Source organism: Symphodus melops, assembly GCF_947650265.1.
Source record: "Symphodus melops genome assembly, chromosome: 16".
NCBI classification, from domain to species: Eukaryota; Metazoa; Chordata; class Actinopteri; order Labriformes; family Labridae; genus Symphodus; species Symphodus melops.
Window position 1 is genome coordinate 21243341 of NC_136706.1, and position 142459 is coordinate 21385799.

Here is a 142459-nt window from a genome sequence, read left to right on the forward strand (position 1 = left end):
GTTCACGGGTAATCCGGCTTCCTCCCACAATCATCAAAACATGCACTTTAGATAGGAGGGCGAGTTGGTTGGATGGTCCGAGTGGTCCATCCGTCTGACACCAACATAGCAGCATGCACACGCACGCACGCGCACCCAAACCCAAAGGGCTGGGTGGTGCGGAGGTGGTGCGGTGGTGTTCGTGCCATAACACCCAGGGAGCTGCGTGTTCAGACCCAGCTGGCGCACCCCCGCACTCTGCAGGAGGCGCTGGAGCTGGCGTTGGAGAGGGAGATTATTGGAGGGCCCGCAGGATGTGACCACAATGGCGGTGGACCTGCTGTGAGATCTGCGGTTCAAGTGAATCCAGGTTGGCCACATCAGCGTGAGGTGCCCTAGGCGGGCTGATGATCAGGGAAACGGCCCAGGGTCTGCGTAGACGGGACGATGCAGACCCTTGCCCCTGTGTCCCGCATTGCCCCGTGTACGGACGGCGGAGCCCAGCAACACAGACGGGGGAACCTGGCTCCACTCCCTCCAAAAGCAGATGACACCATTGAGTCTGCAAGGGTGGTGGGCTGGACTCACTCGGGACAACTTCTGCCATGTCCCTGTTACACTGGCGGAGACCCAGCGCATAGCCAGGGGTGACGACTCGGCCCTGGAGACGGAAAAGGCCCCCGGGTCGCCTCAGGGACTTTGTTTGTGATCCCTCGGGGCGAGGGATTCAGTAAGGGGGGGACAGTGTCACGGTTCATGTTGTAAAGTCAGTAGTTGATTATGTGTTTCGTGTGAACCACTCTCTACGGGACAAATCGACCCTCTCGTATTTGTTCAAACAACAAAAGTTATTTTAATGACATTTACATAAAGTACTGACCCCTAAGCAGACAAACGTACAGTGTTCTCCTGTGACCGCTACATTCCTGTTTTTATTATTATTATAATTTATCTCTGGGTTGACACTCCGGCTTTCATGCATTAAGTCAAATCTGGGTTTTTTTCCTCAAGAAATTAACTCGTTAATGAAAGAAAACAGGAGCCACTCGCGATATGGACATTCCTGCCATCCACTCATGGGTCATTTTACAGTCCATGGTCATGAGCCACTTTCGGGCCCCACTCACCAGTTGAGGACCAGAACCCCCTTAAGTCAGAAAAGAATTCGTACAAGTAGTGACATTGGCACACTTTGATTTCCGTTTGAGTTTATCCTTTTATTGACTATTTTAGTTTCCTTTTATTCTTTTATACATTAATAATAAATTCCGTATATTTATTTTTTATTTCATCACGTCATTTTACTTTTTTAACTCATCATTTCTTATTCAAAGTTTTTTTCCCAGCTTTTTTATTTTATTTTTGTCACTGTGAGTTCAAAACCTTTTGTAGTTCTATTTATATTTTATTTATTTTTAAAAAAATAAGTATTTATGTATACTGAATTGGTTTTTCACCGTATCTTTATTTTAATATTATTATTGTTATTAAAACAGTTTTATTTCCATCATTGCATCACAACTACAAGAAAGCCCGTCCTGTTCCGTCGACCTGTTAACTGACAAGTCAAACCAAGGAGACGACAAAAATCAGGTACCTGACCCCGAAGTTTTGCGTGGGGTGGGGGCCAACTTCACGCATGTCTGGATGGATGGTTGGATTCGTTCATCTGTCGTTGACCGCAAGTCCAACACAGCGTGCAGCGTGTGCGTGTCTGCGTGCGCGCACGGACGAATCCGACCATCCAACCAAATACACGTGTAAGCACAGATACACGCGCACGCAAGCACATGGGCAAAATATGCAAACCAACATATAGCCTATAGAAACATAGACTAAAGAGATATTTACAAAGATAGATAATACTGTTTGGAGCTAATTGGGCTTTACTTGTTCATTTATCTCGGTTTGAGAAATCTGTTTGCTTTGAACATTTTGTTTGTAATTCAGAAATTTAACACTAGGTGGAGCCAGGTGTGCCAATGTATGAATAATGAAAGATATGGAAAGTTCTGTTGATGTTCGGACATTGTTAAGGACAGAACGTGTCCCCCTCTTATCAGGCAGGAGGTTACACATGTATTTATTATCTATACTTTGTTTGTTTACTTCACCACCTCCCATCGGTTTTAGACCATATTGGAGCCGGAGCGTGACGTCACAACGTGTTTAGACTGTACAGAGGCTTTCTGCACGCGCAGCTAATTAATGACGTGACTCTTGACGTCACAGAACGAGCCAACCGAGGTTATAAGTAGAGGCTCTTTCAAACCAAAAATTAAAAAGAACTCTCTGGGGCCTTGAGTTGCAGGGGGTCAGGGCCTCTATGGGGAGTTTGCATGTTCTTCCCTTGAGGCGTGGGTTTCCTCCCACAATCATCAAAACATGCACTTTAGATAGGAGGGCTAGTTGGTTGGATGGTCGGAGTAGTTCGTCCCTGTGACACCAACATAACCTGCAGCCTGGAGCCTACACACACGCTGCAGGCTGCAGGCTATGTTGGTGTGCGACGGACAGATGAATCCGACCGTCAGGCCAACCAGCCTGCACAAACACACACACAGGGCTTGTTGGTTGGATGGTCCGAGTGGTCCATCTGTCTGACACCAACATAACTTGCAGCCTGCAGCTTGTGTGTGTAGGCGGACAAACGAATCCGACCATGTAACCAACCAGACGAAACACACACGCGCACCCAAACACACAGGGCTGGTTGGGTGGTTGGATTCGTCCGTCTATCGGACACCAACATAGAGTGCAGCGTGTGCATGTGTGTGTGCGCGCGTGTGTGTGTGTGTGCGCGCGCGCACGGACGAATCCGACCATCCAACCAAATAGCTGTACGTGTAAGCACAGATACACGCGCACGGAAGCACATGGGCAAAATATGCAAACCAACATATAGCCTATAGAAACATAGGCTAAAGAGATATTTACAAAGATAGATAGATAATACTGTTTGGAGCTAATTGGGCTTTACTTGTTCATTTATCTCGGTTTGAGAAATCTGTTTGCTTTGAATATTTTGTTTGTAATTCAGAACTGTAACAGTATAGGTGGAGCCAGGTGTGCCAATGTATGAATAATGAAAGATATGGAAAGTTCTGTTGATGTTCGGACATTGTTAAGGACAGAACGTGTCCCCCTCTTATCAGGCAGGAGGTTACACATGTATTTATTATCTATACTTTGTTTGTTTACTTCATCAGTTTATTGCCCTCACTGTGAAATAGTTCAGTGACTATACACAGGTCACCCATTCATGCTCAACAAAATATGATTCACAGCCAGTCTAAATAATTTGGAGCACATCTTGCAGTCGTGTTTGATGTTATGTTGTTGTTTATTATTTTAAAGACATTTATTTGATTTGCACTAAACTCTCTTAGCCCCTCCCAGTCTGTGAGAAACATCATTAGGTTCAGACACATCATTATAAGATGCCGTCAAATAATAGCATCTCACTTATCGATATGGCTCACAGTATTAATAATAATCTTCTATAATATGGGTAAGCTCCTCTAAGTAGCTGATCGTTCACCACAAGCTTTCTTTAAGTTTGGCTCATTAAAGCATTGAAATGTGGACTGCTTTAGTGATGTCACAACTTAGGAGCACCTTTATGTGTGCACCACCTCCCATCGGTTTTAGACCATACTGGAGCCGGAGCGTGACGTCACAACGTGTTGAGACTGTACAGAGGCTTTCTGCAGGCTGATTAATGACGTGACTCTTGACGTCACAGAACAAGCCAACCTAGGTTATAAGTAGAGGCTCTTTCAAACCAAAAATTTAAAAGAACTCTCTGGGGCCTTGTGTTCCAGGGGGGCCTCTATGGGGAGTTTGCATGTTCTTCCCTTGAGGTGTGGGTTCACGGGTAATCCGGCTTCCTCCCACAATCATCAAAACATGCACTTTAGATAGGAGGGCTAGTTGGTTGGATGGTCCGAGTGGTCCATCCGTCTGACACCAACATAGCAGCATGCACACGCACGCACGCGCACCCAAACCCAAAGGGCTGGCTGGGTGGTGCGGAGGTGGTGCGGTGGTGTTCGTGCCATAACACCCAGGGAGCTGCGTGTTCAGACCCAGCTGGCGCACCCCCGCACTCTGCAGGAGGCGCTGGAGCTGGCGTTGGAGAGGGAGATTATTGAAGGGCCCGCAGGATGTGACCACAATGGCGGTGGACCTGCTGTGAGATCTGCGGTTCAAGTGAATCCAGGTTGGCCACATCAGCGTGAGGTGCCCTAGGCGGGCTGATGATCAGGGAAACGGCCCAGGGTCTGCGTAGACGGGACGATGCAGACCCTTGCCCCTGTGTCCCGCATTGCCCCGTGTACGGACGGCGGAGCCCAGCAACACAGACGGGGGAACCTGGCTCCACTCCCTCCAAAAGCAGATGGCACCATTGAGTCTGCAAGGGTGGTGGGCTGGACTCACTCGGGACAACTTCTGCCATGTCCCTGTTACACTGGCGGAGACCCAGCGCATAGCCAGGGGTGACGACTCGATTGACTCGTTATCAGGCTTCTGCAGAGCTTGATGACAACACATTGGTTTAAAGCAGGTGTGTTAGAGCAGGGAGACACATAAAAGTCAGAGGAGGCCGGCCCTCCAGGACTGGAGTTTGACACCTGTGATCCAATGCTTGTCTACTCACCACTTCCACAATGGTTGGTAGGTAGGTAGGTACACAGGTTGTGGGTTAGATGTAGTCTAGAAAAGTGAATGGATGGACAGGGTTGTAGATGAAATGGCTTTTGACTGATAAACAGCGTCTGGAGAATTGTTTCATCACCACTCCTCTCTGGGTCTTAAAATCCATTTGACCTACTCTGGACTTTGTGTAACTTCATTCTATTTTTCTGACCCTCTACCTGCATGTTTGTTTGTCACCCCTGGACACATCAGCTCTTTTAATGTCAATCCACTTACAGCGAGACAACAATTATCTGTTCATCTAACATTAAATGTTTTGAGAGATAAAATGAAGACATGATTCTCAGCCAGTTTTAATCTCTTATCTCTTTATTCATTGGTGCCGTGGTGCATTCAGGGACCCGGAGCAGCCACCAGAACCTCCCCCAGCAGGATCAACAGAGCTTTTTACAGGAACAAAAAATAGATATTCAACAGAACTTCAAGAGATGGAAACAGAGGGCGTTGTCAGCTAAGTATTTAAACGTCAAAGTGAAGATCGTCACTCGTCACATTTCTGTTTCTCAGCTTAGAATATTTCAATTCACTCGAGGTTGTTCTATTACATTTAAATACCACGACTCTGAGTGACGTCTGATCTTTAGCAGAGTGCTGTTCTTCAGTCAAACCTGGATGTTAAAGCAGGAGTAGAAGGCCCTGATTGGACCAAAAGTACTGGAGGTCCTGCAGGATTGTCGACCCCCTTTTTTTTTAGGTAAACAGTAACAGACTATAAAGATTAACTCAGCGTATTAAGAGCTGATGAAGTAACTAAGGAGTTTGTTTGTTTGGCTTCTTAACAAACCATAAATCAGCATGTTGAAGTCAAGACTTCTGCAGAAGGAATAAAACACTTAACCACCTGCAGAAGGAAATTAAATTATTTTGGTTATTAAGCTAAATTGATTTACATCATGCCCAACTCAAATTTGATTGGAAATTGAGCAAGCTAAAAAGTGTTCCAGATCGTCAAGACTCTCGGTCCGATGGGAGAAGGGGACCAGGCTCGACCCAAGTTCGGGGATGAAGACAGTTGCTTTGAGTACATCAGTAATTTCATGTGCAGTAAGCCCTTGTTAGAATCCGAGGATCAGGGTTTGTAACAATGAATTTGAAAGATGTAGTGGATGAAGTCATTCAAAGTCGTGTATCTGAGCCACTATTACAAATAGCAGCCAAAGTAAATTCAGATGATCAGTTTAATGCTGATGGTATTGCACAGAGTCAAGCTAAGGGTAATGTCAAGTTAGCTTTACATGTAGATGATGAAGATGAGAGACAGCCTGTTTTTGGTAGGGCAACTCACCATGCAGATGTTAATCGTACAGTTGCGAATGACACAGAGCTGCAGAAATTACTTAAGAGCTCAATCAGAAAATTATGCAGTACATGCCCACATCCGTTGATCAGTCTGCATGTCAGCCACCTGTAATGACACAGTCCAGGTCACAAAGTAGAAATGTATCACAACATTCAGCTAAAAGTCCTGTTGAGCACTCAAAACATGTAACACATGACAATGGGTTTTCCTTAAGAGACCTGTCTTATCTCCATCGTAGAGAGTTTAAGATTCAAGGGGGTCAGATTGGAGACCAGGGGTCAGACATTAGTTACAACAACATTTGTCGCCAGATAAAAGAAGCTTTTAAAGAACAGTTTAGTGATGCTGAAATTGTCAGAGCTGTCCTCCAAGTCATCAAGCCTGGAAATGTCAAGGACATGCTAATGAACAAAGATGAACTTACAGTAGAGGAGCTTAAAGACTTCCTACACTCTCACCTTGGTGAACAAAACAACACAGAGCTTTTCCAAGAGTTAATGTGCACCAAACAAAATGACAATGAGACACCCCAACAGTTCTTATATAGAGTCATAGGACTGAAACAGAAGATCTTGCTTGCTTCGAAACACACAGACACAGACATAAAATACTCTGCCAGCACGGTCCAAGATGTTTTTCTCCACACTGTATATCAAGGTCTAGGGCACAGACATGGTGACATTCAAAGGGAGCTAAAACCACTGCTTGAAGATACTACAGTCACTGATGAAGCTATCCTGAAACAACTGAAAAAGGTGATGAGTGATGAAAGTGAAAGACAGCGTCGCCATGGTCCAGTCACTCGTCAAAAGCACACAAATGTGCACAGTACTCAGGTTGAGATAAATGCAACTCAGTGTCCTAGCGTGAAGGAGGAAAGCACAGGAAGAAAACCTAAAATGGACACAATACAGCAGTTAACAGAAAAGGTTGAAAAGCTGACAAGTATTGTTGAGTTAATGAAACAGTCGTTACAAAAGCCATTAGCCTTAATGTACTAGAGATAAAGAAAAGAAAACAAGGCAAAAACTAAATTCCCATGGATCAAATTGGCAACAAACAAAAATAAGAAAATTAACATTCACAGACCAGGAATCTGATATTAATGGGATGCTAGTAGAAAATGTCCTTTGAATGTAAGCCAGTAAAAACAAAACATGAAACGAACTCCATTTATCCTGACATGAGTGATGGAGGAGACAATGGATGTGAGAAGTGTGGAGGGTAGTCACACTCAGAGATAAAATGTGGAGGTAAAGTGAGCAAACTGTTCATCCAGTCTAAACCCCCGTAATCTCTCTCCACTCCCCATGACTGCATATGATGTTGATCGTGTACTTCCAGCAGTTCAATAAACAGCCTCTTCTTCCCTGTAACTTAAGTCAATTCTGAGTCCAATTCTCAAGTCCAAAATGTTGTAGGTCATAGAGTGTCTTTATATGGGGTGAAAATGAAGGCAAGAACAATACAACCAAAAATAAAGATCCGATGATGAACTTTGCCAACAAGTGTTCACCTCATTTTTCAGCTGCTGTATCATTGTGTTCAGCTTGTGCCCATCCAGGTTCATTAGGATCTTCTAGAAAAACTCAAATGTGTACTTGAGGTTGTCTGGAAAGTTTAGATCCAGGGCATAAATGAGCCCAAACATCATTATGACCCCCATGATGACACTGTCCACGTTGCTCAGGACTTTGATGCCTTCCATAACAACTCCCACATCCTCTGGCTGCCTCTCGCCATCTCCACGGATTATGTATAGCCCCATGACCGTGAGGATCAATGTCCCTTTCTGCATCCTCAGTGGCGGAGGCCTGAACAACAACACAAAAACATAACACTTGTATTAGATAAAAGGCTGAACACCACTAACAGAAAATCAACTGTTTTGTGGCATGCATCTGTAATGTGTTATATATGAATTTGAAATTTTTTTTTAAGTCCTCATTGCTTGTCAAATCAATCATGTATCTATCATGAGTTAAATGTGATTGGAAAGTTAACTATATATATATATATATATATATATATATATATATATATATACAGTATATATATATATATACAGTATATATATAAAATAATATGTTTGACATTGGGCCAGTAAATAACTTCAGCAAGCAGCCATGAACATAATGCAATTGCTGCTAAATGATCCTTTAGGCAACCACATCCCTATAGAGATGGACCTGTGGGACAGAAATAGCTGTTTTACTCCACAGGGCCTCCGACCATTTGCCACTATCAGCTTAGGAGACTTTGACTCTGTCTTTTCTTGCACCTACCAGTGATTTCAAACCAAAATAAAAATTCAAAGAGCCACATTGTTTACAAAATGCCAAAAAGTTGTAGTGTGTTGAGCTCAAAGGACCACAATATATGTAAATATGAATCTGTAACACTATTTCATGCTACTGTGTAAGACGAACTATTGACTTACCAGATATTCCTCGAAGAAAGTGTCTGGATCTTCATTGAGGTAGATAACAAGGCTTCTCAGGATGCACTCCCTCCTGGTGTCAATGTCGTCACACTAAAGCAGGGGTGAAAAATCAAAACAGAATTTGGCTAAATATTGGTGCAACAGTGGCACAGGGAGGGGGGCAAGTTGACTAGAGGGTGTGAAAAAACAAGATAAACTAACACACACACACATACATATATATATATATATATATATATATATATATATATATATATAAAAACGGTTTGAGTATTTCTACTTACCAAATCTATTTTTGCCAGAACGTCTTTGATTTGTTGCCCCTTCACTCCTTTGCTTTTGAAGATCTGCATCAACTTGAGTGAAAAGTGGTCCAGTTGTGACATAAACTTTGACTTCAGTGGCTTTGTAGTGATCCGCAAGAACTCCTCATTAATCTGAAAAATATATTTTTAAAAATCTTTAGAAAAAATTACCATTTTCTTACAGTTAAATATCAATACAAGTTACAAGTTAACTTACTTCACTCTGCTGGAATTCCTCAATCATGGGCCTCTGTTCATGACACTTGAATGTAGCTACTTCTGCTGTTTTGGGAGTTTGCTGTTTACCATGAACTTTGTATGTATGATTTAGTAGCTTACTCCATGTACTAAAACCTGCATGGGCAATCTGCATATGGACATGGATAGCGATAACTGCCCCTTAAATGCCCGTGAGTCTGCCTAAAATGCTGCAACAACAAATACCTGCTAGATAGTTCCAAACTGCATTCTTTACACTGCCACGTTCATAGTCCTGAAATAGAGAATAAAGAGAATTAGCATATATAACATCACATCAAAAGGATGACAATGATAGAGATCAGCTTGTACCAGCATTAAACACATAACCTATTACTTACAATCACTAAGAGGCTGCCACATGAAGCTTGAAAAAAAAGATCAATCTGCAAAAGATGATAACATTAAGTTGTGAGTGCAAGTACCAGAATACCCAGAAATGCAGACAAGTTGCAATTGAATTAAAGCTCTGACCAATAAAACAAGATAACATTTAGAATAGGCTACCCATTATTTGACAAACAATTAAGTTTCAATAATTAAATTCAAGACATGAGATTATTTTAAATTCTGCCATTTTATTAAAATAAACACAGGAACAATATTAACCTTCCTGCATGTATTCACTGACCATCTATAACCTAGAATCTACATTTACTGCTTAATCGACAGCTTTACTGAAGGAGAGAGGGTGTGAAAGAGGCAGAGACCGGCGGAGATGATGGAGTTCAACAAAACAGGGCAAGCTCAACACCAACAGGATCTGGTGCCTGAACTTCAACCAGAGTCACTCGCGATAGCGCGAGATAATACTCTTTATGAGGTATAAAACACTATATAATCCTTATAAACACGCATTCAAACACACATACAGGCAGTCTCCGGAGTGCCGGAGCTGACACGCAACGCAGCGGACCCAGCGGAAGCACACACATTGAATAAAGTAAAACTACATGGGCAGACATTACATGCATTTATCTCCGACTGTCGAGTCAATAATCTTACCCGCTCACGCTGGTCCTCACGTTCATCCCGGCCTGACTTATGTTATATAATAAGTGAGGGCAAATTCGTTCACCTCACAATCATCGTGCAGTTTTCCGACTGCCGTGTTCATTTCTGGACTATTAAACTAGCGGCCATGTTGGAGGTTACCAAGCTAGCACGCAAACTCGGACTTTAAAAGTAAAGTTCACCCCCACAAACATTACACGAATTGTGGTATATAGCACTGAATACACCAGCGGTACAGTCTACAGTATTACAGTTATAAAAAACAATTAATACTTACCAAAGACCGAGCTCCAACCTGCTGCAGGTTTCCCGATTACGGTTGATGTGGTCTAATCCAGCCGAAAGACGTTATGCCCGCGAAGATTATGCGCATGCGCAAAGGGCGGCTCCAAATTCTGAACTCATTTATTTTGCGTTAATCAACATCAAATCAATCCCACAGGATCAATTATGAGAAAGTTTATGTTTCACTGACTAAATATATCTGTCTATATTTTAAAACTCGATATTTTTTAATAAATTCAACAATACTTAAGTGTGTCACATCTAAGAAGGGCTTGAATCAGTTTTTTGAGTGTATTAATAATAATCTTCTATAATATGCTTTTGTCCAACCAGACGAAACACACACGCGCACCCAAACACACAGGGCTGGTTGGGTGGTTAGATTCGTCCGTCTATCGGACACCAACATAGAGTGCAGCGTGTGTGCGTGTGTGTGTGCGCGTGTGCGTGTGTGTGCATGTGCATGTGCGTCTGCGCGCGCACGGACGAATCCGACCATCCAACCAAATAGCTGTACGTGTAAGCACAGATACACGCGCACGGAAGCACAGGTACAAAATATGCAAACCAACATATATTGGGGTGGCAGTAGCTCAGTCTGTAGGGACGTGGGTTGGGAACCGGAGGGTCGCCGGTTCAAGTCCCGGCACGGACCAAGTCCGGAACCTGGTCTGGTAGCTGGAGAGTTGCCAGTCCATTTCCTGAGCACTGCCGAGGTGCCCCTGAGCAAGGCACCGAACCCCAAAACTGCTCTGGAGTGCTCGCTGTGGGCAGCCCCCTCACTCTGAGACCTCTCCATTAATGCATGTCACTAGAACCCTGTTTGTGCTTGTGTGTATCTCGGCCTATGTGTGTGTTAGACAGAGTGTAAAAACTGAATTTCCCCTCGTGGGATTAATAAAGTGTAAATTATTTATTATAGCCTATAGAAACATAGGCTAAAGAGATATTTACAGATAGATAGATAATACTGTTTGGAGCTAATTGGGCTTTACTTGTTCATTTATCTCTGTTTGAGAAATCTCTGTTTGCTTTCAGTATTTTGTTTGTAATTCAGAAATGTAACACTAGGTGGAGCCAGGTGTGCCAATGTATGAATAATGAAAGATATGGAAAGTTCTGTTGATGTTCGGACATTGTTAAGGACAGAACGTGTCCCCCTCTTATCAGGCAGGAGGTTACACATGTATTTATTATCTATACTTTGTTTGTTTACTTCACCACCTCCCATCGGTTTTAGACCATATTGGAGCCGGAGCGTGACGTCACAACGTGTTTAGACTGTACAGAGGCTTTCTGCACGCGCAGTTAATTAATGACGTGACTCTTGACGTCACAGAACAAGCCAACCGAGGTTATAAGTAGAGGCTCTTTCAAACCAAACATTAAAAAGAACTCTCTGGGGCCTTGTGTTCCAGGGGGGCCTCTATGGGGAGTTTGCATGTTCTTCCCTTGAGGTGTGGGTTCACGGGTAATCCGGCTTCCTCCCACAATCATCAAAACATGCACTTTAGATAGGAGGGCTAGTTGGTTGGATGGTCCAAGTGGTTCGTCCCTCTGACACCAACATAGTGCAGCCTCCAGCATGTGTGTGTGCGTGCTGGGTGCAGGCTGCCTGCACACTATGTTGGTGTCCGATCGACGGACGAATCCGACCAACCAGCCTGCAAACACTTACGAACTCTCTGGGACCTTGTGTTCCAGGGGGGTCGGGGCCTCTGTGGGGAGTTTGCATGTTCTTCCCTTGAGGCGTGGGTTTCCCCCCACAATCATCAAAACATGCACTTTAGATAGGAGGGCTAGTTGGTTGGATGGTCGGAGTAGTTCGTCCCTCTGACACCAACATAACCTGCAGCCTGGAGCCTACACACACGCTGCAGGCTGCAGGCTATGTTGGTGTGCGACGGACAAACGAATCCGACCGTCCGAACAACCAGCCTGCACAAACACACACACAGGGCTTGTTGGTTGGATGGTCCGAGTGGTCCATCTGTCTGACACCAACATAACCTGCAGCCTGCAGCGTGTGTGTGTGTGTGTGTGTGTGTAAACGGACAGACGCACGCACGCACGCACGCGCACCCAAACACAAAGGGCTGGTTGGGTGGTTGGATTCGTCCGTCCATCGGACACCAACACAGCGTGCAGCGTGTGCGTGTGTGTCTGCGCGCGCGCACGGACGAATCCGACCATCCAACCATATACACGTGTAAGCACAGATACACGCGCACGGAAGCACACGGACAAAATATGCAAACCAACATATAGCCTATAGAAACATAGACTAAATAGATATTTACAGATAGATAGATACTACGGTTTGGAGCTAATTGGGTTTTACTTGTTCATTTATCTCGGTTTGAGAAATCTCTGTTTGCTTTGAGTAGATAGATAGATAGATAGATAGATAGATAGATAGATAGATAGATAGATAGATAGATAGATAGATAGATAGATAGATAGATAGATAGATAGATAGATAGATAGATAGATAGATAGATAGATAGATAGATAGATAGATAGATAGATAGATAGATAGATAGATAGATACTTTATTGATCCCGAGGGAAATTCAGAGTATTTTGTATGTAATTCAGAAATGTAACACTAGGTGGAGTCCTGGTTTCATGCTGGTTATAAAGCCAAGGCTCCAGGTGGTTGGAGCCAGGTGTGCCAATGCATAGATAACAAAAGATTTGGAAAGGTCTGTTGATGTTCGGTCTGTTATTGTGTGTTAGCACACTAATGCACCTTTAGGTGTGCACTCCCTATCTTACTAAATCTATCTGCATACACTACCAAGCTCCCCACCTATCTATCATATACAGAGCTGTACTTGAGATGGACATGAAATATTCAAGCTGACCCCACTTCATTCGTTTGTTGGACTTCAGAGATAAGTTTTAAGGCTACACGTTTCCTATTTGTCCATCTAATGCAGGGGAGTCAAACTCCAGTCCTGGAGGGCCGGCTTCCTCAGACTGTTAGATTTCTCCCTGCTCGGACGCAGCTGAATCCAATGAGTGACTCGTTATCAGGCTTCTGCAGAGCTTGATGACAACACATTGGTTTAAAGCAGGTGTGTTAGAGCAGGGAGACATCTAAAAGTCAGAGGAAGCCGGCCCTCCAGGACTGGAGTTTGACACCTGTGATCTAATGCTTGTCTACTCACCACTTCCACAATGGTTGGTAGGTAGGTAGGTACACAGGTTGTGAGTTAGATGTAGTCTAGAAAAGTGAATGGATGGACAGGGCTGTAGATGAAATGGCTTTTCACTGATAAACAGCGAACAGAGAATTGTTTCATCACCACTTCTCTCTGGGTCTTAAAATCCATTTGACCTACTCTGGACTTTGTGTAACTTCATTCTATTTTTCTGAACCTTTACCTGCATGTTTGTTTGTCACCCCTGGACACATCAGCTCTTTTAATGTCAATCCACTTACAGCGAGACAACAATTATCTGTTCATCTAACATTAAATGTTTTGAGAGATAAAATGAAGACACGATTCTCAGCCAGTTTTAATCTCTTATCTCTTTATTCATTGGTGCCGTGGTGCATTCAGGGACCCGGAGCAGCCACCAGAACCTCCCCCAGCAGGATCAACAGAGCTTTTTACAGGAACAAAAAATAGATATTCAACAGAACTTCAAGAGATGGAAACAGAGGGCGTTGTCAGCTAAGTATTTAAACGTCGAAGTGAAGATCGTCACTCGTCACATTTCTGTTTCTCAGCTTAGAATATTTCAATTCACTCGAGGTTGTTCTATTACATTTAAATACCACGACTCTGAGTGACGTCTGATCTTTAGCAGAGTGCTGTTCTTCAGTCAAACCTGGATGTTAAAGCAGGAGTAGAAGGCCCTGATTGGACCAAAAGTACTGGATGTCCTGCAGGATTGTCGACCCCCTTTTTTTTAGGTAAACAGTAACAGACTATAAAGATTAACTCAGCGTATTAAGAGCTGATGAAGTAACTAAGGAGTTTGTTTGTTTGGCTTCTTAACAAACCATAAATCAGCACGTTGAAGTCAAGACTTCTGCAGAAGGAATAAAACACTTAACCACCTGCAGAAGGAAATGAAATTATTTTGGTTATTAAGCTAAATTGATTTACATCATGCCCAACTCAAATTTGATTGGAAATTGAGCAAGCTAAAAAGTGTTCCAGATCGTCAAGACTCTCGGTCCGATGGGAGAAGGGGACCAGGCTCGACCCAAGTTCGGGGATGAAGACAGTTGCTTTGAGTACATCAGCAATTTCATGTGCAGTAAGCCCTTGTTAGAATCCGAGGATCAGGGTTTGTCACAATGAATTTGAAAGATGTAGTGGATGAAGTCATTCAAAGTCGTGTATCTGAGCCACTATTACAAATAGCAGCCAAAGTAAATTCAGATGATCAGTTTAATGCTGATGGTATTGCACAGAGTCAAGCTAAGGGTAATGTCAAGTTAGCTTTACATGTAGATGATGAAGATGAGAGACAGCCTGTTTTTGGTAGGGCAACTCACCATGCAGATGTTAATCGTACAGTTGCGAATGACACAGAGCTGCAGAAATTACTTAAGAGCTCAATCAGAAAATTATGCAGTACATGCCCACATCCGTTGATCAGTCTGCATGTCAGCCACCTGTAATGACACAGTCCAGGTCACAAAGTAGAAATGTATCACAACATTCAGCTAAAAGTCCTGTTGAGCACTCAAAACATGTAACACATGACAATGGGTTTTCCTTAAGAGACCTGTCTTATCTCCATCGTAGAGAGTTTAAGATTCAAGGGGGTCAGATTGGAGACCAGGGGTCAGACATTAGTTACAACAACATTTGTCGCCAGATAAAAGAAGCTTTTAAAGAACAGTTTAGTGATGCTGAAATTGTCAGAGCTGTCCTCCAAGTCATCAAGCCTGGAAATGTCAAGGACATGCTAATGAACAAAGATGAACTTACAGTAGAGGAGCTTAAAGACTTCCTACACTCTCACCTTGGTGAACAAAACAACACAGAGCTTTTCCAAGAGTTAATGTGCACCAAACAAAATGACAATGAGACACCCCAACAGTTCTTATATAGAGTCATAGGACTGAAACAGAAGATCTTGCTTGCTTCGAAACACACAGACACAGACATAAAATACTCTGCCAGCACGGTCCAAGATGTTTTTCTCCACACTGTATATCAAGGTCTAGGGCACAGACATGGTGACATTCAAAGGGAGCTAAAACCACTGCTTGAAGATACTACAGTCACTGATGAAGCTATCCTGAAACAACTGAAAAAGGTGATGAGTGATGAAAGTGAAAGACAGCGTCGCCATGGTCCAGTCACTCGTCAAAAGCACACAAATGTGCACAGTACTCAGGTTGAGATAAATGCAACTCAGTGTCCTAGCGTGAAGGAGGAAAGCACAGGAAGAAAACCTAAAATGGACACAATACAGCAGTTAACAGAAAAGGTTGAAAAGCTGACAAGTATTGTTGAGTTAATGAAACAGTCGTTACAAAAGCCATTAGCCTTAATGTACTAGAGATAAAGAAAAGAAAACAAGGCAAAAACTAAATTCCCATGGATCAAATTGGCAACAAACAAAAATAAGAAAATTAACATTCACAGACCAGGAATCTGATATTAATGGGATGCTAGTAGAAAATGTCCTTTGAATGTAAGCCAGTAAAAACAAAACATGAAACGAACTCCATTTATCCTGACATGAGTGATGGAGGAGACAATGGATGTGAGAAGTGTGGAGGGTAGTCACACTCAGAGATAAAATGTGGAGGTAAAGTGAGCAAACTGTTCATCCAGTCTAAACCCCCGTAATCTCTCTCCACTCCCCATGACTGCATATGATGTTGATCGTGTACTTCCAGCAGTTCAATAAACAGCCTCTTCTTCCCTGTAACTTAAGTCAATTCTGAGTCCAATTCTCAAGTCCAAAATGTTGTAGGTCATAGAGTGTCTTTATATGGGGTGAAAATGAAGGCAAGAACAATACAACCAAAAATAAAGATCCGATGATGAACTTTGCCAACAAGTGTTCACCTCATTTTTCAGCTGCTGTATCTTTGTGTTCAGCTTGTGCCCATCCAGGTTCATTAGGATCTTCTAGAAAAACTCAAATGTGTACTTGAGGTTGTCTGGAAAGTTTAGATCCAGGGCATAAATGAGCCCAAACATCATTATGACCCCCATGATGACACTGTCCACGTTGCTCAGGACTTTGATGCCTTCGATAACAACTCCCACATCCTCTGGCTGCCTCTCGCCATCTCCACAGATTATGTATATCCCCATGACCGTGAGGATCAATGTCCCTTTCTGCATCCTCAGTGGCGGAGGCCTGAACAACAACACAAAAACATAACACTTGTATTAGATAAAAGGCTGAACACCACTAACAGAAAATCAACTGTTTTGTGGCATGCATCTGTAATGTGTTATATATGAATTTGATTTTTCTTTTTAAGTCCTCATTGCTTGTCAAATCAATCATGTACCTATCATGAGTTAAATGTGATTGGAAAGTTAACCATATATATATATATATATATATATATATAAAATAATATGTTTGACATTGGGCCAGTAAATAACTTCAGCAAGCAGCCATGAACATAATGCAATTGCTGCTAAATGATCCTTTAGGCAACCACATCCCTATAGAGATGGACCTGTGGGACAGAAATAGTTGTTTTACTCCACAGGGCCTCCGACCATTTGCCACTATCAGCTTAGGAGACTCTGACTCTGTCTTTTCTTGCACCTACCAGTGATTTCAAACCAAAATAAAAATTCAAAGAGCCACATTGTTTACAAAATGCCAAAAAGTTGTAGTGTGTTGAGCTCAAAGGACCACAATATATGTAAATATGAATCTGTGACACTATTTCATGCTACTGTGTAAGACGAACTATTGACTTACCAGATATTCCTCGAAGAAAGTGTCTGGATCTTCATTGAGGTAGATAACAAGGCTTCTCAGGATGCACTCCCTCCTGGTGTCAATGTCGTCACACTAAAGCAGGGGTGAAAAATCAAAACAGAATTTGGCTAAATATTGGTGCAACAGTGGCACAGGGAGGGGGGCAAGTTGACTAGAGGGTGTGAAAAAACAAGATAAACTAACACACACACACATACATACATATATATATATATATATATATATATATATATATATAAAAACGGTTCGAGTATTTCTACTTACCAAATCTATTTTTGCCAGAACGTCTTTGATTTGTTGCCCCTTCACTCCTTTGCTTTTGAAGATCTGCATCAACTTGAGTGAAAAGTGGTCCAGTTGTGACATAAACTTTGACTTCAGTGGCTTTGTAGTGATCCGCAAGAACTCCTCATTAATCTGAAAAATATATTTTTAAAAATCTTTAGAAAAAATTACCATTTTCTTACAGTTAAATATCAATACAAGTTACAAGTTAACTTACTTCACTCTGCTGGAATTCCTCAATCATGGGCCTCTGTTCATGACACTTGAATGTAGCTACTTCTGCTGTTTTGGGAGTTTGCCGTTTACCATGAACTTTGTATGTATGATTTAGTAGCTTACTCCATGTACTAAAACCTGCATGGGCAATCTGCATATGGACATGGATAGCGATAACTGCCCCTTAAATGCCCGTGAGTCTGCCTAAAATGCTGCAACAACAAATACCTGCTAGATAGTTCCAAACTGCATTCTTTACACTGCCACGTTCATAGTCCTGAAATAGAGAATAAAGAGAATTAGCATATATAACATCACATCAAAAGGATGACAATGATAGAGATCAGCTTGTACCAGCATTAAACACATAACCTATTACTTACAATCACTAAGAGGCTGCCACATGAAGCTTGAAAAAAAAGATCAATCTGCAAAAGATGATAACATTAAGTTGTCAGTGCAAGTACCAGAATACCCAGAAATGCAGACAAGTTGCAATTGAATTAAAGCTCTGACCAATAAAACAAGATAACATTTAGAATAGGCTACCCATTATTTGACAAACAATTAAGTTTCAATAATTAAATTCAAGACATGAGATTATTTTAAATTCTGCCATTTTATTAAAATAAACACAGGAACAATATTAACCTTCCTGCATGTATTCACTGACCATCTATAACCTAGAATCTACATTTACTGCTTAATCGACAGCTTTACTGAAGGAGAGAGGGTGTGAAAGAGGCAGAGACCGGCGGAGATGATGGAGTTCAACAAAACAGGGCAAGCTCAACACCAACAGGATCTGGTGCCTGAACTTCAACCAGAGTCACTCGCGATAGCGCGAGATAATACTCTTTATGAGGTATAAAACACTATATAATCCTTATAAACACGCATTCAAACACACATACAGGCAGTCTCCGGAGTGCCGGAGCTGACACGCAACGCAGCGGACCCAGCGGAAGCACACACATTGAATAAAGTAAAACTACATGGGCAGACATTACATGCATTTATCTCCGACTGTCGAGTCAATAATCTTACCCGCTCACGCTGGTCCTCACGTTCATCCCGGCCTGACTTATGTTATATAATAAGTGAGGGCAAATTCGTTCACCTCACAATCATCGTGCAGTTTTCCGACTGCCGTGTTCATTTCTGGACTATTAAACTAGCGGCCATGTTGGAGGTTACCAAGCTAGCACGCAAACTCGGACTTTAAAAGTAAAGTTCACCCCCACAAACATTACACGAATTGTGGTATATAGCACTGAATACACCAGCGGTACAGTCTACAGTATTACAGTTATAAAAAACAATTAATACTTACCAAAGACCGAGCTCCAACCTGCTGCAGGTTTCCCGATTACGGTTGATGTGGTCTAATCCAGCCGAAAGACGTTATGCCCGCGAAGATTATGCGCATGCGCAAAGGGCGGCTCCAAATTCTGAACTCATTTATTTTGCGTTAATCAACATCAAATCAATCCCACAGGATCAATTATGAGAAAGTTTATGTTTCACTGACTAAATATATCTGTCTATATTTTAAAACTCGATATTTTTTAATAAATTCAACAATACTTAAGTGTGTCACATCTAAGAAGGGCTTGAATCAGTTTTTTGAGTGTATTAATAATAATCTTCTATAATATGCTTTTGTCCAACCAGACGAAACACACACGCGCACCCAAACACACAGGGCTGGTTGGGTGGTTGGATTCGTCCGTCTATCGGACACCAACATAGAGTGCAGCGTGTGCGTCTGTGTGTGTGTGCGTGTGCGCGCGCGCACGGACGAATCCGACCATCCAACCAAATAGCTGTACGTGTAAGCACAGATACACGCGCACGGAAGCACAGGTACAAAATATGCAAACCAACATATAGCCTATAGTAAAGTAAGTAAGTAAGTAAAATGTATTTATATAGCACTTTTCACAGGCAGGGGCCACAAAGTGCTTCACAAACAGGGTTTAAAACATCACAAGCAACAAACAGACAGTACAGAGATCATAGCAGCCCTAAAAGAGACCAACCAAAAGCCTGGACAAATAAAAACGTCCCCAGTTGACTCTTGAAAGTGTCGGAGTCACATTGAACGAGCATCCAATAGGCCGACGTGGATTGACGTCTCGGAGGTAGTGTCCGTGTTGCGGAGCGGGACTGGACGAAGGCACATCCAGCGGTCACGTGAGCTCCAGCTGGTCCACGCTGGAAAAGCCGGCATAAACACGGAAGTAGGCGATGGCGATGAAAACCCCTGATCATGGCTCCAGCACTGTGAAGGGTCCAGGACACCTGTTGAAGCGCGGGCAGGCGGCAGCGAGGACATGCCGACGCAGGAACCGAGCGTGGTCCCGGCAGCCGAAGACGACGGAGCCCCCGGCAGCCGCAGCACGCCCTCGCTTCACTTGGATACCGGACCGAGAGCCTCTTTTTCTGGATCTCCTGCGGGTCCTACCCGGCACCCGATACAGCACCAAGTAGTCAGGTGAGACGGGATCGATTTCAAACGGAGGCAGAAATGCCTGTTTGTAACGGTCCCAGGTATGAAACATGTCCTCCAATGACTCTTTGATACGAAATAAAGAGTCCCGATCATAGGTTAGTAAAGCCAGGACACTTCCATTTGTCATCTGGGCTGCAAAGATCACATATAGTGAAAAAAATAATCATCAATAATCTACAAAACAGAGAGCGAACCGTGGCAATGCCAGTCACAGGCGCCAGTACGGTTTGGTCTCCATAGACTAAAGAGATATTTACAGATAGATAGATAATACTGTTTGGAGCTAATTGAGCTTTACTTGTTCATTTATCTCTGTTTGAGAAATCTGTTTGCTTTCAGTATTTTGTTTGTAATTCAGAAATGTAACACTAGGTGGAGCCAGGTGTGCCAATGTATGAATAATGAAAGATATGGAAAGTTCTGTTGATGTTCGGACATTGTTAAGGACAGAACGTGTCCCCCTCTTATCAGGCAGGAGGTTACACATGTATTTATTATCTATACTTTGTTTGTTTACTTCATCAGTTTATTGCCCTCACTGTGAAATAGTTCAGTGACTATACACAGGTCACCCATTCATGCTCAACAAAATATGATTCACAGCCAGTCAAAATAATTTGGAGCACATCTTGCAGTCGTGTTTGATGTTATGTTGTTGTTTATTATTTTAAAGACATTTATTTGATTTGCACTAAACTCTCTTAGCCCCTCCCAGTCTGTGAGAAACATCATTAGGTTCAGACACATCATTGTAAGATGCCGTCAAATAATAGCATCTCACTTATCGATATGGCTCACAGTATAAATAATAATCTTCTATAATATGGGTAAGCTCCTCTAAGTAGCTGATCGTTCACCACAAGCTTTCTTTAAGTTTAGCTCATTAAAGCATTGAAATGTGGACTGCTTTAGTGATGTCACAACTTAGGAGCACCTTTATGTGTGCACCACCTCCCATCGGTTTTAGACCATACTGGAGCCGGAGCGTGACGTCACAACGTGTTGAGACTACAGAGGTTTTCTGCACGCGCAGCTAATTAATGACGTGACTCTTGACGTCACAGAACGAGCCAACCGAGGTTATAAGTAGAGGCTCTTTCAAACCAAAAATTAAAAAGAACTCTCTGGGGCCTTGAGTTGCAGGGGGTCAGGGCCTCTATGGGGAGTTTGCATGTTCTTCCCTTGAGGCGTGGGTTTCCTCCCACAATCATCAAAACATGCACTTTAGATAGGAGGGCTAGTTGGTTGGATGGTCGGAGTAGTTCGTCCCTCTGACACCAACATAACCTGCAGCCTGGAGCCTACACACACGCTGCAGGCTGCAGGCTATGTTGGTGTGCGACGGACAGATGAATCCGACCGTCAGACCAACCAGCCTGCACAAACACACACACAGGGCTTGTTGGTTGGATGGTCCGAGTGGTCCATCTGTCTGACACCAACATAACTTGCAGCCTGCAGCTTGTGTGTGTAGGCGGACAAACGAATCCGACCATGTAACCAACCAGACGAAACACACACGCGCACCCAAACACACAGGGCTGGTTGGGTGGTTGGATTCGTCCGTCTATCGGACACCAACATAGAGTGCAGCGTGTGCATGTGTGTGTGTGTGCGCGCACGGACGAATCCGACCATCCAACCAAATAGCTGTACGTGTAAGCACAGATACACGCGCACGGAAGCATAGGTACAAAATATGCAAACCAACATATAGCCTATAGAAACATAGGCTAAAGAGATATTTACAGATAGATAGATAATACTGTTTGGAGCTAATTGGGCTTTACTTGTTCATTTATCTCTGTTTGAGAAATCTGTTTGCTTTGAATATTTTGTTTGTAATTCAGAAATGTAACACTAGGTGGAGCCAGGTGTGCCAATGTATGAATAATGAAAGATATGGAAAGTTCTGTTGATGTTGGGACATTGTTAAGGACAGAACGTGTCCCCCTCTTATCAGGCAGGAGGTTACACATGTATTTATTATCTATACTGTGTTTGTTTACTTCATCAGTGTGCACCACCTCCCATCGGTTTTAGACCATATTGGAGCCGGAGCGTGACGTCACAACGTGTTTAGTCTGTACAGAGGCTTTCTGCACGCGCAGCTAATTAATGACGTGACTCTTGACGTCACAGAACGAGCCAACCGAGGTTATAAGTAGAGGCTCTTTCAAATCAAAAATTAAAAAGAACTCTCTGGGGCCTTGAGTTGCAGGGGGTCAGGGCCTCTATGGGGAGTTTGCACGTTCTTCCCTTGAGGCGTGGGTTTCCTCCCACAATCATCAAAACATGCACTTTAGATAGGAGGGCGAGTTGGTTGGATGGTCCGAGTGGTCCATCCGTCTGACACCAACATAACCTGCAGCATGCACACGCACGCACGCACGCGCACCCAAACCCAAAGGGCTGGCTGGGTGGTGCGGAGGTGGTGCGGTGGTGTTCGTGCCATAACACCCAGGGAGCTGCGTGTTCAGACCCAGCTGGCGCACCCCGCACTCTGCAGGAGGCGCTGGAGCTGGCGTTGGAGAGGGAGATTATTGGAGGGCCCGCAGGATGTGACCACAATGGCGGTGGACCTGCTGTGAGATCTGCGGTTCAAGTGAATCCAGGTTGGCCACATCAGCGTGAGGTGCCCTAGGCGGGCTGATGATCAGGGAAACGGCCCAGGGTCTGCGTAGACGGGACGATGCAGACCCTTGCCCCTGTGTCCCGCATTGCCCCGTGTACGGACGGCGGAGCCCAGCAACACAGACGGGGGAACCTGGCTCCACTCCCTCCAAAAGCAGATGGCACCATTGAGTCTGCAAGCGTGGTGGGCTGGACTCACTCGGGCAACTTCTGCCATGTCCCTGTTACACTGGCGGAGACCCAGCGCATAGCCAGGGGTGACGACTCGATTGACTCGTTATCAGGCTTCTGCAGAGTTTGATGACAACACATTGGTTTAAAGCAGGTGTGTTAGAGCAGGGAGATATCTAAAAGTCTGAGGAAGCCGGCCCTCCAGGACTGGAGTTTGACACCTGTGATCTAATGCTTGTCTACTCACCACTTCCACAATGGTTGGTAGGTAGGTAGGTACACAGGTTGTGGGTTAGATGTAGTCTAGAAAAGTGAATGGATGGACAGGGCTGTAGATGAAATGGCTTTTCACTGATAAACAGCGAACAGAGAATTGTTTCATCACCACTCCTCTCTGGGTCTTAAAATCCATTTGACCTACTCTGGACTTTGTGTAACTTCATTCTATTTTTCTGACCCTCTACCTGCATGTTTGTTTGTTACCCCTGGACACATCAGCTCTTTTAATGTCAATCCACTTACAGCGAGACAACAATTATCTGTTCATCTAAAATTAAATGTTTTGAGAGATAAAATGAAGACATGATTCTCAGCCAGTTTTAATCTCTTATCTCTTTATTCATTGGTGCCGTGGTGCATTCAGGGACCCGGAGCAGCCACCAGAACCTCCCCCAGCAGGATCAACAGAGCTTTTTACAGGAACAAAAAATAGATATTCAACAGAACTTCAAGAGATGGAAACAGAGGGCGTTGTCAGCTAAGTATTTAAACGTCAAAGTGAAGATCGTCACTCGTCACATTTCTGTTTCTCAGCTTAGAATATTTCAATTCACTCGAGGTTGTTCTATTACATTTAAATACCACGACTCTGAGTGACGTCTGATCTTTAGCAGAGTGCTGTTCTTCAGTCAAACCTGGATGTTAAAGCAGGAGTAGAAGGCCCTGATTGGACCAAAAGTACTGGAGGTCCTGCAGGATTGTTGACCCCCCCTTTTTTTAGGTAAACAGTAACAGACTATAAAGATTAACTCAGCGTATTAAGAGCTGATGAAGTAACTAAGGAGTTTGTTTGTTTGGCTTCTTAACAAACCATAAATCAGCACGTTGAAGTCAAGACTTCTGCAGAAGGAATAAAACAAGCTGAGAACGTTTGATTCAGACGAGGCGTCACCACACGCTGAGAGGGGGAAGAGGAACATCAGAGGAGGGATCTTTATATTAGCATCTTATTAACAATCAAATCACACTTCACTCGAAACAAACAAACATTTTTCTATCTGGGTGAATATGACAGATAATCGTCTACTGAGCAACATTCATACATGTGATTTCCACTCTAAGCAGAGGCTACAGAGATGACGACATGCAGAGGGAGGGAGGAAAGAGAAGAAGTCGGAATAAAAACAGAAATATGAAAATGGAAAGATGAAGATGTGAAAAACAAATATAAGTTGACGAACATTGACAGAGTGAGACACGGCGATTCAAGACATTAGTTCTAGGTTTTCTTGATATATGTAATTTTTTTTGTTTTTTTTTTACATTTTTGTAATATTGTTTTTGTGTTGAACAAATATAATTATTAAGATAGTAGCAGCAGCACGTTTTTTAGTTTTTAAATGTTTAAACTTTTTTTGGGCTCTGTTTTTCCCGGCTGAGGGGACGATGGCGGCTGACCTCGGGACGACTGAGCAGCTCGGGGTCGTTTGTACTGAAACCAAAACCGTCTTCACCACTGAAACCGTCTTTATCAGCGTCCACTTTGTGTGACCAACGTGAACGTTCTCTTGGCGTGCCACGCTTTTCTCTGATGAGCAACCTTTCCACAGGAGCTGCCTTTATATTGCTTTAATGCAAATGAGAACCTTGAGTACAAGTCGTCTCTTTCATTGTTGCTGGGGCAGTTGCCCATCGCTGCTGCCTCATTTGTGGACTTGAATTTGAAAAATAAAGATGGCGAGCGCGTGAAGGCGGTTTTGGTTCCTGTTTGGTCTCTAGGAGGCACTGACTGGCTGCAGAGGCGGGCAGGGGGAACGGCTGCCTTCCTGTCTGGATAACAGGACACTGCAGACACCCAGACCTCCTCCTCCTCCTTCTGTTGCTGGCGCCCCCGCTGCAGGTGTCGCCCCCTCCTGGACGGCTGTGGAAGTAACGTCTTCGTTGTAGAGTCGTTTGATGCCGTCGAAGAACTCATCTACCTCCATCTCCTCCACCTGGACACACAGACGGTTATGTAGCGACGGGCTTTTGAAGATGGGACTTAAATGGGGACAATTTATCGGCTTTTTGCATCAAGCCTCAAGTGGACACTTGAGGTATTGCAGTCTGCAAGTGTGGAAGAGAGAAAGAGAGAGATGGTGGTACCTTGCGTTTGGAGGAGGATTTGCAGCGCAGTGTGACCTTCTGCAGGTGGTTAAGTTGGTGGAAGTTTTTGGGTGGAGAGAGCAGCTCTGGGATGTCAGTGGAGGAGCCAGGTGTTATTTGCTCCTGTGGAGCAGCGGTGATGATGGCGTGGTCCCTAGAAGACTCGGCGGTGGAGTTTCTGATCCCTGGAGAAGATACAGAAATGCTTGAATAGTTAAAGGACCGACTCCAGACACACACATGTTCACACCTGGGACTAGACTTTGATGTGGAAAACCTCGGGCAGCGTCCCTTTAACGTACCCAGTGTGCAGCAGCGGAGTGTGGGGTCCTGGTCCGGAGGCTGCAGGCTGGTCGGGCTCTGCAGGGGTTGGTAGATGTAGACAGTGTTGGGAGGCAGGGAAGCCTTAAGTGTGGACAGACTACGAGCCACCAGCTCTCGGCTTCGAATCAACTCGGAGCTGTCGATCTGAGAGACAAGAAGAGGAGGGAGGGATAACAGACGAGACTTATTCAGATAAAAAGTTTTGGTTTTTATGCTCATCCAGTGAAGCTGGTGGATTCATATCTAAATCAGCGTGCTCTAAATTAAAGCTCAAAGAGATAAACTGAAGAATCAACAATCACTGAAATGATGAGTCTCGTTGTTAAGATCAACAACCACGATGTCAGCTCTCCTGACCTTCCTGTGAACAATAAACAGCAAACATTCATCTCCCCAAGATGACAAACAGCTTGAGGACAAATATGCAAGTATCATTTATTGACTTTTGGATCTAAAGAAGGAGCAGGGAAGGCAAACACAGGAGAGATCACCGAAAAAAAAAAAACTCTTTGTAGTTTCAGTTTGTTCAAGCGCTGTGTAAATATGACCTCCTCTGTTCTGACTCTGAATCACTTCGACTGCCTGTTTAGCGCCCTCTGCTGGGCTGACCCCGCACTGCATTAGTCTTCTCATTCAGCGACTCGTACTAAATACGTTTACCTGAGCGGATGAGTTAAAGCGGAGTAAAAAGAGATTTTGAAGCTCAGTGTGCTGTTGGTTTTGGACAGCTGAAGAGACAGGAAACGTCGGGAGGAGAGAGAGAGCGGAGGACGACATGCAAGAAGGGGCAGAGGTCAGATTCAAACCCAATGAGGACTACAGCCTCTTTACATGGGGCGTGCAACATGACCCCCTTTAGTTTCCTTTACAAGTTTCTGAAGTTTTATTTTAAGATTTTATTTTCAAGTTGACGTCTTTTCTTGATCTTTCTTTGAGCCTTCTGTGCTGCTGCTGATCCAAACGGAACACTTGCAGATTGACTTGGGTACCTGTGCCTTCTTCAGCAGCTCGATGGTGAGAGCCAGCCAGTCAGGACAGCAGGTCTCCAGCTCCAGAGTGATGAGGGCCAAGGCCAGCATGGATCCTCTCAGCTACGGGAGCACATGAGGGTCAAACTTGGTCAGTTTTCAGGCAGGTGGAAAAAAAGCAGCTTTGCTTTTAGTTGACAGCAGCAGAGCAGAGATTTCCACAGGGATGAAGTGAAGGTGTGTATGTGTGTGTGTGTGTGTACCTGTACGAGTGTGTGGTCAGACAGACACTGGTAGAGCCGTCGAGTGAGCATGGACAGGTGCTGAGAGCGGTTCAGTCCCAACATGGAGTCCAAAAACCCAGAACGACACGACAACACCATCGCATGGAACTGTGAGGAAGAAACGCCATTACTACAAGGTACTGAGTCTATTTCATACAGTCTGAACGTTTGGGGCTGGACATGTGCTGCCATGAATCCATGACTGAGTCGCATGCTGCGTTTGAGCTCGTGTCTCATTGTGTTAAGATTGCACTTCACCTCCGCTGGTCACTCGTTGACTTCGAGGACTCTTTCAGTGAACAGAGCGCTCCACGAGCTCTCTTTACTGAACTGTATATCACCGCTTCTTTAAACGCATGACTACGACCTGATGAGGGAGAGAAGCTGCCAGTCTGATCTGTGTCGTGTCCCAGCACAGCTCAACATTTCCATACACATGAGGGTGATGGTGGCTGCTTCTGCACTTCCAGTCATGGCGCTGCTTGTGTCAGCGGTTTATTCTGGCTTATTGATCACACCAGTCTATGTGTAGTCAACTTTTTAAATGGAAAAAAAAAAAAGTGTGTTCGATGGAGGGAATTTTATGGTAGTTGCTCATGATAATAGCAGGAAAAAAGGCAGACGTGTTGAGAACGTCTAAGGAAAGGCTGAAATCCCAAAAAGAAGCTACAACTGTCTGAAAATTAACTGATTTACATTCGACTCCTGAACATGACATCGTTCCACTCATTGCTTATTCTGGAGGGGAGCTCCTTTAATAACAAACAAAATATCATGCAGAGAGAAGTACAAAGTCAGGTGCAGTAACATCTCTTTAACACCAGGTGGCACATGCTGCACTGAATGAATAAGGCTCAAACACAAACAAGAGAAAGCTAGAGAATAATATCAGATAATATGAGACACAGTGAAGGTTGCATATGTGTGTGTGTGTGTGTGTGTGTGTGTGTGTGTAAAAGACGTACAATGTGCAGGAAGTCCAGTGCTGTGGCGGTGTGCAGATCCCAGTTCGTCCAGGATGAGACGCTCCATCCTCAGGATCTCTGCAGAGGAGCAGCCACAGCTGCTGGAGTCAACCAGCTCCTTCAGAGAGGGCACACACACACACACACACACACACACACACACACACACACACACACACACACACACACACACACACACACACACACACACACACACACACACACACACACACACACACACACACACACACACACACACACACACACACACACACACACACACACACACACACACACACACACACACACACACACACACACACACACACACACACACACACACACACACACACACACACACACACACACACACACACACAGTGAGAATTCAGTTAACGTCACATGATTGATCCTCTGTGATCTAAAATAACCAGAAACACTTGAAAGACCGACTGATCCAAGCTGTTTTGTGCTTCGATTTGAAGTTTTAAAAAGTATGAATAAGAAAAGAAAATCAGTTCATTTTTTACGCTCCTCCCCTCGATATTTCCCTCTCTCTGTGTCGTGCACTCTCATTGGCTTTCAGCTGTTGCTGCAGTCAAAACAAATGTGTCTGTACCAGATTTAGGTGTTTTTAACTGCGACATATCTCTCAGGTGTTTGTGAAGCTTCAATGGATCACTCGATTCCTGTGTGTGAAATTTACTCAACAAAAACTGCTGATCAGAGCAGTTCACCTCTCATCCGAGGCTTTGTATCAAACATGCGGCTTACACGAAGCTCTACTTTCTGATGTGTGTGTGTGTGTGTGTGTGTGTGTGTGTGTGTGTGTGTGTGTGTGTGTGTGTGTGTGTGTGTGTGTGTGCGTGCATGCGTGCTCACCTCGTCTTCCTCGCAGGTCTTGGCAGCCAGGAAGAAGGCGGCGATGGCGATGCAGCGGAGGTACTTTGGACGAGCCTGAAGACAAACAGTCAGGTTAACACCACAGATCTGATCCATGAACACTTGAGCTGCTGAATGTGATTCAGTTGTCGGGAGACATTTTCATTCAGCATGTTCAGTTTGTGCAAAAAGTTCAGGACAGTTCTGGTGCAGATGGAAAAAAGAGCTGCTTGACTGCACGTTTACACTCCATCACTTTGTGATCATGAAGGAAACCTGCTGTGTTGAAGCTTCTCTGACAACAACGCAGCAGCCAGTATGTCCTCCTTCTAACTTTACATTCTGCTCCTGAATGCTCTGGATTTGATTGGACCAGAGAAGGTAGGCGGGGCTTTGAAGGCCGTTTTGGACGCCCCTGGGTTTGCCAGATATGAGAGCAGTTATCAGGTCAACAGGTGTTGCAGCGATGGAAGCGGGCAGTGGAACTGCTTCAGATAGAAGTGATTGGACCAGATAAAAACCAAACAAGAATTTCCCCCTCAGGAATTAAAAAAAGCATTTAAAATAAATCAAAAAGATCGAGTCAGTCGATGCGTTTGGTCCTCCTTAACTTGAGATGTGCTGCCTTCATATTGTTTTTGAACATTACATCATATCCCCTTACTTTACTTTTTCATCTCAGTGCTATCGTTTAATCTTCCTGATGTTGTGTGCTGTGTTTCTGTTCAGAAAAATAAAAAGTCATGGTAGCAGTTTTTATCACTGATGTAGGTCGGGATCACTAAATCATAGGACAGTCTAAACTGTATAAGACGTCCGTGATGAACTTCAGTCTGAAGTGAGTCTTTATCAGGAGCACACAGAGTCCAGGGCCCTGATAGTCTCACAGCGTTTCACTCCACAGCTACAAACATGAACTTTCTGTCTGTGGAGTGCAGCACACTTTGTCTAACTACCCTTTTTTTCCCGTCTTTAAAGATTTATTTTGGGCTTTTTATGTCTTTATTATAGATCTAGGACACACAAGATAAGAGACCGAACTCAGGCAGGAAGAGAAAGAGAAAAAAATGATGTGTCAGGAAAACAGACACAGGCCTGATTTGAACCCGCACTGGCACAAGAGAGCATGAAGGTAGCTCAACAAAACCAGAAAACATGGTATGATCGTAAAGCCAGAGAGCGAAGCTTCAAACCAGGCCAAAAGGTTCTCCTACTCCTCCCCACATCTGACAGCAAACTCCTCTCCAAGTGGTACGGTCCCTATGAAATCACCAGAAAAGTGGGTAAGCTCACATATGAACTGTTTATGCCTGACAGAACCAAAAAGCACCAGACATTTCATGTGAACTTGTTAAAAGAATTTCAGTCTCGCCAGGAAGCTGTCCCTCAACTGTTGATCCGGGCAGTACAGGATGAAGACATGCCAGAGAAATTCATACCGGGAAGCCTGGGTGAGTCATCTGTGATCGACACATCACACCTTTCTATTTCTCAGCAGAAAGAGGTGACTCCACTTATTGACCCAGAGCTCTTCAAAGACACCCCGGGCTACACTGACCTGGTACAGCACAACATCCGGCTGAAGGTGGAGGCGCCACCACGTCAGAAGAGCTACAGAATCCCAGAGCGACTGGTGTCGGTGCTGAAGAAGGAGATCAAATTGATGCTTGAACTCGGTATAATTGAGGTATCCAGTAGTGACTGGTGCAGTCCAGTGGTTCTAGTACCAAAGAAAGATGGCTCACTGAGATTTTGCATAGACTTTCGTTACTTGAATGCTGTGTCATTGTGTGACCCGTACCCCATGCCCAGGATTGATGAGCTGGTGGAGCGAGTGGGACGAGCCGAATACATCTCCACCTTAGACCTGAGCAAGGGCTACTGGCAAGTGGCACTGGCATCTGAGGCCCGTGAACTGACAGCATTCAAAACTCCATTTGGTATGTACCAATTTCGGGTTATGCCATTTGGGCTCCAGGGGGCGCCCGCTACGTTTCAAAGGCTAATGGACTATGTGCTGAGAGATGTTTCAGAGTTTGCAGCTGCATATCTGGACGACGTGGTGATCTACAGCCAAACCTGGGAAGAACACATGTATCATCTTCAACGAGTCCTGCAGTGCATCAAAGCAGCTGGCCTAACCATCAACCCACAGAAATGCTGTCTGGCTCAGAGCGAAGTGGAGTACCTCGGGTTCGTGATTGGCCATGGAAAGCTCAGACCTCAGGTGGGAAAAATGGAGGCAATCCATTCTTTCCCCATCCCAACCACAAAGAAGAAAGTGAAGAGTTTCATTGGTCTGGTGGGCTGGTACAGGAAATTCATTCCTCGCTTTTCAGATCGTGCAGCTGTTCTCCACGATCTCACCAAAGATGTATCACCAAGAAAGGTAAAATGGAGTGATCAATGTGACCTTGCTTTCAGGGATCTCAAGGAAGCCATAAATGTATACACAGTGCTGCAGACCCCTGATTTCAACCAACCGTTTATTCTGCAAACGGATGCATCAGGTGTGGGCCTTGGTGGAGTTCTGTTGCAGGAGGTGGATGGAGAGGAGGCCTGTTGCCTTTTTGAGCCGAAAACTTCTTGACAGAGAGACCAGATATTCAACCGTGGAGAAAGAGTGCTTGGCCATGAAGTGGGCAATCGAGTCATTGAGGTACTATTTGTTGGGGCGACACTTCAGCTTGGAAACTGACCATCGTGCGCTTCAGTGGCTCCACAAAATGAAAGACTCCAACACTAGAATCGCTGGTTGGTACCTGGCTCTACAACCTTACAGCTTCACTGTCTTCTACAAGGCGGGCAAGTCCAATACGGTGGCTGACTCTCTCTCTAGGGTTCATGAAAGTTAGAGGTGCGTGGCCCTAAAAGAGGGGGGAGGAAATGTAATGGAGCTATGTCCATTACCAGGGATAAAAGGTGTTCCAGCCAAAAGAGTCCCTGGGGAAAGAGAAGAAGAGAGAAGGTTCCGGCCTAACGAGGACCAGCTGGTATAAAAGCAGCACACTCACTCTGCCAGGGGGAGGCTAGGGTGAGGTGCTGCGGGGCATGCTGCCAGACATGTTGTTTTTAAAATTGTTTGTTTTGTTATTTTGTAAATAAATGTCACCTAGGTGCACATGAAGAAGCCTCAGCTCTACTTTGTCCTCCAGAAACGCAGTATAGGCTATCCGTGACCTGACGAATGTCACAGTTCCCAACAGTATTTTTTGAGGCTCTACATATTTAAACATCTTTTTGAATGTCTGCCCTTGCAGTTTTAAGTCAAATAAACACACATTCCTAAGAAAGGTCTCACTGAAGTTCTGTGGCAGATCAGTGTTTTCATTCATTGGTGTTTCGTTTGGACTCTGGGGAGCATCTTCACGTGCACCGACAACAGAAGACTGAGAAATGTTTTTTCTGAATGTCACTTATGCTTTCAATGGAGCATGCTCTATGTTTCCTGGACATATGAGCAGTGAATGACGATTTCACAGTAAATGTATTTTTACAACCAGTTACTGAGAAGACAATGGGGTTCATTTCTATGAACTCTCCAATGCAGCACGTAGCCCCTCGTTGTCTCTAGTGTTTTGCTGCAAAACCCGCAAGTAATCATTTTTAGCAAACTAAACTGACAAATAACATGGACTAATGTTGGAGAAAATGGCACTTTTTCCCTCCCATACAAATTTAATTAATGGAGAAAAAAATGGACAATATAGTGTTTTACAGTGAAAACGAAAGCTAATCCTACAGAGGCACAAAACCAGATATTTAATTATTTTCTCTAATAAGCACTACCCCGACAAAGCACTAGAAAAAAAGCTCAGTTAAGTTCGCCATGAAAACTCACATGATGCCCGTCTGCTGTAAGCGCGAAATACACGTAGAAAAAAAACGTCGACTTCTCTTGCTAGCTTGCCGGTACACACAAGAACGCCTATTGCACAATTGCAAAGCAAAGCCCCATGAAAAATCCGAACATAAGGATTTTAGCAACAAACACGCTGAATAACAAAATGCTAGCTTAGAGTCAGCGCCAATTTACATTACGTGTGTGTGTTTTGGTGCCAAAGAATCAGCTAATTTTACCTCAAAACTGCCCAGTCGAGTTAGCCCCGCCAGTCAGTGTTTTAACTGCGCTCACAAACAGAGGTAGTATTTTATTTATCTTACAGGTGACTTTAGTAATTGAGCAGAACAATTTTATACAACGTCAATGTTATACTTACAAGTATTACGTCATCGCAGCTCCAAGTGTTGTTTTTCTTTCGCAGCTCCAAGTTGTAGCAGCATGAGGCCGTGACGCACAGAGCAGTAGACACAGACCTGCATGAAATGCCAGGCTGGGCACGAGCTACTTTGAAAAGCGAGTACCGCATCGTCTCGCGATGGTTCAGTGGTGCAATGAAATAAATGTTTTTCCCATAGACTGTTTTTCCACAGTGGATGTTATTAGCCATAATTTCATAACCATCTATGGTGCACTTACCTGGAGAAAACAACATTGATGACAACATTAAACTTAATTTAAATACAGTCTTTTACATTGTTATTCAGTAATTCAGGAATATTTTAGTTTAACACTGTGGTGATGTTTGAAACACTTCTAAGTTATTTTGTCACTTAGGGACAAAATTGTTAAATTGTTTAAAAATATAAACTACAAGCCTCTTTATATATTTTATGAAATGCAGAGTGACGAATCACAAATGGTCAAAGCTGGCCTGCCATAAGGTTCTGTTTTTCGAATAAATAAATCACGTAATGAAAATAAGAAATTATAATGATGTATGCTGTTTGTTGTTGTTGTTGTAGTTCTTTTTAACATAAGACAAAGTGAAAGGGAATTTGGTATAGTTATCATTTTGCATCTAAACAATGCAACACAACACTGGCCCATGGCTCCCAATGACAATCTCCATTTGTAATCCTTCAACTTTACAGCTCTAACCTATTTATTTTCCCTTTAAAGTAGTTTGCAATGTGCATTATACAAATGATCATGCTAAACAGTTTATTTCTGTAAAAGAGAAATAACTTGACCAAAAAAAAAGCATTTTAACACTCTCATGTTGTAGTTTTAAATGTACTGTATTGTTTTTTGTATTACAGGTCTTCTGAGTTAAAGTTACATTAGTATGTAGATTCTACAAAGAAATGTGATTATGTTCACATATTTTTGCTTTAAAATTAACAGTTGGGTTTAGTTCTGTATTTCACAAAATATTTCAGTCAATTGAACATTGTTTTGTTGTTTTCCTGTTTACATGTTTTTGCTGTCATGATTTTACAGCACTTTACTGTCAATTTTACAATCTTTTTTACAAGGCCCGAAAGTGGCTCATGACCATGGACTGTAAAATGACCCATGAGTGGATGGCAGGAATGTCCATATCGCGAGTGGCTCCTGTTTTCTTTCATTAACGAGTTAATTTCTTGAGGAAAAAAACCCAGATTTGACTTAATGCATGAAAGCCGGAGTGTCAACCCAGAGATAAATTATAATAATAATAAAAACAGGAATGTAGCGGTCACAGGAGAACACTGTACGTTTGTCTGCTTAGGGGTCAGTACTTTATGTAAATGTCATTAAAATAACTTTTGTTGTTTGAACAAATACGAGAGGGTCGATTTGTCCCGTAGAGAGTGGTTCACATGAAACACATAATCAACTACTGACTTTACAACATGAACCGTTACACTGTCCCCCCCTTACTGAATCCCTCGCCCCGAGGGATCACAAACAAAGTCCCTGAGGCGACCCGGGGGCCTTTTCCGTCTCCAGGGCCGAGTCGTCACCCCTGGCTATGCGCTGGGTCTCCGCCAGTGTAACAGGGACATGGCAGAAGTTGTCCCGAGTGAGTCCAGCCCACCACCCTTGCAGACTCAATGGTGTCATCTGCTTTTGGAGGGAGTGGAGCCAGGTTCCCCCATCTGTGTTGCTGGGCTCCGCCGTCCGTACACGGGGCAATGCGGGACACAGGGGCAAGGGTCTGCATCGTCCCGTCTACGCAGACCCTGGGCCGTTTCCCTGATCATCAGCCCGCCTAGGGCACCTCACGCTGATGTGGCCAACCTGGATTCACTTGAACCGCAGATCTCACAGCAGGTCCACCGCCATTGTGGTCACATCCTGCGGGCCCTCCAATAATCTCCCTCTCCAACGCCAGCTCCAGCGCCTCCTGCAGAGTGCGGGGGTGCGCCAGCTGGGTCTGAACACGCAGCTCCCTGGGTGTTATGGCACGAACACCACCGCACCACCCAGCCAGCCCTTTGGGTTTGGGTGCGCGTGCGTGCGTGTGCATGCTGCTATGTTGGTGTCAGACGGATGGACCACTCGGACCATCCAACCAACTCGCCCTCCTATCTAAAGTGCATGTTTTGATGATTGTGGGAGGAAGCCGGATTACCCGTGAACCCACACCTCAAGGGAAGAACATGCAAACTCCCCATAGAGGCCCCCCTGGAACACAAGGCCCCAGAGAGTTCTTTTAAATATTTGGTTTGAAAGAGCCTCTACTTATAACCTAGGTTGGCTTGTTCTGTGACGTCAAGAGTCACGTCATTAATCAGCCTGCAGAAAGCCTCTGTACAGTCTCAACACGTTGTGACGTCACGCTCCGGCTCCAGTATGGTCTAAAACCGATGGGAGGTGGTGCACACATAAAGGTGCTCCTAAGTTGTGACATCACTAAAGCAGTCCACATTTCAATGCTTTAATGAGCCAAACTTAAAGAAAGCTTGTGGTGAACGATCAGCTACTTAGAGGAGCTTACCCATATTATAGAAGATTATTATTAATACTGTGAGCCATATCGATAAGTGAGATGCTATTATTTGACGGCATCTTATAATGATGTGTCTGAACCTAATGATGTTTCTCACAGACTGGGAGGGGCTAAGAGAGTTTAGTGCAAATCAAATAAATGTCTTTAAAATAATAAACAACAACATAACATCAAACACGACTGCAAGATGTGCTCCAAATTATTTTGACTGGCTGTGAATCATATTTTGTTGAGCATGAATGGGTGACCTGTGTATAGTCACTGAACTATTTCACAGTGAGGGCAATAAACTGATGAAGTAAACAAACAAAGTATAGATAATAAATACATGTGTAACCTCCTGCCTGATAAGAGGGGGACACGTTCTGTCCTTAACAATGTCCGAACATCAACAGAACTTTCCATATCTTTCATTATTCATACATTGGCACACCTGGCTCCACCTAGTGTTAAATTTCTGAATTACAAACAAAATATTCAAAGCAAACAGATTTCTCAAACCGAGATAAATGAACAAGTAAAGCCCAATTAGCTCCAAACAGTATTATCTATCTATCTGTAAATATCTCTTTAGTCTATGTTTCTATAGGCTATATGTTGGTTTGCATATTTTGTACCTGTGCTTGCGTGCGCGTGTATCTGTGCTTACACGTGTATTTGGTTGGATGTTCGGATTCGTCCGTGCGCGCGCGCGCACACGCACACGCTGCACGCTGTGTTGGACTTGCGGTCAACGACAGATGAACGAATCCAACCATCCAACCAGACCTGCGTGAAGTTGGCCCCCACCCCACGCAAAACTTCGGGGTCAGGTACCTGATTTTTGTCGTCTCCTTGGTTTGACTTGTCAGTTAACAGGTGGACGGAACAGGACGGGCTTTCTTGTAGTCGTGATGCAATGATGGAAATAAAACTGTTTTAATAACAATAATAATATTAAAATAAAGATACGGTGAAAAACCAATTCAGTATACATAAATAATTTTTTTTTTTAAATTAAATAAAATATAAATAGAACTACAAAAGGTTTTGAACTCACAGTGACAAAAATAAAATAAAAAAGCTGGAAAAAAAACTTTGAATAAGAAATGATGAGTTAAAAAAGTAAAATGACGTGATGAAATAAAAAATAAATATACGGAATATATTATTAATGTATAAAAGAATAAAAGGAAACTAAAATAGTCAATAAAAGGATAAACTCAAACGGAAATCAAAGTGTGCCAATGTCACTACTTGTACGAATTCTTTTCTGACTTAAGGGGTTTCTGGTCCTCAACTGGTGAGTGGGGCCCGAAAGTGGCTCATGACCATGGACTGTAAAATGACCCATGAGTGGATGGCAGGAATGTCCATATCGCGAGTGGCTCCTGTTTTCTTTCATTAACGAGTTAATTTCTTGAGGAAAAAAACCCAGATTTGACTTAATGCATGAAAGCCGGAGTGTCAACCCAGAGATAAATTATAATAATAATAAAAACAGGAATGTAGCGGTCACAGGAGAACACTGTACGTTTGTCTGCTTAGGGGTCAGTACTTTATGTAAATGTCATTAAAATAACTTTTGTTGTTTGAACAAATACGAGAGGGTCGATTTGTCCCGTAGAGAGTGGTTCACACGAAACACATAATCAACTACTGACTTTACAACATGAACCGTTACACTGTCCCCCCCTTACTGAATCCCTCGCCCCGAGGGATCACAAACAAAGTCCCTGAGGCGACCCGGGGGCCTTTTCCGTCTCCAGGGCCGAGTCGTCACCCCTGGCTATGCGCTGGGTCTCCGCCAGTGTAACAGGGACATGGCAGAAGTTGTCCCGAGTGAGTCCAGCCCACCACCCTTGCAGACTCAATGGTGTCATCTGCTTTTGGAGGGAGTGGAGCCAGGTTCCCCCGTCTGTGTTGCTGGGCTTCGCCGTCCGTACACGGGGCAATGCGGGACACAGGGGCAAGGGTCTGCATCGTCCCGTCTACGCAGACCCTGGGCCGTTTCCCTGATCATCAGCCCGCCTAGGGCACCTCACGCTGATGTGGCCAACCTGGATTCACTTGAACCGCAGATCTCACAGCAGGTCCACCGCCATTGTGGTCACATCCTGCGGGCCCTCCAATAATCTCCCTCTCCAACGCCAGCTCCAGCGCCTCCTGCAGAGTGCGGGGGTGCGCCAGCTGGGTCTGAACACGCAGCTCCCTGGGTGTTATGGCACGAACACCACCGCACCACCTCCGCACCACCCAGCCAGCCCTTTGGGTTTGGGTGCGCGTGCGTGCGTGTGCATGCTGCTATGTTGGTGTCAGACGGATGGACCACTCGGACCATCCAACCAACTCGCCCTCCTATCTAAAGTGCATGTTTTGATGATTGTGGGAGGAAACCCACGCCTCAATGGAAGAACATGCAAACTCCCCATAGAGGCCCTGACCCCCTGCAACTCAAGGCCCCAGAGAGTTCTTTTTAATTTTTGATTTGAAAGAGCCTCTACTTATAACCTCGGTTGGCTCGTTCTGTGACGTCAAGAGTCACGTCATTAATTAGCTGCGCGTGCAGAAAGCCTCTGTACAGACTAAACACGTTGTGACGTCACGCTCCGGCTCCAATATGGTCTAAAACCGATGGGAGGTGGTGCACACTGATGAAGTAAACAAACACAGTATAGATAATAAATACATGTGTAACCTCCTGCCTGATAAGAGGGGGACACGTTCTGTCCTTAACAATGTCCCAACATCAACAGAACTTTCCATGTTCTTCCATTGAGAACTTGAATTTGAAATTGAGAAATGACACCATTGAGTCTGCAAGGGTGGTGGGCTGGACTCACTCGGGACAACTTCTGCCATGTCCCTGTTACCCTGGCGGAGACCCAGCGCATAGCCAGGGGTGACGACTCGATTGACTCGTTATCAGGCTTCTGCAGAGCTTGATGACAACACATTGGTTTAAAGCAGGTGTGTTAGAGCAGGTAGACACATAAAAGTCAGAGGAAGCCGGCCCTCCAGGACTGGAGTTTGACACCTGTGATCCAATGCTTGTCTACTCACCACTTCCACAATGGTAGGTAGGTAGGTAGGTACACAGGTTGTGAGTTAGATGTAGTCTAGAAAAGTGAATGAATGGACAGGGCTGTAGATGAAATGGCTTTTGACTGATAAACAGCGACCAGAGAATTGTTTCATCATCACTCCTCTCTGGGTCTTAAAATCCATTTGACCTACTCTGGACTTTGTGTAACTTCATTCTATTTTTCTGACTCTCTACCTGCATGTTTGTTTGTTACCCCTGGACACATCAGCTCTTTTAATGTCAATCCACTTACAGCGAGACAACAATTATCTGTTCATCTAACATTAAATGTTTTGAGAGATAAAATGAAGACATGATTCTCAGCCAGTTTTAATCTCTTATCTCTTTATTCATTGGTGCCGTGGTGCATTCAGGGACCCGGAGCAGCCACCAGAACCTCCCCCAGCAGGATCAACAGAGCTTTTTACAGGAACAAAAAATAGATATTCAACAGAACTTCAAGAGATGGAAACAGAGGGCGTTGTCAGCTAAGTATTTAAACATCAAAGTGAAGATCGTCACTCGTCACATTTCTGTTTCTCAGCTTAGAATATTTCAATTCACTCGAGGTTGTTCTATTACATTTAAATACCACGACTCTGAGTGACGTCTGATCTTTAGCAGAGTGCTGTTCTTCAGTCAAACCTGGATGTTAACTCAGGAGTAGAAGGCCCTGATTGGACCAAAAGTACTGGACGTCCTGCAGGATTGTCGACCCCCTTTTTTTTTAGGTAAACAGTAACAGACTATAAAGATTAACTCAGCGTATTAAGAGCTGATGAAGTAACTAAGGAGTTTGTTTGTTTGGCTTCTTAACAAACCATAAATCAGCACGTTGAAGTCAAGACTTCTGCAGAAGGAATAAAACAAGCTGAGAACGTTTGATTCAGACGAGGCGTCACCACACGCTGAGAGGGGGAAGAGGAACATCAGAGGAGGGATCTTTATATTAGCATCTTATTAACAATCAAATCACACTTCACTCGAAACAAACAAACATTTTTCTATCTGGGTGAATATGACAGATAATCGTCTACTGAGCAACATTCATACATGTGATTTCCACTCTAAGCAGAGGCTACAGAGATGACGACATGCAGAGGGAGGGAGGAAAGAGAAGAAGTCGGAATAAAAACAGAAATATGAAAATGGAAAGATGAAGATGTGAAAAACAAATATAAGTTGACGAACATTGACAGAGTGAGACACGGGGATTCAAGACATTAGTTCTAGGTTTTCTTGATACATGTAAATTTTTTTTGTTTTTTTTTACATTTCTGTAATATTGTTTTTGTGTTGAACAAATATAATTATTAAGATAGTAGCAGCAGCACGTTTTTTAGTTTTTAAATGTTTAAACTTTTTTTGGGTTCTGTTTTTCCCGGCTGAGGGGACGATGGCGGCTGACCTCGGGACGACTGAGCAGCTCGGGGTCGTTTGTACTGAAACCAAAACCGTCTTCACCACTGAAACCGTCTTTATCAGCGTCCACTTTGTGTGACCAACGTGAACGTTCTCTTGGCGCGCCACGCTTTTCTCTGATGAGCAACCTTTCCACAGGAGCTGCCTTTATATTGCTTTAATGCAAATGAGAACCTTGAATACAAGTCGTCTCTTTCATTGTTGCTGGGGCAGTTGCCCATCGCTGCTGCCTCATTTGTGGACTTGAATTTGAAAAATAAAGATGGCGAGCGCGTGAAGGCGGTTTTGGTTCCTGTTTGGTCTCTAGGAGGCACTGACTGGCTGCAGAGGCGGGCAGGGGGAACGGCTGCCTTCCTGTCTGGATAACAGGACACTGCAGACACCCAGACCTCCTCCTCCTCCTTCTGTTGCTGGCGCCCCCGCTGCAGGTGTCGCCCCCTCCTGGACGGCTGTGGAAGTAACGTCTTCGTTGTAGAGTCGTTTGATGCCGTCGAAGAACTCATCTACCTCCATCTCCTCCACCTGGACACACAGACGGTTATGTAGCGACGGGCTTTTGAAGATGGGACTTAAATGGGGACAATTTATCAGCTTTTTGCATCAAGCCTCAAGTGGACACTTGAGGTATTGCAGTCTGCAAGTGTGGAAGAGAGAAAGAGAGAGATGGTGGTACCTTGCGTTTGGAGGAGGATTTGCAGCGCAGTGTGACCTTCTGCAGGTGGTTAAGTTGGTGGAAGTTTTTGGGTGGAGAGAGCAGCTCTGGGATGTCAGTGGAGGAGCCAGGTGTTATTTGCTCCTGTGGAGCAGCGGTGATGACGGCGTGGTCCCTAGAAGACTCGGCGGTGGAGTTTCTGATCCCTGGAGAAGATACAGAAATGCTTGAATAGTTAAAGGACTGACTCCAGACACACACATGTTCACACCTGGGACTAGGCTTTGATGTGGAAAACCTCGGGCAGCGTCCCTTTAACATACCCAGTGTGCAGCAGCGGAGTGTGGGGTCCTGGTCCGGAGGCTGCAGGCTGGTCGGGCTCTGCAGGGGTTGGTAGATGTAGACAGTGTTGGGAGGCAGGGAAGCCTTAAGTGTGGACAGACTACGAGCCACCAGCTCTCGGCTTCGAATCAACTCGGAGCTGTCGATCTGAGAGACAAGAAGAGGAGGGAGGGATAACAGACGAGACTTATTCAGATAAAAAGTTTTGGTTTTTATGCTCATCCAGTGAAGCTGGTGGATTGATATCTAAATCAGCGTGCTCTAAATTAAAGCTCAAAGAGATAAACTGAAGAATCAACAATCACTGAAATGATGAGTCTCGTTGTTAAGATCAACAACCACGATGTCAGCTCTCCTGACCTTCCTGTGAACAATAAACAGCAAACATTCATCTCCCCAAGATGACAAACAGCTTGAGGACAAATATGCAAGTATCATTTATTGACTTTTGGATCTAAAGAAGGAGCAGGGAAGGCAAACACAGGAGAGATCACCGAAAAAAAACAAACAAACTCTTTGTAGTTTCAGTTTGTTCAAGCGCTGTGTAAATATGACCTCCTCTGTTCTGACTCTGAATCACTTCGACTGCCTGTTTAGCGCCCTCTGCTGGGCTGACCCCGCACTGCATTAGTCTTCTCATTCAGCGACTCGTACTAAATACGTTTACCTGAGCGGATGAGTTAAAGCGGAGTAAAAAGAGATTTTGAAGCTCAGTGTGCTGTTGGTTTTGGACAGCTGAAGAGACAGGAAACGTCGGGAGGAGAGAGAGAGCGGAGGACGACATGCAAGAAGGGGCAGAGGTCAGATTCAAACCCAATGAGGACTACAGCCTCTTTACATGGGGCGTGCAACATGTTTAGTTTCCTTTACAAGTTTCTGAAGTTTTTTTTTAAGATTTTATTTTCAAGTTGACGTCTTTTCTTGATCTTTCTTTGAGCCTTCTGTGCTGCTGCTGATCCAAACGGAACACTTGCAGATTGACTTGGGTACCTGTGCCTTCTTCAGCAGCTCGATGGTGAGAGCCAGCCAGTCAGGACAGCAGGTCTCCAGCTCCAGAGTGATGAGGGCCAAGGCCAGCATGGATCCTCTCAGCTACGGGAGCACATGAGGGTCAAACTTGGTCAGTTTTCAGGCAGGTGGAAAAAAAGCAGCTTTGCTTTTAGTTGACAGCAGCAGAGCAGAGATTTCCACAGGGATGAAGTGAAGGTGTGTGTGTGTGTGTGTGTACCTGTACGAGTGTGTGGTCAGACAGACACTGGTAGAGCCGTCGAGTGAGCATGGACAGGTGCTGAGAGCGGTTCAGTCCCAACATGGAGTCCAAAAACCCAGAACGACACGACAACACCATCGCATGGAACTGTGAGGAAGAAAAGCCATTACTACAAGGTACTGAGTCTATTTCATATAGTCTGAACGTTTGGGGCTGGACATGTGCTGCCATGAATCCATGACTGAGTCGCATGCTGCGTTTGAGCTCGTGTCTCATTGTGTTAAGATTGCACTTCACCTCCACTGGTCACTCGTTGACTTCGAGGACTCTTTCAGTGAACAGAGCGCTCCACGAGCTCTCTTTACTGAACTGTATATCACCGCTTCTTTAAACGCATGACTACGACCTGATGAGGGAGAGAAGCTGCCAGTCTGATCTGTGTCGTGTCCCAGCACAGCTCAACATTTCCATACACATGAGGGTGATGGTGGCTGCTTCTGCACTTCCAGTCATGGCGCTGCTTGTGTCAGCGGTTTATTCTGGCTTATTGATCACACCAGTCTGTGTAGTCAACTTTTTAAATGGGAAAAAAAAAAAAGTGTGTTCGATGGAGGGAATTTTATGGTAGTTGCTCATGATAATAGCAGGGAAAAAGGCAGACGTGTTGAGAACGTCTAAGGAAAGGCTGAAATCCCAAAAAGAAGCTACAACTGTCTGAAAATTAACTGATTTACATTCGACTCCTGAACATGACATCGTTCCACTCATTGCTTATTCTGGAGGGGAGCTCCTTTAATAACAAACAAAATATCATGCAGAGAGAAGTACAAAGTCAGGTGCAGTAACATCTCTTTACCACCAGGTGGCACATGCTGCACTGAATGAATAAGGCTCAAACACAAACAAGAGAAAGCTAGAGAATAATATCAGATAATATGAGACACAGTGAAGGTTGCATATGTGTGTGTGTGTGTGTGTGTGTGTGTGTGTGTGTGTGTGTGTGTGTGTGTGTGTGTGTGTGTGTGTGTGTGTGTGTGTGTGTGTGTGTGTGTGTGTGTGTGTGTGTGTGTGTGTGTGTGTGTGTGTGTGTGTGTGTGTGTGTGTGTGCTCACCTCGTCTTCCTCGCAGGTCTTGGCAGCCAGGAAGAAGGCGGCGATGGCGATGCAGCGGAGGTACTTTGGACGAGCCTGAAGACAAACAGTCAGGTTAACACCACAGATCTGATCCATGAACACTTGAGCTGCTGAATGTGATTCAGTTGTCGGGATGCTGAGAGACATTTTCATTCAGCATGGCCGTTTTGGACGCCCCTGGGTTTGCCAGATATGAGAGCAGTTATCAGGTCAACAGGTGTTGCAGCGATGGAAGCGGGCAGTGGAACTGCTTCAGATAGAAGTGATTGGACCAGATAAAAACCAAACAAGAATTTCCCCCTCAGGAATTAAAAAAAGCATTTAAAATAAATCAAAAAGATCGAGTCAGTCGATGTTTGGTCCTCCTTAACTTGAGATGTGCTGCCTTCATATTGTTTTTGAACATTACATCATATCCCCTTACTTTACTTTTTCATCTCAGTGATATCGTTTAATCTTCCTGATGTTGTGTGCTGTGTTTCTGTTCAGAAAAATAAAAAGTCATGGTAGCAGTTTTTATCACTGATTTAGGTCGGGATCACTAAATCATAGGACAGTCTAAACTGTATAAGACGTCCGTGATGAACTTCAGTCTGAAGTGAGTCTTTATCAGGAGCACACAGAGTCCAGGGCCCTTATAGTCTCACAGCGTTTCACTCCACAGCTACAAACATGAACTTTCTGTCTGTGGAGTGCAGCACACTTTGTCTAACTACCCTTTTTTTCCCGTCTTTAAAGATTTATTTTGGGCTTTTTATGTCTTTATTATAGATCTAGGACACACAAGATAAGAGACCGAACTCAGGCAGGAAGAGAAAGAGAGAAAAATGATGTGTCAGGAAAACAGGCACAGGCCTGATTTGAACCCGCACTGGCACAAGAGAGCATGAAGGTAGCTCAACAAAACCAGAAAACATGGTATGATCGTAAAGCCAGAGAGCGAAGCTTCAAACCAGGCCAAAAGGTTCTCCTACTCCTCCCCACATCTGACAGCAAACTCCTCTCCAAGTGGTACGGTCCCTATGAAATCACCAGAAAAGTGGGTAAGCTCACATATGAACTGTTTATGCCTGACAGAACCAAAAAGCACCAGACATTTCATGTGAACTTGTTAAAAGAATTTCAGTCTCGCCAGGAAGCTGTCCCTCAACTGTTGATCCGGGCAGTACAGGATGAAGACATGCCAGAGAAATTCATACCGGGAAGCCTGGGTGAGTCATCTGTGATCGACACATCACACCTTTCTATTTCTCAGCAGAAAGAGGTGACTCCACTTATTGACCCAGAGCTCTTCAAAGACACCCCGGGCTACACTGACCTGGTACAGCACAACATCCGGCTGAAGGTGGAGGCGCCACCACGTCAGAAGAGCTACAGAATCCCAGAGCGACTGGTGTCGGTGCTGAAGAAGGAGATCAAATTGATGCTTGAACTCGGTATAATTGAGGTATCCAGTAGTGACTGGTGCAGTCCAGTGGTTCTAGTACCAAAGAAAGATGGCTCACTGAGATTTTGCATAGACTTTCGTTACTTGAATGCTGTGTCATTGTGTGACCCGTACCCCATGTCCAGGATTGATGAGCTGGTGGAGCGAGTGGGACGAGCCGAATACATCTCCACCTTAGACCTGAGCAAGGGCTACTGGCAAGTGGCACTGGCATCTGAGGCCCGTGAACTGACAGCATTCAAAACTCCATTTGGTATGTACCAATTTCAGGTTATGCCATTTGGGCTCCAGGGGGCGCCCGCTACGTTTCAAAGGCTAATGGACTATGTGCTGAGAGATGTTTCAGAGTTTGCAGCTGCATATCTGGACGACGTGGTGATCTACAGCCAAACCTGGGAAGAACACATGTATCATCTTCAACGAGTCCTGCAGTGCATCAAAGCAGCTGGCCTAACCATCAACCCACAGAAATGCTGTCTGGCTCAGAGCGAAGTGGAGTACCTCGGGTTCGTGATTGGCCATGGAAAGCTCAGACCTCAGGTGGGAAAAATGGAGGCAATCCATTCTTTCCCCATCCCAACCACAAAGAAGAAAGTGAAGAGTTTCATTGGTCTGGTGGGCTGGTACAGGAAATTCATTCCTCGCTTTTCAGATCGTGCAGCTGTTCTCCACGATCTCACCAAAGATGTATCACCAAGAAAGGTAAAATGGAGTGATCAATGTGACCTTGCTTTCAGGGATCTCAAGGAAGCCATAAATGTATACACAGTGCTGCAGACCCCTGATTTCAACCAACCGTTTATTCTGCAAACGGATGCATCAGGTGTGGGCCTTGGTGGAGTTCTGTTGCAGGAGGTGGATGGAGAGGAGGCCTGTTGCCTTTTTGAGCCGAAAACTTCTTGACAGAGAGACCAGATATTCAACCGTGGAGAAAGAGTGCTTGGCCATGAAGTGGGCAATCGAGTCATTGAGGTACTATTTGTTGGGGCGACACTTCAGCTTGGAAACTGACCATCGTGCGCTTCAGTGGCTCCACAAAATGAAAGACTCCAACACTAGAATCGCTGGTTGGTACCTGGCTCTACAACCTTACAGCTTCACTGTCTTCTACAAGGCGGGCAAGTCCAATACGGTGGCTGACTCTCTCTCTAGGGTTCATGAAAGTTAGAGGTGCGTGGCCCTAAAAGAGGGGGGAGGAAATGTAATGGAGCTATGTCCATTACCAGGGATAAAAGGTGTTCCAGCCAAAAGAGTCCCTGGGGAAAGAGAAGAAGAGAGAAGGTTCCGGCCTAACGAGGACCAGCTGGTATAAAAGCAGCACACTCACTCTGCCAGGGGGAGGCTAGGGTGAGGTGCTGCGGGGCATGCTGCCAGACATGTTGTTTTTAAAATTGTTTGTTTTGTTATTTTGTAAATAAATGTCACCTAGGTGCACATGAAGAAGCCTCAGCTCTACTTTGTCCTCCAGAAACGCAGTATAGGCTATCCGTGACCTGACGAATGTCACAGTTCCCAACAGTATTTTTTGAGGCTCTACGTATTTAAACATCTTTTTGAATGTCTGCCCTTGCAGTTTTAAGTCAAATAAACACACATTCCTAAGAAAGGTCTCACTGAAGTTCTGTGGCAGATCAGTGTTTTCATTCATTGGTGTTTCGTTTGGACTCTGGGGAGCATCTTCACGTGCACCGACAACAGAAGACTGAGAAATGTTTTTTCTGAATGTCACTTATGCTTTCAATGGAGCATGCTCTATGTTTCCTGGACATATGAGCAGTGAATGACGATTTCACAGTAAATGTATTTTTACAACCAGTTACTGAGAAGACAATGGGGTTCATTTCTATGAACTCTACAATGCAGCACGTAGCCCCTCGTTGTCTCTAGTGTTTTGCTGCAAAACCCGCAAGTAATCATTTTTAGCAAACTAAACTGACAAATAACATGGACTAATGTTGGAGAAAATGGCACTTTTTCCCTCCCATACAAATTTAATTAATGGAGAAAAAAATGGACAATATAGTGTTTTACAGTGAAAACGAAAGCTAATCCTACAGAGGCACAAAACCAGATATTTAATTATTTCCTCTAATAAGCACTACCCCGACAAAGCACTAGAAAAAAAGCTCAGTTAAGTTCGCCATGAAAACTCACATGATGCCCGTCTGCTGTAAGCGCGAAATACACGTAGAAAAAAAACGTCGACTTCTCTTGCTAGCTTGGCTGTACACACAAGAACGCCTATTGCACAATTGCAAAGCAAAGCCCCATGAAAAATCCGAACATAAGGATTTTAGCAACAAACACGCTGAATAACAAAATGCTAGCTTAGAGTCAGCGCCAATTTACATTACGTGTGTGTGTTTTGGTGCCAAAGAATCAGCTAATTTTACCTCAAAACTGCCCAGTCGAGTTAGCCCCGCCAGTCAGTGTTTTAACTGCGCTCACAAACAGAGGTAGTATTTTATTTATCTTACAGGTGACTTTAGTAATTGAGCAGAACAATTTTATACAACGTCAATGTTATACTTACAAGTATTACGTCATCGCAGCTCCAAGTGTTGTTTTTCTTTCGCAGCTCCAAGTTGTAGCAGCATGAGGCCGTGACGCACAGAGCAGTAGACACAGACCTGCATGAAATGCCAGGCTGGGCACGAGCTACTTTGAAAAGCGAGTACCGCATCCTCTCGCGATGGTTCAGTGGTGCAATGAAATAAATGTTTTTCCCATAGACTGTTTTTCCACAGTGGATGTTATTAGCCATAATTTCATAACCATCTATGGTGCACTTACCTGGAGAAAACAACATTGATGACAACATTAAACTTAATTTAAATACAGTCTTTTACATTGTTATTCAGTAATTCAGGAATATTTTAGTTTAACACTGTGGTGATGTTTGAAACACTTCTAAGTTATTTTGTCACTTAGGGACAAAATTGTTAAATTGTTTAAAAATATAAACTACAAGCCTCTTTATATATTTTATGAAATGCAGAGTGACGAATCACAAATGGTCAAAGCTGGCCTGCCATAAGGTTCTGTTTTTCGAATAAATAAATCACGTAATGAAAATAAGAAATTATAATGATGTATGCTGTTTGTTGTTGTTGTTGTAGTTCTTTTTAACATAAGACAAAGTGAAAGGGAATTTGGTATAGTTATCATTTTGCATCTAAACAATGCAACACAACACTGGCCCATGGCTCCCAATGACAATCTCCATTTGTAATCCTTCAACTTTACAGCTCTAACCTATTTATTTTCCCTTTAAAGTAGTTTGCAATGTGCATTATACAAATGATCATGCTAAACAGTTTCTTTCTGTAAAAAAGAAATAACTTGACCAAAAATTTTTTTTAACACTCTCATGTTGTAGTTTTAACTGTACTGTATTGTTTTTTGTATTACAGGTCTTCTTAGTTAAAGTTACATTAGTATGTAGATTCTACAAAGAAATGTGATTATGTTCACATATTTTTGCTTTAAAATTAACAGTTGGGTTTAGTTCTGTATTTCACAAAATATTTCAGTCAGTTGAACATTGTTTTGTTGTTTTCCTGTTTACATGTTTTTGCTGTGATGATTTTACAGCACTTTACTGTCAATTTTACAATCTTTTTTACAAGGCCCGAAAGTGGCTCATGACCATGTACTGTAAAATGACCCATGAGTGGATGGCAGGAATGTCCATATCGCGAGTGGCTCCTGTTTTCTTTCATTAACGAGTTAATTTCTTGAGGAAAAAAACCCAGATTTGACTTAATGCATGAAAGCCGGAGTGTCAACCCAGAGATAAATTATAATAATAATAAAAACAGGAATGTAGCGGTCACAGGAGAACACTGTACGTTTGTCTGCTTAGGGGTCAGTACTTTATGTAAATGTCATTAAAATAACTTTTGTTGTTTGAACAAATACGAGAGGGTCGATTTGTCCCGTAGAGAGTGGTTCACACGAAACACATAATCAACTACTGACTTTACAACATGAACCGTTACACTGTCCCCCCCTTACTGAATCCCTCGCCCCGAGGGATCACAAACAAAGTCCCTGAGGCGACCCGGGGGCCTTTTCCGTCTCCAGGGCCGAGTCGTCACCCCTGGCTATGCGCTGGGTCTCCGCCAGTGTAACAGGGACATGGCAGAAGTTGTCCCGAGTGAGTCCAGCCCACCACCCTTGCAGACTCAATGGTGTCATCTGCTTTTGGAGGGAGTGGAGCCAGGTTCCCCCGTCTGTGTTGCTGGGCTCCGCCGTCCGTACACGGGGCAATGCGGGACACAGGGGCAAGGGTCTGCATCGTCCCGTCTACGCAGACCCTGGGCCGTTTCCCTGATCATCAGCCCGCCTAGGGCACCTCACGCTGATGTGGCCAACCTGGATTCACTTGAACCGCAGATCTCACAGCAGGTCCACCGCCATTGTGGTCACATCCTGCGGGCCCTCCAATAATCTCCCTCTCCAACGCCAGCTCCAGCGCCTCCTGCAGAGTGCGGGGGTGCGCCAGCTGGGTCTGAACACGCAGCTCCCTGGGTGTTATGGCACGAACACCACCGCACCACCTCCGCACCACCCAGCCAGCCCTTTGGGTTTGGGTGCGCGTGCGTGCGTGTGCATGCTGCTATGTTGGTGTCAGACGGATGGACCACTCGGACCATCCAACCAACTCGCCCTCCTATCTAAAGTGCATGTTTTGATGATTGTGGGAGGAAGCCGGATTACCCGTGAACCCACACCTCAAGGGAAGAACATGCAAACTCCCCATAGAGGCCCCCCTGGAACACAAGGCCCCAGAGAGTTCTTTTAAATTTTTGGTTTGAAAGAGCCTCTACTTATAACCTAGGTTGGCTTGTTCTGTGACGTCAAGAGTCACGTCATTAATCAGCCTGCAGAAAGCCTCTGTACAGTCTCAACACGTTGTGACGTCACGCTCCGGCTCCAGTATGGTCTAAAACCGATGGGAGGTGGTGCACACATAAAGGTGCTCCTAAGTTGTGACATCACTAAAGCAGTCCACATTTCAATGCTTTAATGAGCCAAACTTAAAGAAAGCTTGTGGTGAACGATCAGCTACTTAGAGGAGCTTACCCATATTATAGAAGATTATTATTAATACTGTGAGCCATATCGATAAGTGAGATGCTATTATTTGACGGCATCTTATAATGATGTGTCTGAACCTAATGATGTTTCTCACAGACTGGGAGGGGCTAAGAGAGTTTAGTGCAAATCAAATAAATGTCTTTAAAATAATAAACAACAACATAACATCAAACACGACTGCAAGATGTGCTCCAAATTATTTAGACTGGCTGTGAATCATATTTTGTTGAGCATGAATGGGTGACCTGTGTATAGTCACTGAACTATTTCACAGTGAGGGCAATAAACTGATGAAGTAAACAAACAAAGTATAGAGAATAAATACATGTGTAACCTCCTGCCTGATAAGAGGGGGACACGTTCTGTCCTTAACAATGTCCGAACATCAACAGAACTTTCCATATCTTTCATTATTCATACATTGGCACACCTGGCTCCACCTATAGTGTTACATTTCTGAATTACAAACAAAATATTCAAAGCAAACAGAGATTTCTCAAACCGAGATAAATGAACAAGTAAAGCCCAATTAGCTCCAAACAGTATTATCTATCTATCTGTAAATATCTCTTTAGCCTATGTTTCTATAGGCTATATGTTGGTTTGCATATTTTGTACCTGTGCTTCCGTGCGCGTGTATCTGTGCTTACACGTACAGCTATTTGGTTGGATGGTCGGATTCGTCCGTGCGCGCGCGCACACACACACACACGCACACGCTGCACTCTATGTTGGTGTCCGATAGACGGACGAATCCAACCACCCAACCAGCCCTGTGTGTTTGGGTGCGCGTGTGTGTTTCGTCTGGTTGGTTACAGGGTGGGATTCGTTTGTCCGCCTACACACACAAGCTGCAGGCTGCAAGTTATGTTGGTGTCAGACAGATGGACCACTCGGACCATCCAACCAACAAGCCCTGTGTGTGTGTTTGTGCAGGCTGGTTGGTCTGACGGTCGGATTCATCTGTCCGTCGCACACCAACATAGCCTGCAGCCTGCAGCGTGTGTGTAGGCTCCAGGCTGCAGGTTATGTTGGTGTCAGAGGGACGAACCACTTCGACCATCCAACCAACTAGCCCTCCTATCTAAAGTGCATGTTTTGATGATTGTGGGAGGAAACCCACGCCTCAAGGGAAGAACATGCAAACTCCCCATAGAGGCCCTGACCCCCTGCAACTCAAGGCCCCAGAGAGTTCTTTTTAATTTTTGGTTTGAAAGAGCCTCTACTTATAACCTCGGTTGGCTCGTTCTGTGACGTCAAGAGTCACGTCATTAATTAGCTGCGCGTGCAGAAAGCCTCTGTACAGTCTAAACACGTTGTGACGTCACGCTCCGGCTCCAATATGGTCTAAAACCGATGGGAGGTGGTGAAGTAAACAAACAAAGTATAGAGAATAAATACATGTGTAACCTCCTGCCTGATAAGAGGGGGACACGTTCTGTCCTTAACAATGTCCGAACATCAACAGAACTTTCCATATCTTTCATTATTCATACATTGGCACACCTGGCTCCACCTAGTGTTACATTTCTGAATTACAAACAAAATATTCAAAGCAAACAGATTTCTCAAACCGAGATAAATGAACAAGTAAAGCCCAATTAGCTCCAAACAGTATTATCTATCTATCTTTGTAAATATCTCTTTAGTCTATGTTTCTATAGGCTATATGTTGGTTTGCATATTTTGCCCATGTGCTTGCGTGCGCGTGTATCTGTGCTTACACGTGTATTTGGTTGGATGGTCGGATTCGTCCGTGCGCGCGCAGACACGCACACGCTGCACGCTGTGTTGGACTTGCGGTCAACGACAGATGAACGAATCCAACCACCCAAACAGACCTGCGTGAAGTTGGCCCCCACCCCACGCAAAACTTCGGGGTCAGGTACCTGATTTTTGTCGTCTCCTTGGTTTGACTTGTCAGTTAACAGGTGGACGGAACAGGACGGGCTTTCTTGTAGTCGTGATGCAATGATGGAAATAAAACTGTTTTAATAACAATAATAATATTAAAATAAAGATACGGTGAAAAACCAATTCAGTATACATAAATAATTATTTTTTTAAAAATAAATAAAATATAAATAGAACTACAAAAGGTTTTGAACTCACAGTGACAAAAATAAAATAAAAAAGCTGGAAAAAAAACTTTGAATAAGAAATGATGAGTTAAAAAAGTAAAATGACGTGATGAAATAAAAAATAAATATACGGAATTTATTATTAATGTATAAAAGAATAAAAGGAAACTAAAATAGTCAATAAAAGGATAAACTCAAACGGAAATCAAAGTGTGCCAATGTCACTACTTGTACGAATTCTTTTCTGACTTAAGGGGGTTCTGGTCCTCAACTGGTGAGTGGGGCCCGAAAGTGGCTCATGACCATGGACTGTAAAATGACCCATGAGTGGATGGCAGGAATGTCCATATCGCGAGTGGCTCCTGTTTTCTTTCATTAACGAGTTAATTTCTTGAGGAAAAAAACCCAGATTTGACTTAATGCATGAAAGCCGGAGTGTCAACCCAGAGATAAATTATAATAATAATAAAAACAGGAATGTAGCGGTCACAGGAGAACACTGTACGTTTGTCTGCTTAGGGGTCAGTACTTTATGTAAATGTCATTAAAATAACTTTTGTTGTTTGAACAAATACGAGAGGGTCGATTTGTCCCGTAGAGAGTGGTTCACACGAAACACATAATCAACTACTGACTTTACAACATGAACCGTTACACTGTCCCCCCCTTACTGAATCCCTCGCCCCGAGGGATCACAAACAAAGTCCCTGAGGCGACCCGGGGGCCTTTTCCGTCTCCAGGGCCGAGTCGTCACCCCTGGCTATGCGCTGGGTCTCCGCCAGTGTAACAGGGACATGGCAGAAGTTGTCCCGAGTGAGTCCAGCCCACCACCCTTGCAGACTCAATGGTGTCATCTGCTTTTGGAGGGAGTGGAGCCAGGTTCCCCCGTCTGTGTTGCTGGGCTCCGCCGTCCGTACACGGGGCAATGCGGGACACAGGGGCAAGGGTCTGCATCGTCCCGTCTACGCAGACCCTGGGCCGTTTCCCTGATCATCAGCCCGCCTAGGGCACCTCACGCTGATGTGGCCAACCTGGATTCACTTGAACCGCAGATCTCACAGCAGGTCCACCGCCATTGTGGTCACATCCTGCGGGCCCTCCAATAATCTCCCTCTCCAACGCCAGCTCCAGCGCCTCCTGCAGAGTGCGGGGGTGCGCCAGCTGGGTCTGAACACGCAGCTCCCTGGGTGTTATGGCACGAACACCACCGCACCACCTCCGCACCACCCAGCCAGCCCTTTGGGTTTGGGTGCGCGTGCGTGCGTGTGCATGCTGCTATGTTGGTGTCAGACGGATGGTCCACTCGGACCATCCAACCAACTCGCCCTCCTATCTAAAGTGCATGTTTTGATGATTGTGGGAGGAAGCCGGATTACCCGTGAACCCACACCTCAAGGGAAGAACATGCAAACTCCCCATAGAGGCCCCCCTGGAACACAAGGCCCCAGAGAGTTCTTTTAAATTTTTGGTTTGAAAGAGCCTCTACTTATAACCTAGGTTGGCTTGTTCTGTGACGTCAAGAGTCACGTCATTAATCAGCCTGCAGAAAGCCTCTGTACAGTCTCAACACGTTGTGACGTCACGCTCCGGCTCCAGTATGGTCTAAAACCGATGGGAGGTGGTGCACACATAAAGGTGCTCCTAAGTTGTGACATCACTAAAGCAGTCCACATTTCAATGCTTTAATGAGCCAAACTTAAAGAAAGCTCGTGGTGAACGATCAGCTACTTAGAGGAGCTTACCCATATTATAGAAGATTATTATTAATACTGTGAGCCATATCGATAAGTGAGATGCTATTATTTGACGGCATCTTATAATGATGTGTCTGAACCTAATGATGTTTCTCACAGACTGGGAGGGGCTAAGAGAGTTTAGTGCAAATCAAATAAATGTCTTTAAAATAATAAACAACAACATAACATCAAACACGACTGCAAGATGTGCTCCAAATTATTTAGACTGGCTGTGAATCATATTTTGTTGAGCATGAATAGGTGACCTGTGTATAGTCACTGAACTATTTCACAGTGAGGGCAATAAACTGATGAAGTAAACAAACAAAGTATAGATAATAAATACATGTGTAACCTCCTGCCTGATAAGAGGGGGACACGTTCTGTCCTTAACAATGTCCGAACATCAACAGAACTTTCCATATCTTTCATTATTCATACATTGGCACACCTGGCTCCACCTATAGTGTTACATTTCTGAATTACAAACAAAATATTCAAAGCAAACAGATTTCTCAAACCGAGATAAATGAACAAGTAAAGCCCAATTAGCTCCAAACAGTATTATCTATCTATCTCTGTAAATATCTCTTTAGTCTATGTTTCTATAGGCTATATGTTGGTTTGCATATTTTGCCCATGTGCTTGCGTGCGCGTGTATCTGTGCCTACACGTGTATTTGGTTGGATGGTCGGATTCGTCCGTGCGCGCGCGCGCACACACACACACACACACACACACGCACACGCTGCACTCTATGTTGGTGTCCGATAGACGGACGAATCCAACCACCCAACCAGCCCTGTGTGTTTGGGTGCGCGTGTGTGTTTCGTCTGGTTGGTTACATGGTCGGATTCGTTTGTCCGCCTACACACACAAGCTGCAGGCTGCAAGTTATGTTGGTGTCAGACAGATGGACCACTCGGACCATCCAACCAACAAGCCCTGTGTGTGTGTTTGTGCAGGCTGGTTGGTCTGACGGTCGGATTCATCTGTCCGTCGCACACCAACATAGCCTGCAGCCTGCAGCGTGTGTGTAGGCTCCAGGCTGCAGGCTATGTTGGTGTCAGAGGGACGAACTACTCCGACCATCCAACCAACTAGCCCTCCTATCTAAAGTGCATGTTTTGATGATTGTGGGAGGAAACCCACGCCTCAAGGGAAGAACATGCAAACTCCCCATAGAGGCCCTGACCCCCTGCAACTCAAGGCCCCAGAGAGTTCTTTTTAATTTTTGGTTTGAAAGAGCCTCTACTTATAACCTCGGTTGGCTCGTTCTGTGACGTCAAGAGTCACGTCATTAATTAGCTGCGCGTGCAGAAAGCCTCTGTACAGTCTAAACACGTTGTGACGTCACGCTCCGGCTCCAATATGGTCTAAAACCGATGGGAGGTGGTGAAGTAAACAAACAAAGTATAGAGAATAAATACATGTGTAACCTCCTGCCTGATAAGAGGGGGACACGTTCTGTCCTTAACAATGTCCGAACATCAACAGAACTTTCCATATCTTTCATTATTCATACATTGGCACACCTGGCTCCACCTATAGTGTTAAATTTCTGAATTACAAACAAAATATTCAAAGCAAACAGATTTCTCAAACCGAGATAAATGAACAAGTAAAGCCCAATTAGCTCCAAACAGTGTTATCTATCTATCTTTGTAAATATCTCTTTAGTCTATGTTTCTATAGGCTATATGTTGGTTTGCATATTTTGCCCTTGTGCTTGCGTGCGCGTGTATCTGTGCTTACACGTGTATTTGGTTGGATGGTCGGATTCGTCCGTGCGCGCGCAGACACGCACACGCTGCACGCTGTGTTGGACTTGCGGTCAACGACAGATGAACGAATCCAACCACCCAAACAGACCTGCGTGAAGTTGGCCCCCACCCCACGCAAAACTTCGGGGTCAGGTACCTGATTTTTGTCGTCTCCTTGGTTTGACTTGTCAGTTAACAGGTGGACGGAACAGGACGGGCTTTCTTGTAGTCGTGATCCAATGATAAAGTTGAGACTGTACAGAGGCTTTCTGCAGGCTGATTAATGACGTGACTCTTGACGTCACAGAACAAGCCAACCGAGGTTATAAGTAGAGGCTCTTTCAAACCAAAAATTTAAAAGAACTCTCTGGGACCTTGTGTTCCAGGGGGGCCTCTATGGGGGAGTTTGCATGTTCTTCCCTTGAGGTGTGGGTTCACGGGTAATCCGGCTTCCTCCCACAATCATCAAAACATGCACTTTAGATAGGAGGGCGAGTTGGTTGGATGGTCCGAGTGGTCCATCCGTCTGACACCAACATAGCAGCATGCACACGCACGCACGCGCACCCAAACCCAAAGGGCTGGCTGGGTGGTGCGGTGGTGTTCGTGCCATAACACCCAGGGAGCTGCGTGTTCAGACCCAGCTGGCGCACCCCCGCACTCTGCAGGAGGCGCTGGAGCTGGCGTTGGAGAGGGAGATTATTGAAGGGCCCGCAGGATGTGACCACAATGGCGGTGGACCTGCTGTGAGATCTGCGGTTCAAGTGAATCCAGGTTGGCCACATCAGCGTGAGGTGCCCTAGGCGGGCTGATGATCAGGGAAACGGCCCAGGGTCTGCGTAGACGGGACGATGCAGACCCTTGCCCCTGTGTCCCGCATTGCCCCGTGTACGGACGGCGGAGCCCAGCAACACAGACGGGGGAACCTGGCTCCACTCCCTCCAAAAGCAGATGACACCATTGAGTCTGCAAGGGTGGTGGGCTGGACTCACTCGGGCAACTTCTGCCATGTCCCTGTTACCCTGGCGTTGACCCAGCGCATAGCCAGGGGTGACGACTCGATTGACTCGTTATCAGGCTTCTGCAGAGCTTGATGACAACACATTGGTTTAAAGCAGGTGTGTTAGAGCAGGGAGACACATAAAAGTCTGAGGAAGCCGGCCCTCCAGGACTGGAGTTTGACACCTGTGATCTAATGCTTGTCTACTCACCACTTCCACAATGGTTGGTAGGTAGGTAGGTACACAGGTTGTGGGTTAGATGTAGTCTAGAAAAGTGAATGAATGGACAGGGCTGTAGATGAAATGGCCTTTGACTGATAAACAGCGACCAGAGAATTGTTTCATCACCACTCCTCTCTGGGTCTTAAAATCCATTTGACCTACTCTGGACTTTGTGTAACTTCATTCTATTTTTTCTGACCCTCTACCTGCATGTTTGTTTGTCACCCCTGGACACATCAGCTCTTTTAATGTCAATCCACTTACAGCGAGACAACAATTATCTGTTCATCTAACATTAAATGTTTTGAGAGATAAAATAAAGACATGATTCTCAGCCAGTTTTAATCTCTTATCTCTTTATTCATTGGTGCCGTGGTGCATTCAGGGACCCGGAGAAGCCACCAGAACCTCCCCCAGCAGGATCAACAGAGCTTTTTACAGGAACAAAAAATAGATATTCAACAGAACTTCAAGAGATGGAAACAGAGGGCGTTGTCAGCTAAGTATTTAAACGTCAAAGTGAAGATCGTCACTCGTCACATTTCTGTTTCTCAGCTTAGAATATTTCAACTCACTCGAGGTTGTTCTATTACATTTAAATACCACGACTCTGAGTGACGTCTGATCTTTAGCAGAGTGCTGTTCTTCAGTCAAACCTGGATGTTAAAGCAGGAGTAGAAGGCCCTGATTGGACCAAAAGTACTGGAGGTCCTGCAGGATTGTCGACCCTTTTTTTTTAGGTAAACAGTAACAGACTATAAAGATTAACTCAGCGTATTAAGAGCTGATGAAGTAACTAAGGAGTTTGTTTGTTTGGCTTCTTAACAAACCATAAATCAGCACGTTGAAGTCAAGACTTCTGCAGAAGGAATAAAACACTTAACCACCTGCAGAAGGAAATGAAATTATTTTGGTTATTAAGCTAAATTGATTTACATCATGCCCAACTCAAATTTGATTGGAAATTGAGCAAGCTAAAAAGTGTTCCAGATCGTCAAGACTCTCGGTCCGATGGGAGAAGGGGACCAGGCTCGACCCAAGTTCGGGGATGAAGACAGTTGCTTTGAGTACATCAGTAATTTCATGTGCAGTAAGCCCTTGTTAGAATCCGAGGATCAGGGTTTGTAACAATGAATTTGAAAGATGTAGTGGATGAAGTCATTCAAAGTCGTGTATCTGAGCCACTATTACAAATAGCAGCCAAAGTAAATTCAGATGATCAGTTTAATGCTGATGGTATTGCACAGAGTCAAGCTAAGGGTAATGTCAAGTTAGCTTTACATGTAGATGATGAAGATGAGAGACAGCCTGTTTTTGGTAGGGCAACTCACCATGCAGATGTTAATCGTACAGTTGCGAATGACACAGAGCTGCAGAAATTACTTAAGAGCTCAATCAGAAAATTATGCAGTACATGCCCACATCCGTTGATCAGTCTGCATGTCAGCCACCTGTAATGACACAGTCCAGGTCACAAAGTAGAAATGTATCACAACATTCAGCTAAAAGTCCTGTTGAGCACTCAAAACATGTAACACATGACAATGGGTTTTCCTTAAGAGACCTGTCTTATCTCCATCGTAGAGAGTTTAAGATTCAAGGGGGTCAGATTGGAGACCAGGGGTCAGACATTAGTTACAACAACATTTGTCGCCAGATAAAAGAAGCTTTTAAAGAACAGTTTAGTGATGCTGAAATTGTCAGAGCTGTCCTCCAAGTCATCAAGCCTGGAAATGTCAAGGACATGCTAATGAACAAAGATGAACTTACAGTAGAGGAGCTTAAAGACTTCCTACACTCTCACCTTGGTGAACAAAACAACACAGAGCTTTTCCAAGAGTTAATGTGCACCAAACAAAATGACAATGAGACACCCCAACAGTTCTTATATAGAGTCATAGGACTGAAACAGAAGATCTTGCTTGCTTCGAAACACACAGACACAGACATAAAATACTCTGCCAGCACGGTCCAAGATGTTTTTCTCCACACTGTATATCAAGGTCTAGGGCACAGACATGGTGACATTCAAAGGGAGCTAAAACCACTGCTTGAAGATACTACAGTCACTGATGAAGCTATCCTGAAACAACTGAAAAAGGTGATGAGTGATGAAAGTGAAAGACAGCGTCGCCATGGTCCAGTCACTCGTCAAAAGCACACAAATGTGCACAGTACTCAGGTTGAGATAAATGCAACTCAGTGTCCTAGCGTGAAGGAGGAAAGCACAGGAAGAAAACCTAAAATGGACACAATACAGCAGTTAACAGAAAAGGTTGAAAAGCTGACAAGTATTGTTGAGTTAATGAAACAGTCGTTACAAAAGCCATTAGCCTTAATGTACTAGAGATAAAGAAAAGAAAACAAGGCAAAAACTAAATTCCCATGGATCAAATTGGCAACAAACAAAAATAAGAAAATTAACATTCACAGACCAGGAATCTGATATTAATGGGATGCTAGTAGAAAATGTCCTTTGAATGTAAGCCAGTAAAAACAAAACATGAAACGAACTCCATTTATCCTGACATGAGTGATGGAGGAGACAATGGATGTGAGAAGTGTGGAGGGTAGTCACACTCAGAGATAAAATGTGGAGGTAAAGTGAGCAAACTGTTCATCCAGTCTAAACCCCCGTAATCTCTCTCCACTCCCCATGACTGCATATGATGTTGATCGTGTACTTCCAGCAGTTCAATAAACAGCCTCTTCTTCCCTGTAACTTAAGTCAATTCTGAGTCCAATTCTCAAGTCCAAAATGTTGTAGGTCATAGAGTGTCTTTATATGGGGTGAAAATGAAGGCAAGAACAATACAACCAAAAATAAAGATCCGATGATGAACTTTGCCAACAAGTGTTCACCTCATTTTTCAGCTGCTGTATCTTTGTGTTCAGCTTGTGCCCATCCAGGTTCATTAGGATCTTCTAGAAAAACTCAAATGTGTACTTGAGGTTGTCTGGAAAGTTTAGATCCAGGGCATAAATGAGCCCAAACATCATTATGACCCCCATGATGACACTGTCCACGTTGCTCAGGACTTTGATGCCTTCGATAACAACTCCCACATCCTCTGGCTGCCTCTCGCCATCTCCACGGATTATGTATATCCCCATGACCGTGAGGATCAATGTCCCTTTCTGCATCCTCAGTGGCGGAGGCCTGAACAACAACACAAAAACATAACACTTGTATTAGATAAAAGGCTGAACACCACTAACAGAAAATCAACTGTTTTGTGGCATGCATCTGTAATGTGTTATATATGAATTTGAATTTTTTTTTTAAGTCCTCATTGCTTGTCAAATCAATCATGTATCTATCATGAGTTAAATGTGATTGGAAAGTTAACCATATATATATATATATATATATATATATATAAAATAATATGTTTGACATTGGGCCAGTAAATAACTTCAGCAAGCAGCCATGAACATAATGCAATTGCTGCTAAATGATCCTTTAGGCAACCACATCCCTATAGAGATGGACCTGTGGGACAGAAATAGCTGTTTTACTCCACAGGGCCTCCGACCATTTGCCACTATCAGCTTAGGAGACTCTGACTCTTCTTGCACCTACCAGTGATTTCAAACCAAAATAAAAATTCAAAGAGCCACATTGTTTACAAAATGCCAAAAAGTTGTAGTGTGTTGAGCTCAAAGGACCACAATATATGTAAATATGAATCTGTGACACTATTTCATGCTACTGTGTAAGACGAACTATTGACTTACCAGATATTCCTCGAAGAAAGTGTCTGGATCTTCATTGAGGTAGATAACAAGGCTTCTCAGGATGCACTCCCTCCTGGTGTCAATGTCGTCACACTAAAGCAGGGGTGAAAAATCAAAACAGAATTTGGCTAAATATTGGTGCAACAGTGGCACAGGGAGGGGGGCAAGTTGACTAGAGGGTGTGAAAAAACAAGATAAACTAACACACACACACATACATATATATATATATATATATAAAAACGGTTCGAGTATTTCTACTTACCAAATCTATTTTTGCCAGAACGTCTTTGATTTGTTGCCCCTTCACTCATTTGCTTTTGAAGATCTGCATCAACTTGAGTGAAAAGTGGTCCAGTTGTGACATAAACTTTGACTTCAGTGGCTTTGTAGTGATCCGCAAGAACTCCTCATTAATCTGAAAAATATATTTTTAAAAATCTTTAGAAAAAATTACCATTTTCTTACAGTTAAATATCAATACAAGTTACAAGTTAACTTACTTCACTCTGCTGGAATTCCTCAATCATGGGCCTCTGTTCATGACACTTGAATGTAGCTACTTCTGCTGTTTTGGGAGTTTGCTGTTTACCATGAACTTTGTATGTATGATTTAGTAGCTTACTCCATGTACTAAAACCTGCATGGGCAATCTGCATATGGACATGGATAGCGATAACTGCCCCTTAAATGCCCGTGAGTCTGCCTAAAATGCTGCAACAACAAATACCTGCTAGATAGTTCCAAACTGCATTCTTTACACTGCCACGTTCATAGTCCTGAAATAGAGAATAAAGAGAATTAGCATATATAACATCACATCAAAAGGATGACAATGATAGAGATCAGCTTGTACCAGCATTAAACACATAACCTATTACTTACAATCACTAAGAGGCTGCCACATGAAGCTTGAAAAAAAAGATCAATCTGCAAAAGATGATAACATTAAGTTGTGAGTGCAAGTACCAGAATACCCAGAAATGCAGACAAGTTGCAATTGAATTAAAGCTCTGACCAATAAAACAAGATAACATTTAGAATAGGCTACCCATTATTTGACAAACAATTAAGTTTCAATAATTAAATTCAAGACATGAGATTATTTTAAATTCTGCCATTTTATTAAAATAAACACAGGAACAATATTGACCTTCCTGCATGTATTCACTGACCATCTATAACCTAGAATCTACATTTACTGCTTAATCGACAGCTTTACTGAAGGAGAGAGGGTGTGAAAGAGGCAGAGACCGGCGGAGATGATGGAGTTCAACAAAACAGGGCAAGCTCAACACCAACAGGATCTGGTGCCTGAACTTCAACCAGAGTCACTCGCGATAGCGCGAGATAATACTCTTTATGAGGTATAACACACTATATAATCCTTATAAACACGCATTCAAACACACATACAGGCAGTCTCCGGAGTGCCGGAGCTGACACGCAACGCAGCGGACCCAGCGGAAGCACACACATTGAATAAAGTAAAACTACATGGGCAGACATTACATGCATTTATCTCCGACTGTCGAGTCAATAATCTTACCCGCTCACGCTGGTCCTCACGTTCATCCCGGCCTGACTTATGTTATATAATAAGTGAGGGCAAATTCGTTCACCTCACAATCATCGTGCAGTTTTCCGACTGCCGTGTTCATTTCTGGACTATTAAACTAGCGGCCATGTTGGAGGTTACCAAGCTAGCACGCAAACTCGGACTTTAAAAGTAAAGTTCACCCCCACAAACATTACACGAATTGTGGTATATAGCACTGAATACACCAGCGGTACAGTCTACAGTATTACAGTTATAAAAAACAATTAATACTTACCAAAGACCGAGCTCCAACCTGCTGCAGGTTTCCCGATTACGGTTGATGTGGTCTAATCCAGCCGAAAGACGTTATGGCCGCGAAGATTATGCGCATGCGCAAAGGGCGGCTCCAAATTCTGAACTCATTTATTTTGCGTTAATCAACATCAAATCAATCCCACAGGATCAATTATGAGAAAGTTTATGTTTCACTGACTAAATATATCTGTCTATATTTTAAAACTCGATATTTTTTAATAAATTCAACAATACTTAAGTGTGTCACATCTAAGAAGGGCTTGAATCAGTTTTTTGAGTGTATTAATAATAATCTTCTATAATATGCTTTTGTCCAACCAGACGAAACACACACGCGCACCCAAACACACAGGGCTGGTTGGGTGGTTGGATTCGTCCGTCTATCGGACACCAACATAGAGTGCAGCGTGTGTGCGTGTGTGTGTGCGCGTGTGCGTGTGTGTGCATGTGCATGTGCGTCTGCGCGCGCAGGGACGAATCCGACCATCCAACCAAATAGCTGTACGTGTAAGCACAGATACACGCGCACGCAAGCACAGGTACAAAATATGCAAACCAACATATAGCCTATAGAAACATAGGCTAAAGAGATATTTACAGATAGATAGATAATACTGTTTGGAGCTAATTGGGCTTTACTTGTTCATTTATCTCTGTTTGAGAAATCTCTGTTTGCTTTCAGTATTTTGTTTGTAATTCAGAAATGTAACACTAGGTGAAGCCAGGTGTGCCAATGTATGAATAATGAAAGATATGGAAAGTTCTGTTGATGTTCGGACATTGTTAAGGACAGAACGTGTCCCCCTCTTATCAGGCAGGAGGTTACACATGTATTTATTATCTATACTTTGTTTGTTTACTTCACCACCTCCCATCGGTTTTAGACCATATTGGAGCCGGAGCGTGACGTCACAACGTGTTTAGACTGTACAGAGGCTTTCTGCACGCGCAGTTAATTAATGACGTGACTCTTGACGTCACAGAACAAGCCAACCGAGGTTATAAGTAGAGGCTCTTTCAAACCAAACATTAAAAAGAACTCTCTGGGACCTTGTGTTCCAGGGGGGCCTCTATGGGGAGTTTGCATGTTCTTCCCTTGAGGTGTGGGTTCACGGGTAATCCGGCTTCCTCCCACAATCATCAAAACATGCACTTTAGATAGGAGGGCTAGTTGGTTGGATGGTCCAAGTGGTTCGTCCCTCTGACACCAACATAGTGCAGCCTCCAGCATGTGTGTGTGCGTGCTGGGTGCAGGCTGCCTGCACACTATGTTGGTGTCCGATCGACGGACGAATCCGACCAACCAGCCTGCAAACACTTACGAACTCTCTGGGACCTTGTGTTCCAGGGGGGTCGGGGCCTCTGTGGGGAGTTTGCATGTTCTTCCCTTGAGGCGTGGGTTTCCCCCCACAATCATCAAAACATGCACTTTAGATAGGAGGGCTAGTTGGTTGGATGGTCGAAGTGGTTCGTCCGTCTGACACCAACATAACCTGCAGCCTGGAGCCTACACACACGCTGCAGGCTGCAGACTACGTTGGTGTGACGGACAGATGAATCCGACCGTCAGACCAACCAGCCTGCACAAACACACACCCGCACGCACACCCTAACACACACAGGGCTTGTTGGTTGGATGGTCCGAGTGGTCCATCTGTCTGACACCAACATAACCTGCAGCCTGCAGCGTGTGTGTGTGTGTGTGTGTAAACGGACAGACGCACGCACGCACGCACGCGCACCCAAACACAAAGGGCTGGTTGGGTGGTTGGATTCGTCCGTCCATCGGACACCAACACAGCGTGCAGCGTGTGCGTGTGTGTCTGCGCGCGCGCACGGACGAATCCGACCATCCAACCATATACACGTGTAAGCACAGATACACGCGCACGGAAGCACACGGACAAAATATGCAAACCAACATATAGCCTATAGAAACATAGACTAAATAGATATTTACAGAGATAGATAATACTGTTTGGAGCTAATTGGGCTTTACTTGTTCATTTATCTCGGTTTGAGAAATCTGTTTGCTTTGAATATTTTGTTTGTAATTCAGAAATGTAACACTAGGTGGAGCCAGGTGTGCCAATGTATGAATAATGAAAGATATGGAAAGTTCTGTTGACGTTCGGACATTGTTAAGGACAGAACGTGTCCCCCTCTTATCAGGCAGGAGGTTACACATGTATTTATTATCTATACTTTGTTTGTTTACTTCATCAGTTTATTGCCCTCACTGTGAAATAGTTCAGTGACTATACACAGGTCACCCATTCATGCTCAACAAAATATGATTCACAGCCAGTCTAAATAATTTGGAGCACATCTTGCAGTCGTGTTTGATGTTATGTTGTTGTTTATTATTTTAAAGACATTTATTTGATTTGCACTAAACTCTCTTAGCCCCTCCCAGTCTGTGAGAAACATCATTAGGTTCAGACACATCATTATAAGATGCCGTCAAATAATAGCATCTCACTTATCGATATGGCTCACAGTATTAATAATAATCTTCTATAATATGGGTAAGCTCCTCTAAGTAGCTGATCGTTCACCACAAGCTTTCTTTAAGTTTGGCTCATTAAAGCATTGAAATGTGGACTGCTTTAGTGATGTCACAACTTAGGAGCACCTTTATGTGTGCACCACCTCCCATCGGTTTTAGACCATACTGGAGCCGGAGCGTGACGTCACAACGTGTTGAGACTGTACAGAGGCTTTCTGCAGGCTGATTAATGACGTGACTCTTGACGTCACAGAACAAGCCAACCTAGGTTATAAGTAGAGGCTCTTTCAAACCAAAAATTTAAAAGAACTCTCTGGGGCCTTGTGTTCCAGGGGGGCCTCTATGGGGAGTTTGCATGTTCTTCCCTTGAGGTGTGGGTTCACGGGTAATCCGGCTTCCTCCCACAATCATCAAAACATGCACTTTAGATAGGAGGGCGAGTTGGTTGGATGGTCCGAGTGGTCCATCCGTCTGACACCAACATAGCAGCATGCACACGCACGCACGCGCACCCAAACCCAAAGGGCTGTCTGGGTGGTGCGGAGGTGGTGCGGTGGTGTTCGTGCCATTACACCCAGGGAGCTGCGTGTTCAGACCCAGCTGGCGCACCCCCGCACTCTGCAGGAGGCGCTGGAGCTGGCGTTGGAGAGGGAGATTATTGGAGGGCCCGCAGGATGTGACCACAATGGCGGTGGACCTGCTGTGAGATCTGCGGTTCAAGTGAATCCAGGTTGGCCACATCAGCGTGAGGTGCCCTAGGCGGGCTGATGATCAGGGAAACGGCCCAGGGTCTGCGTAGACGGGACGATGCAGACCCTTGCCCCTGTGTCCCGCATTGCCCCGTGTACGGACGGCGGAGCCCAGCAACACAGACGGGGGAACCTGGCTCCACTCCCTCCAAAAGCAGATGACACCATTGAGTCTGCAAGGGTGGTGGGCTGGACTCACTCGGGACAACTTCTGCCATGTCCCTGTTACACTGGCGGAGACCCAGCGCATAGCCAGGGGTGACGACTCGGCCCTGGAGACGGAAAAGGCCCCCGGGTCGCCTCAGGGACTTTGTTTGTGATCCCTCGGGGCGAGGGATTCAGTAAGGGGGGGACAGTGTAACGGTTCATGTTGTAAAGTCAGTAGTTGATTATGTGTTTCATGTGAACCACTCTCTACGGGACAAATCGACCCTCTCGTATTTGTTCAAACAACAAAAGTTATTTTAATGACATTTACATAAAGTACTGACCCCTAAGCAGACAAACGTACAGTGTTCTCCTGTGACCGCTACATTCCTGTTTTTATTATTATTATAATTTATCTCTGGGTTGACACTCCGGCTTTCATGCATTAAGTCAAATCTGGGTTTTTTTCCTCAAGAAATTAACTCGTTAATGAAAGAAAACAGGAGCCACTCGCGATATGGACATTCCTGCCATCCACTCATGGGTCATTTTACAGTCCATGGTCATGAGCCACTTTCGGGCCCCACTCACCAGTTGAGGACCAGAACCACCTTAAGTCAGAAAAGAATTCGTACAAGTAGTGACATTGGCACACTTTGATTTCCGTTTGAGTTTATCCTTTTATTGACTATTTTAGTTTCCTTATATTCTTTTATACATTAATAATAAATTCCGTATATTTATTTTTTATTTCATCACGTCATTTTACTTTTTTAACTCATCATTTCTTATTCAAAGTTTTTTTTCCAGCTTTTTTATTTTATTTTTGTCACTGTGAGTTCAAAACCTTTTGTAGTTCTATTTATATTTTATTTAATTTTAAAAAAATAATTATTTATGTATACTGAATTGGTTTTTCACCGTATCTTTATTTTAATATTATTATTGTTATTAAAACAGTTTTATTTCCATCATTGCATCACGACTACAAGAAAGCCCGTCCTGTTCCGTCCACCTGTTAACTGACAAGTCAAACCAAGGAGACGACAAAAATCAGGTACCTGATCCCGAAGTTTTGCGTGGGGTGGGGGCCAACTTCACGCATGTCTGGTTGGATGGTTGGATTCGTTCATCTGTCGTTGACCGCAAGTCCAACACAGCGTGCAGCGTGTGCGTGTGCGCGCGCGCGCACGGACGAATCCGAACATCCAACCAAATAAATGTACGTGTAAGCACAGATACACGCGCACGCAAGCACAGGTACAAAATATGCAAACCAACATATAGCCTATAGAAACATAGACTAAAGAGATATTTACAAAGATAGATAGATAATACTGTTTGGAGCTAATTGGGCTTTACTTGTTCATTTATCTCGGTTTGAGAAATCTGTTTGCTTTGAATATTTTGTTTGTAATTCAGAAATGTAACACTAGGTGGAGCCAGGTGTGCCAATGTATGAATAATGAAAGATATGGAAAGTTCTGTTGATGTTCGGACATTGTTAAGGACAGAACGTGTCCCCCTCTTATCAGGCAGGAGGTTACACATGTATTTATTATCTATACTTTGTTTGTTTACTTCATCAGTTTATTGCCCTCACTGTGAAATAGTTCAGTGACTATACACAGGTCACCCATTCATGCTCAACAAAATATGATTCACAGCCAGTCTAAATAATTTGGAGCACATCTTGCAGTCGTGTTTGATGTTATGTTGTTGTTTATTATTTTAAAGACATTTATTTGATTTGCACTAAACTCTCTTAGCCCCTCCCAGTCTGTGAGAAACATCATTAGGTTCAGACACATCATTATAAGATGCCGTCAAATAATAGCATCTCACTTATCGATATGGCTCACAGTATTAATAATAATCTTCTATAATATGGGTAAGCTCCTCTAAGTAGCTGATCGTTCACCACAAGCTTTCTTTAAGTTTGGCTCATTAAAGCATTGAAATGTGGACTGCTTTAGTGATGTCACAACTTAGGAGCACCTTTATGTGTGCACCACCTCCCATCGGTTTTAGACCATACTGGAGCCGGAGCGTGACGTCACAACGTGTTTAGACTGTACAGAGGCTTTCTGCACGCGCAGTTAATTAATGACGTGACTCTTGACGTCACAGAACAAGCCAACCGAGGTTATAAGTAGAGGCTCTTTCAAACCAAACATTAAAAAGAACTCTCTGGGACCTTGTGTTCCAGGGGGGCCTCTATGGGGAGTTTGCATGTTCTTCCCTTGAGGTGTGGGTTCACGGGTAATCCGGCTTCCTCCCACAATCATCAAAACATGCACTTTAGATAGGAGGGCTAGTTGGTTGGATGGTCCAAGTGGTTCGTCCCTCTGACACCAACATAGTGCAGCCTCCAGCATGTGTGTGTGCGTGCTGGGTGCAGGCTGCCTGCACACTATGTTGGTGTCCGATCGACGGACGAATCCGACCAACCAGCCTGCAAACACTTACGAACTCTCTGGGACCTTGTGTTCCAGGGGGGTCGGGGCCTCTGTGGGGAGTTTGCATGTTCTTCCCTTGAGGCGTGGGTTTCCCCCCACAATCATCAAAACATGCACTTTAGATAGGAGGGCTAGTTGGTTGGATGGTCGAAGTGGTTCGTCCGTCTGACACCAACATAACCTGCAGCCTGGAGCCTACACACACGCTGCAGGCTGCAGACTACGTTGGTGTGACGGACAGATGAATCCGACCGTCAGACCAACCAGCCTGCACAAACACACACCCGCACGCACACCCTAACACACACAGGGCTTGTTGGTTGGATGGTCCGAGTGGTCCATCTGTCTGACACCAACATAACCTGCAGCCTGCAGCGTGTGTGTGTGTGTGTGTGTAAACGGACAGACGCACGCACGCACGCACGCGCACCCAAACACAAAGGGCTGGTTGGGTGGTTGGATTCGTCCGTCCATCGGACACCAACACAGCGTGCAGCGTGTGCGTGTGTGTCTGCGCGCGCGCACGGACGAATCCGACCATCCAACCATATACACGTGTAAGCACAGATACACGCGCACGGAAGCACACGGACAAAATATGCAAACCAACATATAGCCTATAGAAACATAGACTAAATAGATATTTACAGAGATAGATAATACTGTTTGGAGCTAATTGGGCTTTACTTGTTCATTTATCTCGGTTTGAGAAATCTGTTTGCTTTGAATATTTTGTTTGTAATTCAGAAATGTAACACTAGGTGGAGCCAGGTGTGCCAATGTATGAATAATGAAAGATATGGAAAGTTCTGTTGACGTTCGGACATTGTTAAGGACAGAACGTGTCCCCCTCTTATCAGGCAGGAGGTTACACATGTATTTATTATCTATACTTTGTTTGTTTACTTCATCAGTTTATTGCCCTCACTGTGAAATAGTTCAGTGACTATACACAGGTCACCCATTCATGCTCAACAAAATATGATTCACAGCCAGTCTAAATAATTTGGAGCACATCTTGCAGTCGTGTTTGATGTTATGTTGTTGTTTATTATTTTAAAGACATTTATTTGATTTGCACTAAACTCTCTTAGCCCCTCCCAGTCTGTGAGAAACATCATTAGGTTCAGACACATCATTATAAGATGCCGTCAAATAATAGCATCTCACTTATCGATATGGCTCACAGTATTAATAATAATCTTCTATAATATGGGTAAGCTCCTCTAAGTAGCTGATCGTTCACCACAAGCTTTCTTTAAGTTTGGCTCATTAAAGCATTGAAATGTGGACTGCTTTAGTGATGTCACAACTTAGGAGCACCTTTATGTGTGCACCACCTCCCATCGGTTTTAGACCATACTGGAGCCGGAGCGTGACGTCACAACGTGTTGAGACTGTACAGAGGCTTTCTGCAGGCTGATTAATGACGTGACTCTTGACGTCACAGAACAAGCCAACCTAGGTTATAAGTAGAGGCTCTTTCAAACCAAAAATTTAAAAGAACTCTCTGGGGCCTTGTGTTCCAGGGGGGCCTCTATGGGGAGTTTGCATGTTCTTCCCTTGAGGTGTGGGTTCACGGGTAATCCGGCTTCCTCCCACAATCATCAAAACATGCACTTTAGATAGGAGGGCTAGTTGGTTGGATGGTCCAAGTGGTTCGTCCCTCTGACACCAACATAGTGCAGCCTCCAGCATGTGTGTGTGCGTGCTGGGTGCAGGCTGCCTGCACACTATGTTGGTGTCCGATCGACGGACGAATCCGACCAACCAGCCTGCAAACACTTACGAACTCTCTGGGACCTTGTGTTCCAGGGGGGTCGGGGCCTCTGTGGGGAGTTTGCATGTTCTTCCCTTGAGGCGTGGGTTTCCCCCCACAATCATCAAAACATGCACTTTAGATAGGAGGGCTAGTTGGTTGGATGGTCGAAGTGGTTCGTCCGTCTGACACCAACATAACCTGCAGCCTGGAGCCTACACACACGCTGCAGGCTGCAGACTACGTTGGTGTGACGGACAGATGAATCCGACCGTCAGACCAACCAGCCTGCACAAACACACACCCGCACGCACACCCTAACACACACAGGGCTTGTTGGTTGGATGGTCCGAGTGGTCCATCTGTCTGACACCAACATAACCTGCAGCCTGCAGCGTGTGTGTGTGTGTGTGTGTAAACGGACAGACGCACGCACGCACGCACGCGCACCCAAACACAAAGGGCTGGTTGGGTGGTTGGATTCGTCCGTCCATCGGACACCAACACAGCGTGCAGCGTGTGCGTGTGTGTCTGCGCGCGCGCACGGACGAATCCGACCATCCAACCATATACACGTGTAAGCACAGATACACGCGCACGGAAGCACACGGACAAAATATGCAAACCAACATATAGCCTATAGAAACATAGACTAAATAGATATTTACAGAGATAGATAATACTGTTTGGAGCTAATTGGGCTTTACTTGTTCATTTATCTCGGTTTGAGAAATCTGTTTGCTTTGAATATTTTGTTTGTAATTCAGAAATGTAACACTAGGTGGAGCCAGGTGTGCCAATGTATGAATAATGAAAGATATGGAAAGTTCTGTTGACGTTCGGACATTGTTAAGGACAGAACGTGTCCCCCTCTTATCAGGCAGGAGGTTACACATGTATTTATTATCTATACTTTGTTTGTTTACTTCATCAGTTTATTGCCCTCACTGTGAAATAGTTCAGTGACTATACACAGGTCACCCATTCATGCTCAACAAAATATGATTCACAGCCAGTCTAAATAATTTGGAGCACATCTTGCAGTCGTGTTTGATGTTATGTTGTTGTTTATTATTTTAAAGACATTTATTTGATTTGCACTAAACTCTCTTAGCCCCTCCCAGTCTGTGAGAAACATCATTAGGTTCAGACACATCATTATAAGATGCCGTCAAATAATAGCATCTCACTTATCGATATGGCTCACAGTATTAATAATAATCTTCTATAATATGGGTAAGCTCCTCTAAGTAGCTGATCGTTCACCACAAGCTTTCTTTAAGTTTGGCTCATTAAAGCATTGAAATGTGGACTGCTTTAGTGATGTCACAACTTAGGAGCACCTTTATGTGTGCACCACCTCCCATCGGTTTTAGACCATACTGGAGCCGGAGCGTGACGTCACAACGTGTTGAGACTGTACAGAGGCTTTCTGCAGGCTGATTAATGACGTGACTCTTGACGTCACAGAACAAGCCAACCTAGGTTATAAGTAGAGGCTCTTTCAAACCAAAAATTTAAAAGAACTCTCTGGGGCCTTGTGTTCCAGGGGGGCCTCTATGGGGAGTTTGCATGTTCTTCCCTTGAGGTGTGGGTTCACGGGTAATCCGGCTTCCTCCCACAATCATCAAAACATGCACTTTAGATAGGAGGGCGAGTTGGTTGGATGGTCCGAGTGGTCCATCCGTCTGACACCAACATAGCAGCATGCACACGCACGCACGCGCACCCAAACCCAAAGGGCTGTCTGGGTGGTGCGGAGGTGGTGCGGTGGTGTTCGTGCCATTACACCCAGGGAGCTGCGTGTTCAGACCCAGCTGGCGCACCCCCGCACTCTGCAGGAGGCGCTGGAGCTGGCGTTGGAGAGGGAGATTATTGGAGGGCCCGCAGGATGTGACCACAATGGCGGTGGACCTGCTGTGAGATCTGCGGTTCAAGTGAATCCAGGTTGGCCACATCAGCGTGAGGTGCCCTAGGCGGGCTGATGATCAGGGAAACGGCCCAGGGTCTGCGTAGACGGGACGATGCAGACCCTTGCCCCTGTGTCCCGCATTGCCCCGTGTACGGACGGCGGAGCCCAGCAACACAGACGGGGGAACCTGGCTCCACTCCCTCCAAAAGCAGATGACACCATTGAGTCTGCAAGGGTGGTGGGCTGGACTCACTCGGGACAACTTCTGCCATGTCCCTGTTACACTGGCGGAGACCCAGCGCATAGCCAGGGGTGACGACTCGGCCCTGGAGACGGAAAAGGCCCCCGGGTCGCCTCAGGGACTTTGTTTGTGATCCCTCGGGGCGAGGGATTCAGTAAGGGGGGGACAGTGTAACGGTTCATGTTGTAAAGTCAGTAGTTGATTATGTGTTTCATGTGAACCACTCTCTACGGGACAAATCGACCCTCTCGTATTTGTTCAAACAACAAAAGTTATTTTAATGACATTTACATAAAGTACTGACCCCTAAGCAGACAAACGTACAGTGTTCTCCTGTGACCGCTACATTCCTGTTTTTATTATTATTATAATTTATCTCTGGGTTGACACTCCGGCTTTCATGCATTAAGTCGAATCTGGGTTTTTTTCCTCAAGAAATTAACTCGTTAATGAAAGAAAACAGGAGCCACTCGCGATATGGACATTCCTGCCATCCACTCATGGGTCATTTTACAGTCCATGGTCATGAGCCACTTTCGGGCCCCACTCACCAGTTGAGGACCAGAACCCCCTTAAGTCAGAAAAGAATTCGTACAAGTAGTGACATTGGCACACTTTGATTTCCGTTTGAGTTTATCCTTTTATTGACTATTTTAGTTTCCTTTTATTCTTTTATACATTAATAATAATTTCCGTATTTTTATTTTTTATTTCATCACGTCATTTTAATTTTTTAACTCATCATTTCTTATTCAAAGTTTTTTTTCCAGCTTTTTTATTTTATTTTTGTCACTGTGAGTTCAAAACCTTTTGTAGTTCTATTTATATTTTATTTATTTTTAAAAAAATAATTATTTATGTATACTGAATTGGTTTTTCACCGTATCTTTATTTTAATATTATTATTGTTATTAAAACAGTTTTATTTCCATCATTGCATCACGACTACAAGAAAGCCCGTCCTGTTCCGTCCACCTGTTAACTGACAAGTCAAACCAAGGAGACGACAAAAATCAGGTACCTGACCCCGAAGTTTTGCGTGGGGTGGGGGCCAACTTCACGCAGGTCTGGTTGGATGGTTGGATTCGTTCATCTGTCGTTGACCGCAAGTCCAACACAGCGTGCAGCGTGTGCGTGTCTGCGCGCGCGCACGGACGAATCCGACCATCCAACCAAATACACGTGTAAGCACAGATACACGCGCACGCAAGCACATGGGCAAAATATGCAAACCAACATATAGCCTATAGAAACATAGACTAAAGAGATATTTACAGAGATAGATAGATAATACTGTTTGGAGCTAATTGGGCTTTACTTGTTCATTTATCTCGGTTTGAGAAATCTGTTTGCTTTGAATATTTTGTTTGTAATTCAGAAATGTAACACTATAGGTGGAGCCAGGTGTGCCAATGTATGAATAATGAAAGATATGGAAAGTTCTGTTGATGTTCGGACATTGTTAAGGACAGAACGTGTCCCCCTCTTATCAGGCAGGAGGTTACACATGTATTTATTATCTATACTTTGTTTGTTTACTTCACCTCCTCCCATCGGTTTTAGACCATATTGGAGCCGGAGCGTGACGTCACAACGTGTTTAGACTGTACAGAGGCTTTCTGCACGCGCAGCTAATTAATGACGTGACTCTTGACGTCACAGAACGAGCCAACCGAGGTTATAAGTAGAGGCTCTTTCAAACCAAAAATTAAAAAGAACTCTCTGGGGCCTTGAGTTGCAGGGGGTCAGGGCCTCTATGGGGAGTTTGCATGTTCTTCCCTTGAGGCGTGGGTTTCCTCCCACAATCATCAAAACATGCACTTTAGATAGGAGGGCTAGTTGGTTGGATGGTCGGAGTAGTTCGTCCCTCTGACACCAACATAACCTGCAGCCTGGAGCCTACACTGTAAGAAATGTTCGTAAATTTTGCGGTGAAAAACTGTCAATCGTGACAGTAAAAATCTGTAAATCTCAAAAACAGTTTGATACTGTTTATATAACACAGAATCACCGTAAATAAGTTAATCAGGAAAAAACTGTGTTTTTTACATTTTTTCTCTTGAAAAAATACGTTTCCCTACTCTTGCACAGTTTTTTTAATGGAAAAATGCCGTAATATGTATAACATTCAATACTGTGATTTTTGCATTTATTTCTTGAAAAGAATACAATATTTCACAGTTAAATGTATGTACTGTTGTGCTGATCACTGAAACATACTGTAATATTTATAACAGGTCACACTACAGTTTTTACATTCATTTCTCATAAAGAATGCAGTTTGTAACTACTATTGTACTATACTATTGTGCTGATAACCGAACAACTGAAAACTTTATTTTTAATTTTTAACTTTATTTAGATTATTTCTCTGTTGTTACAATGCTAATTGTCATTGTTTTTCATATGGTTGAAGAGCCTGTTTATTTCCCTTTACAATGAATTATATTAACAATATCTATCCTAAGACAACAGTTTGCCTTTAAATGTTTTAAAATGTTGTTTAAATTCATATCTTGAAAATAACTCTCATATGAACTTTTGTATTATATATATATATACACACACACACACACACACACACACACACACACACACACACACACACACACACACACACACACACACACACTCTTGTTTTAAAACATTAATCTGATCTATCTATCTAAACTGAGTAGAAGTCGTATGCCCCCCTACAGTTCGTTCGACAGACTGTGCATTCTTTGATAGCGCGCCTGAAATTCAAAACGGGCCAATCAGCGCATCGCATCTGACGCATCGTACGTTAACCTCTGACACACTCCGGTTCACGGTCTTCACCAGAGGAGCAGCTTTCATCAGCGTCTGGACTTTTTTATGATTTCCAGCCAAAGCCTGTCGTCAGTACACCTCGGTAAGTACAGCAACACCAATTAAAGAGACCGAGTGACTTATTAGCAATCGTTTAATCAGTTTGACTGCTTTAAAAAAAATGCGCTGTGTAGTTAGCCGCTTAGCATCAAGCTAAAGCGGGTCCGTCTGTGCTGAAGCCTCCGGTTAGCTAACTACGCTGCTCGTGTTGTGGATATAAGCTCTGTGTGTTTTTGACTGTTGAATATGTATTCCTGTAATGTATGTGGAGAAAACGTTACGTCTGTAAAAGCCTATGTTTTACATTGCAAACTGCACCGCAATGAACCCCGACGTGTTTTCAAATGTGTTGGAACAAGTTGTAAGCAGGTGTTTTCTGGATATACCGCGTTAAAGTCGCACTTCTATCGTCACCACAGCAGTACACCAACAGTTACTCAGGATACGACTTTAGCGCCATTAAAATGCACCATCTCACTTTGCGAACGCCAGTGTGAGGGAACTAAATCGTTGGTCGCTCACTTAAAGGAGCACATAGCAGAAGGGCGTCATGTAGCTTGCCCAGTGAGAGGATGCAAAAATGTGTTCACTGCAAAAACGTCCTTTACCTCTCACATGTCCAGAAAGCACAGACATTGGTCAGAAAATGTGATTTGTCCATCAACCAAAGATACACAGTGTGAGAGTCCCACTACAAGTGCTAGCACACAGGGAGCTGCCAGCATGTCAGATGCTGAAAACATTATTGGGGATGGGTCTAATTTCAGTGACCTGTATCTGAGAAATATATGTATGTTTTACATAAAACTGCAGGGACAGCATCTTCTTCCAGTGTCTACCATTCAAAACATTGTTGAAGAAATACAGAATATACACGAGTTGGGACAGACATATACTTTGAATCAACTTAACTTACTTCTAAAAGATATGTCAGCTTCAGATGAAGACATTGTAAAAATCTGTGACACAATTAAACAATCTGACTTGTTTACAGCTTGCCACAGAGGGCCCATGAGAACTGCTTACTCAAGGGCCCAGAGCTTTAAAGACATGTTCAAATATGTGGAGCCCAAAAAAGTGTTGTTGGGCAGAGATGAGAACAGGACAGAGAGGTGTGCCTATTATATTCCTGTGCTAGACACTTTAAAGGGTATGCTGGAGTCTGGTTTTTGGCAGGGCCTCATGTCAGTGGATCCTAATGATGTTTCCAAAACAGATGTTCTCTCTGACAGTTGTGATGGTAAGGTGTTTGTGTCAAACACATTTTTTCAGGAAAACCCAAACTGTCTCAAGCTGGTTTTATACCAGGATGCGTTCGAAGTTGTGAACCCATTAGGTTCTGCAAAAAAGAAGCACAAGGTTTTGGCTGTGTACTTCTCTCTACTCAACATGCCCCCCCCATGTGCGATCAAATGTTGACCACATGCAGCTGGTTTTATTGTGTAGAGAGAAAGATTTTAAGGAGTTTGGCCATGCCAAGGTTTTTTCTGAACTGCTTACTGATCTGAAACAACTGGAGGAAAATGGGATAACAATAGGAGATGAACCTGTAGTAAAGGGAGCTCTCTACTGCATTGCTGGAGACAACCTGGGCTCTCACGCAATTGGTGGTTTTACAGAAAATTTCAGTTCTTCCGAGTACTTCTGCAGATATTGTCTGATTTCTCGAACTGAATTTCAGGGTGCTGATCCTAACATCTGTGGACTGGAGCGGACTCCAGAAATATACAGATCTGCCATTGAACAGCTGGAGAAGGAGGATTCCCCACAAGTACAAGGGATAAAGTTCAGGTCGGTATTTAATACTTTGCAAAACTTTGATGTTTGTTCACCTGGCCTGCCTCCCTGTCTCGGTCATGACATCTTTGAGGGTGTCCTCTCGTATGATGTTGCTATTTGCCTCAAATACTTCATCAACAAAAAGAAATGGTTCACCTACACAATTTTGAACAGGCGAATCAAGCAGTTTGAATACAAAGCAACAGATGCTTGTTCCAAACCTTGTGAGGTCAGTCCTCAAACACTAAAACTGAGTGGACATGCTGTCCAAAACTGGAACTTCTTGAGACTGTTGCCTCTTATAATTGGAGACAAAGTGCAGGACCCCCAAGATAGTGTGTGGCAGTTAATTTTGCAGCTTAAGGACATTGTTGACCTGATTTGTGCTCAGCAAATTTCCATAGCTCAGGTCGCTTATCTGGATGTACTCATCCAAGAATATTTGGAAACCAGGAAGACACTATTTCCAGAAATCAACTTGAGACCTAAACATCATTATTTGCGGCATTATTCAGGACTGATTCTGAAATTTGGCCCACTCATCAGGCTATGGACTATGCGGTTTGAGAGCAAACATAGTTACTTCAAAAGATGTACAAGGCATCTGAAGAATTTCAAAAATCTGTGTTTGACTCTTTCAGAGAGGCATCAGATGTTTCAGGCCTTTCTTTCTGCTGGGTCAGTAAGTCCTCCAGCCTTGCAAATAAAAGACAGCTCACCATTTTACTCAGAGCTTTACAGTGAGCAAGTTAAAGGCACAGTCCTCCATTTTGGCTTCACTGAAAGAAATACAACAATTCATGTTAACGTGCAGTATAATGGGATCATTTACAAGAAGGGCCAATTTGTTGTCACTAAGAATGATGATTCCATCGAGTTTGGTGAAATCATCCTCATTCTTGTGAAAGATGAATTTGCACTTCATTTTCTCATGAGAGTGCATGATGGGGAATTTCTTTCACACTACCACATGTACACTGTAAAAAAGGACACTGGAAGATTAGATTGCAGACTTGTTAGTGACCTGGTTGACATGTGGCCTTTATCATATTACATACAAAACGGAAACCAGATTGTCCCACTGAAGCACAGTCTCTTTTCACACTAAGTGCTTTAATTACAGTGGGCCATATGCTAAATTCTCTTGTCTGTGTCTTAACAGATATGGCTCAGTCACAGATGCCAGAGAAGCTGTGTGATGCTGTAGCAGCAGTGCTACCGGATCTTCCTGATTGCGTTGTCAAGACAGTAGAAGATACTTTGAAGGCACTTGGTGCCGATACAACAGCTGATTTAGTGTACATTACAGAGGGAGACTTGCTGCCAGTATTAAGGCCAATACAAGCCAGACGACTGGTTGCTGCCTGGGCCCAAAATGGTGAGTTTGAGTGGGCCATGAGTGGGAAAAGTTTGGGAACCACTCAACAAATTATCTAGAAATTTATAAGTATGTTACATTCTGTTACAGAGGAGAAAAACATTCAAGGTATAATGCTTTCAAATGTTTTTTTGTTGTACTTTTACAGACTCATCCACTCCAACTCCAGCCCCGGCATGTTCCTCTCCAGTGTCTCTCCTTTCCTCTCCTTCTCCATCCTCAGTCACTGCCTCACCAGCATCATCCACAGCTACATCATCACCTTCAGGAAACTGTTATGCACTTGCACCAAACTGGGTAGACAATTTTCAGATACCATGGCAGAAGCTCCCTGAAGAGTTGGTACAGAGTTTGGAAAGACAGAAAAGGCCAAGTGCCCGACTACGACGAGAAATGGTGAGGACTGTGGTCTCTGAGATGATGAAGATTTGTAAGAATCCAACCAAACACAACACCACAGAGATAGCAAAAAGGATGGTGGCCAGGTATCCAAAGTCTCTTCAAGATGTGATTGATGGTGATGTTATTGGACTTGGATACCATTCCCTGGTAAAGCAGCTCCAGTCAAGAGTTGAAAATGTCAAACGACCTGACACACCAAAGATAAAGAAACGCAAAGTAGCATCAGATGATGACACCGATGAAATAACTGCTGAACAAAGAGCAAGTGTTCAGGACACGTATGGCTGTGTCAACTGGGAGCCGAAACATTTGCCACTCCCTGAGACTGTGGAGAGTCAGCTAGAAAAAAAAGAACAAATGAAGATGTTTGATGAGATGAACTACAATTCAGATGCTGTGAAAGAATTAATCAAGTCCACCTATTTCACACAGCGCAAAGAGATCAATAAAGGTGCAAGCATCCAGAAATTATGCCAGGAATGGCCATTTTTGTTTAAGGAAGTTGGTATGGCAGCACACTTCCAGGAACTGACTGGCATTAGTTTGATCGAGTCCTTCCTTGCCAATGTGGACAAAAAGGGGGCACGTCTGCTAAACTTCTTCAAACGTGTTGATGCACATAAACGCAAACAAGTTCTGGATGCTCTTCTAAAGCAGGAAACTGAAAGAGGTCAGTCCACTGGTTGTTCAGAAGAAATCATACAGATGGTGCTTCTTTTACTGGCTCATTTTGATGAGAAAGAAGAGCATCAGTTCCATTTCGTTGAGAAGACGAGCCTTGCTGAGGAGGTTCAGATGAAGGATGTTCCACCAACACCCTGCCTTATTGTGTGTGGTAAGTAAACTGAACCAAACCTGTAATAAATAAGTACCACTGGATTTGTATGGCTGATATTGAAGCTCTTGTCTCTTGTATTTTTAGGGTCCTCCTGCTTGGCCGCTGAGACATTTATGTTGAGCATCGACCAAGAGATTGTCAACAACCACATCACTTCCTTCACATCTGCCATCTGCCTGATGTTTGGCAGTTACTACTGCTTCAACATACACTACCCAGTGGAACTACGGTCTACACTGGAGTTCCTCCAACGGTAAAATTTCTTTCTTTTTATAATATTAGAAAATACACTGCATTTGATGACCCATCTGATGTTTTCTTTCTTTCCTTCCTTCCTTCCTTCCTTCCTTCCTTCTTAAAGGTGTTTCTTTTCAATAAATCCTGAGAAAGGCACCAAAGTCGAGTGGAATAAGAAGAAGAAGAAAGTGTTCTCAGTCAATCCCAGGGTCCTCACTCTGATCTCAGACCTTGCTGACCACGAGTGGACCTACCAGTGATGCTGAGGGATGATATGATAAAAGGTACACTGGATGTTATATAAAATGCAGATATTTTGTTGTTAGAGTTACATTTCTGAAAGTTTTACAAAAGCTATATTTTTACTAGATAAATTGTCTGGTACAGTTTGTACATGTTGTTGCTAGTTCCAGAATTGTCTTAAAAATGGTAAAGCTCTCAAGTGAAGTGTTACAATTCCTTGCAGTCATAGAGATTGTATATTCTTTAGCTTTATGATGCAAGATTTGAAATTTTGCTCCCCTTCAGGGATGATTTTATTTTGATGACGTGAAAATGATACCCTGTATGTAGACTGATGTCACTTTGTGGTTATATTTGTACCAAAAAATGCACTTAAATTTTCTCAAATTAAGTCTCAAGGTTTCTTGGCAAATTGTGTCTTCAGCTACTACACAAGTTTGAAATTGAAACAGTTTCAAAGTGAACATTTCTTACATGATGTTTTTATAGATGTTATGATGTTATTCATAGATATTTTGTGATATGTAAAACTTCAAATATTTGATATTTACAACCTCACAAATATCAAATAAAGAGTTTATATATTTGAAAAGTTTAAGGTGGATATTTTTTGTGTTGCTGTTTTAGTACATTAAGTAATTTGACAATATTAATTCATGCTCTTTGTTTTAAGTTTACAGAACAGAATGAATGATAACAGTGGAAATGCTAATTTGGCTGAATATTCAAAGTATATTAATTTTTTTCTTTACATGTGATCTTTTCTTATTTTATATTATGTTCTGATTCTACTCTGATAAATATAGAGAAGTAAAGTATGCTTCAAACATCTTTTGTTAGATTTTTACATTGATGGATTTAAGCAGTAGTTTATAATTCATAGTACTAATTATACAATTAATGAACATGCTTTTACAGTAAAATATGGACTAAAACACCATTTTTAACCATAAAATTAGCAGCACTAGCACTCATTGCTATTACTAATAGACATTGATTTACTGTCATTTTTGAGGGGAATTTCTGTGCAAACCTTAATATTTGCAGTAATTTTTGGGAATTTTTACAGAATAAATTAGTAGTTTATATTTTAGACTGTTAATTGTCAAGCAAAAAACCGTCATATGCCATGAAACAAACTTTATTTTATGCGGTATTTCCATGTAAATTTTCAAGTAAAACAAATTTTTTTAAAGGTTCAAACTTTTTTTTTTAACAGTAAAATATGGAATGAGGCACATTTTTTAACCGTAAAATCAACAGTATCGATAGTAAATGAAGAAAATGTTTACCGTAATTTTACGGTAGTGTTTCGGCAACCACAGCTGCCGGAAGTTTACCGTTAAAACAACAGTTTTTTTTTTACAGTGTACACACGCTGCAGGCTGCAGGCTATGTTGGTGTGCGACGGACAGATGAATCCGACCGTCAGACCAACCAGCCTGCACAAACACACACACAGGGCTTGTTGGTTGGATGGTCCGAGTGGTCCATCTGTCTGACACCAACATAACTTGCAGCCTGCAGCCTGCAGCTTGTGTGTGTAGGCGGACAAACGAATCCGACCATGTAACCAACCAGACGAAACACACACGCGCACCCAAACACACAGGGCTGGTTGGGTGGTTGGATTCGTCCGTCTATCGGACACCAACATAGAGTGCAGCGTGTGCGTGTGTGTGTGTGTGCGCGCGCGCGCGGACGAATCCGACCATCCAACCAAATAGCTGTACGTGTAAGCACAGATACACGCGCACGGAAGCACAGGTACAAAATATGCAAACCAACATATAGCCTATAGAAACAAAGGCTAAAGAGATATTTACAGAGATAGATAATACTGTTTGGAGCTAATTGGGCTTTACTTGTTCATTTATCTCGGTTTGAGAAATCTGTTTGCTTTGAATATTTTGTTTGTAATTCAGAAATGTAACACTAGGTGGAGCCAGGTGTGCCAATGTATGAATAATGAAAGATATGGAAAGTTCTGTTGATGTTCGGACATTGTTAAGGACAGAACGTGTCCCCCTCTTATCAGGCAGGAGGTTACACATGTATTTATTATCTATACTTTGTTTGTTTACTTCATCAGTTTATTGCCCTCACTGTGAAATAGTTCAGTGACTATACACAGGTCACCCATTCATGCTCAACAAAATATGATTCACAGCCAGTCTAAATAATTTGGAGCACATCTTGCAGTCGTGTTTGATGTTATGTTGTTGTTTATTATTTTAAAGACATTTATTTGATTTGCACTAAACTCTCTTAGCCCCTCCCAGTCTGTGAGAAACATCATTAGGTTCAGACACATCATTATAAGATGCCGTCAAATAATAGCATCTCACTTATCGATATGGCTCACAGTATTAATAATAATCTTCTATAATATGGGTAAGCTCCTCTAAGTAGCTGATCGTTCACCACAAGCTTTCTTTAAGTTTGGCTCATTAAAGCATTGAAATGTGGACTGCTTTAGTGATGTCACAACTTAGGAGCACCTTTATGTGTGCACCACCTCCCATCGGTTTTAGACCATACTGGAGCCGGAGCGTGACGTCACAACGTGTTGAGACTGTACAGAGGCTTTCTGCAGGCTGATTAATGACGTGACTCTTGACGTCACAGAACAAGCCAACCTAGGTTATAAGTAGAGGCTCTTTCAAACCAAAAATTTAAAAGAACTCTCTGGGGCCTTGTGTTCCAGGGGGGCCTCTATGGGGAGTTTGCATGTTCTTCCCTTGAGGTGTGGGTTCACGGGTAATCCGGCTTCCTCCCACAATCATCAAAACATGCACTTTAGATAGGAGGGCGAGTTGGTTGGATGGTCCGAGTGGTCCATCCGTCTGACACCAACATAGCAGCATGCACACGCACGCACGCGCACCCAAACCCAAAGGGCTGGCTGGGTGGTGCGGAGGTGGTGCGGTGGTGTTCGTGCCATAACACCCAGGGAGCTGCGTGTTCAGACCCAGCTGGCGCACCCCCGCACTCTGCAGGAGGCGCTGGAGCTGGCGTTGGAGAGGGAGATTATTGGAGGGCCCGCAGGATGTGACCACAATGGCGGTGGACCTGCTGTGAGATCTGCGGTTCAAGTGAATCCAGGTTGGCCACATCAGCGTGAGGTGCCCTAGGCGGGCTGATGATCAGGGAAACGGCCCAGGGTCTGCGTAGACGGGACGATGCAGACCCTTGCCCCTGTGTCCCGCATTGCCCCGTGTACGGACGGCGGAGCCCAGCAACACAGACGGGGGAACCTGGCTCCACTCCCTCCAAAAGCAGATGACACCATTGAGTCTGCAAGGGTGGTGGGCTGGACTCACTCGGGACAACTTCTGCCATGTCCCTGTTACACTGGCGGAGACCCAGCGCATAGCCAGGGGTGACGACTCGGCCCTGGAGACGGAAAAGGCCCCCGGGTCGCCTCAGGGACTTTGTTTGTGATCCCTCGGGGCGAGGGATTCAGTAAGGGGGGGACAGTGTAACGGTTCATGTTGTAAAGTCAGTAGTTGATTATGTGTTTCGTGTGAACCACTCTCTACGGGACAAATCGACCCTCTCGTATTTGTTCAAACAACAAAAGTTATTTTAATGACATTTACATAAAGTACTGACCCCTAAGCAGACAAACGTACAGTGTTCTCCTGTGACCGCTACATTCCTGTTTTTATTATTATTATAATTTATCTCTGGGTTGACACTCCGGCTTTCATGCATTAAGTCGAATCTGGGTTTTTTTCCTCAAGAAATTAACTCGTTAATGAAAGAAAACAGGAGCCACTCGCGATATGGACATTCCTGCCATCCACTCATGGGTCATTTTACAGTCCATGGTCATGAGCCACTTTCGGGCCCCACTCACCAGTTGAGGACCAGAACCCCCTTAAGTCAGAAAAGAATTCGTACAAGTAGTGACATTGGCACACTTTGATTTCCGTTTGAGTTTATCCTTTTATTGACTATTTTAGTTTCCTTTTATTCTTTTATACATTAATAATAATTTCCGTATTTTTATTTTTTATTTCATCACGTCATTTTAATTTTTTAACTCATCATTTCTTATTCAAAGTTTTTTTTCCAGCTTTTTTATTTTATTTTTGTCACTGTGAGTTCAAAACCTTTTGTAGTTCTATTTATATTTTATTTATTTTTAAAAAAATAATTATTTATGTATACTGAATTGGTTTTTCACCGTATCTTTATTTTAATATTATTATTGTTATTAAAACAGTTTTATTTCCATCATTGCATCACGACTACAAGAAAGCCCGTCCTGTTCCGTCCACCTGTTAACTGACAAGTCAAACCAAGGAGACGACAAAAATCAGGTACCTGACCCCGAAGTTTTGCGTGGGGTGGGGGCCAACTTCACGCAGGTCTGGTTGGATGGTTGGATTCGTTCATCTGTCGTTGACCGCAAGTCCAACACAGCGTGCAGCGTGTGCGTGTCTGCGCGCGCGCACGGACGAATCCGACCATCCAACCAAATACACGTGTAAGCACAGATACACGCGCACGCAAGCACATGGGCAAAATATGCAAACCAACATATAGCCTATAGAAACATAGACTAAAGAGATATTTACAGAGATAGATAGATAATACTGTTTGGAGCTAATTGGGCTTTACTTGTTCATTTATCTCGGTTTGAGAAATCTGTTTGCTTTGAATATTTTGTTTGTAATTCAGAAATGTAACACTATAGGTGGAGCCAGGTGTGCCAATGTATGAATAATGAAAGATATGGAAAGTTCTGTTGATGTTCGGACATTGTTAAGGACAGAACGTGTCCCCCTCTTATCAGGCAGGAGGTTACACATGTATTTATTATCTATACTTTGTTTGTTTACTTCACCTCCTCCCATCGGTTTTAGACCATATTGGAGCCGGAGCGTGACGTCACAACGTGTTTAGACTGTACAGAGGCTTTCTGCACGCGCAGCTAATTAATGACGTGACTCTTGACGTCACAGAACGAGCCAACCGAGGTTATAAGTAGAGGCTCTTTCAAACCAAAAATTAAAAAGAACTCTCTGGGGCCTTGAGTTGCAGGGGGTCAGGGCCTCTATGGGGAGTTTGCATGTTCTTCCCTTGAGGCGTGGGTTTCCTCCCACAATCATCAAAACATGCACTTTAGATAGGAGGGCTAGTTGGTTGGATGGTCGGAGTAGTTCGTCCCTCTGACACCAACATAACCTGCAGCCTGGAGCCTACACACACGCTGCAGGCTGCAGGCTATGTTGGTGTGCGACGGACAGATGAATCCGACCGTCAGACCAACCAGCCTGCACAAACACACACACAGGGCTTGTTGGTTGGATGGTCCGAGTGGTCCATCTGTCTGACACCAACATAACTTGCAGCCTGCAGCTTGTGTGTGTAGGCGGACAAACGAATCCGACCATGTAACCAACCAGACGAAACACACACGCGCACCCAAACACACAGGGCTGGTTGGGTGGTTGGATTCGTCCGTCTATCGGACACCAACATAGAGTGCAGCGTGTGCGTGTGTGTGTGTGTGCGCGCGCGCGCGGACGAATCCGACCATCCAACCAAATAGCTGTACGTGTAAGCACAGATACACGCGCACGGAAGCACAGGTACAAAATATGCAAACCAACATATAGCCTATAGAAACAAAGGCTAAAGAGATATTTACAGAGATAGATAATACTGTTTGGAGCTAATTGGGCTTTACTTGTTCATTTATCTCGGTTTGAGAAATCTGTTTGCTTTGAATATTTTGTTTGTAATTCAGAAATGTAACACTAGGTGGAGCCAGGTGTGCCAATGTATGAATAATGAAAGATATGGAAAGTTCTGTTGATGTTCGGACATTGTTAAGGACAGAACGTGTCCCCCTCTTATCAGGCAGGAGGTTACACATGTATTTATTATCTATACTTTGTTTGTTTACTTCATCAGTTTATTGCCCTCACTGTGAAATAGTTCAGTGACTATACACAGGTCACCCATTCATGCTCAACAAAATATGATTCACAGCCAGTCTAAATAATTTGGAGCACATCTTGCAGTCGTGTTTGATGTTATGTTGTTGTTTATTATTTTAAAGACATTTATTTGATTTGCACTAAACTCTCTTAGCCCCTCCCAGTCTGTGAGAAACATCATTAGGTTCAGACACATCATTATAAGATGCCGTCAAATAATAGCATCTCACTTATCGATATGGCTCACAGTATTAATAATAATCTTCTATAATATGGGTAAGCTCCTCTAAGTAGCTGATCGTTCACCACAAGCTTTCTTTAAGTTTGGCTCATTAAAGCATTGAAATGTGGACTGCTTTAGTGATGTCACAACTTAGGAGCACCTTTATGTGTGCACCACCTCCCATCGGTTTTAGACCATACTGGAGCCGGAGCGTGACGTCACAACGTGTTGAGACTGTACAGAGGCTTTCTGCAGGCTGATTAATGACGTGACTCTTGACGTCACAGAACAAGCCAACCTAGGTTATAAGTAGAGGCTCTTTCAAACCAAAAATTTAAAAGAACTCTCTGGGGCCTTGTGTTCCAGGGGGGCCTCTATGGGGAGTTTGCATGTTCTTCCCTTGAGGTGTGGGTTCACGGGTAATCCGGCTTCCTCCCACAATCATCAAAACATGCACTTTAGATAGGAGGGCGAGTTGGTTGGATGGTCCGAGTGGTCCATCCGTCTGACACCAACATAGCAGCATGCACACGCACGCACGCGCACCCAAACCCAAAGGGCTGGCTGGGTGGTGCGGAGGTGGTGCGGTGGTGTTCGTGCCATAACACCCAGGGAGCTGCGTGTTCAGACCCAGCTGGCGCACCCCCGCACTCTGCAGGAGGCGCTGGAGCTGGCGTTGGAGAGGGAGATTATTGGAGGGCCCGCAGGATGTGACCACAATGGCGGTGGACCTGCTGTGAGATCTGCGGTTCAAGTGAATCCAGGTTGGCCACATCAGCGTGAGGTGCCCTAGGCGGGCTGATGATCAGGGAAACGGCCCAGGGTCTGCGTAGACGGGACGATGCAGACCCTTGCCCCTGTGTCCCGCATTGCCCCGTGTACGGACGGCGGAGCCCAGCAACACAGACGGGGGAACCTGGCTCCACTCCCTCCAAAAGCAGATGACACCATTGAGTCTGCAAGGGTGGTGGGCTGGACTCACTCGGGACAACTTCTGCCATGTCCCTGTTACACTGGCGGAGACCCAGCGCATAGCCAGGGGTGACGACTCGGCCCTGGAGACGGAAAAGGCCCCCGGGTCGCCTCAGGGACTTTGTTTGTGATCCCTCGGGGCGAGGGATTCAGTAAGGGGGGGACAGTGTAACGGTTCATGTTGTAAAGTCAGTAGTTGATTATGTGTTTCGTGTGAACCACTCTATACGGGACAAATCGACCCTCTCGTATTTGTTCAAACAACAAAAGTTATTTTAATGACATTTACATAAAGTACTGACCCCTAAGCAGACAAACGTACAGTGTTCTCCTGTGACCGCTACATTCCTGTTTTTATTATTATTATAATTTATCTCTGGGTTGACACTCCGGCTTTCATGCATTAAGTCAAATCTGGGTTTTTTTCCTCAAGAAATTAACTCGTTAATGAAAGAAAACAGGAGCCACTCGCGATATGGACATTCCTGCCATCCACTCATGGGTCATTTTACAGTCCATGGTCATGAGCCACTTTCGGGCCCCACTCACCAGTTGAGGACCAGAAACCCCTTAAGTCAGAAAAGAATTCGTACAAGTAGTGACATTGGCACACTTTGATTTCCGTTTGAGTTTATCCTTTTATTGACTATTTTAGTTTCCTTTTATTCTTTTATACATTAATAATAAATTCCGTATATTTATTTTTTTATTTCATCACGTCATTTTACTTTTTTAACTCATCATTTCTTATTCAAAGTTTTTTTCCAGCTTTTTTATTTTATTTTTGTCACTGTGAGTTCAAAACCTTTTGTAGTTCTATTTATATTTTATTTAATTTTAAAAAAATAATTATTTATGTATACTGAATTGGTTTTTCACCGTATCTTTATTTTAATATTATTATTGTTATTAAAACAGTTTTATTTCCATCATTGCATCACGACTACAAGAAAGCCCGTCCTGTTCCGTCCACCTGTTAACTGACAAGTCAAACCAAGGAGACGACAAAAATCAGGTACCTGACCCCGAAGTTTTGCGTGGGGTGGGGGCCAACTTCACGCAGGTCTGGTTGGATGGTTGGATTCGTTCATCTGTCGTTGACCGCAAGTCCAACACAGCGTGCAGCGTGTGCGTGTGCGCGCGAACATCCAACCAAATAGCTGTACGTGTAAGCACAGATACACGCGCACGCAAGCACAGGTACAAAATATGCAAACCAACATATAGCCTATAGAAACATAGACTAAAGAGATATTTACAGATAGATAGATAATACTGTTTGGAGCTAATTGGGCTTTACTTGTTCATTTATCTCGGTTTGAGAAATCTGTTTGCTTTGAATATTTTGTTTGTAATTCAGAAATGTAACACTAGGTGGAGCCAGGTGTGCCAATGTATGAATAATGAAAGATATGGAAAGTTCTGTTGATGTTCGGACATTGTTAAGGACAGAACGTGTCCCCCTCTTATCAGGCAGGAGGTTACACATGTATTTATTATCTATACTTTGTTTGTTTACTTCATCAGTTTATTGCCCTCACTGTGAAATAGTTCAGTGACTATACACAGGTCACCCATTCATGCTCAACAAAATATGATTCACAGCCAGTCTAAATAATTTGGAGCACATCTTGCAGTCGTGTTTGATGTTATGTTGTTGTTTATTATTTTAAAGACATTTATTTGATTTGCACTAAACTCTCTTAGCCCCTCCCAGTCTGTGAGAAACATCATTAGGTTCAGACACATCATTATAAGATGCCGTCAAATAATAGCATCTCACTTATCGATATGGCTCACAGTATTAATAATAATCTTCTATAATATGGGTAAGCTCCTCTAAGTAGCTGATCGTTCACCACAAGCTTTCTTTAAGTTTGGCTCATTAAAGCATTGAAATGTGGACTGCTTTAGTGATGTCACAACTTAGGAGCACCTTTATGTGTGCACCACCTCCCATCGGTTTTAGACCATACTGGAGCCGGAGCGTGACGTCACAACGTGTTGAGACTGTACAGAGGCTTTCTGCAGGCTGATTAATGACGTGACTCTTGACGTCACAGAACAAGCCAACCTAGGTTATAAGTAGAGGCTCTTTCAAACCAAAAATTTAAAAGAACTCTCTGGGGCCTTGTGTTCCAGGGGGGCCTCTATGGGGAGTTTGCATGTTCTTCCCTTGAGGTGTGGGTTCACGGGTAATCCGGCTTCCTCCCACAATCATCAAAACATGCACTTTAGATAGGAGGGCGAGTTGGTTGGATGGTCCGAGTGGTCCATCCGTCTGACACCAACATAGCAGCATGCACACGCACGCACGCGCACCCAAACCCAAAGGGCTGGCTGGGTGGTGCGGAGGTGGTGCGGTGGTGTTCGTGCCATAACACCCAGGGAGCTGCGTGTTCAGACCCAGCTGGCGCACCCCCGCACTCTGCAGGAGGCGCTGGAGCTGGCGTTGGAGAGGGAGATTATTGGAGGGCCCGCAGGATGTGACCACAATGGCGGTGGACCTGCTGTGAGATCTGCGGTTCAAGTGAATCCAGGTTGGCCACATCAGCGTGAGGTGCCCTAGGCGGGCTGATGATCAGGGAAACGGCCCAGGGTCTGCGTAGACGGGACGATGCAGACCCTTGCCCCTGTGTCCCGCATTGCCCCGTGTACGGACGGCGGAGCCCAGCAACACAGACGGGGGAACCTGGCTCCACTCCCTCCAAAAGCAGATGACACCATTGAGTCTGCAAGGGTGGTGGGCTGGACTCACTCGGGACAACTTCTGCCATGTCCCTGTTACACTGGCGGAGACCCAGCGCATAGCCAGGGGTGACGACTCGGCCCTGGAGACGGAAAAGGCCCCCGGGTCGCCTCAGGGACTTTGTTTGTGATCCCTCGGGGCGAGGGATTCAGTAAGGGGGGGACAGTGTAACGGTTCATGTTGTAAAGTCAGTAGTTGATTATGTGTTTCGTGTGAACCACTCTCTACGGGACAAATCGACCCTCTCGTATTTGTTCAAACAACAAAAGTTATTTTAATGACATTTACATAAAGTACTGACCCCTAAGCAGACAAACGTACAGTGTTCTCCTGTGACCGCTACATTCCTGTTTTTATTATTATTATAATTTATCTCTGGGTTGACACTCCGGCTTTCATGCATTAAGTCGAATCTGGGTTTTTTTCCTCAAGAAATTAACTCGTTAATGAAAGAAAACAGGAGCCACTCGCGATATGGACATTCCTGCCATCCACTCATGGGTCATTTTACAGTCCATGGTCATGAGCCACTTTCGGGCCCCACTCACCAGTTGAGGACCAGAACCCCCTTAAGTCAGAAAAGAATTCGTACAAGTAGTGACATTGGCACACTTTGATTTCCGTTTGAGTTTATCCTTTTATTGACTATTTTAGTTTCCTTTTATTCTTTTATACATTAATAATAATTTCCGTATTTTTATTTTTTATTTCATCACGTCATTTTAATTTTTTAACTCATCATTTCTTATTCAAAGTTTTTTTTCCAGCTTTTTTATTTTATTTTTGTCACTGTGAGTTCAAAACCTTTTGTAGTTCTATTTATATTTTATTTATTTTTAAAAAAATAATTATTTATGTATACTGAATTGGTTTTTCACCGTATCTTTATTTTAATATTATTATTGTTATTAAAACAGTTTTATTTCCATCATTGCATCACGACTACAAGAAAGCCCGTCCTGTTCCGTCCACCTGTTAACTGACAAGTCAAACCAAGGAGACGACAAAAATCAGGTACCTGACCCCGAAGTTTTGCGTGGGGTGGGGGCCAACTTCACGCAGGTCTGGTTGGATGGTTGGATTCGTTCATCTGTCGTTGACCGCAAGTCCAACACAGCGTGCAGCGTGTGCGTGTCTGCGCGCGCGCACGGACGAATCCGACCATCCAACCAAATACACGTGTAAGCACAGATACACGCGCACGCAAGCACATGGGCAAAATATGCAAACCAACATATAGCCTATAGAAACATAGACTAAAGAGATATTTACAGAGATAGATAGATAATACTGTTTGGAGCTAATTGGGCTTTACTTGTTCATTTATCTCGGTTTGAGAAATCTGTTTGCTTTGAATATTTTGTTTGTAATTCAGAAATGTAACACTATAGGTGGAGCCAGGTGTGCCAATGTATGAATAATGAAAGATATGGAAAGTTCTGTTGATGTTCGGACATTGTTAAGGACAGAACGTGTCCCCCTCTTATCAGGCAGGAGGTTACACATGTATTTATTATCTATACTTTGTTTGTTTACTTCACCTCCTCCCATCGGTTTTAGACCATATTGGAGCCGGAGCGTGACGTCACAACGTGTTTAGACTGTACAGAGGCTTTCTGCACGCGCAGCTAATTAATGACGTGACTCTTGACGTCACAGAACGAGCCAACCGAGGTTATAAGTAGAGGCTCTTTCAAACCAAAAATTAAAAAGAACTCTCTGGGGCCTTGAGTTGCAGGGGGTCAGGGCCTCTATGGGGAGTTTGCATGTTCTTCCCTTGAGGCGTGGGTTTCCTCCCACAATCATCAAAACATGCACTTTAGATAGGAGGGCTAGTTGGTTGGATGGTCGGAGTAGTTCGTCCCTCTGACACCAACATAACCTGCAGCCTGGAGCCTACACACACGCTGCAGGCTGCAGGCTATGTTGGTGTGCGACGGACAGATGAATCCGACCGTCAGACCAACCAGCCTGCACAAACACACACACAGGGCTTGTTGGTTGGATGGTCCGAGTGGTCCATCTGTCTGACACCAACATAACTTGCAGCCTGCAGCTTGTGTGTGTAGGCGGACAAACGAATCCGACCATGTAACCAACCAGACGAAACACACACGCGCACCCAAACACACAGGGCTGGTTGGGTGGTTGGATTCGTCCGTCTATCGGACACCAACATAGAGTGCAGCGTGTGCGTGTGTGTGTGTGTGCGCGCGCGCGCGGACGAATCCGACCATCCAACCAAATAGCTGTACGTGTAAGCACAGATACACGCGCACGGAAGCACAGGTACAAAATATGCAAACCAACATATAGCCTATAGAAACAAAGGCTAAAGAGATATTTACAGAGATAGATAATACTGTTTGGAGCTAATTGGGCTTTACTTGTTCATTTATCTCGGTTTGAGAAATCTGTTTGCTTTGAATATTTTGTTTGTAATTCAGAAATGTAACACTAGGTGGAGCCAGGTGTGCCAATGTATGAATAATGAAAGATATGGAAAGTTCTGTTGATGTTCGGACATTGTTAAGGACAGAACGTGTCCCCCTCTTATCAGGCAGGAGGTTACACATGTATTTATTATCTATACTTTGTTTGTTTACTTCATCAGTTTATTGCCCTCACTGTGAAATAGTTCAGTGACTATACACAGGTCACCCATTCATGCTCAACAAAATATGATTCACAGCCAGTCTAAATAATTTGGAGCACATCTTGCAGTCGTGTTTGATGTTATGTTGTTGTTTATTATTTTAAAGACATTTATTTGATTTGCACTAAACTCTCTTAGCCCCTCCCAGTCTGTGAGAAACATCATTAGGTTCAGACACATCATTATAAGATGCCGTCAAATAATAGCATCTCACTTATCGATATGGCTCACAGTATTAATAATAATCTTCTATAATATGGGTAAGCTCCTCTAAGTAGCTGATCGTTCACCACAAGCTTTCTTTAAGTTTGGCTCATTAAAGCATTGAAATGTGGACTGCTTTAGTGATGTCACAACTTAGGAGCACCTTTATGTGTGCACCACCTCCCATCGGTTTTAGACCATACTGGAGCCGGAGCGTGACGTCACAACGTGTTGAGACTGTACAGAGGCTTTCTGCAGGCTGATTAATGACGTGACTCTTGACGTCACAGAACAAGCCAACCTAGGTTATAAGTAGAGGCTCTTTCAAACCAAAAATTTAAAAGAACTCTCTGGGGCCTTGTGTTCCAGGGGGGCCTCTATGGGGAGTTTGCATGTTCTTCCCTTGAGGTGTGGGTTCACGGGTAATCCGGCTTCCTCCCACAATCATCAAAACATGCACTTTAGATAGGAGGGCGAGTTGGTTGGATGGTCCGAGTGGTCCATCCGTCTGACACCAACATAGCAGCATGCACACGCACGCACGCGCACCCAAACCCAAAGGGCTGGCTGGGTGGTGCGGAGGTGGTGCGGTGGTGTTCGTGCCATAACACCCAGGGAGCTGCGTGTTCAGACCCAGCTGGCGCACCCCCGCACTCTGCAGGAGGCGCTGGAGCTGGCGTTGGAGAGGGAGATTATTGGAGGGCCCGCAGGATGTGACCACAATGGCGGTGGACCTGCTGTGAGATCTGCGGTTCAAGTGAATCCAGGTTGGCCACATCAGCGTGAGGTGCCCTAGGCGGGCTGATGATCAGGGAAACGGCCCAGGGTCTGCGTAGACGGGACGATGCAGACCCTTGCCCCTGTGTCCCGCATTGCCCCGTGTACGGACGGCGGAGCCCAGCAACACAGACGGGGGAACCTGGCTCCACTCCCTCCAAAAGCAGATGACACCATTGAGTCTGCAAGGGTGGTGGGCTGGACTCACTCGGGACAACTTCTGCCATGTCCCTGTTACACTGGCGGAGACCCAGCGCATAGCCAGGGGTGACGACTCGGCCCTGGAGACGGAAAAGGCCCCCGGGTCGCCTCAGGGACTTTGTTTGTGATCCCTCGGGGCGAGGGATTCAGTAAGGGGGGGACAGTGTAACGGTTCATGTTGTAAAGTCAGTAGTTGATTATGTGTTTCGTGTGAACCACTCTATACGGGACAAATCGACCCTCTCGTATTTGTTCAAACAACAAAAGTTATTTTAATGACATTTACATAAAGTACTGACCCCTAAGCAGACAAACGTACAGTGTTCTCCTGTGACCGCTACATTCCTGTTTTTATTATTATTATAATTTATCTCTGGGTTGACACTCCGGCTTTCATGCATTAAGTCAAATCTGGGTTTTTTTCCTCAAGAAATTAACTCGTTAATGAAAGAAAACAGGAGCCACTCGCGATATGGACATTCCTGCCATCCACTCATGGGTCATTTTACAGTCCATGGTCATGAGCCACTTTCGGGCCCCACTCACCAGTTGAGGACCAGAACCCCCTTAAGTCAGAAAAGAATTCGTACAAGTAGTGACATTGGCACACTTTGATTTCCGTTTGAGTTTATCCTTTTATTGACTATTTTAGTTTCCTTTTATTCTTTTATACATTAATAATAAATTCCGTATATTTATTTTTTTATTTCATCACGTCATTTTACTTTTTTAACTCATCATTTCTTATTCAAAGTTTTTTTCCAGCTTTTTTATTTTATTTTTGTCACTGTGAGTTCAAAACCTTTTGTAGTTCTATTTATATTTTATTTAATTTTAAAAAAATAATTATTTATGTATACTGAATTGGTTTTTCACCGTATCTTTATTTTAATATTATTATTGTTATTAAAACAGTTTTATTTCCATCATTGCATCACGACTACAAGAAAGCCCGTCCTGTTCCGTCCACCTGTTAACTGACAAGTCAAACCAAGGAGACGACAAAAATCAGGTACCTGACCCCGAAGTTTTGCGTGGGGTGGGGGCCAACTTCACGCAGGTCTGGTTGGATGGTTGGATTCGTTCATCTGTCGTTGACCGCAAGTCCAACACAGCGTGCAGCGTGTGCGTGTGCGCGCGAACATCCAACCAAATAGCTGTACGTGTAAGCACAGATACACGCGCACGCAAGCACAGGTACAAAATATGCAAACCAACATATAGCCTATAGAAACATAGACTAAAGAGATATTTACAGATAGATAGATAATACTGTTTGGAGCTAATTGGGCTTTACTTGTTCATTTATCTCGGTTTGAGAAATCTGTTTGCTTTGAATATTTTGTTTGTAATTCAGAAATGTAACACTAGGTGGAGCCAGGTGTGCCAATGTATGAATAATGAAAGATATGGAAAGTTCTGTTGATGTTCGGACATTGTTAAGGACAGAACGTGTCCCCCTCTTATCAGGCAGGAGGTTACACATGTATTTATTATCTATACTTTGTTTGTTTACTTCATCAGTTTATTGCCCTCACTGTGAAATAGTTCAGTGACTATACACAGGTCACCCATTCATGCTCAACAAAATATGATTCACAGCCAGTCTAAATAATTTGGAGCACATCTTGCAGTCGTGTTTGATGTTATGTTGTTGTTTATTATTTTAAAGACATTTATTTGATTTGCACTAAACTCTCTTAGCCCCTCCCAGTCTGTGAGAAACATCATTAGGTTCAGACACATCATTATAAGATGCCGTCAAATAATAGCATCTCACTTATCGATATGGCTCACAGTATTAATAATAATCTTCTATAATATGGGTAAGCTCCTCTAAGTAGCTGATCGTTCACCACAAGCTTTCTTTAAGTTTGGCTCATTAAAGCATTGAAATGTGGACTGCTTTAGTGATGTCACAACTTAGGAGCACCTTTATGTGTGCACCACCTCCCATCGGTTTTAGACCATACTGGAGCCGGAGCGTGACGTCACAACGTGTTGAGACTGTACAGAGGCTTTCTGCAGGCTGATTAATGACGTGACTCTTGACGTCACAGAACAAGCCAACCTAGGTTATAAGTAGAGGCTCTTTCAAACCAAAAATTTAAAAGAACTCTCTGGGGCCTTGTGTTCCAGGGGGGCCTCTATGGGGAGTTTGCATGTTCTTCCCTTGAGGTGTGGGTTCACGGGTAATCCGGCTTCCTCCCACAATCATCAAAACATGCACTTTAGATAGGAGGGCGAGTTGGTTGGATGGTCCGAGTGGTCCATCCGTCTGACACCAACATAGCAGCATGCACACGCACGCACGCGCACCCAAACCCAAAGGGCTGGCTGGGTGGTGCGGAGGTGGTGCGGTGGTGTTCGTGCCATAACACCCAGGGAGCTGCGTGTTCAGACCCAGCTGGCGCACCCCCGCACTCTGCAGGAGGCGCTGGAGCTGGCGTTGGAGAGGGAGATTATTGGAGGGCCCGCAGGATGTGACCACAATGGCGGTGGACCTGCTGTGAGATCTGCGGTTCAAGTGAATCCAGGTTGGCCACATCAGCGTGAGGTGCCCTAGGCGGGCTGATGATCAGGGAAACGGCCCAGGGTCTGCGTCGACGGGACGATGCAGACCCTTGCCCCTGTGTCCCGCATTGCCCCGTGTACGGACGGCGGAGCCCAGCAACACAGACGGGGGAACCTGGCTCCACTCCCTCCAAAAGCAGATGACACCATTGAGTCTGCAAGGGTGGTGGGCTGGACTCACTCGGGACAACTTCTGCCATGTCCCTGTTACACTGGCGGAGACCCAGCGCATAGCCAGGGGTGACGACTCGGCCCTGGAGACGGAAAAGGCCCCCGGGTCGCCTCAGGGACTTTGTTTGTGATCCCTCGGGGCGAGGGATTCAGTAAGGGGGGGACAGTGTAACGGTTCATGTTGTAAAGTCAGTAGTTGATTATGTGTTTCGTGTGAACCACTCTCTACGGGACAAATCGACCCTCTCGTATTTGTTCAAACAACAAAAGTTATTTTAATGACATTTACATAAAGTACTGACCCCTAAGCAGACAAACGTACAGTGTTCTCCTGTGACCGCTACATTCCTGTTTTTATTATTATTATAATTTATCTCTGGGTTGACACTCCGGCTTTCATGCATTAAGTCAAATCTGGGTTTTTTTCCTCAAGAAATTAACTCGTTAATGAAAGAAAACAGGAGCCACTCGCGATATGGACATTCCTGCCATCCACTCATGGGTCATTTTACAGTCCATGGTCATGAGCCACTTTCGGGCCTTGTAAAAAAGATTGTAAAATTGACAGTAAAGTTCTGTAAAATCATGACAGCAAAAACATGTAAACAGGAAAACAACAAAACAATGTTCAATTGACTGAAATATTTTGTGAAATACAGAACTAAACCCAACTGTTAATTTTAAAGCAAAAATATGTGAACATAATCACATTTCTTTGTAGAATCTACATACTAATGTAACTTTAACTAAGAAGACCTGTAATACAAAAAACAATACAGTACAGTTAAAACTACAACATGAGAGTGTTAAAATGCTTTTTTTTTGGTCAAGTTATTTCTTTTTTACAGAAAGAAACTGTTTAGCATGATCATTTGTATAATGCACATTGCAAACTACTTTAAAGGGAAAATAAATAGGTTAGAGCTGTAAAGTTGAAGGATTACAAATGGAGATTGACATTGGGAGCCATGGGCCAGTGTTGTGTTGCATTGTTTAGATGCAAAATGATAACTATACCAAATTCCCTTTCACTTTGTCTTATGTTAAAAAGAACTACAACAACAACAACAAACAGCATACATCATTATAATTTCTTATTTTCATTACGTGATTTATTTATTCGAAAAACAGAACCTTATGGCAGGCCAGCTTTGACCATTTGTGATTCGTCACTCTGCATTTCATAAAATATATAAAGAGGCTTGTAGTTTATATTTTTAAACAATTTAACAATTTTGTCCCTAAGTGACAAAATAACTTAGAAGTGTTTCAAACATCACCACAGTGTTAAACTAAAATATTAGATTATATGTAAAAGACTGTATTTAAATTAAGTTTAATGTTGTCATCAATGTTGTTTTCTCCAGGTAAGTGCACCATAGATGGTTATGAAATTATGGCTAATAACATCCACTGTGGAAAAACAGTCTATGGGAAAAACATTTATTTCATTGCACCACTGAACCATCGCGAGAGGATGCGGTACTCGCTTTTCAAAGTAGCTCGTGCCCAGCCTGGCATTTCATGCAGGTCTGTGTCTACTGCTCTGTGCGTCACGGCCTCATGCTGCTACAACTTGGAGCTGCGAAAGAAAAACAACACTTGGAGCTGCAATGACGTAATACTTGTAAGTATAACATTGACGTTGTATAAAATTGTTCTGCTCAATTACTAAAGTCACCTGTAAGATAAATAAAATACTACCTCTGTTTGTGAGCGCAGTTAAAACACTGACTGGCGGGGCTAACTCGACTGGGCAGTTTTGAGGTAAAATTAGCTGATTCTTTGGCACCAAAACACACACACGTAATGTAAATTGGCGCTGACTCTAAGCTAGCATTTTGTTATTCAGCGTGTTTGTTGATAAAATCCTTATGTTCGGATTTTTCATGGGGCTTTGCTTTGCAATTGTGCAATAGGCGTTCTTGTGTGTACAGCCAAGCTAGCAAGAGAAGTCGACGTTTTTTTTCTACGTGTATTTCGCGCTTACAGCAGACGGGCATCATGTGAGTTTTCATGGCGAACTTAACTGAGCTTTTTTTCTAGTGCTTTGTCGGGGTAGTGCTTATTAGAGGAAATAATTAAATATCTGGTTTTGTGCCTCTGTAGGATTAGCTTTCGTTTTCACTGTAAAACACTATATTGTCCATTTTTTTCTCCATTAATTAAATTTGTATGGGAGGGAAAAAGTGCCATTTTCTCCAACATTAGTCCATGTTATTTGTCAGTTTAGTTTGCTAAAAATGATTACTTGCGGGTTTTTGCAGCAAAACACTAGAGACAACGAGGGGCTACGTGCTGCATTGTAGAGTTCATAGAAATGAACCCCATTGTCTTCTCAGTAACTGGTTGTAAAAATACATTTACTGTGAAATCGTCATTCACTGCTCATATGTCCAGGAAACATAGAGCATGCTCCTTTGAAAGCATAAGTGACATTCAGAAAAAAACATTTCTCAGTCTTCTGTTGTCGGTGCACGTGAAGATGCTCCCCAGAGTCCAAACGAAACACCAATGAATGAAAACACTGATCTGCCACAGAACTTCAGTGAGACCTTTCTTAGGAATGTGTGTTTATTTGACTTAAAACTGCAAGGGCAGACATTCAAAAAGATGTTTAAATACGTAGAGCCTCAAAAAATACTGTTGGGAACTGTGACATTCGTCAGGTCACGGATAGCCTATACTGCGTTTCTGGAGGACAAAGTAGAGCTGAGGCTTCTTCATGTGCACCTAGGTGACATTTATTTACAAAATAACAAAACAAACAATTTTAAAAACAACATGTCTGGCAGCATGCCCCGCAGAACCTCACCCTAGCCTCCCCCTGTCAGAGTGAGTGTGCTGCTTTTATACCAGCTGGTCCTCGTTAGGCCGGAACCTTCTCTCTTCTTCTCTTTCCCCAGGGACTCTTTTGGCTGGAACACCTTTTATCCCTGGTAATGGACATAGCTCCATTACATTTCCTCCCCCCTCTTTTAGGGCCACGCACCTCTAACTTTCATGAACCCTAGAGAGAGAGTCAGCCACCGTATTGGACTTGCCCGCCTTGTAGAAGACAGTGAAGCTGTAAGGTTGTAGAGCCAGGTACCAACCAGCGATTCTAGTGTTGGAGTCTTTCATTTTGTGGAGCCACTGAAGCGCACGATGGTCAGTTTCCAAGCTGAAGTGTCGCCCCAACAAATAGTACCTCAATGACTCGATTGCCCACTTCATGGCCAAGCACTCTTTCTCCACGGTTGAATATCTGGTCTCTCTGTCAAGAAGTTTTCGGCTCAAAAAGGCAACAGGCCTCCTCTCTCCATCCACCTCCTGCAACAGAACTCCACCAAGGCCCACACCTGATGCATCCGTTTGCAGAATAAACGGTTGGTTGAAATCAGGGGTCTGCAGCACTGTGTATACATTTATGGCTTCCTTGAGATCCCTGAAAGCAAGGTCACATTGATCACTCCATTTTACCTTTCTTGGTGATACATCTTTGGTGAGATCATGGAGAACAGCTGCACGATCTGAAAAGCGAGGAATGAATTTCCTGTACCAGCCCACCAGACCAATGAAACTCTTCACTTTCTTCTTTGTGGTTGGGATGGGGAAAGAATGGATTGCCTCCATTTTTCCCACCTGAGGTCTGAGCTTTCCATGGCCAATCACGAACCCGAGGTACTCCACTTCGCTCTGAGCCAGACAGCATTTCTGTGGGTTGATGGTTAGGCCAGCTGCTTTGATGCACTGCAGGACTCGTTGAAGATGATACATGTGTTCTTCCCAGGTTTGGCTGTAGATCACCACGTCGTCCAGATATGCAGCTGCAAACTCTGAAACATCTCTCAGCACATAGTCCATTAGCCTTTGAAACGTAGCGGGCGCCCCCTGGAGCCCAAATGGCATAACCCGAAATTGGTACATACCAAATGGAGTTTTGAATGCTGTCAGTTCACGGCAGTGATTTAGGCAGAAATGGGAAAACAGGGGGTGCAAAAAAAAATACAGGGGGTGCACATTTTTTTCAGTGTCACTCACGGCGGCGCGGCACGCCGGAGCGGAGGTTATGTGCTCCCTAACACACTGGTTTTGAATAAGTCTCTAAATGGTGCATTCTGTTCAATGAGATGCATTGTTACACATTTTAGTTTTCCCAAGCTTGATAATGTTGATTTACTGTACAGCCCCTGCCCTGACACACCCCATCATCATGTGACTGCAACTCACTTGGTTCATGTTGTCTAACCCCTTTGTTGGCCCACTGCTTCTCTCTGCACTCTTTAAAAAACAAACAAATAAACTTATAATATTACATGTGTCATCCAGTAATAATAGATCCCTAGACCTTGATAAGTCAATCATCTGTCAGCATATTCGAATGTGGCGCTGACCCAAAAAGGTGGAGCTAAACCCTGCAGTCCGTTGATTGGTTGAAAAAATCGTCACTTCCCGTGTTACGTCGGTAAACAAAACTCCGCCGTGTTTAAACCATTGACTGTAACACAGCTGATTGTTTACGTCTGTATTTCTCCTCGCCGATCACAGCCTTCTCTGAAACAAAGCTTGATTGAGTTCTTGTAATAAAGAGTCACATGTCAGTGACAGAGTAGATGAACTGCTGGATGTCTTCCAGCGTTGGTTTTGTTTATGTTGCGTTTTTCTCCTTTGTTGAATTCATTAGTTAGCGGTTCGCTGTCAGCGGTTAGCTGCTATCATATGACGCTATTTACATAGCGGCTATCGTCATCCAGCTGACACGCCGTCTACCAAATAGGGCACAGGTGGCTGTAGAAACGTAAACAGGATCAGGTTTAAGCTTTTCAGCACCGGTATTCGGCAAACATATTCTTTGCCAGAATTAGAATGTAGCCTAATCAGATATTTAACGCACCCGTGTAGTAAGCACGTCTATTAAATGTAGATATTTGCACGGCCTAGGTCAAGCCGTGCAATAATTTCAAGGCCGTGTTTTTTTGAAATAGGCCGTGCAAAAAGCGGTTTCGCGGTAGGCTACCTAAATCTATGGTTCACGGGCCTCAGATGCCAGTGCCACTTGCCAGTAGCCCTTGCTCAGGTCTAAGGTGGAGATGTATTCGGCTCGTCCCACTCGCTCCACCAGCTCATCAATCCTGGGCATGGGGTACAGGTCACACAATGACACAGCATTCAAGTAACGAAAGTCTATGCAAAATCTCAGTGAGCCATCTTTCTTTGGTACTAGAACCACTGGACTGCACCAGTCACTACTGGATACCTCAATTATACCGAGTTCAAGCATCAATTTGATCTCCTTCTTCAGCACCGACACCAGTCGCTCTGGGATTCTGTAGCTCTTCTGACGTGGTGGCGCCTCCACCTTCAGCCGGATGTTGTGCTGTACCAGGTCAGTGTAGCCCGGGGTGTCTTTGAAGAGCTCTGGGTCAATAAGTGGAGTCACCTCTTTCTGCTGAGAAATAGAAAGGTGTGATGTGTCGATCACAGATGACTCACCCAGGCTTCCCGGTATGAATTTCTCTGGCATGTCTTCATCCTGTACTGCCCGGATCAACAGTTGAGGGACAGCTTCCTGGCGAGACTGAAATTCTTTTAACAAGTTCACATGAAATGTCTGGTGCTTTTTGGTTCTGTCAGGCATAAACAGTTCATATGTGAGCTTACCCACTTTTCTGGTGATTTCATAGGGACCGTACCACTTGGAGAGGAGTTTGCTGTCAGATGTGGGGAGGAGTAGGAGAACCTTTTGGCCTGGTTTGAAGCTTCGCTCTCTGGCTTTACGATCATACCATGTTTTCTGGTTTTGTTGAGCTACCTTCATGCTCTCTTGTGCCAGTGCGGGTTCAAATCAGGCCTGTGCCTGTTTTCCTGACACATCATTTTTCTCTCTTTCTCTTCCTGCCTGAGTTCGGTCTCTTATCTTGTGTGTCCTAGATCTATAATAAAGACATAAAAAGCCCAAAATAAATCTTTAAAGACGGGGAAAAAAAGGGTAGTTAGACAAAGTGTGCTGCACTCCACAGACAGAAAGTTCATGTTTGTAGCTGTGGAGTGAAACGCTGTGAGACTATCAGGGCCCTGGACTCTGTGTGCTCCTGATAAAGACTCACTTCAGACTGAAGTTCATCACGGACGTCTTATACAGTTTAGACTGTCCTATGATTTAGTGATCCCGACCTACATCAGTGATAAAAACTGCTACCATGACTTTTTATTTTTCTGAACAGAAACACAGCACACAACATCAGGAAGATTAAACGATATCACTGAGATGAAAAAGTAAAGTAAGGGGATATGATGTAATGTTCAAAAACAATATGAAGGCAGCACATCTCAAGTTAAGGAGGACCAAACACATCGACTGACTCGATCTTTTTGATTTATTTTAAATGCTTTTTTTAATTCCTGAGGGGGAAATTCTTGTTTGGTTTTTATCTGGTCCAATCACTTCTATCTGAAGCAGTTCCACTGCCCGCTTCCATCGCTGCAACACCTGTTGACCTGATAACTGCTCTCATATCTGGCAAACCCAGGGGCGTCCAAAACGGCCATGCTGAATGAAAATGTCTCTCAGCATCCCGACAACTGAATCACATTCAGCAGCTCAAGTGTTCATGGATCAGATCTGTGGTGTTAACCTGACTGTTTGTCTTCAGGCTCGTCCAAAGTACCTCCGCTGCATCGCCATCGCCGCCTTCTTCCTGGCTGCCAAGACCTGCGAGGAAGACGAGGTGAGCACGCACGCACACACACACACACACACACACACATCAGAAAGTAGAGCTTCGTGTAAGCCGCATGTTTGATACAAAGCCTCGGATGAGAGGTGAACTGCTCTGATCAGCAGTTTTTGTTGAGTAAATTTCACACACAGGAATCGAGTGATCCATTGAAGCTTCACAAACACCTGAGAGATATGTCGCAGTTAAAAACACCTAAATCTGGTACAGACACATTTGTTTTGACTGCAGCAACAGCTGAAAGCCAATGACAGTGCACGACACAGAGAGAGGGAAATATCGAGGGGAGGAGCGTAAAAAATGAACTGATTTTCTTTTCTTATTCATACTTTTTAAAACTTCAAATCGAAGCACAAAACAGCTTGGATCAGTCGCTCTTTCAAGTGTTTCTGGTTATTTTAGATCACAGAGGATCAATCATGTGACGTTAACTGAATTCTCACTGTGTGTGTGTGTGTGTGTGTGTGTGTGTGTGTGTGTGTGTGTGTGTGTGTCAGTGTGTGCCCTCTCTGAAGGAGCTGGTTGACTCCAGCAGCTGTGGCTGCTCCTCTGCAGAGATCCTGAGGATGGAGCGTCTCATCCTGGACAAACTGAACTGGGATCTGCACACCGCCACAGCACTGGACTTCCTGCACATTGTACGTCTTTTATACACACACACACACACACACACACACACACACATATGCAACCTTCACTGTGTCTCATATTATCTGATATTATTCTCTAGCTTTCTCTTGTTTGTGTTTGAGCCTTATTCATTCAGTGCAGCATGTGCCACCTGGTGTTAAAGAGATGTTACTGCACCTGACTTTGTACTTCTCTCTGCATGATATTTTGTTTGTTATTAAAGGAGCTTCCCTCCAGAATAAGCAATGAGTGGAACGATGTCATGTTCAGGAGTCGAATGTAAATCAGTTAATTTTCAGACAGTTGTAGCTTCTTTTTGGGATTTCAGCCTTTCCTTAGACGTTCTCAACACGTCTGCCTTTTTCCCTGCTATTATCATGAGCAACTACCATAAAATTCCCTCCATCGAACACACTTTTTTTTTCTCCATTTAAAAAGTTGACTACACATAGACTGGTGTGATCAATAAGCCAGAATAAACCGCTGACACAAGCAGCGCCATGACTGGAAGTGCAGAAGCAGCCACCATCACCCTCCTCATGTGTATGGAAATGTTGAGCTGTGCTGGGACACGACACAGATCAGACTGGCAGCTTCTCTCCCTCATCAGGTCGTAGTCATGCGTTTAAAGAAGCGGTGATATACAGTTCAGTAAAGAGAGCTCGTGGAGCGCTCTGTTCACTGAAAGAGTCCTCGAAGTCAACGAGTGACCAGCGGAGGTGAAGTGCAATCTTAACACAATGAGACACGAGCTCAAACGCAGCATGCGACTCAGTCATGGATTCATGGCAGCACATGTCCAGCCCCAAACGTTCAGACTGTATGAAATAGACTCAGTACCTTGTAGTAATGGCTTTTCTTCCTCACAGTTCCATGCGATGGTGTTGTCGTGTCGTTCTGGGTTTTTGGACTCCATGTTGGGACTGAACCGCTCTCAGCACCTGTCCATGCTCACTCGACGGCTCTACCAGTGTCTGTCTGACCACACACTCGTACAGGTACACACACACACACACACATACACACCTTCACTTCATCCCTGTGGAAATCTCTGCTCTGCTGCTGTCAACTAAAAGCAAAGCTGCTTTTTTTCCACCTGCCTGAAAACTGACCAAGTTTGACCCTCATGTGCTCCCGTAGCTGAGAGGATCCATGCTGGCCTTGGCCCTCATCACTCTGGAGCTGGAGACCTGCTGTCCTGACTGGCTGGCTCTCACCATCGAGCTGCTGAAGAAGGCACAGGTACCCAAGTCAATCTGCAAGTGTTCCGTTTGGATCAGCAGCAGCACAGAAGGCTCAAAGAAAGATCAAGAAAAGACGTCAACTTGAAAATAAAATCTTTAAAAAAAACTTCAGAAACTTGTAAAGGAAACTAAAGGGGGTCATGTTGCACGCCCCATGTAAAGAGGCTGTAGTCCTCATTGGGTTTGAATCTGACCTCTGCCCCTTCTTGCATGTCGTCCTCCGCTCTCTCTCTCTCCTCCCGACGTTTCCTGTCTCTTCAGCTGTCCAAAACCAACAGCACACTGAGCTTCAAAATCTCTTTTTACTCCGCTTTAACTCATCCGCTCAGGTAAACGTATTTAGTACGAGTCGCTGAATGAGAAGACTAATGCAGTGCGGGGTCAGCCCAGCAGAGGGCGCTAAACAGGCAGTCGAAGTGATTCAGAGTCAGAACAGAGGAGGTCATATTTACACAGCGCTTGAACAAACTGAAACTACAAAGAGTTTGTTTTTTTTCGGTGATCTCTCCTGTGTTTGCCTTCCCTGCTCCTTCTTTAGATCCAAAAGTCAATAAATGATACTTGCATATTTGTCCTCAAGCTGTTTGTCATCTTGGGGAGATGAATGTTTGCTGTTTATTGTTCACAGGAAGGTCAGGAGAGCTGACATCGTGGTTGTTGATCTTAACAACGAGACTCATCATTTCAGTGATTGTTGATTCTTCAGTTTATCTCTTTGAGCTTTAATTTAGAGCACGCTGATTTAGATATGAATCCACCAGCTTCACTGGATGAGCATAAAAACCAAAACTTTTTATCTGAATAAGTCTCGTCTGTTATCCCTCCCTCCTCTTCTTGTCTCTCAGATCGACAGCTCCGAGTTGATTCGAAGCCGAGAGCTGGTGGCTCGTAGTCTGTCCACACTTAAGGCTTCCCTGCCTCCCAACACTGTCTACATCTACCAACCCCTGCAGAGCCCGACCAGCCTGCAGCCTCCGGACCAGGACCCCACACTCCGCTGCTGCACACTGGGTACGTTAAAGGGACGCTGCCCGAGGTTTTCCACATCAAAGTCTAGTCCCAGGTGTGAACATGTGTGTGTCTGGAGTCGGTCCTTTAACTATTCAAGCATTTCTGTATCTTCTCCAGGGATCAGAAACTCCACCGCCGAGTCTTCTAGGGACCACGCCGTCATCACCGCTGCTCCACAGGAGCAAATAACACCTGGCTCCTCCACTGACATCCCAGAGCTGCTCTCTCCACCCAAAAACTTCCACCAACTTAACCACCTGCAGAAGGTCACACTGCGCTGCAAATCCTCCTCCAAACGCAAGGTACCACCATCTCTCTCTTTCTCTCTTCCACACTTGCAGACTGCAATACCTCAAGTGTCCACTTGAGGCTTGATGCAAAAAGCTGATAAATTGTCCCCATTTAAGTCCCATCTTCAAAAGCCCGTCGCTACATAACCGTCTGTGTGTCCAGGTGGAGGAGATGGAGGTAGATGAGTTCTTCGACGGCATCAAACGACTCTACAACGAAGACGTTACTTCCACAGCCGTCCAGGAGGGGGCGACACCTGCAGCGGGGGCGCCAGCAACAGAAGGAGGAGGAGGAGGTCTGGGTGTCTGCAGTGTCCTGTTATCCAGACAGGAAGGCAGCCGTTCCCCCTGCCCGCCTCTGCAGCCAGTCAGTGCCTCCTAGAGACCAAACAGGAACCAAAACCGCCTTCACGCGCTCGCCATCTTTATTTTTCAAATTCAAGTCCACAAATGAGGCAGCAGCGATGGGCAACTGCCCCAGCAACAATGAAAGAGACGACTTGTACTCAAGGTTCTCATTTGCATTAAAGCAATATAAAGGCAGCTCCTGTGGAAAGGTTGCTCATCAGAGAAAAGCGTGGCACGCCAAGAGAACGTTCACGTTGGTCACACAAAGTGGACGCTGATAAAGACGGTTTCAGTGGTGAAGACGGTTTTGGTTTCAGTACAAACGACCCCGAGCTGCTCAGTCGTCCCGAGGTCAGCCGCCATCGTCCCCTCAGCCGGGAAAAACAGAGCCCAAAAAAAGTTTAAACATTTAAAAACTAAAAAACGTGCTGCTGCTACTATCTTAATAATTATATTTGTTCAACACAAAAACAATATTACAAAAATGTAAAAAAAAAACAAAAAAAATTACACATATCAAGAAAACCTAGAACTAATGTCTTGAATCCCCGTGTCTCACTCTGTCAATGTTCGTCAACTTATATTTGTTTTTCACATCTTCATCTTTCCATTTTCATATTTCTGTTTTTATTCCGACTTCTTCTCTTTCCTCCCTCCCTCTGCATGTCGTCATCTCTGTAGCCTCTGCTTAGAGTGGAAATCACATGTATGAATGTTGCTCAGTAGACGATTATCTGTCATATTCACCCAGATAGAAAAATGTTTGTTTGTTTCGAGTGAAGTGTGATTTGATTGTTAATAAGATGCTAATATAAAGATCCCTCCTCTGATGTTCCTCTTCCCCCTCTCAGCGTGTGGTGACGCCTCGTCTGAATCAAACGTTCTCAGCTTGTTTTATTCCTTCTGCAGAAGTCTTGACTTCAACGTGCTGATTTATGGTTTGTTAAGAAGCCAAACAAACAAACTCCTTAGTTACTTCATCAGCTCTTAATACGCTGAGTTAATCTTTATAGTCTGTTACTGTTTACCTAAAAAAGGGGGGGGTCAACAATCCTGCAGGACCTCCAGTACTTTTGGTCCAATCAGGGCCTTCTACTCCTGCTTTAACATCCAGGTTTGACTGAAGAACAGCACTCTGCTAAAGATCAGACGTCACTCAGAGTCGTGGTATTTAAATGTAATAGAACAACCTCGAGTAAATTGAAATATTCTAAGCTGAGAAACAGAAATGTGACGAGTGACGATCTTCACTTTGACGTTTAAATACTTAGCTGACAACGCCCTCTGTTTCCATCTCTTGAAGTTCTGTTGAATATCTATTTTTTGTTCCTGTAAAAAGCTCTGTTGATCCTGCTGGGGGAGGTTCTGGTGGCTGCTCCGGGTCCCTGAATGCACCACGGCACCAATGAATAAAGAGATAAGAGATTAAAACTGGCTGAGAATCATGTCTTCATTTTATCTCTCAAAACATTTAATGTTAGATGAACAGATAATTGTTGTCTCGCTGTAAGTGGATTGACATTAAAAGAGCTGATGTGTCCAGGGGTGACAAACAAACATGCAGGTAGAGAGTCAGAAAAATAGAATGAAGTTACACAAAGTCCAGAGTAGGTCAAATGGATTTTAAGACCCAGAGAGGAGTGATGATGAAACAATTCTCTGTTCGCTTTTTATCAGTCAAAAGCCATTTCATCTACAGCCCTGTCCATTCATTCACTTTTCTAGACTACATCTAACCCACAACCTGTGTACCTACCTACCTACCAACCATTGTGAAAGTGGTGAGTAGACAAGCATTAGATCACAGGTGTCAAACTCCAGTCCTGGAGGGCCGGCTTCCTCTGACTTTTAGATGTCTCCCTGCTCTAACACACCTGCTTTAAACCAATGTGTTGTCATCAAGCTCTGCAGAAGCCTGATAACGAGTCAATCGAGTCGTCACCCCTGGCAATGCGCTGGGTCTCCGCCAGGGTAACAGGGACATGGCAGAAGTTGTCCCGAGTGAGTCCAGCCCACCACCCTTGCAGACTCAATGGTGTCATCTGCTTTTGGAGGGAGTGGAGCCAGGTTCCCCCGTCTGTGTTGCTGGGCTCCGCCGTCCGTACACGGGGCAATGCGGGACACAGGGGCAAGGGTCTGCATCGTCCCGTCTACGCAGACCCTGGGCCGTTTCCCTGATCATCAGCCCGCCTAGGGCACCTCACGCTGATGTGGCCAACCTGGATTCACTTGAACCGCAGATCTCACAGCAGGTCCACCGCCATTGTGGTCACATCCTGCGGGCCCTCCAATAATCTCCCTCTCCAACGCCAGCTCCAGCGCCTCCTGCAGAGTGCGGGGGTGCGCCAGCTGGGTCTGAACACGCAGCTCCCAGGGTGTTATGGCACGAACACCACCGCACCACCCAGCCAGCCCTTTGGGTTTGGGTGCGCGTGCGTGCGTGCGTGTGCATGCTGCAGGTTATGTTGGTGTCAGACGGATGGACCACTCGGACCATCCAACCAACTCGCCCTCCTATCTAAAGTGCATGTTTTGATGATTGTGGGAGGAAACCCACGCCTCAAGGGAAGAACATGCAAACTCCCCATAGAGGCCCTGACCCCCTGCAACTCAAGGCCCCAGAGAGTTCTTTTTAATTTTTGATTTGAAAGAGCCTCTACTTATAACCTCGGTTGGCTCGTTCTGTGACGTCAAGAGTCACGTCATTAATTAGCTGCGCGTGCAGAAAGCCTCTGTACAGACTAAACACGTTGTGACGTCACGCTCCGGCTCCAATATGGTCTAAAACCGATGGGAGGTGGTGAAGTAAACAAACAAAGTATAGATAATAAATACATGTGTAACCTCCTGCCTGATAAGAGGGGGACACGTTCTGTCCTTAACAATGTCCGAACATCAACAGAACTTTCCATATCTTTCATTATTCATACATTGGCACACCTGGCTCCACCTAGTGTTAAATTTCTGAATTACAAACAAAATACTGAAAGCAAACAGAGATTTCTCAAACAGAGATAAATGAACAAGTAAAGCCCAATTAGCTCCAAACAGTATTATCTATCTATCTTTGTAAATATCTCTTTAGTCTATGTTTCTATAGGCTATATGTTGGTTTGCATATTTTGTACCTGTGCTTCCGTGCGCGTGTATCTGTGCTTACACGTACAGCTATTTGGTTGGATGGTCGGATTCGTCCACACACGCGCGCACACACGCACGCACACACACGCTGCACTCTATGTTGGTGTCCGATAGACGGACGAATCCAACCACCCAACCAGCCCTGTGTGTTTGGGTGCGCGTGTGTGTTTCGTCTGGTTGGTTACATGGTCGGATTCGTTTGTCCGCCTACACACACAAGCTGCAGGCTGCAAGTTATGTTGGTGTCAGACAGATGGACCACTCGGACCATCCAACCAACAAGCCCTGTGTGTGTGTTTGTGCAGGCTGGTTGGTCTGACGGTCGGATTCATCTGTCCGTCGCACACCAACATAGCCTGCAGCCTGCAGCGTGTGTGTAGGCTCCAGGCTGCAGACTATGTTGGTGTCAGAGGGACGAACTACTCCGACCATCCAACCAACTAGCCCTCCTATCTAAAGTGCATGTTTTGATATTGTGGGAGGAAACCCACGCCTCAAGGGAAGAACATGCAAACTCCCCATAGAGGCCCTGACCCCCCTGAAACACAAGGTCCCAGAGAGTTCTTAAGTGTTTGCAGGCTGGTTGTTCGGACGGTCGGATTCGTTTGTCCGTCGCACACCAACACAACCTGCAGCCTGCAGCCTGCAGCGTGTGTGTAGGCTCCAGGCTGCAAGTTGTGTTGGTGTCAGAGGGACGAACTACTTCGACCATCCAACCAACTAGCCCTCCTATCTAAAGTGCATGTTTTGATGATTGTGGGGGGAAACCCACGCCTCAAGGGAAGAACATGCAAACTCCCCACAGAGGCCCCGACCCCCCTGGAACACAAGGTCCCAGAGAGTTCGTAAGTGTTTGCAGGCTGGTTGGTCGGATTCGTCCGTCGATCGGACACCAACATAGTGTGCAGGCAGCCTGCACCCAGCACGCACACACACATGCTGGAGGCTGCACTATGTTGGTGTCAGAGGGACGAACCACTTGGACCATCCAACCAACTAGCCCTCCTATCTAAAGTGCATGTTTTGATGATTGTGGGAGGAAGCCGGATTACCCGTGAACCCACACCTCAAGGGAAGAACATGCAAACTCCCCATAGAGGCCCCCCTGGAACACAAGGTCCCAGAGAGTTCTTTTTAATGTTTGGTTTGAAAGAGCCTCTACTTATAACCTCGGTTGGCTTGTTCTGTGACGTCAAGAGTCACGTCATTAATTAACTGCGCGTGCAGAAAGCCTCTGTACAGTCTAAACACGTTGTGACGTCACGCCCCGGCTCCAATATGGTCTAAAACCGATGGGAGGTGGTGAAGTAAACAAACAAAGTATAGATAATAAATACATGTGTAACCTCCTGCCTGATAAGAGGGGGACACGTTCTGTCCTTAACAATGTCCGAACATCAACAGAACTTTCCATATCTTTCATTATTCATACTGTTGAGATTTGTGCTCTAATTTCATTTTGTGTTGAGATTATGCCCCTGTCTGTATTTGTTTTTCTATTTTGATTTCCCATGTGTTGTCATGTGACCTAACCTGTGTAATTAGTGACCCTACAGGTGAACTTAATAAAAGTGCGTGTGCCCGCAATGCGGATGTTCACAGCAAAGAGAAGTTCATGTGTGTTTGTGTCTTCGTTTGAACGCTGCGTAAAAAGTTGTTCTGCTAACAGGTTATGGGCCCAAATCTCATAACGCACAGTGAGATTTACTTGTCGGGTGAGAGTCGCGACGTTTACAGCGTGCACCTGAATTCTGTGTGAACCTGCAACATGAGCAGAAAGTAGCCGCTGGGCGAGACTCGTTGTTGACGGTGACGAGAGAAATTATGAACTGTGGGAAACGACATTTTTGGGTCACCTTTGTCTACAAGGCTTGAAGGACACAATCCTAAAAGAGCCCATCGCCGATGATGTGGAGGAGGAGGGGGAAAATGCCGAGGCTTACGCGGAGCTCATTCAGTTCCTGGATGATAAGAGCCTGTCGCTTATAATGAGAGAAGCAGCAGATGATGGCCGCGCAGCGCTAAAGATTCTCCGAGAGTACTACGATGGAAAAGGAAAACCAAGGATTATTAACCTGTATACCGAGTTAACCTCTTTGCAAAAATCACCAAATGAGAGCGTCACCGAATATATAATCAGAGCAGAGACTGCAATCACTGCCCTCAGAAAAGCAGATGAACAATTAAGTGATGGCCTTCTGATAGCGATGGTTTTAAAGGGGCTACCAGAGACTTTTAAACCCTTTGCAATCCATATAACCCAGACTGACGATCAGTTCACTTTTGCTGAATTTAAGACGAAGCTGAGAAGTTTTGAGGACAATGAAACCATGCGCGCAACAGCTTTTGAGGACAATGTGATGAAGGCAAGAGCGCATTATGAATCAAAGCATGATCGAGAGGGAGCGAGTGGACGTAATACGGACATTGTGTGTTACAAATGCGGCAACAGAGGCCACATAGCCAGAAACTGTGTGCGCAAACAGTGGTGCCATCAATGTAAAAGTAACACTCACAACAGTGCAAGTTGTAGACGGAGGAAACAGCGGGACAAAGCACAGAGAGTTTCAGAGAAGACTGGGTGTAAGGAGTTCGCCTTCCAGATAAATGACAAAGACGCGGAGAAGCAGGTGCCTGGTGTGAGAAGAGGGCTGATGGTCGATGCAGGTGCCACGTCACACATTGTCACAGACATTGCAAACTTCAAAAAGTTTGATGAAAGTTTCCAGGCTGGTACCCATTGTGTGGAACTGGCTGACGGATCCAGGTGCAATGGAGTGGCCAAACGCAGGGGTGACGCGGAGGTGTGGCTACTCGACAGCAAGGGACAATCATTCCGAACAATGCTGAAGGGTGCCCTGTACATTCCTACATACCCTCAAGATATCTTCTCCGTGAAGGCTGCTACTTCAAATGGAGCTACTGTGATTTTCAGCGAGAAGAGAAACGTCCTGCTACATAAAGACGGTACCAAATTCCCCATACATGTGCACAACAAACTTTATTATCTACACACAACAGAAAATGACTGTAATGACAAATGCAAGAAAAGCTTAGATCTGCAGGGCTGGCATGAGATTTTCGGACATTGTAATTTTGCAGATTTAAGGAGAATGTGTGATGTTGTTGATGGGATGGTCATTGATAAAAAGGGAGGCATACCTACCCCTAGTTGTGAGGTCTGCATACAGGGGAAATTTGTGCAAACCAGAAACAGAAATCTAGATCGAAGGGCCAAAGCGCCACTTGACATGGTTCATACTGATTTAGCCGGCCCCATAGATCCAATGTCTCTAGATGGTCACAGATACGCATTATCTTTTACAGATGATTATTCTAGTGCGGTATTTGTTTATTTTCTGAAAAAAAAAGAGTGACACCGTGCAAGCTACTGAAAAGTTCATAGCTGATATGGCCCCTTATGGGACAATAAAATCGATGCGATCTGACAACGGGACTGAGTACACGGGCAGAGAGTTTCGGACATTGCTGAGCGAGAAAGGTATCCGGCATGAAACCTCGGCCCCATATTCCCCGCACCAAAACGGCACAGCCGAACGCAGTTGGCGAACACTGTTTGATATGGCCAGGTGTATGCTCATCGAGAGCGAGCTACCAAAATATTTGTGGACATATGCTGTCCAGACCGCGGCAGTCGTAAGGAATAGGTGTTTTAACAAGCGCACTAAACAGACACCTTATTACATGTTAACCGGTAGGCAGCCAAATGTCGCTATGCAGAAGTTCGGACAGATCTGTCTCACAAATAGGCCTAGAGATAACTGAAAGTGACGCAGAGCGCGACTCAGGCGCAACAGGCACAATAAAAGCGGAGAAAGAAGAGCGTGAGAATGGAGATGCGCCTCTAGAGAGGCGCTATCCTGCCAGAGAGCGAAGAGAGCCAGAGCGTTATGGCGATTACATTTGTGGTTTCGGAGATGATATGACCAACATTGATTACTGCTATAAACTTTTATGTGATATCCCTTTAACATACAAAGAAGCTGTAAGTTCAGTAAACGCGAAGAAATGGCGTAATGCTATGGATGAAGAAGTGCAATCGTTAAATGACAACTCAACATTCACCCTGACCACACTACCCGAGGGCAAAGGTGTAGTGGGGGGAAGGTGGGTTTATGCCTTGAAAAAGAACACTGATGGAACAGACAAATACAAGGCTAGATATGTCGCAAAAGGATTTAGTCAAAAACAAGGCGTAAATTATGACGAGACCTTTTCTCCAACAGCGAGCATGACGAGCGTAAGAGTTTTTGTACAAAAAGCGGTGCAGAATGATCTGATTGTCCACCAGATGGACGTGAAAACCGCATATTTGCATGCGCCAATTGAATGCGAGATATACATGGATCAGCCAGAAGGTTATGAAATAAAATCTGGAGATAATGGCGATAATGACACACTAGTATGTAAACTAAACAAATCCCTGTATGGACTAAAACAGTCAGGACGCAATTGGAACAAGATGTTGCATAACTATCTGTGTGAAATGAAGTTTGTGCAAAATCCAGTTGACCATTGTGTCTATAGTAAAGTCACTGAGAAAGTGAAGATTCACATAATCATATGGGTTGATGATTTAATTATTGCTGCTAGTGATGAGAAAATCTTGAAATGTGTCAAAGAAATGCTGAATTCCAAGTTTCAAATTAAAGATCTTGGCAAACTCTCTCATTTTCTTGGTATTGATTTTGTACAAAATGGTGACACTGTCAAAATGTCTCAGAGCAAGTATGTACAAAAAGTTCTGGAAAGATCTTCTATGTTAAACTGTAAACCAAGAGCAACCCCACGTGAACAAAAACTTGATTACAGTAATGATGCGGAAGACATGGATGATGTCAGGAAATACAGAGAGGCAGTAGGGAGTTTAATTTACTTAGCAACCTGTACAAGGCCAGATTGAAGTTTTGTTGTGAGTAAACTGTCTATGTATTTCAACGAACCTTTTTCTGATCAATGGGCAATTGTGAAGCATGTTTTACGATATTTGAAGGGAACCCAAGACAAAGCATTGTGTTTTTGTAAATATGCAGAGGACAACCTGATTCATGCCTACAGTGATGCAAATTGGGCTTCTGATGTTGATGATAGAAAGAGTACGACAGGGTACTGCATCAGCTTAAACAAGAACGGTCCACTGGTTTCTTGGAAAACCAAACGACAGCCAACAGTTGCATTATCTACCTGTGAGGCCGAATATATGGCATTAGCTGCGACAATGCAGGAATGTTTACATTTAAAACAGCTGATTAAGTGTTTTGACGGTCAAGGTTACAAATGCTGTGTCTATGAAGACAATCAAGGAGCTATAGCTTTAGCCAAAAATCCAGTTCATAGACAACGCTGCAAGCATGTCGACATAAAATAGCACTTTGTTAGGTCCTTAGTGAATGATGGTGAAATACACCTTAAGTACTGCCCAACCAATGATATGGTTGCAGATGTGTTAACGAAGCCTGCTACTAAGTTAAAGCTGGAAAGGTTTAAGATGTTTATGTTTGGAATATGAAGTGTCTGCATTTTTCTGTATGCATGTTCATAAGATGGAATTTGGGAAATGTGAGCAAGCGGGGGTGTTGAGATTTGTGCTCTAATTTCATTTTGTGTTGAGATTATGCCCCTGTCTGTATTTGTTTTTCTATTTTGATTTCCCATGTGTTGTCATGTGACCTAACCTGTGTAATTAGTGACCCTACAGGTGAACTTAATAAAAGTGCGTGTGCCCGCAATGCGGATGTTCACAGCAAAGAGAAGTTCATGTGTGTTTGTGTCTTCGTTTGAACGCTGCGTAAAAAGTTGTTCTGCTAACAGGTTATGGGCCCAAATCTCATAACGCACAGTGAGATTTACTTGTCGGGTGAGAGTCGCGACGTTTACAGCGTGCACCTGAATTCTGTGTGAACCTGCAACATGAGCAGAAAGTAGCCGCTGGGCGAGACTCGTTGTTGACGGTGACGAGAGAAATTATGAACTGTGGGAAACGAGATTTTTGGGTCACTTTTGTCTACAAGGCTTGAAGGACACAATCCTAAAAGAGCCCATCGCCGATGATGTGGAGGAGGAGGGGAAAAATGCCGAGGCTTACGCGGAGCTCATTCAGTTCCTGGATGATAAGAGCCTGTCGCTTATAATGAGAGAAGCAGCAGATGATGGCCGCGCAGCGCTAAAGATTCTCCGAGAGTACTACGATGGAAAAGGAAAACCAAGGATTATTAACCTGTATACCGAGTTAACCTCTTTGCAAAAATCACCAAATGAGAGCGTCACCGAATATATAATCAGAGCAGAGACTGCAATCACTGCCCTCAGAAAAGCAGATGAACAATTAAGTGATGGCCTTCTGATAGCGATGGTTTTAAAGGGGCTACCAGAGACTTTTAAACCCTTTGCAATCCATATAACCCAGACTGACGATCAGTTCACTTTTGCTGAATTTAAGACGAAGCTGAGAAGTTTTGAGGACAATGAAACCATGCGCGCAACAGCTTTTGAGGACAATGTGATGAAGGCAAGAGCGCATTATGAATCAAAGCATGATCGAGAGGGAGCGAGTGGACGTAATACGGACATTGTGTGTTACAAATGCGGCAACAGAGGCCACATAGCCAGAAACTGTGTGCGCAAACAGTGGTGCCATCAATGTAAAAGTAACACTCACAACAGTGCAAGTTGTAGACGGAGGAAACAGCGGGACAAAGCACAGAGAGTTTCAGAGAAGACTGGGTGTAAGGAGTTCGCCTTCCAGATAAGTGACAAAGACGCGGAGAAGCAGGTGCCTGGTGTGAGAAGAGGGCTGATGGTCGATGCAGGTGCCACGTCACACATTGTCACAGACATTGCAAACTTCAAAAAGTTTGATGAAAGTTTCCAGGCTGGTACCCATTGTGTGGAACTGGCTGACGGATCCAGGTGCAATGGAGTGGCCAAACGCAGGGGTGACGCGGAGGTGTGGCTACTCGACAGCAAGGGACAATCATTCCGAACAATGCTGAAGGGTGCCCTGTACATTCCTACATACCCTCAAGATATCTTCTCCGTGAAGGCTGCTACTTCAAATGGAGCTACTGTGATTTTCAGCGAGAAGAGAAACGTCCTGCTACATTAAGACGGTACCAAATTCCCCATACATGTGCACAACAAACTTTATTATCTACACACAACAGAAAATGACTGTAATGACAAATGCAAGAAAAGCTTAGATCTGCAGGGCTGGCATGAGATTTTCGGACATTGTAATTTTGCAGATTTAAGGAGAATGTGTGATGTTGTTGATGGGATGGTCATTGATAAAAAGGGAGGCATACCTACCCCTAGTTGTGAGGTCTGCATACAGGGGAAATTTGTGCAAACCAGAAACAGAAATCTAGATCGAAGGGCCAAAGCGCCACTTGACATGGTTCATACTGATTTAGCCGGCCCCATAGATCCAATGTCTCTAGATGGTCACAGATACGCATTATCTTTTACAGATGATTATTCTAGTGCGGTATTTGTTTATTTTCTGAAAAAAAAAAGAGTGACACCGTGCAAGCTACTGAAAAGTTCATAGCTGATATGGCCCCTTATGGGACAATAAAATCGATGCGATCTGACAACGGGACTGAGTACACGGGCAGAGAGTTTCGGACATTGCTGAGCGAGAAAGGTATCCGGCATGAAACCTCGGCCCCATATTCCCCGCACCAAAACGGCACAGCCGAACGCAGTTGGCGAACACTGTTTGATATGGCCAGGTGTATGCTCATCGAGAGCGAGCTACCAAAATATTTGTGGACATATGCTGTCCAGACCGCGGCAGTCGTAAGGAATAGGTGTTTTAACAAGCGCACTAAACAGACACCTTATTACATGTTAACCGGTAGGCAGCCAAATGTCGCTATGCAGAAGTTCGGACAGATCTGTCTCACAAATAGGCCTAGAGATAACTGAAAGTGACGCAGAGCGCGACTCAGGCGCAACAGGCACAATAAAAGCGGAGAAAGAAGAGCGTGAGAATGGAGATGCGCCTCTAGAGAGGCGCTATCCTGCCAGAGAGCGAAGAGAGCCAGAGCGTTATGGCGATTACATTTGTGGTTTCGGAGATGATATGACCAACATTGCTTACTGCTATAAACTTTTATGTGATATCCCTTTAACATACAAAGAAGCTGTAAGTTCAGTAAACGCGAAGAAATGGCGTAATGCTATGGATGAAGAAGTGCAATCGTTAAATGACAACTCAACATTCACCCTGACCACACTACCCGAGGGCAAAGGTGTAGTGGGGGGAAGGTGGGTTTATGCCTTGAAAAAGAACACTGATGGAACAGACAAATACAAGGCTAGATATGTCGCAAAAGGATTTAGTCAAAAACAAGGCGTAAATTATGACGAGACCTTTTCTCCAACAGCGAGCATGACGAGCGTAAGAGTTTTTGTACAAAAAGCGGTGCAGAATGATCTGATTGTCCACCAGATGGACGTGAAAACCGCATATTTGCATGCGCCAATTGAATGCGAGATATACATGGATCAGCCAGAAGGTTATGAAATAAAATCTGGAGATAATGGCGATAATGACACACTAGTATGTAAACTAAACAAATCCCTGTATGGACTAAAACAGTCAGGACGCAATTGGAACAAGATGTTGCATAACTATCTGTGTGAAATGAAGTTTGTGCAAAATCCAGTTGACCATTGTGTCTATAGTAAAGTCACTGAGAAAGTGAAGATTCACATAATCATATGGGTTGATGATTTAATTATTGCTGCTAGTGATGAGAAATTCTTGAAATGTGTCAAAGAAATGCTGAATTCCAAGTTTCAAATTAAAGATCTTGGCAAACTCTCTCATTTTCTTGGTATTGATTTTGTACAAAATGGTGACACTGTCAAAATGTCTCAGAGCAAGTATGTACAAAAAGTTCTGGAAAGATCTTCTATGTTAAACTGTAAACCAAGAGCAACCCCACGTGAACAAAAACTTGATTACAGTAATGATGCGGAAGACATGGATGATGTCAGGAAATACAGAGAGGCAGTAGGGAGTGTAATTTACTTAGCAACCTGTACAAGGCCAGATTTAAGTTTTGTTGTGAGTAAACTGTCTATGTATTTCAACGAACCTTTTTCTGATCAATGGGCAATTGTGAAGCATGTTTTACGATATTTGAAGGGAACCCAAGACAAAGCATTGTGTTTTTGTAAATATGCAGAGGACAACCTGATTCATGCCTACAGTGATGCAAATTGGGCTTCTGATGTTGATGATAGAAAGAGTACGACAGGGTACTGCATCAGCTTAAACAAGAACGGTCCACTGGTTTCTTGGAAAACCAAACGACAGCCAACAGTTGCATTATCTACCTGTGAGGCCGAATATATGGCATTAGCTGCGACAATGCAGGAATGTTTACATTTAAAACAGCTGATTAAGTGTTTTGACGGTCAAGGTTACAAATGTTGTGTCTATGAAGACAATCAAGGAGCTATAGCATTAGCCAAAAATCCAGTTCATAGACAACGCTGCAAGCATGTCGACATAAAATAGCACTTTGTTAGGTCCTTAGTGAATGATGGTGAAATACACCTTAAGTACTGCCCAATCAATGATATGGTTGCAGATGTGTTAACGAAGCCTGCTACTAAGTTAAAGCTGGAAAGGTTTAAGATGTTTGTTTGGAATATGAAGTGTCTGCATTTTTCTGTATGCATGTTCATAAGATGGAATTTGGGAAATGTGAGCAAGCGGGGGTGTTGAGATTTGTGCTCTAATTTCATTTTGTGTTGAGATTATGCCCCTGTCTGTATTTGTTTTTCTATTTTGATTTCCCATGTGTTGTCATGTGACCTAACCTGTGTAATTAGTGACCCTACAGGTGAACTTAATAAAAGTGCGTGTGCCCGCAATGCGGATGTTCACAGCAAAGAGAAGTTCATGTGTGTTTGTGTCTTCGTTTGAACGCTGCGTAAAAAGTTGTTCTGCTAACACATACATTGGCACACCTGGCTCCACCTATAGTGTTACATTTCTGAATTACAAACAAAATATTCAAAGCAAACAGAGATTTCTCAAACCGAGATAAATGAACAAGTAAAGCCCAATTAGCTCCAAACAGTATTATCTATCTATCTGTAAATATCTCTTTAGCCTATGTTTCTATAGGCTATATGTTGGTTTGCATATTTTGTACCTGTGCTTCCGTGCGCGTGTATCTGTGCTTACACGTACAACTATTTGGTTGGATGGTCGGATTCGTCCGTGCGCGCTTGCGCACACACACGCGCGCGCGCACACGCACACGATGCACTCTATGTTGGTGTCCGATAGACGGACGAATCCAACCACCCAACCAGCCCTGTGTGTTTGGGTGCGCGTGTGTGTTTCGTCTGGTTGGTTACATGGTCGGATTCGTTTGTCCGCCTACACACACAAGCTGCAGGCTGCAAGTTATGTTGGTGTCAGACAGATGGACCACTCGGACCATCCAACCAACAAGCCCTGTGTGTTTGTGCAGGCTGGTTGGTCTGACGGTCGGATTCATCTGTCCGTCGCACACCAACATAGCCTGCAGCCTGCAGCGTGTGTGTAGGCTCCAGGCTGCAGGTTATGTTGGTGTCAGAGGGACGAACTACTCCGACCATCCAACCAACTAGCCCTCTTATCTAAAGTGCATGTTTTGATGATTGTGGGAGGAAACCCACGCCTCAAGGGAAGAACATGCAAACTCCCCATAGAGGCCCTGACCCCCTGCAACTCAAGGCCCCAGAGAGTTCTTTTTAATTTTTGGTTTGAAAGAGCCTCTACTTATAACCTCGGTTGGCTCGTTCTGTGACGTCAAGAGTCACGTCATTAATTAGCTGCGCGTGCAGAAAGCCTCTGTACAGTCTAAACACGTTGTGACGTCACGCTCCGGCTCCAATATGGTCTAAAACCGATGGGAGGTGGTGAAGTAAACGTCAACAGAACTTTCCATATCGTTCATTATTCATACATTGGCACACCTGGCTCCACCTAGTGTTAAATTTCTGAATTACAAACAAAATACTCAAAGCAAACAGAGATTTCTCAAACAGAGATAAATGAACAAGTAAAGCCCACGTAAAGTAAAGTTTAGTAAAGCACGCACGCACGCACACGCTGCAGGCTATGTTGGTGTCCGGCGGAAGTACGAACAAAGTATACAAACAAAGTATAGATAATAAATACATGTGTAACCTCCTGCCTGATAAGAGGGGGACACGCTCTGTGTGAGGGTTAAAAAAAGGTCCTTCAAAGAGGCTCTGGGTACACTGTGAAACTGGATGATCTGGATCATCTCTCATGGTGCGTTGTACACAGGTTTGTCTTGCAGGACCTGAACCACACTGTGATACAACTGGCCAGGACTCTGTCCACTGAGCCTCTGTGAGCTGGAGAGGATGAGTCTCCATCAGTCTCCCTGGGAGGTGGAGACGTCCTGACACCAGGTGAGGTCGCCAGAGAGGTGCACACTGAGTGACGAGTGACGATCTTCACTTTGACGTTTAAATACTTAGCTGACAACGCCCTCTGTTTCCATCTCTTGAAGTTCTGTTGAATATCTATTTTTTGTTCCTGTAAAAAGCTCTGTTGATCCTGCTGGGGGAGGTTCTGGTGGCTGCTCCGGGTCCCTGAATGCACCACGGCACCAATGAATAAAGAGATAAGAGATTAAAACTGGCTGAGAATCGTGTCTTCATTTTATCTCTCAAAACATTTAATGTTAAATGAACAGATAATTGTTGTCTCGCTGTAAGTGGATTGACATTAAAAGAGCTGATGTGTCCAGGGGTGACAAACAAACATGCAGATAGAGGGTCAGAAAAAATAGAATGAAGTTACACAAAGTCCAGAGTAGGTCAAATGGATTTTAAGACCCAGAGAGAAGTGATGATGAAACAATTCTCTGTTCGCTGTTTAGCAGTGAAAAGCCATTTCATCTACAGCCCTGTCCATCCATTCACTTTTCTAGACTACATCTAACCCACAACCTGTGTACCTACCTACCTACCAACCATTGTGGAAGTGGTGAGTAGACAAGCATTAGATCACAGGTGTCAAACTCCAGTCCTGGAGGGCCGGCTTCCTCTGACTTTTAGATATCTCCCTGCTCTAACACACCTGCTTTAAACCAATGTGTTGTCATCAAGCTCTGCAGAAGCCTGATAACGAGTCACTCATTGGATTCAGCTGCGTCCGAGCAGGGAGAAATCTAACAGTCTGAGGAAGCCGGCCCTCCAGGACTGGAGTTTGACTCCCCTGCATTAGATGGACAAATAGGAAACGTGTAGCCTTAAAACTTATCTCTGAAGTCCAACAAACGAATGAAGTGGGGTCAGCTTGAATATTTCATGTCCATCTCAAGTACAGCTCTGTATATGATAGATAGGTGGGGAGCTTGGTAGTGTATGCAGATAGATTTAGTAAGATAGGGAGTGAACACCTAAAGGTGCATTAGTGTGCTAACACACAATAACAGACCGAACATCAACAGACCTTTCCAAATCTTTTGTTATCTATGCATTGGCACACCTGGCTCCAACCACCTGGAGCCTTGGCTTTATAACCAGCATGAAACCAGGACTCCACCTAGTGTTACATTTCTGAATTACATACAAAATACTCTGAATTTCCCTCGGGATCAATAAAGTATCTATCTATCTATCTATCTATCTATCTACTCAAAGCAAACAGAGATTTCTCAAACCGAGATAAATGAACAAGTAAAGCCCAATTAGCTCCAAACGGTATTATCTATCTCTGTAAATATCTATTTAGTCTATGTTTCTATAGGCTATATGTTGGTTTGCATATTTTGTCCGTGTGCTTCCGTGCGCGTGTATCTGTGCTTACACGTGTATATGGTTGGATGGTCGGATTCGTCCGTGCGCGCGCGCAGACACACACGCACACGCTGCACGCTGTGTTGGTGTCCGATGGACGGACGAATCCAACCACCCAACCAGCCCTTTGTGTTTGGGTGCGCGTGCGTGCGTGCGTGCGTCTGTCCGTTTACACACACACACACACACACGCTGCAGGCTGCAGGTTATGTTGGTGTCAGACAGATGGACCACTCGGACCATCCAACCAACAAGCCCTGTGTGTGTTAGGGTGTGCGTGCGGGTGTGTGTTTGTGCAGGCTGGTTGGTCTGACGGTCGGATTCATCTGTCCGTCACACCAACGTAGTCTGCAGCCTGTAGCGTGTGTGTAGGCTCCAGGCTGCAGGCTATGTTGGTGTCAGACGGACGAACCACTTCGACCATCCAACCAACTAGCCCTCCTATCTAAAGTGCATGTTTTGATGATTGTGGGGGGAAACCCACGCCTCAAGGGAAGAACATGCAAACTCCCCACAGAGGCCCCGACCCCCCTGGAACACAAGGTCCCAGAGAGTTCGTAAGTGTTTGCAGGCTGGTTGGTCGGATTCGTCCGTCGATCGGACACCAACATAGTGTGCAGGCAGCCTGCACCCAGCACGCACACACACATGCTGGAGGCTGCACTATGTTGGTGTCAGAGGGACGAACCACTTGGACCATCCAACCAACTAGCCCTCCTATCTAAAGTGCATGTTTTGATGATTGTGGGAGAAAGCCGGATTACCCGTGAACCCACACCTCAAGGGAAGAACATGCAAACTCCCCATAGAGGCCCCCCTGGAACACAAGGTCCCAGAGAGTTCTTTTAAATGTTTGGTTTGAAAGAGCCTCTACTTATAACCTCGGTTGGCTTGTTCTGTGACGTCAAGAGTCACGTCATTAATTAACTGCGCGTGCAGAAAGCCTCTGTACAGTCTAAACACGTTGTGACGTCACGCTCCGGCTCCAATATGGTCTAAAACCGATGGGAGGTGGTGAAGTAAACAAACAAAGTATAGATAATAAATACATGTGTAACCTCCTGCCTGATAAGAGGGGGACACGTTCTGTCCTTAACAATGTCCGAACATCAACAGAACTTTCCATATCTTTCATTATTCATACATTGGCACACCTGGCTCCACCTAGTGTTACATTTCTGAATTACAAACAAAATATTCAAAGCAAAAAATGAACAAGTAAAGCCCAATTAGCTCCAAACAGTATTATCTATCTATCTGTAAATATCTCTTTAGCCTATGTTTCTATAGGCTATATGTTGGTTTGCATATTTTGTACCTGTGCTTGCGTGCGCGTGTATCTGTGCTTACACGTACAGCTATTTGGTTGGATGGTCGGATTCGTCCGTGCGCGCGCGCAGACACGTACACGCTGCACGCTGTGTTGGACTTGCGGTCAACGACAGATGAACGAATCCAACCATCCAACCAGACCTGCGTGAAGTTGGCCCCCCACCCCACGCAAAACTTCGGGGTCAGGTACGGATGGACCACTCGGACCATCCAACCAACTCGCCCTCCTATCTAAAGTGCATGTTTTGATGATTGTGGGAGGAAGCCGGATTACCCGTGAACCCACACCTCAAGGGAAGAACATGCAAACTCCCCATAGAGGCCCCCCTGGAACACAAGGCCCCAGAGAGTTCTTTTAAATATTTATAATAATAATCAGCCTGCAGAAAGCCTCTGTACAGTCTCAACTTTATCATTGGATCACGACTACAAGAAAGCCCGTCCTGTTCCGTCGACCTGTTAACTGACAAGTCAAACCAAGGAGACGACAAAAATCAGGTACCTGATCCCGAAGTTTTGCGTGGGGTGGGGGCCAACTTCACGCAGGTCTGGTTGGATGGTTGGATTCGTTCATCTGTCGTTGACCGCAAGTCCAACACAGCGTGCAGCGTGTACGTGTCTGCGCGCGCGCACAGACGAATCCGACCATCCAACCAAATACACATGTAAGCACAGATACACGCGCACGCAAGCACATGGGCAAAATATGCAAACCAACATATAGCCTATAGAAACATAGACTAAAGAGATATTTACAAAGATAGATAGATAATACTGTTTGGAGCTAATTGGGCTTTACTTGTTCATTTATCTCGGTTTGAGAAATCTGTTTGCTTTGAACATTTTGTTTGTAATTCAGAAATTTAACACTAGGTGGAGCCAGGTGTGCCAATGTATGAATAATGAAAGATATGGAAAGTTCTGTTGATGTTCGGACATTGTTAAGGACAGAACGTGTCCCCCTCTTATCAGGCAGGAGGTTACACATGTATTTATTCTCTATACTTTGTTTGTTTACTTCACCACCTCCCATCGGTTTTAGACCATATTGGAGCCGGAGCGTGACGTCACAACGTGTTTAGACTGTACAGAGGCTTTCTGCACGCGCAGCTAATTAATGACGTGACTCTTGACGTCACAGAACGAGCCAACCGAGGTTATAAGTAGAGGCTCTTTCAAACCAAAAATTAAAAAGAACTCTCTGGGGCCTTGAGTTGCAGGGGGTCAGGGCCTCTATGGGGAGTTTGCATGTTCTTCCCTTGAGGCGTGGGTTTCCTCCCACAATCATCAAAACATGCACTTTAGATAGGAGGGCTAGTTGGTTGGATGGTCGGAGTAGTTCGTCCCTCTGACACCAACATAACCTGCAGCCTGGAGCCTACACACACGCTGCAGGCTGCAGGCTATGTTGGTGTGCGACGGACAGATGAATCCGACCGTCAGACCAACCAGCCTGCACAAACACACACACAGGGCTTGTTGGTTGGATGGTCCGAGTGGTCCATCTGTCTGACACCAACATAACTTGCAGCCTGCAGCTTGTGTGTGTAGGCGGACAAACGAATCCCACCATGTAACCAACCAGACGAAACACACACGCGCACCCAAACACACAGGGCTGGTTGGGTGGTTGGATTCGTCCGTCTATCGGACACCAACATAGAGTGCAGCGTGTGCATGTGTGTGTGCGCGCGTGTGTGTGTGTGTGCGCGCGCGCACGGACGAATCCGACCATCCAACCAAATAGCTGTACGTGTAAGCACAGATACACGCGCACGGAAGCACAGGTACAAAATATGCAAACCAACATATAGCCTATAGAAACATAGACTAAAGAGATATTTACAGAGATAGATAGATAATACTGTTTGGAGCTAATTGAGCTTTACTTGTTCATTTATCTCGGTTTGAGAAATCTGTTTGCTTTGAATATTTTGTTTGTAATTCAGAAATTTAACACTAGGTGGAGCCAGGTGTGCCAATGTATGAATAATGAAAGATATGGAAAGTTCTGTTGATGTTCGGACATTGTTAAGGACAGAACGTGTCCCCCTCTTATCAGGCAGGAGGTTACACATGTATTTATTATCTATACTTTGTTTGTTTACTTCATCAGTTTATTGCCCTCACTGTGAAATAGTTCAGTGACTATACACAGGTCACCCATTCATGCTCAACAAAATATGATTCACAGCCAGTCTAAATAATTTGGAGCACATCTTGCAGTCGTGTTTGATGTTATGTTGTTGTTTATTATTTTAAAGACATTTATTTGATTTGCACTAAACTCTCTTAGCCCCTCCCAGTCTGTGAGAAACATCATTAGGTTCAGACACATCATTATAAGATGCCGTCAAATAATAGCATCTCACTTATCGATATGGCTCACAGTATTAATAATAATCTTCTATAATATGGGTAAGCTCCTCTAAGTAGCTGATCGTTCACCACAAGCTTTCTTTAAGTTTGGCTCATTAAAGCATTGAAATGTGGACTGCTTTAGTGATGTCACAACTTAGGAGCACCTTTATGTGTGCACCACCTCCCATCGGTTTTAGACCATACTGGAGCCGGAGCGTGACGTCACAACGTGTTGAGACTGTACAGAGGCTTTCTGCAGGCTGATTAATGACGTGACTCTTGACGTCACAGAACAAGCCAACCGAGGTTATAAGTAGAGGCTCTTTCAAACCAAAAATTTAAAAGAACTCTCTGGGGCCTTGTGTTCCAGGGGGGCCTCTATGGGGAGTTTGCATGTTCTTCCCTTGAGGTGTGGGTTCACGGGTAATCCGGCTTCCTCCCACAATCATCAAAACATGCACTTTAGATAGGAGGGCGAGTTGGTTGGATGGTCCGAGTGGTCCATCCGTCTGACACCAACATAGCAGCATGCACACGCACGCACGCGCACCCAAACCCAAAGGGCTGGCTGGGTGGTGCGGAGGTGGTGCGGTGGTGTTCGTGCCATAACACCCAGGGAGCTGCGTGTTCAGACCCAGCTGGCGCACCCCCGCACTCTGCAGGAGGCGCTGGAGCTGGCGTTGGAGAGGGAGATTATTGGAGGGCCCGCAGGATGTGACCACAATGGCGGTGGACCTGCTGTGAGATCTGCGGTTCAAGTGAATCCAGGTTGGCCACATCAGCGTGAGGTGCCCTAGGCGGGCTGATGATCAGGGAAACGGCCCAGGGTCTGCGTAGACGGGACGATGCAGACCCTTGCCCCTGTGTCCCGCATTGCCCCGTGTACGGACGGCGGAGCCCAGCAACACAGACGGGGGAACCTGGCTCCACTCCCTCCAAAAGCAGATGGCACCATTGAGTCTGCAAGGGTGGTGGGCTGGACTCACTCGGGACAACTTCTGCCATGTCCCTGTTACACTGGCGGAGACCCAGCGCATAGCCAGGGGTGACGACTCGGCCCTGGAGACGGAAAAGGCCCCCGGGTCGCCTCAGGGACTTTGTTTGTGATCCCTCGGGGCGAGGGATTCAGTAAGGGGGGGACAGTGTAACGGTTCATGTTGTAAAGTCAGTAGTTGATTATGTGTTTCGTGTGAACCACTCTCTACGGGACAAATCGACCCTCTCGTATTTGTTCAAACAACAAAAGTTATTTTAATGACATTTACATAAAGTACTGACCCCTAAGCAGACAAACGTACAGTGTTCTCCTGTGACCGCTACATTCCTGTTTTTATTATTATTATAATTTATCTCTGGGTTGACACTCCGGCTTTCATGCATTAAGTCAAATCTGGGTTTTTTTCCTCAAGAAATTAACTCGTTAATGAAAGAAAACAGGAGCCACTCGCGATATGGACATTCCTGCCATCCACTCATGGGTCATTTTACAGTCCATGGTCATGAGCCACTTTCGGGCCCCACTCACCAGTTGAGGACCAGAACCCCCTTAAGTCAGAAAAGAATTCGTACAAGTAGTGACATTGGCACACTTTGATTTCCGTTTGAGTTTATCCTTTTATTGACTATTTTAGTTTCCTTTTATTCTTTTATACATTAATAATAATTTCTGTATATTTATTCTTTATTTCATCACGTCATTTTAATTTTTTAACTCATCATTTCTTATTCAAAGTTTTTTTTCCAGCTTTTTTATTTTATTTTTGTCACTGTGAGTTCAAAACCTTTTGTAGTTCTATTTATATTTTATTTATTTTTAAAAAAATAATTATTTATGTATACTGAATTGGTTTTTCACCGTATCTTTATTTTAATATTATTATGGTTATTAAAACAGTTTTATTTCCATCATTGCATCACGACTACAAGAAAGCCCGTCCTGTTCCGTCCACCTGTTAACTGACAAGTCAAACCAAGGAGACGACAAAAATCAGGTACCTGACCCCGAAGTTTTGCGTGGGGTGGGGGCCAACTTCACGCAGGTCTGGTTGGATGGTTGGATTCGTTCATCTGTCGTTGACCGCAGTCCAACACAGCGTGCAGCGTGTGCGTGTCTGCGCGCGCGCACGGACGAATCCGACCATCCAACCAAATACACGTGTAGGCACAGATACACGCGCACGCAAGCACATGGGCAAAATATGCAAACCAACATATAGCCTATAGAAACATAGACTAAAGAGATATTTACAGAGATAGATAGATAATACTGTTTGGAGCTAATTGGGCTTTACTTGTTCATTTATCTCGGTTTGAGAAATCTGTTTGCTTTGAATATTTTGTTTGTAATTCAGAAATGTAACACTATAGGTGGAGCCAGGTGTGCCAATGTATGAATAATGAAAGATATGGAAAGTTCTGTTGATGTTCGGACATTGTTAAGGACAGAACGTGTCCCCCTCTTATCAGGCAGGAGGTTACACATGTATTTATTATCTATACTTTGTTTGTTTACTTCACCACCTCCCATCGGTTTTAGACCATATTGGAGCCGGAGCGTGACGTCACAACGTGTTTAGACTGTACAGAGGCTTTCTGCACGCGCAGCTAATTAATGACGTGACTCTTGACGTCACAGAACGAGCCAACCGAGGTTATAAGTAGAGGCTCTTTCAAACCAAAAATTAAAAAGAACTCTCTGGGGCCTTGAGTTGCAGGGGGTCAGGGCCTCTATGGGGAGTTTGCATGTTCTTCCCTTGAGGCGTGGGTTTCCTCCCACAATCATCAAAACATGCACTTTAGATAGGAGGGCTAGTTGGTTGGATGGTCGGAGTAGTTCGTCCCTCTGACACCAACATAGCCTGCAGCCTGGAGCCTACACACACGCTGCAGGCTGCAGGCTATGTTGGTGTGCGACGGACAGATGAATCCGACCGTCAGACCAACCAGCCTGCACAAACACACACACAGGGCTTGTTGGTTGGATGGTCCGAGTGGTCCATCTGTCTGACACCAACATAACTTGCAGCCTGCAGCTTGTGTGTGTAGGCGGACAAACGAATCCGACCATGTAACCAACCAGACGAAACACACACGCGCACCCAAACACACAGGGCTGGTTGGGTGGTTGGATTCGTCCGTCTATCGGACACCAACATAGAGTGCAGCGTGTGCGTGTGTGTGTGTGTGTGTGTGCGCGCACGCGCACGGACGAATCCGACCATCCAACCAAATAGCTGTACGTGTAATCACAGATACACGCGCACGGAAGCACAGGTACAAAATATGCAAACCAACATATAGCCTATAGAAACATAGGCTAAAGAGATATTTACAGAGATAGATAGATAATACTGTTTGGAGCTAATTGGGCTTTACTTGTTCATTTATCTCTGTTTGAGAAATCTCTGGTTGCTTTCAGTATTTTGTTTGTAATTCAGAAATGTAACACTAGGTGGAGCCAGGTGTGCCAATGTATGAATAATGAAAGATATGGAAAGTTCTGTTGATGTTCGGACATTGTTAAGGACAGAACGTGTCCCCCTCTTATCAGGCAGGAGGTTACACATGTATTTATTCTCTATACTTTGTTTGTTTACTTCATCAGTTTATTGCCCTCACTGTGAAATAGTTCAGTGACTATACACAGGTCACCCATTCATGCTCAACAAAATATGATTCACAGCCAGTCTAAATAATTTGGAGCACATCTTGCAGTCGTGTTTGATGTTATGTTGTTGTTTATTATTTTAAAGACATTTATTTGATTTGCACTAAACTCTCTTAGCCCCTCCCAGTCTGTGAGAAACATCATTAGGTTCAGACACATCATTATAAGATGCCGTCAAATAATAGCATCTCACTTATCGATATGGCTCACAGTATTAATAATAATCTTCTATAATATGGGTAAGCTCCTCTAAGTAGCTGATCGTTCACCACAAGCTTTCTTTAAGTTTGGCTCATTAAAGCATTGAAATGTGGACTGCTTTAGTGATGTCACAACTTAGGAGCACCTTTATGTGTGCACCACCTCCCATCGGTTTTAGACCATACTGGAGCCGGAGCGTGACGTCACAACGTGTTGAGACTGTACAGAGGCTTTCTGCAGGCTGATTAATGACGTGACTCTTGACGTCACAGAACAAGCCAACCGAGGTTATAAGTAGAGGCTCTTTCAAACCAAACATTTAAAAGAACTCTCTGGGGCCTTGTGTTCCAGGGGGGCCTCTATGGGGAGTTTGCATGTTCTTCCCTTGAGGTGTGGGTTCACGGGTAATCCGGCTTCCTCCCACAATCATCAAAACATGCACTTTAGATAGGAGGGCGAGTTGGTTGGATGGTCCGAGTGGTCCATCCGTCTGACACCAACATAGCAGCATGCACACGCACGCACGCGCACCCAAACCCAAAGGGCTGGCTGGGTGGTGCGGAGGTGGTGCGGTGGTGTTCGTGCCATAACACCCAGGGAGCTGCGTGTTCAGACCCAGCTGGCGCACCCCCGCACTCTGCAGGAGGCGCTGGAGCTGGCGTTGGAGAGGGAGATTATTGGAGGGCCCGCAGGATGTGACCACAATGGCGGTGGACCTGCTGTGAGATCTGCGGTTCAAGTGAATCCAGGTTGGCCACATCAGCGTGAGGTGCCCTAGGCGGGCTGATGATCAGGGAAACGGCCCAGGGTCTGCGTAGACGGGACGATGCAGACCCTTGCCCCTGTGTCCCGCATTGCCCCGTGTACGGACGGCGGAGCCCAGCAACACAGACGGGGGAACCTGGCTCCACTCCCTCCAAAAGCAGATGACACCATTGAGTCTGCAAGGGTGGTGGGCTGGACTCACTCGGGACAACTTCTGCCATGTCCCTGTTACACTGGCGGAGACCCAGCGCATAGCCAGGGGTGACGACTCGGCCCTGGAGACGGAAAAGGCCCCCGGGTCGCCTCAGGGACTTTGTTTGTGATCCCTCGGGGCGAGGGATTCAGTAAGGGGGGGACAGTGTAACGGTTCATGTTGTAAAGTCAGTAGTTGATTATGTGTTTCGTGTGAACCACTCTCTACGGGACAAATCGACCCTCTCGTATTTGTTCAAACAACAAAAGTTATTTTAATGACATTTACATAAAGTACTGACCCCTAAGCAGACAAACGTACAGTGTTCTCCTGTGACCGCTACATTCCTGTTTTTATTATTATTATAATTTATCTCTGGGTTGACACTCCGGCTTTCATGCATTAAGTCAAATCTGGGTTTTTTTCCTCAAGAAATTAACTCGTTAATGAAAGAAAACAGGAGCCACTCGCGATATGGACATTCCTGCCATCCACTCATGGGTCATTTTACAGTCCATGGTCATGAGCCACTTTCGGGCCCCACTCACCAGTTGAGGACCAGAACCCCCTTAAGTCAGAAAAGAATTTCGTACAAGTAGTGACATTGGCACACTTTGATTTCCGTTTGAGTTTATCCTTTTATTGACTATTTTAGTTTCCTTTTATTCTTTTATACATTAATAATAAATTCCGTATATTTATTTTTTATTTCATCACGTCATTCTACTTTTTTAACTCATCATTTCTTATTCAAAGTTTTTTTTCCAGCTTTTTTATTTTATATTTGTCACTGTGAGTTCAAAACCTTTTGTAGTTCTATTTATATTTTATTTATTTTTAAAAAAATAATTATTTATGTATACTGAATTGGTTTTTCACCGTATCTTTATTTTAATATTATTATTGTTATTAAAACAGTTTTATTTCCATCATTGCATCACGACTACAAGAAAGCCCGTCCTGTTCCGTCCACCTGTTAACTGACAAGTCAAACCAAGGAGACGACAAAAATCAGGTACCTGACCCCGAAGTTTTGCGTGGGGTGGGGGCCAACTTCACGCAGGTCTGGTTGGATGGTTGGATTCGTTCATCTGTCGTTGACCGCAAGTCCAACACAGCGTGCAGCGTGTGCGTGTCTGCGCGCGCGCACGGACGAATCCGACCATCCAACCAAATACACGTGTAAGCACAGATACACGCGCACGCAAACACATGGGCAAAATATGCAAACCAACATATAGCCTATAGAAACATAGACTAAAGAGATATTTACAAAGATAGATAGATAATACTGTTTGGAGCTAATTGGGCTTTACTTGTTTATTTATCTCGGTTTGAGAAATCTGTTTGCTTTGAATATTTTGTTTGTAATTCAGAAATTTAACACTAGGTGGAGCCAGGTGTGCCAATGTATGAATAATGAAAGATATGGAAAGTTCTGTTGATGTTCGGACATTGTTAAGGACAGAACGTGTCCCCCTCTTATCAGGCAGGAGGTTACACATGTATTTATTCTCTATACTTTGTTTGTTTACTTCACCACCTCCCATCGGTTTTAGACCATATTGGAGCCGGAGCGTGACGTCACAACGTGTTTAGACTGTACAGAGGCTTTCTGCACGCGCAGCTAATTAATGACGTGACTCTTGACGTCACAGAACGAGCCAACCGAGGTTATAAGTAGAGGCTCTTTCAAACCAAAAATTAAAAAGAACTCTCTGGGGCCTTGAGTTGCAGGGGGTCAGGGCCTCTATGGGGAGTTTGCATGTTCTTCCCTTGAGGCGTGGGTTTCCTCCCACAATCATCAAAACATGCACTTTAGATAGGAGGGCTAGTTGGTTGGATGGTCGGAGTAGTTCGTCCCTCTGACACCAACATAGCCTGCAGCCTGGAGCCTACACACACGCTGCAGGCTGCAGGCTATGTTGGTGTGCGACGGACAGATGAATCCGACCGTCAGACCAACCAGCCTGCACAAACACACACACAGGGCTTGTTGGTTGGATGGTCCGAGTGGTCCATCTGTCTGACACCAACATAACTTGCAGCCTGCAGCTTGTGTGTGTAGGCGGACAAACGAATCCGACCATGTAACCAACCAGACGAAACACACACGCGCACCCAAACACACAGGGCTGGTTGGGTGGTTGGATTCGTCCGTCTATCGGACACCAACATAGAGTGCAGCGTGTGCGTGTGTGTGTGTGTGTGTGTGTGCGCGCGCGCGCGCACGGACGAATCCGACCATCCAACCAAATAGCTGTACGTGTAAGCACAGATACACGCGCAAGGACGCACAGGTACAAAATATGCAAACCAACATATAGCCTATAGAAACATAGACTAAAGAGATATTTACAGATAGATAGATAATACTGTTTGGAGCTAATTGGGCTTTACTTGTTCATTTATCTCGGTTTGAGAAATCTGTTTGCTTTGAATATTTTGTTTGTAATTCAGAAATGTAACACTAGGTGGAGCCAGGTGTGCCAATGTATGAATAATGAAAGATATGGAAAGTTCTGTTGATGTTCGGACATTGTTAAGGACAGAACGTGTCCCCCTCTTATCAGGCAGGAGGTTACACATGTATTTATTATCTATACTTTGTTTGTTTACTTCATCAGTTTATTGCCCTCACTGTGAAATAGTTCAGTGACTATACACAGGTCACCCATTCATGCTCAACAAAATATGATTCACAGCCAGTCTAAATAATTTGGAGCACATCTTGCAGTCGTGTTTGATGTTATGTTGTTTATTATTTTAAAGACATTTATTTGATTTGCACTAAACTCTCTTAGCCCCTCCCAGTCTGTGAGAAACATCATTAGGTTCAGACACATCATTATAAGATGCCGTCAAATAATAGCATCTCACTTATCGATATGGCTCACAGTATTAATAATAATCTTCTATAATATGGGTAAGCTCCTCTAAGTAGCTGATCGTTCACCACAAGCTTTCTTTAAGTTTGGCTCATTAAAGCATTGAAATGTGGACTGCTTTAGTGATGTCACAACTTAGGAGCACCTTTATGTGTGCACCACCTCCCATCGGTTTTAGACCATACTGGAGCCGGAGCGTGACGTCACAACGTGTTGAGACTGTACAGAGGCTTTCTGCAGGCTGATTAATGACGTGACTCTTGACGTCACAGAACAAGCCAACCGAGGTTATAAGTAGAGGCTCTTTCAAACCAAAAATTTAAAAGAACTCTCTGGGGCCTTGTGTTCCAGGGGGGCCTCTATGAGGAGTTTGCATGTTCTTCCCTTGAGGTGTGGGTTCACGGGTAATCCGGCTTCCTCCCACAATCATCAAAACATGCACTTTAGATAGGAGGGCGAGTTGGTTGGATGGTCCGAGTGGTCCATCCGTCTGACACCAACATAACCTGCAGCATGCACACGCACGCACGCACGCGCACCCAAACCCAAAGGGCTGGCTGGGTGGTGCGGTGGTGTTCGTGCCATAACACCCAGGGAGCTGCGTGTTCAGACCCAGCTGGCGCACCCCCGCACTCTGCAGGAGGCGCTGGAGCTGGCGTTGGAGAGGGAGATTATTGGAGGGCCCGCAGGATGTGACCACAATGGCGGTGGACCTGCTGTGAGATCTGCGGTTCAAGTGAATCCAGGTTGGCCACATCAGCGTGAGGTGCCCTAGGCGGGCTGATGATCAGGGAAACGGCCCAGGGTCTGCGTAGACGGGACGATGCAGACCCTTGCCCCTGTGTCCCGCATTGCCCCGTGTACGGACGGCGGAGCCCAGCAACACAGACGGGGGAACCTGGCTCCACTCCCTCCAAAAGCAGATGACACCATTGAGTCTGCAAGCGTGGTGGGCTGGACTCACTCGGGCAACTTCTGCCATGTCCCTGTTACACTGGCGGAGACCCAGCGCATAGCCAGGGGTGACGACTCGATTGACTCGTTATCAGGCTTCTGCAGAGCTTGATGACAACACATTGGTTTAAAGCAGGTGTGTTAGAGCAGGGAGACACATAAAAGTCAGAGGAAGCCGGCCCTCCAGGACTGGAGTTTGACACCTGTGATCCAATGCTTGTCTACTCACCACTTCCACAATGGTAGGTAGGTAGGTAGGTACACAGGTTGTGAGTTAGATGTAGTCTAGAAAAGTGAATGGATGGACAGGGCTGTAGATGAAATGGCTTTTGACTGATAAACAGCGACCAGAGAATTGTTTCATCACCACTCCTCTCTGGGTCTTAAAATCCATTTGACCTACTCTGGACTTTGTGTAACTTCATTCTATTTTTTCTGACCCTTTACCTGCATGTTTGTTTGTCACCCCTGGACACATCAGCTCTTTTAATGTCAATCCACTTACAGCGAGACAACAATTATCTGTTCATCTAACATTAAATGTTTTGAGAGATAAAATGAAGACATGATTCTCAGCCAGTTTTAATCTCTTATCTCTTTATTCATTGGTGCCGTGGTGCATTCAGGGACCCGGAGCAGCCACCAGAACCTCCCCCAGCAGGATCAACAGAGCTTTTTACAGGAACAAAAAATAGATATTCAACAGAACTTCAAGAGATGGAAACAGAGGGCGTTGTCAGCTAAGTATTTAAACGTCAAAGTGAAGATCGTCACTCGTCACATTTCTGTTTCTCAGCTTAGAATATTTCAATTCACTCGAGGTTGTTCTATTACATTTAAATACCACGACTCTGAGTGACGTCTGATCTTTAGCAGAGTGCTGTTCTTCAGTCAAACCTGGATGTTAAAGCAGGAGTAGAAGGCCCTGATTGGACCAAAAGTACTGGAGGTCCTGCAGGATTGTCGACCTTTTTTTTTAGGTAAACAGTAACAGACTATAAAGATTAACTCAGCGTATTAAGAGCTGATTAAGTAACTAAGGAGTTTGTTTGTTTGGCTTCTTAACAAACCATAAATCAGCACGTTGAAGTCAAGACTTCTGCAGAAGGAATAAAACAAGCTGAGAACGTTTGATTCAGACGAGGCGTCACCACACGCTGAGAGGGGGAAGAGGAACATCAGAGGAGGGATCTTTATATTAGCATCTTATTAACAATCAAATCACACTTCACTCGAAACAAACAAACATTTTTCTATCTGGGTGAATATGACAGATAATCGTCTACTGAGCAACATTCATACATGTGATTTCCACTCTAAGCAGAGGCTACAGAGATGACGACATGCAGAGGGAGGGAGGAAAGAGAAGAAGTCGGAATAAAAACAGAAATATGAAAATGGAAAGATGAAGATGTGAAAAACAAATATAAGTTGACGAACATTGACAGAGTGAGACACGGCGATTCAAGACATTAGTTCTAGGTTTTCTTGACATATGTAATTTTTTTTGTTTTTTTTTACATTTCTGTAATATTGTTTTTGTGTTGAACAAATAGAATTATTAAGATAGTAGCAGCAGCACGTTTTTTAGTTTTTAAATGTTTAAACTTTTTTTGGGCTCTGTTTTTCCCGGCTGAGGGGACGATGGCGGCTGACCTCGGGACGACTGAGCAGCTCGGGGTCGTTTGTACTGAAACCAAAACCGTCTTCACCACTGAAACCGTCTTTATCAGCGTCCACTTTGTGTGACCAACGTGAACGTTCTCTTGGCGTGCCACGCTTTTCTCTGATGAGCAACCTTTCCACAGGAGCTGCCTTTATATTGCTTTAATGCAAATGAGAACCTTGAGTACAAGTCGTCTCTTTCATTGTTGCTGGGGCAGTTGCCCATCGCTGCTGCCTCATTTGTGGACTTGAATTTGAAAAATAAAGATGGCGAGCGCGTGAAGGCGGTTTTGGTTCCTGTTTGGTCTCTAGGAGGCACTGACTGGCTGCAGAGGCGGGCAGGGGGAACGGCTGCCTTCCTGTCTGGATAACAGGACACTGCAGACACCCAGACCTCCTCCTCCTCCTTCTGTTGCTGGCGCCCCCGCTGCAGGTGTCGCCCCCTCCTGGACGGCTGTGGAAGTAACGTCTTCGTTGTAGAGTCGTTTGATGCCGTCGAAGAACTCATCTACCTCCATCTCCTCCACCTGGACACACAGACGGTTATGTAGCGACGGGCTTTTGAAGATGGGACTTAAATGGGGACAATTTATCGGCTTTTTGCATCAAGCCTCAAGTGGACACTTGAGGTATTGCAGTCTGCAAGTGTGGAAGAGAGAAAGAGAGAGATGGTGGTACCTTGCGTACCACCATCTGTGGTACGCAAAGAGCTGTGACGTCCTGACGTACTACGGTGAGCGTATTGCATCATCACTTCCTGTTGTGTCTCGCTCTATCGCTACTACCGATCGATAGCTCGGTAGCTAAAGCTAGATTGTTTATCCTGTGTATTTTCTTACATTTTGTCTCCATTCACTGCACACTCTGAGTAATCGAAATAATCACCAAGCACCCCTGCTAGCTATCTATAGATCTTTTGTTTGCGTTAAACTACGTACTCTCAGGCTAACTTAGCAGTTAGCTTCTCCTACTATGGCTTCTCTCCCTGCCTCTCCCTCTCCTGCTCTCTCTTGTTCTGTGTGCCAGATGTCTAGTTACTCCTCGTCCTCCTTTACTGATAAAGGTATCTGTATTAAATGTAGTTTATTTATAGCTTTGGAGGCGAGGGTGTCTGAGTTAGAGAGCAGGCTCCGCACCTTTGAGTCAGAGTCATCTTATGCAGCAGCAGTTAGCCAGCCTTCTGTAGCCGGTGCGGGCCGACATAGTGTTAAATCTCCCCCGGTAGCTCCCGAGCAGCCGGGAGGCAGTGGCTGGGTTACTGTCCGAGGGAGGCATAGTCACAAAACGAGGCTCACGACTCCCCACCAACCACTTCATGTTTCAAACACATTTTCCCCACTCAGCGACGCACCCGCTGAGACAAAAACTCTGATAATTGGAGACTCCATAGTCAGAAACGTGAAGTTAGCGAAGTCAGCGGGCATAGTTAGGTGTATACCCGGGGCCAGAGCGGGCGACATCATGGCTCACTTAAAGCTGCTGACAAAGGCTAAACGTAGATTTGATAAAATTGTAATTCATGTCGGCACAAATGACTCCCGACTTCGCCAGTCGGAAATTACTAAAGTTAATGTGGAGTCGGTGTGTAGTTTTGCTAAGACGATGTCGGACTCCGTAGTTTTCTCTGGTCCTCTCCCTAATTTGACCAGTGATGACATGTATAGCCGCATGTCTTCATTCAACCGCTGGCTATCGAGGTGGTGTCCAGTAAACGATGTGGGCTTCATAGATAACTGGCAGTCCTTTTGGGGAAAGCCTGGTCTGCTAGCTAGAGATGGCATCCATCCTACTCTGGTTGGTGCAGCTCTATTATCTAGAAACGTAGCAGAGTTTATTAGTCCCAAACCCTGACAACTCATCAGAGTTCAGACCAGGATGCAGAGCTGCAGTCTTACACACTTCTCTGCGCTTCCTTTAGATCTGTTTACCTGCCACTATAGCTGTCCTTGTGACTGTAAATCTAACTGTAACTCAGTTAGATCTTCTTATAGCTGTAACCCTACTTATACTATAGATACTGTGTCTGTTCTCCGCCCCAGACCTGTCATAGGCAATTCCAGCCTCAATAAAAGAGGCGTAAATCATCAAAATTTAGTCAAAATCAAAACTACAAATACGATTTGGCAAAAAAATCTAACAATTAAATGCGGCTTACTAAACATTAGATCCCTAGCATCTAAATCCCTCCTGGTAAATGAGCTAATATCAGAGAATCATATTGATCTACTTTGTTTAACTGAAACCTGGCTTTCTCAGGATGAATATGTTAGTTTAAATGAATCCACCCCTCCCAGTCATTTGAATGCTCATATAGCTCGAGACACTGGTCGAGGTGGTGGAGTAGCAGCTATTTTTAATTCTGGTCTTATAATCAATCCTCGACCAAAGCTGAATTATACCTCTTTTGAAAGTCTTGCACTCAGTCTTTCACATCCAGTCTTTAGAACTTTTCAGCCAGTTCTAGTTGTTATAGTTTACCGCCCTCCTGGCCCATATTCAGAATTTCTATCTGACTTTGCAGAATTTCTATCACACATAGTTCTTAGCAGTGATAGAATAATTGTTGTAGGTGATTTCAATATCCATGTGGATGTTGTTAATGACAGTCTTAGCACGGCTTTCATGTCTCTATTGGACTCTATTGGCTTCACCCAGGGTGTAAACAAACCTACCCATCGATTTAACCACACCCTGGATCTTGTTTTAGCTTATGGTATTGAAATTAACAGTCTGTCGGTTTTTCTGGAAAATTCTCTGATATCAGACCATTTCCTAATAACTTTTGATTTCTTTTTACCAACCTTAACTCCTCTTAATAAAAAAGTGCTCTCTAGAAATTTAAATGATAATGTTGTAGCTAAATTTAAGGATGCTATTTCAGCTGCCTTTGTTTCTGTTCCATCCCCTAACCTAGTTGAAAACTCCTATAATCACTTTAGTCCCTCTCAGCTAGATCAGTTTGTAGATAGTGCGGTGGATTCACTTAGAGTTACTCTGGATTCAATCGCTCCCCTAAAACAGAAGCCAATCAAACGACAGAGATCAGCTCCATGGTACAATTTAGAAACCCGTACTCTAAAACTAACGTCACGTAAATGTGAAAGAATTTGGCACTCCACCAAAACGATAGAATCTCGTTTAATTTGGCAAGATAGTCATAATCGATATATGAAAGCTCTACGGCAGGCCCGCACTGCCTATTACTCGTCTCTTATCGAAGAAAATAAAAACAACCCTAGATACCTCTTCAGCACTGTAGCCAGGCTGACAGAGAGTCAGAGTTCATTTGAGCCATCTATTCCTTTAGCCCTTAGCAGTAATGATTTCATGAGCTTTTTTAATGATAAAATTCTAAACATTAGAGACAAAATTAGCAACTTACTACCTTTACTTAGTGCAGATTCCTCCTATATTTTCGATTCGGCAGAAACGGCTCCAAATTCTGATACTAACCTCGATTGTTTTTTTCCAATTAACCTCGCAGAACTAAATTCGATTATTTCTGCGTCTAAACCGTCAACTTGTCTTTTAGATCCAATCCCAACCAAGTTGTTTAAGGAAGTCTTTCCTCTAGTTAGCAGCTCCATACTAGATATGATCAATATATCTTTAGCTGCAGGTTATGTACCCCAGTCATTTAAAGTAGCTGTAATTAAACCGCTCCTTAAAAAGCCTACTCTTGATTCAGGAACTCTAGCTAACTATAGACCTATATCTAACCTTCCTTTTATCTCCAAGATCTTAGAGAAAGTGGTAGCTAATCAGTTGAGTGATTTTCTCCACAACAACAGCTTGTTTGAGGAGTTCCAGTCGGGATTTAGAGCTTACCATAGCACTGAGACTGCACTTGTTAGAGTAACAAATGATCTTCTGTTAGCCTCAGACAGGGGACTTCTATCTGTGCTTGTCCTGTTAGATCTTAGTGCTGCTTTTGATACAATTGACCATCAGATTCTGTTACAGAGACTAGAACAATTGCTTGGAGTTACAGGGACTGCTTTAAGTTGGTTTAGATCCTATTTGTCAGATAGATCTCAGTTTGTGCATGTTCATGATGAGTCCTCTTTGTACACCAAAGTTAGCCATGGAGTGCCTCAAGGATCAGTGCTTGGTCCGATTTTATTTACATTATATATGCTTCCTCTAGGTAGTATTATGAGAAAACACTCCATGAACTTTCATTGCTATGCAGACGATACTCAGCTCTACATAGCAATGAAGCCAGAAGACGCCAACCAGCTTCGTAAACTAGAAGCCTGCGTCAAGGACATCAGGACCTGGATGACCAGAAACTTCTTACTGCTCAACTCAGACAAGACTGAAGTTATAGTGATTGGTCCTAAGAACCTTAGAGAGACTTTCTCTGCCGATATGACGGCCCTTAGTAGTATTAGTGTAGCCTCTAGTACCACTGTTAGGAACCTAGGAGTTCTGTTTGATCAGGATATGTCCTTTGATTCCTACATTAAACAAATTTCAAGGACAGCTTATTTTCACCTTCGTAATATCTCTAAGATCAGACAGATCCTGTCACAAAATGATGCTGAAAAATTAGTTCATGCATTTGTTACCTCCAGGTTGGATTACTGTAATTCTATTTTAGCAGGGTGCTATGGTAAATCTCTAAAGACCCTCCAACTCGTCCAAAACGCTGCAGCTCGTGTTCTTACTAGAACGAGGAAAAGGGACCACATTACTCCTGTATTGGCTTCTCTCCATTGGCTCCCTATAAAATCTAGAATAGAATTTAAAATCCTTCTGCTCACCTACAAAGCTCTAAACGGTCAGGCACCATCGTATCTTAAAGAGTTAATTGTACCGTACTATCCATCAAGAACATTACGTTCCCAGAATGCAGGCCTGCTCGTGGTACCTATAGTCTCTAAAAGTACTATGGGAGGTAGAGCCTTTAGTTATCAGGCACCGCTCCTTTGGAATCGTCTACCAGTCGGGGTCCGGGAGGCAGACACACTAGGTACTTTTAAGAATAGACTTAAAACTTTTCTTTTTGATAAATCTTATAGTTAGGGCTGGCTTAGGACCAGCTCATAGTTATGCTGCTATAGGCTTAGACTACCGGGGGAACTGGCACCAGGATCTCTTATCTCTCTCTCCCTCTTTCTCTCCCAGCTTTCTCACCTTATAGTAATAAGATATGTCTATAGTGACAAGCAGTAGCTTGTCACTATCTTTGTATTCTAACCTCTCCTTTTGAGCTCTCTTAGGTTCCTTGAGCTCTCTTAGGTTCCTTGAGCTCTCTTAGGTTCCTTGGGACTGTTGGTGAGGATGGCCTGCCCAAACAACCCCCCCCCCCCCCCTCCCCCTGAGGATGGCCTGCCCAGACCCCCCCCCCCCCCCCCCCAACCTATCCCATCCTATTCTTCTTTCTGCATCTTGTCCCATCTCCCCATCCCATTTCAAGCCCAGCACAGTTTAGCAGATGGCTGTTCCGTCATGAGCCCGGGTCTGCTGAAGATTTCTGCCTGTTAAAAGGAAGTTTTTTCTTGCCACGCCATGACGGATTAAGCTGGGCTCTTGTAACATAGCCATAAGTAAGGTCCTTTACCTGCTTTTTGTAAACATAACAATGAGCATGGTCTTGTTACCTGCCCTTTGTTAATGTTAACAGACAAACAGTAAGGTCCTTTACCTGCTTTTGTAAAGTGTCTTGAGATAACGCCTGTTATGAATTGACGCTATATAAATAAAGATTGATTGATTGATTGATTGATTGCGTTTGGAGGAGGATTTGCAGCGCAGTGTGACCTTCTGCAGGTGGTTAAGTTGGTGGAA

At 44.3% G+C, this 142459-nt stretch overlaps 8 protein-coding genes and 6 long non-coding RNA genes across 19 annotated transcripts in view; 4 read left to right on the forward strand and 10 right to left on the reverse strand.

Moving 5' to 3' along the window:
- Positions 1–7763: 7763 nt before the first annotated feature.
- LOC306837531 lies at positions 7764–8972 on the reverse strand. The gene is made up of 3 exons (XR_013780942.1): positions 8726–8972; positions 8439–8531; positions 7764–7812 (listed from the first exon to the last, which is right to left on the reverse strand). It is a non-coding gene; the product is annotated as an uncharacterized lncRNA (long non-coding RNA).
- A 3-nt stretch (positions 8973–8975) lies between these two features.
- On the reverse strand, positions 8976–10361 carry LOC306837534. Its single transcript, XR_013780945.1, has 3 exons — positions 10296–10361; positions 9346–9390; positions 8976–9239 (listed from the first exon to the last, which is right to left on the reverse strand). It is a non-coding gene; the product is annotated as an uncharacterized lncRNA (long non-coding RNA).
- A 6015-nt stretch (positions 10362–16376) lies between these two features.
- On the reverse strand, positions 16377–17756 carry LOC306837530. The gene is made up of 3 exons (XR_013780941.1): positions 17515–17756; positions 17230–17322; positions 16377–16647 (listed from the first exon to the last, which is right to left on the reverse strand). It is a non-coding gene; the product is annotated as an uncharacterized lncRNA (long non-coding RNA).
- A 19-nt stretch (positions 17757–17775) lies between these two features.
- LOC306837538 lies at positions 17776–19150 on the reverse strand. The gene is made up of 3 exons (XR_013780949.1): positions 19085–19150; positions 18135–18179; positions 17776–18028 (listed from the first exon to the last, which is right to left on the reverse strand). It is a non-coding gene; the product is annotated as an uncharacterized lncRNA (long non-coding RNA).
- A 5709-nt stretch (positions 19151–24859) lies between these two features.
- Positions 24860–28040, reverse strand: LOC306837521 (cyclin-I-like). Its single transcript, XM_079365253.1, has 6 exons — positions 27977–28040; positions 26991–27119; positions 26749–26850; positions 25738–25903; positions 25436–25620; positions 24860–25284 (listed from the first exon to the last, which is right to left on the reverse strand). The coding sequence occupies exons 2-6, from the start codon at positions 27108–27110 to the stop codon at positions 25066–25068; spliced, it is 792 nt and encodes a 263-aa protein (XP_079221379.1). The 5' UTR covers positions 27111–27119; positions 27977–28040; the 3' UTR covers positions 24860–25065.
- A 1954-nt stretch (positions 28041–29994) lies between these two features.
- LOC306837552 (uncharacterized protein) lies at positions 29995–30825 on the forward strand. Its single transcript, XM_079365270.1, has 3 exons — positions 29995–30141; positions 30225–30545; positions 30671–30825. Exons 1-3 carry the CDS (start codon positions 30019–30021, stop codon positions 30674–30676), a joined length of 450 nt encoding a protein of 149 aa, XP_079221396.1. The 5' UTR covers positions 29995–30018; the 3' UTR covers positions 30677–30825.
- Positions 30826–40225: 9400 nt separating this feature from the next.
- On the reverse strand, positions 40226–42494 carry LOC306837520 (cyclin-I-like). Its single transcript, XM_079365252.1, has 5 exons — positions 42346–42494; positions 42108–42209; positions 41099–41264; positions 40797–40981; positions 40226–40645 (listed from the first exon to the last, which is right to left on the reverse strand). Exons 1-5 carry the CDS (start codon positions 42463–42465, stop codon positions 40427–40429), a joined length of 792 nt encoding a protein of 263 aa, XP_079221378.1. The 5' UTR covers positions 42466–42494; the 3' UTR covers positions 40226–40426.
- A 1862-nt stretch (positions 42495–44356) lies between these two features.
- On the forward strand, positions 44357–45098 carry LOC306837089 (uncharacterized protein). 3 transcript variants are annotated; one of them, XM_079364570.1, is made up of 3 exons: positions 44357–44503; positions 44587–44907; positions 45033–45098. In XM_079364570.1, the coding sequence occupies exons 1-3, from the start codon at positions 44381–44383 to the stop codon at positions 45036–45038; spliced, it is 450 nt and encodes a 149-aa protein (XP_079220696.1). In that variant the 5' UTR covers positions 44357–44380; the 3' UTR covers positions 45039–45098. The 3 variants fall into 3 exon arrangements, with proteins under 3 accessions (XP_079220696.1, XP_079220697.1, XP_079220698.1); XM_079364571.1 differs by having other exon boundaries at positions 44716–44907; XM_079364572.1 differs by having other exon boundaries at positions 44719–44907.
- A 14598-nt stretch (positions 45099–59696) lies between these two features.
- Positions 59697–61063, reverse strand: LOC306837553. Its single transcript, XR_013780958.1, has 3 exons — positions 60817–61063; positions 60552–60644; positions 59697–59973 (listed from the first exon to the last, which is right to left on the reverse strand). It is a non-coding gene; the product is annotated as an uncharacterized lncRNA (long non-coding RNA).
- A 3-nt stretch (positions 61064–61066) lies between these two features.
- LOC306837554 lies at positions 61067–62457 on the reverse strand. The gene is made up of 3 exons (XR_013780959.1): positions 62387–62457; positions 61437–61481; positions 61067–61330 (listed from the first exon to the last, which is right to left on the reverse strand). It is a non-coding gene; the product is annotated as an uncharacterized lncRNA (long non-coding RNA).
- Positions 62458–74987: 12530 nt separating this feature from the next.
- On the forward strand, positions 74988–80507 carry LOC306836550 (uncharacterized protein). Of its 2 annotated transcripts, XM_079363723.1 has the most exons (6): positions 74988–75075; positions 76714–76823; positions 77974–78189; positions 78338–79426; positions 79514–79682; positions 79791–80507. In XM_079363723.1, exons 3-6 carry the CDS (start codon positions 77976–77978, stop codon positions 79924–79926), a joined length of 1608 nt encoding a protein of 535 aa, XP_079219849.1. In that variant the 5' UTR covers positions 74988–75075; positions 76714–76823; positions 77974–77975; the 3' UTR covers positions 79927–80507. The 2 variants fall into 2 exon arrangements, with proteins under 2 accessions (XP_079219849.1, XP_079219848.1); XM_079363722.1 differs by lacking the exons at positions 74988–75075; positions 76714–76823 and having other exon boundaries at positions 77339–78189.
- A 20931-nt stretch (positions 80508–101438) lies between these two features.
- On the reverse strand, positions 101439–102180 carry LOC306837555 (uncharacterized protein). Of its 3 annotated transcripts, none has more exons than XM_079365273.1 (3): positions 102034–102180; positions 101630–101818; positions 101439–101504 (listed from the first exon to the last, which is right to left on the reverse strand). In XM_079365273.1, the coding sequence occupies exons 1-3, from the start codon at positions 102154–102156 to the stop codon at positions 101499–101501; spliced, it is 318 nt and encodes a 105-aa protein (XP_079221399.1). In that variant the 5' UTR covers positions 102157–102180; the 3' UTR covers positions 101439–101498. The 3 variants fall into 3 exon arrangements, with proteins under 3 accessions (XP_079221399.1, XP_079221398.1, XP_079221397.1); XM_079365272.1 differs by having other exon boundaries at positions 101630–101821; XM_079365271.1 differs by having other exon boundaries at positions 101630–101950.
- Positions 102181–102968: 788 nt separating this feature from the next.
- Positions 102969–107608, forward strand: LOC306837513 (cyclin-I-like). The gene is made up of 7 exons (XM_079365245.1): positions 102969–103100; positions 103607–103747; positions 104609–104737; positions 104880–104981; positions 105829–105994; positions 106112–106296; positions 106448–107608. The coding sequence occupies exons 1-7, from the start codon at positions 102984–102986 to the stop codon at positions 106664–106666; spliced, it is 1059 nt and encodes a 352-aa protein (XP_079221371.1). The 5' UTR covers positions 102969–102983; the 3' UTR covers positions 106667–107608.
- Positions 107609–136528: 28920 nt separating this feature from the next.
- The window catches only part of LOC306836618 (cyclin-I-like), a 9321-nt gene continuing 3390 nt past the window's right edge, over positions 136529–142459 (reverse strand). The window contains exons 6-8 of the mRNA XM_079363794.1: positions 142402–142459; positions 137345–137394; positions 136529–137262 (exon numbers count right to left, since the gene is read on the reverse strand). The exon at positions 142402–142459 is cut by the window's right edge and continues 122 nt beyond it. Of these exons, the coding sequence (XP_079219920.1) occupies positions 136975–137262; positions 137345–137394; positions 142402–142459 (396 nt within the window). The 3' untranslated portion in view covers positions 136529–136974. The remainder of the gene's footprint in view (positions 137263–137344; positions 137395–142401) is intronic.

What these genes read in the sequence shown, in the direction of transcription:
- LOC306837089 (XM_079364570.1), top strand. Translation starts at nt 44,381, where the DNA reads ATGATCGTAAAGCCAGAGAGCGAAGCTTCAAACCAGGCCAAAAGGTTC. An exon ending in TGAAATCACCAGAAAAGTGG is followed by an intron (nt 44,504 to 44,586) that starts GTAAGCTCACAT and finishes AAAGAATTTCAG; the next exon opens with TCTCGCCAGGAAGCTGTCCC.
- LOC306837520 (XM_079365252.1), bottom strand. Translation starts at nt 42,465, where the DNA reads ATGGTGTTGTCGTGTCGTTCTGGGTTTTTGGACTCCATGTTGGGACTG. An exon ending in AGCTGCTGAAGAAGGCACAG is followed by an intron (nt 41,265 to 42,107) that starts GTACCCAAGTCA and finishes CTTGTCTCTCAG; the next exon opens with ATCGACAGCTCCGAGTTGAT. An exon ending in ACTCCGCTGCTGCACACTGG is followed by an intron (nt 40,982 to 41,098) that starts GTATGTTAAAGG and finishes TATCTTCTCCAG; the next exon opens with GGATCAGAAACTCCACCGCC.
- LOC306836550 (XM_079363722.1), top strand. Translation starts at nt 77,943, where the DNA reads ATGCTAAATTCTCTTGTCTGTGTCTTAACAGATATGGCTCAGTCACAG. An exon ending in TGCTGCCTGGGCCCAAAATG is followed by an intron (nt 78,190 to 78,337) that starts GTGAGTTTGAGT and finishes GTACTTTTACAG; the next exon opens with ACTCATCCACTCCAACTCCA. An exon ending in ACACTGGAGTTCCTCCAACG is followed by an intron (nt 79,683 to 79,790) that starts GTAAAATTTCTT and finishes TCCTTCTTAAAG; the next exon opens with GTGTTTCTTTTCAATAAATC.
- LOC306837555 (XM_079365271.1), bottom strand. Translation starts at nt 102,156, where the DNA reads ATGATCGTAAAGCCAGAGAGCGAAGCTTCAAACCAGGCCAAAAGGTTC. An exon ending in TGAAATCACCAGAAAAGTGG is followed by an intron (nt 101,951 to 102,033) that starts GTAAGCTCACAT and finishes AAAGAATTTCAG; the next exon opens with TCTCGCCAGGAAGCTGTCCC.
- LOC306837552 (XM_079365270.1), top strand. Translation starts at nt 30,019, where the DNA reads ATGATCGTAAAGCCAGAGAGCGAAGCTTCAAACCAGGCCAAAAGGTTC. An exon ending in TGAAATCACCAGAAAAGTGG is followed by an intron (nt 30,142 to 30,224) that starts GTAAGCTCACAT and finishes AAAGAATTTCAG; the next exon opens with TCTCGCCAGGAAGCTGTCCC.
- LOC306837513 (XM_079365245.1), top strand. Translation starts at nt 102,984, where the DNA reads ATGGATCAGATCTGTGGTGTTAACCTGACTGTTTGTCTTCAGGCTCGT. An exon ending in CTGACCACACACTCGTACAG is followed by an intron (nt 104,738 to 104,879) that starts GTACACACACAC and finishes GTGCTCCCGTAG; the next exon opens with CTGAGAGGATCCATGCTGGC. An exon ending in ACTCCGCTGCTGCACACTGG is followed by an intron (nt 105,995 to 106,111) that starts GTACGTTAAAGG and finishes TATCTTCTCCAG; the next exon opens with GGATCAGAAACTCCACCGCC.
- LOC306837521 (XM_079365253.1), bottom strand. Translation starts at nt 27,110, where the DNA reads ATGGTGTTGTCGTGTCGTTCTGGGTTTTTGGACTCCATGTTGGGACTG. An exon ending in CTGACCACACACTCGTACAG is followed by an intron (nt 26,851 to 26,990) that starts GTACACACACAC and finishes GTGCTCCCGTAG; the next exon opens with CTGAGAGGATCCATGCTGGC. An exon ending in AGCTGCTGAAGAAGGCACAG is followed by an intron (nt 25,904 to 26,748) that starts GTACCCAAGTCA and finishes CTTGTCTCTCAG; the next exon opens with ATCGACAGCTCCGAGTTGAT.